The 128,152-nt window shown below is 36.9% G+C and overlaps 2 protein-coding genes across 3 annotated transcripts; one reads left to right on the top strand and one right to left on the bottom strand.

Annotated features, from left to right (window-relative positions):
* Positions 1-6,174: 6,174 nt before the first annotated feature.
* LOC149833415 (gamma-secretase subunit APH1-like) lies at positions 6,175-96,150 on the top strand. Of its 2 annotated transcripts, XM_090015102.1 has the most exons (7): positions 6,206-6,316; positions 6,664-6,900; positions 36,157-36,309; positions 36,640-36,725; positions 73,505-73,630; positions 95,016-95,143; positions 95,812-96,150. In XM_090015102.1, exons 2-7 carry the CDS (start codon positions 6,701-6,703, stop codon positions 95,953-95,955), a joined length of 837 nt encoding a protein of 278 aa, XP_089871228.1. In that variant the 5' UTR covers positions 6,206-6,316; positions 6,664-6,700; the 3' UTR covers positions 95,956-96,150. The 2 variants fall into 2 exon arrangements, with proteins under 2 accessions (XP_089871229.1, XP_089871228.1); XM_090015103.1 differs by lacking the exon at positions 6,664-6,900 and having other exon boundaries at positions 6,175-6,316.
* A 2,281-nt stretch (positions 96,151-98,431) lies between these two features.
* Positions 98,432-103,845, bottom strand: LOC149833416 (uncharacterized). The gene is made up of 7 exons (XM_090012827.1): positions 103,364-103,845; positions 101,823-101,885; positions 101,582-101,648; positions 101,071-101,171; positions 100,494-100,538; positions 99,326-99,799; positions 98,432-98,858 (listed from the first exon to the last, which is right to left on the bottom strand). The coding sequence occupies exons 1-7, from the start codon at positions 103,496-103,498 to the stop codon at positions 98,688-98,690; spliced, it is 1,056 nt and encodes a 351-aa protein (XP_089868953.1). The 5' UTR covers positions 103,499-103,845; the 3' UTR covers positions 98,432-98,687.
* Between the last annotated feature and the right edge of the window lie 24,307 nt (positions 103,846-128,152).

A 128,152-nucleotide genomic window follows, 5' to 3' on the forward strand; every position in this document is an offset into this window, starting at 1 on the left:
CATCGAAATATAATTGTCACATTTATTCATTTTTTTCAACAACTAAGATATTTTCATCAAGAAAATTGTCATTTACTCTAGTTTTCTCATCTATGGGTAAATCTACTAGGTGATCAACTATTGCTTGCCCCCTAATAACTATCTAAGAAATATATTTGAGATCAAACTCCATCAGTAGAACTTGTCATCTTACAAAATTTTCAATCAAGGGTGACTTTTTAAAGACATTTGATTGAATCATCAAGCCTAGGCATGATTCAAACCTCGCATGCTAGCGTATAATGTCTCAATATTTGAGTTGTCTAAATATGATCTAGGCATGTTTTCTCTAACATGTATTTTTACATACTCCAAAAAGGTTTTGCTGATGTAATAGATGACATATTTTGTTTTTTTATCATCTTTATATCGGGCAAGTAAGCATCCCAGTGCTATATTATTGACGAACAGGTACAAGAGTAAGGGTTTAAGGTGGGTTGAGAAGGTATTGTTTCAGTTTATCAAAAGATTTTTGGCATTCTTCATCCCAAACAAACTCAATGCTTTCACACCTAGTGGCTAGGTTGAATACGAATCTTCTAATAGCCTAGATTTTTTTTTGGAGTCCCCTCAATTGCTTGAGGTTGGTGGGTGGAGGCATGTTCACATTGACTTTGATCTTGGTAGTATCTATCTCGATACCGCGTTTGCTCATAATGAAACCAAGAAGTTTACTTTATTCAACACCAAATATGCATTTCTCAGGATTCATCTTGAGTTTTTGTTTTTTTATGCTATCAAGGACTCTTGTCAATGAATCAAGGTGGTCACTTCTAGTTCTAGACTTCACCAAGATATCATCTACGTAAACCTCCATTGAATAATAAATTTGGTCATGAAAGATAACAAGCATGACTCTTTGGCAGGTTGTCCCAATGTTTTTAGACCGAAGGGTATGACATTGTAGCATAAGGCACCCCAAGGTGTGTTGAACGAGGTTTTGGGCTGGTCAGTTACAACTAACTTTATATGGTTGTATTCTAAGAAACCATGCTTGAATGAGAACATTTTTTGCAATGCTATCTACTATGAGGTCCATGTTAGGCAGAAGGAAACCATCCTTGGTTATAGCCATATTGAGGTCCTTAAAATCTATGTAAACTCTGACTTTGCCATGGAGTTTAAGAATCACAGTAATGTTGGCTAACCATTCAGGGTAATCTATGTCTCTAATAAATTCTATTTTTAGCATGTCTTCTAAGCTATCTTTGACTTAAAGTTCTATCCTCTCGTCAATTTTTCTAAGTTTTTGCTTGACTGACTTACAATTAGGATGCAAGATAAGGCAATGCTAGGCAAATTTAGAATCCAAACCCAACATGTCTTGGTATGACTATGCGAACACGTCCTTATAATGGGTTAGGAACTTGACTAATGTTTTGTTTTTCTTCTAGGCTCAATGAGCTTCCTATCCGAACGACTTGAGGGTTCTTTGAGGTGCCTTGATTGTCTTCTATGCTTTATTTCCTAACATTGAAGAAGGGTTCTACTGCCTTTCAAAGATTCTTTTAAACTAATGAAGTTTCGAGATGTCTTTCCTAGACTCTTCATCTTACTTGTTATGCTCCTTGTCTAAACTATCCCTCATGCTCCAAATACTTAGAATGCTTAGTGAAAATTTAAGTGTCAGATTTTTTTTATTTTTATTTTTTGGGTTTCTGAAATATCCATATATTTATGGATTTTTTAATAAGGAACATAAACATTGACAAAAGGGTGAGGTTTGACATAGTCTTCTTGGTTCTCATCCGCAGACACAGGAAAATTATAGAATAAGGAGAGTAATGCCACCTTGTAAACACCCCAGATTTTCCTAGTTTATTTTCAAACACCTTATTTTAATGGATACCAATCCCCTATATATATTATATATTTTCAGATGTTGAATCTAAACTAATCTAATCTAAATATGATGAATATGCAGTGATTAAATAAAACCACATGCAATGCTATGATTCATGACATGCATAAACTAAAACTATGATGAAATGGGGGAGAAGAAGCAAACCGTTGAATTTACCTCCGATGGAAGGGTTGAGAAGAAGAAGTGTTTTTTCTCTCTGAGCTGCATGTATCTCTGTCGACCGAGGCAAGAAGAATCGGTGATAGAAAAGCGTTAAGAGCAAGATGAATCAAATGGAGAAAGGAAGAGAATGGGGGTTGAATTAGTTGAGAACAAAGAAGATGAGGAAGAAAAGAGAAGAGGGAGAAGAGGCCAATGTTTTCTCAGAAGGGAAAAACATGGGTTCCTGCTGGAAAAGACAATTTATAATACAAATATTAGGTTTACATAATTTCTATGAAAGTCCATTTTTTTCCAGAAATTCAAAAACAAGTCTTCCTGAAAAACATGTTTTACAGAAGTGATTTTTCCTAAACTAATTAAAATTAGTAACTACTATTCTAATCTAATTAAACTACAAATTTAGAACTCCTAAATGAAATAAAATATTGAAAATTGCAGGTCAAGCTTTGAAATTGATGATTTTTTAATATTTCCAATTTGATGTAGTTTCTCGAAACTAACAATAAAAAATGAGTTTTTAATGCGATTTTTCTATGCAGCATGCAAAGAACAAGTTGAATAAAATGTAAAATATATGCATGATCAGTTTTACACGTTGAAGCATGGATTTTCTTTATATGAAGCATATTTTGATTTTTGTTACACTTTCTGACATGATTTTTCTAACCGATCAGTTTAGGTGAAAAAATCGTAACTCTCAAACCAGACAACTTGTGGCTAAATCCTTTTATGAAGACCTAAACATTTAGGAGGTGTTTTAGAAAAGGATTAAGTAAGAGTTGTGGTACAAAATTGAAAGTTATGGCTACTATAACATAAGGCATAAATTTTGTCTTGTGTATATAGTTAAATTCGATAGTCGGTTATGAAGAAAATGTAATAAATCAAGGATTTGATATTTCAGGATGATTTTTGGATATGTTATGGTTGTCATATGGAAGAATCTAAGAAAAAAAATTATATTCAATATTTATGAATCCCAAAATCTCACACAAATTAGGTAAAATTTAAGGTTCTACAAAAAAACTGGATTTGGAACTGTCTCATATAGGGTTTAGTCTAGAAAATTCAAAAAAATCATATGTAGTTTTTTAATAAATCTGATTTTTTTAAAAGTTAACAAGTATATCTATCATCAAAATTTTTGAGAGGCTGAGATTCCTCTCAAATTTAGGATGGTGACTGTTGCTTTGCAAAGCAAATTTTTGTCTTGTTCTGATAAAACTAAAAATTTGTTTTTGGTCCTCGAATTACTATAGACAAATGTAAATAGGTCTTAAATTTATCACTTGGAATTGAATGTTAACATTCTTAGGTATAATTAAATTTTGTAGGGCTGAGATGTACTTTGTATTATGGTATAAAAGAGCTTTAAAAAGTCCCAATTTTTTTGCTGTGTACAGTCCCCTGTTTGAGACATGTCATGTCTTGTGAACTTGCTTTGTTTTGAATCATATGCTTGCTTATGATATATAATGTTAGTCATGCATTTTCTAACATGTGATGTTATATGTTTATGCTTTTGCATGATGACATATGAGACTATATGTTATCTTACGAGTTTTGAGCATGATAGATAGACTATGTAATATAAATTGACATACATGTATTATTTATGTTATTTATGGTCACATAGGGCATGCATACACTAGGCTCATGGGTGAGCCTGAGTGCTAGTGTGCACAAAGATAAGTAAATAATTGACATGCTCATAACCAGTTAAGCCTTAAGGAGGCACTATTGGCTCAAGGGTACTTATATGGGGTATAATGGCGAACTCGATCTTGAATGACTATAAATGACCTATGTTGTGTTGTAGTTCTTGTAAGCTTTAACGCTAAGAGCAATTAAACAACTCTAAGTAAAGAATACCTAGTAGCTTAGAGAGGGTAGTGGTAAAAAGTGTTGTAAATGCTTTCAAAGAGCAAAGACGTCTCCATAGGTTTTCCATCCTCGGACGTAAGGACCCAGAGCTACCAAAAAGCCTAGGTAGGTAGTCCATTGCTTTCTAGAATAGGAATCGAGATTCTGCACAGTTCACCGTGGGTTCTCATGGTCATAGACTGCCTTAGTAAAAGTTTACACACTCTTAGAATGTTTGAAAAAATTAAAATACACAAAATAATAAACACCTCATGTGATTACTGAGTGAGAGTTAAGTCCTGAGAGTGTACCTCTAGGCAAGGAAATATGAACAATATAATAATGTATCGAATCCACCAGTACATGTTATGTGTGTTTATACATTCCATGCATGTTTTTGTGTTTTCATACATAAGTTGTAAATATTGGCATACTTGGTCCTGTGTTTGTCTATGATTTTGGATTACTAACTTGTATCGTTACAGGTGCTCCCATGAAATCATGTTACAAATGTTTTAAGTCATGAAAATATGTATGAGATATGTACTCTTTCTATGTCTATGTTGTGAGGTGTTTTTACGGGGTGGCTCGGGTTGACCCCTTACTTTTATAAGTTTTCAGGTAGAGAGTTATGTTGGCTGATGATGATCGGGAGGCTTGAAGCGACGCTAAGAGGGTCACATATTTTTTCTAAGATTCTTTTTTGGGATACTAGCTCAGGACATTTATTATTTGTTTATTTGTTTAATTAAACATTTTTGTCAATTGTAAACTCTGATTATGGAGACTACTTGACATTTGGTTTTGATTTAATTACGTTAAATACATGGTTGGTTTAAGTAACTCGTCTTACGTGTGTGTTTGTGAACTTTATCCCGCTCGATGCTTAAATTAGTTTTCAAATAAGTCTTTCATTGTATCTTTTGAAAAATATCATGTTTAGGGGTTTCAAAAAAAATAAATCCTAAAATTACACTTTAAAATTTAGGGCGTTACAATAAAATAGATGACTAAGTTTTTTATATTAAGTTGCTGTTGATTGTGTGCAATAATTTATAAACCTAGATGTATTTTTTATTATCACCAAAACTTTAGGCATGTCTTTTGAATTTTTTTTTTTAAAACAGATATTTTTTGTGGGTAAATTACTAACTTTATTCTATTAACTCAACATAGGTTAGTGATAACTCATAACAAAAATGTGTCTTTGTAATAGAGAATAAATTTAGGCGTGTTGTTAACAATATTAAAAGTGCAAGGGTGTTTTTCATTATCGCCCAAAGTTTAGATGTGTTTCTGAAGATCTCCTTAAAAAACAAACTAGCGGTGGACATCTGGGTGATTGATCGTTGCCAACTTGACGAACTCATAACACAATCAGGGATGTAAAAGGGCCAGACTCCAGTTGGGTCTAGGCATAATCAAGTCCGACCTACTGAGTTTTGACTTAATCGTATTCAAATTTTGAGTAGGATAAAATGAAATCCAGATCCAACTTGCTTAAAACCTGATATTTACACTTAATCAGGTTCGGTTTTTAATAGGATTCAGGTTTGGGTTTGAATGTAAAACACAATACCAAACTTGAATCCGATTATTAATTGGATCTGAATTTGGCTACCGAATCAGACTCATCGGATTCTGATTTGGGTCAGATGTTGGCTTACATCTGACCCGTTGACATCCCTAAACACAATAGGCAGGGGTCCAACTTGTCTTACTCAACATGGCTCAACCATTACTAGGTCCGGTCAAGTTTGGGTCTCATTAGGTTCAGGTCAGATTGGGCATATTGAACCTCAGCCGAACCCGGGTCGACTCTCATTCAAAAATTTTCTCACCCAAGCCCAGTCTGTTTTATTGTTGGGGCCTGGTCAGGTAGAAACTTTATCAGGTACTTGGTCCAATCTTCAGTCAAAACCCATTGAGAATGCTGGTGCCAAATGCTACGTAAGGGATTTTGACGATATATTGGAAATCTTACACCAAATACTATGTTTTTTTATCAAGATATTAATTATTGTATTTTTTGTATGTTTTAAAATTTTCATATATGTCGAGATTTTTTCCAGGTTATTTTATAAAACAAAAGTTTTAATTTAGCGTCATATTTCGCTGAGATTTTACAAAGAGCGAGGTTTGTGATTTGTGACATCAACTTTTCTCCGGATGAAAAAATGATAGCATTAAGACGGATCTTAACGTTATCATTTCTTCGTTATATTTTGCTGGAGTTCCGCCTGAGAGAGAGAGAGAGAGAGAGAGAGAGAGAGAGATGACGGTCGCAGCGGGAGTTGGGTACTCGTTGATCGCGTTGGGTCCATCCCTCTCCCTCTTCATCAGTGTCATTTCTTCCAAACCCTTCCTAGTTCTCACCGTCCTGTCGAGGTAACGCTTCATTGTCTCTCTATCTCTCTCTCTCTCATTCTTCTTTCTGACGAATTATACCGAAAATATCAAATTTCTATATTTTGTGAAATATGGTATTCTGTTTGAGTCGTTAGCATTTTGTGCCAAGAGTAAATATTTGTGAAAACAAAAAGAAATTCAACGGCAATGAATTTTTGTTGGGTTTATTCTCTTTCCAAATGTTGGGATCGTTTCCATAAAACCCTAACGCCGCCGAATTCGATGTGGGCATTCTGAATTTTTTTATACGGGTGAGAATTTTAGAAGTTATGTTATCTAAACCAAGAGAAAATTGAGGATTTGATCGATTTTCTTTCTAGATGCAGGATCATTAACTTAAGGTTGTGACACTTTAATTTGGTTATGAATATTCTGAAATTGATGAATTGGGGTTCTTTGAGCAATTGGGTAGCTGTTTGTTGGGTTGGAGGAAATGGAGCATCTTTGTCAAAGAAGAGTTTGAACATGGCATGGAGTCTAGTCAGGAAAGTCAACCAGCTCAGAGTCCTAATCTCAACCTGGATAGGACTTCCAAGGAAGGAGAGTTTGCTCAAGTTGGGAACGTGCGTAAGAGATTGAGTCCTAATATTGCTAATTTTCTTAAAGTGGCTGGCCTTTGTTATGTTAATCAGAGAGAGGACTCTTCTTCTCGAAGTTATGTACATTCATAACAATATAAATATTATCTCTCTGAAGAACGTTGAAAGAGTGAGAGAGAGATTTTCCGTGGACGTAGATCCCAACGGACCGAACCACATAACTCGTGTGTGCCGTGTGATTTGCCTACTCGATTCTACCGTGATACCTTCACATGGTATCAGAGTCAGCATCATCACCATCCTTCGTGCTATAAGTTTTCTGGTTTCGGTCTCCCATGGCATCCAATGAAGACAAGAATGTCTCCTCTGAGATAAGTGCTCTTTCTAAGTCTCTCCTTGCAGCTTTTTTCCAGCTCCAAACAACTTCTAATATTTCCTTGGAACTAAATTAACTGTTCAGAACTATGCTTTGTGGGCCTCTCAATTTAGATCCTTGTTAATTTCATATGATTTTGATGGTACATAGATGACTAAGCCTAAACCGAATGACGTGAAAAGAGAAAGATGAAAAATCTGTTCCCAATCTTTGATTATATCGTGTGGAGGAGGCATGATTAACTTCTTCTAAGTTGGATCATCTCCTCATTATTCGAATCTATCCAAACTCAGGTCGTTGGTCTTGAGACTTCTTACAAAGTCTGGAAAACTCTCAAAGACTCCTATGCTGCCCATTTGAGAATCAAGGTCATGCAACTTAAGGAACAAATGCAGCGCATTAAGAAGGTTGGAAAAAACATAGATGATTATGATAAAAAAGCCAAGTTGATGTCCCATACCAAAGGCTGATCTAGTTCTCTTTGTTTAGAGGGTTGCCCCAAGAATATGACTCTCTCAGGGTGTCTCTATTTACTAGAGATCGCTCCATATCGAGCTTCTGTAACGACCCCAACTTCTCCTCATGAAAAGTGGATTTTTTTTTAAAACAATTGCGGAAACCAAACCCAAGGATTTAGGGTCTCACCGATTTAATAATTACCAAACCACAAGAGATAATACATTGAATCAACGAAGGAAAATAACCAACTTTATTAACCAAATTTAGTGAATGTCATAAAAATAGAAATATATAAATAGTCTGTAACATAGAGCCACTTTGTCAAAAACCTCAGAACATGTCACGGAAACTCGTAGGCTTCATGTAGCAGTCAGCCCTATCACTGAGCTCCCGGTCCTGAAAAACATTTTAAAATACAGGGTAAGAACAATAGTTCTTTATGCAAATTCTTCTAGAAATTCAAACAAAAAAGGAAAGAGTATAAACCAAATTCATGCATAAATTCAGAGAAATATAACAACAACAATTTTATAATCAATTTACCATTCAAGCATTTAAAAAAGTACCATGCAATAACATTTTTCATACGAAATAGAATAAGTATGAATGCATGAACTAATGCAGAATAATAAAGATGCATGATTCAATACATATGCATGAATAACTTATTAAGTTATTATCAGAGTTTTTTTTGTATGCATGTCTTTATCAAATGCGTACAATTTTAGTTCAACTTTTCATTAAACCCGTAGATACTCAAAACATGCACAATAATTCTCGAAGTCCAAGTTAGGTTCTTAGTTGTAGCTTAACACATAATTTTTATTTTATTACTGAGTTTCACATTTGTTCTTCGACCAATATTAGAAATCAACACCATCCATCAGAACATTATAAATCAACATCTAATGTCGGGACATCAGGGAAATTAGCATCCACTGATGCCAATGACACTTTATTGGTATACCAATACACATGCGAACAAATGCTTTCAACATACATTATCATGATCCATTTCATGCATAAACATCCAAACATGCACATGATCATATTTATGCAAACATCAAAATAACTTCAGAATTTTCATGCGTATGATATACACATTTATGCAAACATGATCAAATCATAATCAATTTTACGTATCATCTCAAATGGATACGTACATGACTAAACTCATGCACTTAGACAACCATGCATATTTTTTTTTCGGGCATTGTGGAAAAACATTCATTTCCAGCATGCTGGCTGTTATGTACATAATCATAATCATGTACATGGGTCGGCCAAACCACATGAAACTATATTTATAACATATACAACATGCTCGCTGCACAACAATATAAAGCTGAAACATATAGTTATTTACAAATGCATTAACATGTATTTCGATTAGCATAAAGCGAAATAATGCGTCAGATGCATGAGCATGTAATTTAGAACATGACATTCCAATCCATGGGCATAAACAACCAAGTTTGAATCAATACCAAGGATATTCAGTTGTTGGACAGCATGTAACAAAACATGTTTGAAAAGAAAGATTGATAGAACATGTGTTCGGTGAAACCTGGACCAGAATTGCATATATGTAGAACTCAACAAGTCTAATCAGATTTGCGTGCATATCAAGCTAAGGAAGTCTGATCAGATTTGCATACAATCAAATCTGAAAAAAAGTGTATATATATACATAGGCATGAACAAAAATAAATTCTGAATCATATGATCTAATATCAGAACATGCTGAAAATATAGTCATCAACGAAGGATCGTATATATATATATATATATATATATATATATATATATATATATATATATATATATATATATATATATATATATATATATATATATATATATATATATAAATTGGAAAGTCTGATCAGATTGCACGTCAAAACAATAGGCAGATCTGATCATATTTGTACATTATAACCTCTGGGCATATTTGATCAGATTTACACACCAAAACAGTGGATCAGATTTGCACATCATAACAACTCTGCAGATCTGATCAGATTTGCACATCGAAACAGTGGGCATATCTGATCAGATTTACACACCAAAACAGTGGGCAAAACTGATCAGATTTGCACATCATAACAATTGAGTAGATCTGATTAGATTTGCACATCGAAACAGTGGGCATATCTGATCAGATTTGCACGCTAAAATAGTGGGCAGATCTAATCAAATTTGCACATATGCCACGCAGTACAAAGCTAGACATGAATAGAGAAATCGGTAAATTGATATATTTTATATAAGATTTACAATATGAATCGGCAGACATATATGTACTTATTTTATGATCTAAAATACATATATATATATATATATATATATATATATATATATATATATATATATGTATGTATCAGATTCAATGCATGAATCAGCTGAAATCGATATGCATTTTTCAGATTAAAAAAAATGTGAACTAAAATACATATGTATCAGATTCGAAGCAGAAATCAACTGGTAAAGACATATATACATGCATCAGATTCAAACACGAACCAATTGATATATATATATATATATATATACATATATCCTCTGACTTGCAAATAAGCATATAAATTCAAGTTACAAACATGATCAACATTCTGATCGTATATACATGCACATATATGAATCAACTCATAAAATCAACAAACGGAAATTTAAACACTTATTTTTATATAGTTCATGCTCATGGGCTCGATAACTGTAAATACTCTAAGCAGTTTTATGAATCAAGAAATTGGTACATAAAAATAGATAAGTCTAAATCACTGTCCATGAAATGAGCAACTAAACAAATACATGATCAAATTTTCTGAAATCGGTAACTAAACAAATACATGATCAGATTTCCTAAAATCGGTAACTAAACAAATACATGAAAACGTCATTTAATGCATGTACACTTACACATTTTTAATTCAGATATCCCTTTTTCATCTAAACTTACATATGAACCCGATTTAAACATATTTCTTCCTGTAAGAACCTAAAGAGAAACCCGCACCTTAGTTGAACGTGGTAAAAAATCGAAAAACAACGGATATTGAAGGAAAAATCTGAATTTCTTCCTCTCTTTCCTCCTCTTCTTCTGCCTTCCTTGCTTTTTCCTTCTCTCTTTTTTCTTTCTTTCTTTTCTTCTCTCTCTCTCTCTCCTCCTTTTCTTCTCTCTTTAGAAAATGAGTTCTAGAGAGAGAGAGGAGTTAGACCTATATGTATATATTTTTTGGTCTTCTAGAGAGAGGGTGATGTCCCCTCTAGAGTCCTATCTATAAAGGATAGAGTTCTACAAATCTAACTACTATTTATCCTCTTATTATCTCTTATATTTTATTTTGTTTTTTAATTAATTAGAGATCTATCTAGAATACCTATCTAGGTAGAGTTCTACACCATGTACATCTCCACCTTATCCAATAAATACAATTTCAAAATTTAATTAATTGATATTTTTATTAATTATTTAATATTTAATTATTAAATAATTAAATTTTAAAATATTCGAGAGAGTGTCGCCCCCCTCTGAAAGCCCTCTCAACGTGGAATTCTTGCTCAATTTAACCTTTAGATTGAATTTCAAGTTTTAAATTGGTTGAACTTGGATTTCGGATCTGGATCCAGATTCAAGATCCAAATCCATATGAATCCCAACCTGGATCAGATCTTAGTTAATATGAGTCTTGGACTGGGTCCAGATCCATATCAACTTGGATCAAATGGATCGGATCCGATCTGATCAAATCCAAAAAATATAAAAATAGAGGCAGGTCATTTTTAAAAATGCAATTTTTGCGCCAATTGTAACCCGATTTCAAACAAATGAAAGTCAAAGTTCTCAGAATTACGAGACGCATCTAACGATATACTTGATTTTTGCCTTTGAATTTCGTTTTAATTTAACCTGAATTTTGCTCATTTTTTGCTCAAATTTAAAGGTTAAAAACAAAAAGTTTCTCAAATATTATTCGTCTCAACTAGGTCTTGTAAGTGGGCCCTGGGCCACGCCCAGATCCGGCTGATGTCACCTACAATTGAGAATATTTTCTATGATTTTTATCAACTTTATAAAATACTTAGCCAAAATTTCAGAAATTCAGAATTTAAAACTATGGAAAAACACACGATATTACAACTTCACAGTTTGCTTCTTGCCCACGAAGCACACCTTGTTAATAATAATTCTGATGTGACCCATGAAGCTAATGTTGCATAGCGTAACAACCAAAGTTATACTCAAAAACTTTAGAGGAGATCAAGGCTATCAACAGGGTCAGGGTTGTGGCCGGTACAATTGACAGCCTGCCTATTTCAATCAGTCAGGTCGATCAGGAAACTCCAACCAGCCGTCCAGTTCAAGTCAGCCAGTCACTTGCCAGTTTTGTGATAAAGTTGGCCATACCGCTATGATATGCAGGGCCATCCTTGGAGACAGCCAGGATTTAGCACCACCTCACGCTTACCTTGTTGTACCTGTTGTCATAGGAGAGGACACCTGGTATCCTGATTCTGGAGCATCCCATCATATTTCTCCATATTTAAAATCTCTGTCACTTCATTATTCAGAATATCAAGGGAATGAATGTGCGTATTGGAAACAATACAAGTTTAAAAAAAATTTCATATTGGTAATTATGTTCTTGATTTTGGAAAGTCTTGTTTTTTGATGAAATATATATTGCGTGCCTAATATGACTAAAAAGCTTATTTCTGTGCGAAGATTCTCCAAAGACAATTAAGTACTGTTTGAGTTCCCACCTGAAGATTGCAGGATCAAGGATATGAAGTCCGGGAATGAGCTGGTTCATGGGCGTGCTAAGGATGGTCTTTACTTTATTGACTCTTTTAGCATTAAGAATAAGTATGCTCATGTTAGTGAAAAAGTTGATATCGAAAGGTGGCATAATAGACTTGGCCATGCAAATTTGAAAATTGTTCAGTTTATTATGTTTTTTCTGCTTGTCAAGTGGGAATGAGAAAACGCCACAAACAATCTTTCTCAATAGTGTCTTACAGCAAGCTCGACCCTCTTACGATTTTGTTCAGTGATGTGTGGGGATCGACCCCTGTTACTTGTTGTGATGGGTCTAGATATTATGTTATTTTTGTTGATGCATGTACACGATATACTTGGTTTTATCTTTTGAAAAATAAATCGGTGTTAAGTGTTTTTCAAAGGTTCAAGGCTCTTGTTGAAAATGTTGTTGATAAGAAAATCAAGTTCTTGCACACGAATGCTGGTGGTGAGTTCAAGACTCTTTGTAACGCCCCAAAATTTCGACTTGTGATTTCGAAAACCTTATCGAAAAACCTTTCAAAGATTTAAAGTTTAATATTTAAAAACAACAGCGGAAGACATTTAGAAAGGAACACAAGTCAACAATCCTGGGTACGTTAGCTGAAAAACCATCATTTACATGTACAACATCTTAAAGGAATTTAAGAAATAAGGCAATCGATTAAAATCTGCAGTTTATTACAAAATGAGCCTTTTATTCCAAAGTTCAATAAATCTAAGAAAAACTCCAAAAAGTCCCAGAGCCAAGCCGCCAGCAGAAAGAAAATGAATCTTGATCCACGTTGCACCACGCCATCGGCCGCCAGTGAAGTCCTACTCCTCACCTGCCCATGAAATGGGTCAGTTTCATAACAAACTAGTAGGTGCACGAACAGATAAGTAGAATGAAAATAAAACAGGACATTCATGAGATAAGCAATTATGATATTTAAGCAATTAAAACAGTTGTAGTCTATTCTAGCAAATGTAATAAGTGCAAAGAGAAGCAGTGTAAGTCTCAGTCATCTATATCTATTCCTGAATATATTCTTTAAGTTCTGATATTAACTGGCCTGTGGGTACGCACAGACGCGAAACGTAGAAACAGCCGAGACCGATCCGGGGGTTTATTATGTCAGGTGTTTTCATTAACCCGGATGGCTGACTGAGTCCGCTCCTAAGGGGACGGTCAGTGACCAAGAGAGTAAATCTCCAAAGGCATTCGTGGCCCATGGATGCATCCAACTTCTGCAGAAGTGCCTGGGAGTTACCACCTAGGATAATTTATGGTAATCCCAATTCCCCTAACTCCGATGACTGGGGAAAACCGAGTCTTTTGCTCGTGGGGTGGTTAACAACCTGTCCATCGAAGTCTTTGTACCATCCATCCTCTCCCTTGATGAACCGTGAAGATCGGATGGGTACGATGGGGGTTTCTTAACCGCCGCCCCATCCTACATGCTCTGGTCTATTAGACCCACTCGAGCATCTTGCCTGTGAAGGCGAATGGTCACCTTTTTATGTGATCTCAGCCTTTTGCTAATTGCACTCATCGAGGTTGCCACAACCTCATCATCCCACCATCGTAACCCACATGAGACGTACTTGTCCAAAAGTATGATCGTACCTCCCCAGAGGTACAACTACGATGAGAGGGCAGCATAATGGTTTATGATTCTTTGGTTCATACATAACATGAATTGCTCTCTGAGCAGAGGGGCCTGGGGAGGCCGGTATCATCTCATGGATATCAATAAGGAATTTCTTAATCACTTTGAGGTACTGAATGACCTCCCGTACTATTGTATCATACTTTTCTTCAGGTCTAATTACCAAAGTAAATTTGTGGGTTCTCGATAGATAGCCTATCACGAGGTTTTATAAATGTCTGTATTATGCTTGGCATGCTCGAATACTAAGAATCAAGAAGTCACCTCCAAGATTCATCAGGCAATAATCAATAAGGCATTTATAGTAACTTATAATAGTGAGCCAGGCGAACATACAGGAATAAGGTCTTTCTAGCAATGAGTCTACTCATAGAGCTTCAACAATAAGTATGAAATTTCAAAAGAATACAGATACAGAAACACAACACAGACAATCACCAGTTAGGAAATTCTACGAGTGAGAATGCATGCCAAATAAACTATTCTATCACAAAATCCTTATAATTTTATTTCATTCTTACAAACCCATCGTGCGACTTTCCCCTACCTCGGGATGTCGTGCAGCTGCGTGCGTCTACGCGTGTAGATGATACGAGGCTCGGGCCGCGGAGCCAGAGCGAGGGGGGTTCCGATGCGAGGTCTGCAACAGGGTGAGTATTCAATAATGATAATTTAATTAAATGGTGCGACGGGAGCAAGGGTAGGATTAAGTGACCGGGGATACCGGCCCCTTCTAGACAGAACAATAAAAGGCAGGGCCCTCGGCCCTTGCCTGACGAAATAGGGAATGGCAGGGGCCTCGGCCCCTGACTGACAATAATAGCGAATGGCAAGGGCCTCGGCCCCTGCATGACAAAACGCGAAGGGCAGGGCCCTTGCCCCAGCCACACAGGTCACGCATGGCAGGGGTCTCGGCCCCTACCTCAAGAACAGGGAAAGGCAGGGCCTCGGCCCCTGCCTGGTACAAACCGAATGGCAAGGGCCCTGGCCCTTGCCTGACAAAAATGAAGAAATGGCAAGGGCCCCAGCCCCTGCCAGTCGAAAATGAGGAATGGCAGGGGCCCCAGCCCCTGCCTGACGAATCAAGAGACGGCAGGGGCCTCGACCCCTGCCAGTCAAAAATGAGGGATGGCTGGGGCCCCAGCCCCTGCCTGACGAATCAAGAGACGGCAGGGGCCTCGACCCCTGCCAGTCAAAAATCGCGGAGCCGCAGGGTCAAGAGCGGCAGGGGGGTATTCCCTGCCCTCTCAGAAGCCAGGGGCCAGCAGGGGGGTGAGCCCCTGCCAGCCCAACAAAATAAAGGGCGACAGGGGCATTGCCCCTGCCAGCCTAAACAGGAAGGCGGCAGGGGCACTACCCCTGCGCGCCAGAACACAAGAGGCAGCGGGGCGAGCCCCTGCCTGCCGAAAAAAACAAGAAGCGACAGGGGCATTGCCCCTGCCTAAAGGTGGTCGAAAGGTGGCAGGGGAACTGACCCTTGCCGAAAGAGAGACCGGGGTGGGGGTGACAGGGAGGGAAACCGACCTCCCGTCAGTTTCCCTGTCACCCACAGAGGTGAGGGAGTGTCGCAGGGGCCATTGGTCCCCTGCCGGCACTCCGGCGCACCCCCAGAGGGAAGAGGGGACGACAGGGGCCTTGCAGGCCACCTGTCGGCCCTCCGGTGATTACCGGAGAGGCAGGAGGGCACGGCAGGGGCTGTGCGCAGCCTGCCGGCCTCCCGACGAGGTGACAGAGAGGGGGGGTGAGGAAAAGAAGAGGGAGGAGAAGAGAAGAACGACGTACCTGGAGGGGTGGTTCCCGGCGTCGGCGGCGGGCGCAGCAGGGAAGAAGACCGGCGCGGGGGGGGGGGGGGAAGGAAGCTCGAGAGGGGAGGCGTGCCTCCCCTCGCCCTCCAGCAATGCTCATAAAGAGCTCTGGGGGTGATGAAAGGGGAAACCTCGGTGGGTTTCCCCAATCAACCCGAAAACGAAGGGGAAGAAGAGGGGGGTTGCGGCGCTCGGGACCCTGCGTCGGGTTTTTTTAAAACCCTAAATAAAAAGGGGCCCGGGTCGGGTCCGGACCCGACCCGGCCTGGGTCCAAACAGATTTTTTTTTAAATGGGGTTTTACACTCTTGATCCTTTCTTGAGCTACCGTGGTATAGGACATCATGTTTCATTCTCATACTCGGGAACAAAACGGCATATTTGAACGAAAGCATAGGAGTGTTGTTGATATAGGGCTCACCCTTATGGCACAAGCTAGGAACTGAGCATGGTACAACCACAGAAGTTTTGAAGATCCTCGTTTTCAAGGCTATGTTTGTAAACTCCACAAGGATTTATATGGCTTGAAATAGGCCCCTCGAGCCTGGTACCAGGAACTGAGCAATGCTCTTATTAAATGTGGATTTGAGGGCTCTAAAATTGACCCATCATTGTTTGTTTTCTGCAAAAATGGTTTGCATGTTCGTATTCTTGTTTGTGTTGATGATATTCTGATTATTGGGAACTCAAATTCTTTTGTTCAAACTCTTATTAAATCCATTGGAGAGCAGTTTGCTTTAAAGGATTTGGGTCTGCTGCCCTACTTCTTGGGAATAGAAGTTGTGCATACATCTCAAAGCTTGTTTTTGTCTTAGAGGAAGTACATCATGGATATGCTCATAAGGTCCAGTATGGTTGATGCAACACCCATATCGACTTCTATGATGTCATCCACTAAATTGCCAGCTTTAGGTGTAATATCGCGTATTTTCACACTTAGTTAAATTTGAGATTTTTGAAAATTTGGCCGGGTATAGAAGAAAAATCAGTAGATTCTCGATTTAGGCCGATGCTTTGGAGTCTGGGCTTGGCCCAGGTCTCATTGTCAATGCCTAAACAAGCTACTCAAAACGTGAGAAAAAGTTTTATTTTCGACCTTTAAATTCAAGCGAAATTCGTGTTATTTTTGAGCGAATTTCGAAAGCGAAATTTGAGTTATATATCGTTGGATGCATCTCAAAATTCTGCGTAATGATATTTTATTTTCCTTGATAAAGGCTACGGTTGGCCAGAAAATTGCATTTTTTCGAAAAAGAAGCAGTTTGTCGTTTTAGATCCCTATTTGGATCAGACTGGATTTGATAGATTTAATCCAAATTAATATGGATCTGGACTCTATTCAAGACCCATATTAATCTGGATTTGATCCAGCCCAAGACTCATTTGGATTTTTGAGATGGATTTGGATCTTGAATCCGGATCTAAATCCAAATCCATGCCCAACGATTTTTTCAACTTTAAATTCATTAGAAACCTTTAAATTTGAGTTAATTAATGTTAAGAAGTCTCCCAAGTTAATTTGGCAACTTTTGGAAGCTTCTGAAATTTTATTTATTATTTAATAATAAATAAATACATAAATAATTAATTAATTTAATTCTAAAATTTTATTTTTGATACTTGTTTAGGACTCTTACTAGAGCCCTTAAACATACCTAGAAGCCTCTAAGAAGGTTTTAGAAAACCTATTAAAATAAAACTTTGAAAAAGTCAACTTGGAGAGTTTCGAAGTTTTCAGAACTCTAAGAGAGAAGAGAGTTCCATATGGGACTACACTCTCTTCTCCAGCCCATCTAGAAGGGGCTGGAGAAGGGAGGGGGGCGTCCCCCCCTAGAGTTCTATAAATAGATAAAAAAAAGAAAGAGAAAGAGAAGGAAAAAGAGAGAAAGAAGGAGAGAAAGATAGAGAAAGAGAGAAAAGGAAAGGAAAGAAGAGGAAGAAGAAGAAGGCTACCTTCTTCAATCATCCATCATTTTCAACCATCCATTAGTGTTCTTCTTTCAATCTTTGCGTAAGGTACGGGTCTTTCTCTTGTTTCGAACGAGAAAAAGAGCATGATTTTGTATTCCATGCAATATTTTAGTGAAAACCATGGGAAAAGAGTAAATTTGGATAGTTACTCTAACATGGGTTTTATGTTTCTCTTCTTTGAGGTTTGTTTTGGGAAAAATGATATATATTAATGCATATATTCATATATGTATTTGATTTTTGCAATGCATTCTTTTCGTTGATTCTTGTTTCGAGAGGCTCAATAGGGGCTAACCTGGGCCCTGCCAGGCCAACCACTCGGCCCAGGCAACCTTCTTTTTGTTAAAAAAAAGGGGTTTAAATTTTTGCTGGGTCGGCTGGCAGCCCAGTTGAGTGGTACCTGGCTAGCTGCCAGACCCTGGCAGGAAGCCCACAAGCCGATCTGGGCCTGTGTGGTGACTGCCAGGCCCAGTCGACTGAGTCGGCTGGGTAGGAGTCGAGCCCCAGCTGACCCAGTCGGTTGGGTGGTGACAAAGAAAAAAAAACTTGTTTTAAAAACAAAAGATTTTTTTTAAGGAAAGGATTTTATGTATGCTCTGTTTTGTCTGGAAAATTTCCCATACTTTATACGTGCTTGGTATGGTCGAGTATGTATTGGTGAAGTTCAGATGGATATATGTAAATCCCTTGTGTATGGTCATATGAACCTGAAAAATAAAATAAATGCAGTTTGGCGGGAATATTTCCAGATTCTTGCTCATGAAAATAAACCGGTTATGTTATGTATGTTCAGGGTATTATTACAAAATTGTTTCATGAATATATGCATACCGTTGGTACCTACTTGTGCTGGTATAGAGAGTCAGTCATGCATGTAAATATTTAGAATATGCTAAGTGTATTAGACTTAATCCTATGCATTCAAAAGGGTGATATTTCTCTCATGCTTAGAATTGCTATGTGACACATGTTCGAGATATTGTTGTAAGGATGTTTACTTGTGCATGTACATACATGAAATTGAGATGTTTTTGCATGATCAAAATGGCATGATTGTTTGCATGTTTTAATTGGAATGATTCATGAATAAAAGCATGCAAGCATGCGTTTAACATGAATGTGTGAACTCATGCGCATGCATATGAATATTATTGTTTCGTGCACATCTCTGAAACTTGCATATATGAATGTGCATTGAGAAACATTCAAAAGTAATGCATAGTGGCATGTTGTTCATGATTTTTGCATATGAATGCATCGATGATCAAAATGGATCATCATGGGCTGTGTGAGCCTTGAGCTTGAGTTGTTTTTTGTTTTAGTTGTTCTATGCATTGCAAAAATCAATTGTGATATTATTGTTCTTATTGCACTGTTCTATGTTGCCATAGGTTGTGTTCCCGTGAAGTGTTTTCCATAAATGTAATCTACGTTTCCTGGTTGTCCCTTCTGTAGTATGAGAATCTTGGATATTGCGGTTTTGGGGAACCGTGAGGATATTAAAATTTCGTGAGCATTGTTGTTGCCCCTGAACCCGATATTGAGGTTATTCTCCTAGCCACGGTTTTAGGGAAAATCCGCCACTTTGCCTAGGGGTGGTATGTAAACACAGTTGTTGTTTTGATATACCAAGAAAGTGACACTTGTGGATTTAGATGTCCCTGGTGTTTCGACATTAGATTTGGATGTCTAATGTTCCGAAAGCTATTTCGGTCGAAGGTTAAGTTTGAAACTCAGTAATAAAATACAACTTATGTGCTAAGTTACCCTAGAAACTCTACTTGACCTCGAGAATTTTTACCCGTTTGGAGTATCCGCGGGCAACAATAATTAAAAAGAGGAACTTAAATTGTAAGCATTTAATAGAGACATACATATTAAAAGAAAACTCTGATAAAAGATAATAATTTATTCATGCATGTGCACTGAAATCATGCATATTCTTGCTATGCATTAGATCATGCATATTTACTTGTTTCCTTAATTGTGATATATTGGTGAATGCATGTGCACTGAAATCATGCATATTATTGCATGCTAAATGTCTTTATTGCTTAATTTGTGGTCCCTGTTTTTGTTAATTGTTCTCTATTGCATAAATAGTTAATTGAGTTATGAATTTGTCATAATTGCATCTCTCTAAAATATTGTATGAATCTTATTATGTTCTTTTTTCTTATTGGTTTCATTAGAGGGATTCATACACAGAATTCTTTGGATTCTGACACCCTTACTTTTGTATTTTTCACAGTCTCAGATGTCAAGTGAGGTGACTTGCTTTGAGAGGAGCTACGAGGGAACTACACGATTGCTTGACAGATACCTTTGGATAACGTGACTCTTCTTTTTGCTTTATTTATATTTTATTTGCTTATGTCTTAGACTTTATACAATTTAATAAATAAAGTTTGTGATTGATTTGGATGGTGGGTATAAGATCCCTTGTGGCGGCGGTTGTGTTTAACTGTAAGGGCTTCGGGTTTCTGGGAGTGTTTCCGCACTTGTTTAAAAAAAAATGTCATTTTTTCACGAGTATGAGTTGGGGTCGTTACAGGTTTGGTATCAGAGCCCACCATAAAATCTTATATTTTACCATATTGTTGTACCAAAATTTCTATCTTTTGCTAATTGAGCCCTGTTCAAGAATGTCAGCAAGTCGTGCCTTGTGCTCTAAAGCAGTCTCCTTCATTAGTAAGGCTATGAGGTACTTTTATGAAAGTATGTGAATTCATGGTTTAATTCTTAATTTTTGCAATATGAATTAAGAAATTGTGATGTGCTTGTATATTGTATTTATTGTAAATGTACGGGATCAATCCTAAGAGGGTAAGGTTGATCAAGGTATAACCTTGCAAAATTTATATGTTTTAGATGTATCGACGCAAGGACGCTTCGACTTTTGTTGGTGCTCTCGCGGATTGGCAGGAGCAAAGAGATTTCATGATGAATGCCCTCCACACACTGACAAAGACCATGATGGCGCAAGCGATACAAGCAACTTGTAACACCCTAAAAATTTTAACCTTAATTATAATTCAAATATTGAAATTTCGAGACCATTTTTTTTTAATAAGTATAAGTAAATCAGATTTTATAATCCAGAAACGATTTTTAAAAACTGTTAAGACTTTGGGCGCGGTTACACTAAAGATAACAATCAAATCAAAATGTACGGGATATACACGTTTCAAATCACGTACAATATAAGACTGAAATATGAAGAGTTTTAATTTCATTTCAAATCAGAGTATGAAAACAATACTTCAGTCTCTACATGATCAAATACTTAAAATAAAAAGATCATAAATACCAATATCGCAAGGTAAGAGTGGACCCTCGAAGATGCAGCTCGACCAGCCCTTTGCTCCAACTACTCATCATACTTTACCTGCATTACCTGTCCCCCATAAAACGGGGTCAGACTCGCTAAAGTCTAGTAAAGCAACCCAAACTCAAACTTAAAGAAACATATCAAACATTTAAAGGTAAAGATATATTATTCATCCATCGTCAAGTGATAGACAAGGGAACAACGTCCTATGAGTCATTCATTTCAAGCATTCAAACATAAAACATTTAAAAGCATTTCATCACTTAATATTCTATTCAACCTTAACTCACGTAATACAACATAATCTATATGCATTCAAATCATCGCATAAAAATAATATATATATATATAAGACATTCAGATCATTGCATCATTTTCATATGCATTCATAATTCTTATAAACAATAAGTCAAATCACATTTGACCATTCCAACGCAAAACACACTCACATACCTTATAAGTAATTTAGTTAGATATTCATGATACACATCAATCATGATACATAGGTGTGAGACAATCGTAATGCAATCATTTGCAATGAAACTATGTAGGCGTGATGTATCATTCACCTAATAAGTCAAAACTAGTCATTTATAGGCGTGATGTGTCATTCACCTATACGCTAACATAAGCGTCAAAATCATAACCTCATGTCAAGATCTAAAATCAATAAGGATTTGATTATCATATCTGAGTTCAATATATAATCATGCTATAATAGAAAAGCCAAATCTATATATTCATAACTGGCTATCTCAATCAACTCAGAAGATCATCACAATTCATCATAATATTTCATTTATTCATAATAAAGATTTATAAAATCCATGTCGGATCACCTGGTATGGGAAATGTACAATCTCACAAGGAGTTACCTCCCTAGATGAATAGTCTGCCTAGTTTTGGACAATGCACTTCCTCACAGGAATATACCGTCTTCGTGGGCTACCCGCTCTTGGACAATGCACTTCCTCACAAAGACTTACCGCTCTAGTCGGATTACCTGATCTGGTCATGCACACCCTCACAGAGAATCCTTTGGGAACAGTTCCTCAATGGGTAACTTATCCAGTGAAAACTATTGTGATACATGCATCAATACAATTGACCACTCTCAGGGTCGATAGCCATCAATACGGGCATAAACATGTATACAATCAAAGCATCACATCATACATCACTTCATATGACATTAAAATTATAAAACCATACATTTAACTAATAAGGCTTCGTGAACCAAAGTTCACTATTGAACTTAAACATTTATCGCATGCATTCATAATTTCATTTCACGTGGCATTTAAATCATATCATACAAAAGCATATTATCCTACGCATCATATCATCGTCACAAAGAACATTGCACTTCGTAAATTGAACCTCGAAGCATGCGTAAACAAAACATGAGTTCTATGCATGCATACGTGAACATGCACATTTCATAATACGAAGCAACTAAACCTCAACATATATAACTCCTACGTAGTTCAAGATTTGTATACACGATAAAAGTCATATGCATTTTTCACCACATGAATCAATATATCACCTTAGATATAATTGTGTAAGGGTTGGTCAAAATCTCATTGACCATCCTACTGTACATTATACGCATATATTTTTCAAGCAAACAAGACATACAAGATCAAAACAATTTATAACATTCACATGCATTCTTTCATACAAGAATAAATGAGTCCATCATATGACAAGACAATATATATAACATTCACATTATGCATCGAACAAGACTTATACATATCTATAGTAGTTATATGTGCACCATGTATCAAATTCATACAAACACATAAAGCAACATAGTATGTGCAAACCAAAGTATGATGGCACACATTGCGTATATATTATACATTCATAAGTGCACGGGCATTCAAACCCACACACAAGTGTACCTGCAGCAAACACACTTCATATTCCGTTAACTACAATCATGACAAGCATGATCTCCGAATTACAATCACAAGAGTCTTATATATCCATAACTAAGTGAAGTGTGTGAGCATAACTTATATTTGCAGTTCATTTAAATATTCAGTGCAACGACATCATGCTTATACAATTAGTGCCTAAACATGCTCTCTACAAGTTCAGTTAAGGTATCTTACCTTAATAATGTGAAGAACAATGAATCAAAACTCAAAAGTTCAAGGAGTTTCGAAGTTCGCATAGACCGCTACCCAAGTAATACAATGAACCATTCGTCTGCGATCGCAAATGCCAAAAAATAAAAAAAATGCCAATTATAACATGATTAGCCAAAAATAACAAATTACCCTATAAATCATTACCAAGAGCCAAATAACACACAAATACACTCAAATAATTTACAAACTCTATCAAAAATATATTTAAATATTATATATATATATAAATAGTGAGTTATAGCCCAAAATAGTTCTATAAATGCAAATTATACCCTGATTGACTTGAATGAACAAATGAATATGTAATAAATAAATAAATGAAATTCAAAAGCTAGAAACACATTTCTAATTTGGAGATAAAAAAATGAGTTCTTTATTTATTAATAATCCTTAAAAATTATGGGTTTTACACAACTACTTGTGTCCATCCCGCTAAGGTTGTTCTGAACCCCGATGGCGTTACTGTTAAATTGTAATCCATAAGACAATGTATTTTCTAATATATATTTTATATGTATAAAAGAAGATATATATATATATATATATATGTACATGTATCCATCTACTTATATATATAAAATATATATTTCTTTCTTGTATTAGCTATAAGGGTATTTTAGTTATTTTATGCATATTCATGTCGTTGAATATGATTGTAATTCCTCATTTTATTTTTTTCTTATTTTTGTAACTTTTCTTTTATCTTTTTTATGTACTATTTCTGTATATAATCAGTAGTCGGCTGTGTACAATGTACAACAGTCAACCACAGACTGTTGTACACAGTTAAGAATAAGAGTCGTTGGGCTGACTCCCAACGACTCTTTTTAGAGCCGTTGGGAATCAGCCCAACAACTCTTATGTGTTGCTAAGCTTATAAATAAGGGCTGTGAGCCCATTGTAAAGTTGTGTAATATAGAAAGGAATTTTGTCTCCTTACGTTTATAAAAACAGTGCATTTGTCGTACTTCTCTTCTTTTGTCGTATAAAGCATTTAAATGCTAGTTTATGCTATCATATGTCTTGAAGTATTTGAAGTATGAAGTTATTTGAAAACTTATTGTTTACAAGGATCTTTCACATGGTATCAAAGCAAGGTTATTATTGAAGAAGAAAGGTGATTATTGAAGATCACGTGCCTCGAAAGGCGTGCACCTGCCTTTCTCTTGATTTTCGGCGTGGAGGCTTCTTGCAATATATATCGAAATAATCAAACCACATCAAATAAGCTCTAAAGACTCGCTTGTGGTAAGATCTTCTTCACTCTATATTCCTTTCTTCTCAAAATGGAAGGAAAAGACTCACTTCTGTAATACCCATAATTTTTAGGCATTTATTTAAACATATTATACTATATATTTCATAAGAGAGGAATTTGGGCCTAGGATCCAAATTGCAGATCCAGGACCCATAAAGGGTTTTCCGAATAAATTTACCTCGTAAATTTGATATGTACGTATAAGTATAATAATTTTTAATTAATTAAATAATTCAGGGAATAATTATTTAAAAGAGGTGCGTAGATGGGTCTGGGATCCACGTACCGGATCCATGTACCTATATATATTTTAATATATATATATATACATGTATAATCTTAAATAAATAAAATTTTTAATTTTTTTTAAAAGTTAATCCGAGGATCCACAGTTGGATCCATTTGGATCCAACTTGTGGATCCATCTCGTTGGGGTCGGGTTACGGGTCTCGGGTCCGGACCCGAGCCGCACCCTGTACAACCTTTTAAAGAAATAAAGGGCAACCCGATAAGGGTTGCCCGATAATGCTGTAACAGAAAAAGAAAGGGGGGCAAGGGGGGGGGGGGTTACGCAGGGCGTAACCGACCCCGCACCTCTTGGAAGAGGAGGGGTTCGGTGGGCCGATAAAGGGGGAGTGGAGAGGGGGTTCTTGCCCTCTTCACTCGATCTCTCTCTCTCTCTCACGGTGTGAGTTACGCCGGGTAACGGGGGGGGGGGGGCTACCGGCTGCCATTGAAGGCCACAACAAGCAGCCTGTCGCGGCAGCAGCAAGGAGCATCAGCCGCTACCCTACCTTCGCGTCCCCAGCCTCCGATCGCCGGAAAAGCTTAAAAAAGGTACGGGTCTTCATTGAATCTTGGTGAGGGATCGAACAAGGGTTCGTATTCGAGTAAGGGTTTGAGATGAGAAGCCATGGAAGTCCGTTAGATGGTTACCCTCTGGGTTTTCACGAATTGATGGGGGTTATTTTGATCTAACCCTAACCCGTAAAATCCCCAAATCAGGCCGATAGGGGGAGGGGAAAAGAGGGGTCGGCTGAGGTAGTGGATGTCCCAGCTATGGAGGTTCCGAGTTCCTTAGGGATTTCTCAGATTTGGGGGTTTCTTAGTTAGGAAACGAGAAACCCCATGTTGCCTATTGAATTCATGCGAAAAAGGGGAAAAACTATTGTGCTTGCATTGCATTTTTGGCTTCCTGAATATGTATCTTTTTCACAACAGATTAAATGGTTGTAAAATATTCTCCTGGAACTTACTTGGAAGCACACCTCTTAGCATACTAAAGTAAATTTTTTTCAGAAATATTTGTTTATATTCTCTTAAGCTTCATTTGAACTTGCTGAAAAAGCTTTCCATCAGTTGAAAAGGGAGAGGAAAGAAACTCAACTGATTTAGGAGTACTAGCTGTGAAGTTTTTTTGAACTGTGGATGTTTTCTTTTTAACTGTTGATGATGCAAAAATTTGATTGCTGATCTTTTAATGACAAAGGAATTGCTAGCTGAAATGTCTATTTTTGACTAGCGTTAGAACCAGTTATTATGAACATTGTGCAGTTTTTGACAATTTTAGTCTTTTTGTTTTGTCATAAGTATTGAGTGGAAGAAGTGCATAAGATCATGAGAGATCTGTATAATGAGAAGTGTTTCATCTATCTATTGTAGCCTGTCTGAACTTTTAGTTACTTGGCAAAATACCCTTTCGTTTCTCTTTCTGATTATTCAAAAAAAAAAAGAGAGCAAACAAACAGTGTTAACCCTTTTGTTGTTGAATGGCTCAGGTCGGCTAGTAGCCAGGCGAGAGGCACTCGACTGATTGCCAGGCCGTGGCAGTGATGCTTAGGCCCATCATGGGTTGTGTGGTACCCTGCTAAGCCCAGCCGACTGGTGCTGGACTATATTTTTACAAAGGAAAATATGATAAATGCCATTTCCTTAACTGTCAATGCTTGTGGACAAATGACAGGTCAATTGAATCTTTGTTCATGTATAGTATGGCTCATATGGAAGCTTAGCTTAGCACTTTAATTTTTCAGAATACTAGCTAATCGTGTTAGACCTGGCTCTTTGCATACAGGTGAATGAAAATGCTAATATGCTTAGGCTTGATTTGTTATGCTTGATTTGGATATCGTTGTCTAGTTGTTTTCATGGGCATGAGCAATCATGAAACTAATGCTTTATTGCTTGAATCTACATGCATGGGTGTTCACATGTTATAATAAAACTAATCAATGAATGACAACATACATTTTGGTATAAATATGTGAATCCCTGCACATGAATCTTTGAAACCATGCTTGTGAGGTATGCATTGAAGATGCATATCTGATACATTCTTAAAACATTTAACACAACACATCGGAGGAACCCTACAAACCCAAATTTAGGTTAATCAGGTGATTCCAGGCCGATTTTCCTAAATTCAACATAGGCCAAAACAATAATCTGTGTATATGCTTGCGGAACCACATTTACACAGGTTAAGCCCACGTAAATGGGCTGAGCAACACTAACTAGCATGCTTGAGACATGCATACTGCAGAAACCACTGTAAAACCTACCTCTTTGAAGTTTTCTCCCCCTTTTTTTTGCAGAGTTTTGCTACAGCCGTGTGCCTCCTCCTTTAAATTGAGCATGAATGGAAGAGATAAGGAGAGGGAGAGAGGGTATTAACGAGAGGAAGGGGATGGGGGTCTTAAGGTGAGCGCGAGGGTCGGTTAGAGAGAGAATGGGGGAGGTTGAGGGGTCGTGGATGAGGAGTGGGAGGTCAGTTTCCCCCTCCTCTCCACGTTCTGCGTGACAAGGGTTTAACACCCCTCCTGTAACGACCCCAATCCATACCCTTTAAAAATGCGGAATTTTTTTTTTCTAAGAGTTGCGGAAACCTTCCCAGAGATCTGGGGTCCTCACAGTTCCACTTTCCATTGGATAGCCCATCCACCACAAACGAAGTTGCAATTATCATCCATATCAACCAACTAAAACTCTTTTATTAATGAGTAATAAAATTTTAAAGACAAGGTTTTCTTCAACTGAAAGTAAAGTAACAATTGCAGAAATTAAAAGAACTGAAAGACAAACGAAAGAGCCACTATATCCTCTACTGAAGCTGACAAGCCCAAGTATAACTCATCCATCCCCAGATGCATGTCCAACTTCACTGTTCACCATATCCTGTGAAAAACCAACAAAGTAGGGTGTCAGAACCGAAATTCTGAGCACAACTACTTCTAAAGAAAACAGGTGAGAGAAAGAACATGGATAAAATTTCATGCAGTGATTTGAGTGAGTACAAATATAAAATTTGCAACATTTAAATATCCATGACTACCAATAATTGCATATACTCACCAGTCAAGAACAGTAAAGCAGTGTCATATATCAATAACTAAAGAATCAAACATTTCAGCATGATTTCACAAAGTAAATCATATGCTACCACCAAATGATGTCATGATATCAAGAATGATTCAAACATGCATGATCTAATGCATAACAGAAAAATGCATGATTTCTTCTGTTATCTTTCATTTAAGTTCCATCTTTCCATATGCATGCCCTATTAGATGCACACATCCTTAAGTTCCTCTTTTTAATTACCGTGGCCCGCGGATACACCAAACGGGTACAAACCCCGAGGTCAAGTAAGTTCACAGGGTAGCTTAACACACAATTTGTATTTTATTACTGGGTTCCCACTTAGCCCTCGACCGATATCAGGAAACAACACCATCCATCGGAACATTAGACCTCCATATCTAATGTCGAGGACACAAGGGACACCCCACGCCCACAATTGCCACTTCCTTGGTACCATAAACTCACAGCTGTGACTAACACACCACTCCCGGGTAAAGTGGCGGGCTCTCCCTAAAACCGTGGTCACGAGAAGAACCTCAATATCGGGTTCAGGGGCAACAACGCACACAGAGTTTTTGTATCCTCACAGTCTCCCCAAGACCGGATATCTAAGATTCTCATACTCCAGATGAGATATCTCAGAATGTATATTACACTGTTCTTATTCTTTTTTATTTTTATTTAAAGTTCATTCTTTAAGTTTGCAACACTATATGCAAAAGTAAAGTGAAAACCCGCATCCTCCCTTGCGGGGACCCATTCGAGACTCCAGCCCGTGTAAACACATAGAACAGTGTAGTAAAGTGCCAAACCATTTTATGTGGTTTAAGTGATGCTTTTAAAAACATAAATAAAAGAAAACCAAACCCACGGCTCTCCAGGCCGATGATGGTCCAATTTGGCCATCGGTGAATCACATAATAAAACCAAATTAGTGTTTCATTTATAACACTAGGCCCAAAATGCCAAAAGCATATATATTCATGCAAATATAAACCTAAACATGTATGCATGTCATAATTCATTCATATGCATTTTCAATATGTGTGTGTTACCTACATCACATATGGGTCTTAACCAATCCGTGGTTTCTTTAAGTGTGTGAGTGTACATGTACCATTTCACATATAAATCAAGTGTACATGTTCAAGAAGACTTACTAATAATTGAATCATGCTCACACTCATGCGTACCATAGTCATAACAGTCCAGTGAAAGCATAAATCTCCACGACAAGTGTTTCCAAGTGCACATCCATATATGCCAATATAACCATGGACGTAAAACAACAACATTCACAAGCACGGTTTCAAAGATTCATGCGCAAGGATTCACGTATTTATACCAAATGTACGTTGTCATTCCTTAATTAATTTTATTATATCATGTGAATACCCATGCATGTAGATTCAAGCAATAAAACATTAGTTTCATGATTGCTCATGCCCATGAAAACAACTAGACAATGATATCCAAATCAAGCACAACAAATCAAGTCTAAGCATATTAGCATTTTCATTCACCTGTATGCAAATAGCCAGGTCTAACACGATTAGCTAGTATTATGCAAAAACTAAAGTGCTAAGCTAAGCTTCCATATGAGCCATACTATACATGAACAAGGATTCAATCGACCTGTCATTTGTCCACAAGCATGGACAGTTTAGGAAATGTCATTTACCATATTTTCCTTTGTAAAAATATAGTCCAACACCGTTCGGCTGGGCTTGGCAGGGTTCCACACAACCCATGATCTTATGCTACCCTTCCACTCAATACTTATAACAAAACAACAAGACTAAAATTGTCAAAAACTGCACAATGGTCATGATAACTGGTTCTAATGCTAGTCAAAATAGACATTTCAGCTAGCCATTTCTTTGTCATTAAAAGATCAACAATCAAATTTCTGCATCATCAACAGTTAAAAAGGAAACATCCACAGTTCAAACAAAACTTCACAGCTAGTACTCCTAAATCAGCTGAGTTTCTTTCCTTTCCATTTTCAACTAATGGAAAGCTTTTTCAGCAAGTTCAAATGAAGCTTAAGAGAATATAAACAATATTTCTGAAAACTTTGACTTTAGTATGCTAAGAGGTATGCTTCCAAGTGAGTTCCAAGAGAGTATTTCACAACTACTTAATTTGTTGTGAAAGAGATGCATGGTTGGAAACAGTACTGCAAGAAGCCAAAAATGCAATGCAAGCATAATAGTTTTTCTTTAATATTGACACTGAGTATAAAGCCCTTGATTAAGACTACTGTAGTCAAATGAACACTTATAAAAGAATTTCTCTACATAAAATGACTTATAGTTTATTTACAAAAATATACCCAGCAACACTATGGATTTGATTGGTATTCTTCTTCACAACAGTGACATTGCCATTTAGATGCACCATTTTGCATCTCATAAGTAATGTGCTTATTCATCATCAATTTCAGATAAAAGGATGCTACCCCTCCAAAGTCACTCTTCAATGTTGCGGTTAATTCATGTGATTGTCCTTTAGTTCTGGGCTCACCACAAATATGCCATAGACACATCCTGTTAATAGATGTTTTGATCACAAACCAGCTGCTAGCACTGTCGCAACCTTGTAGTTGTAGCCTTACCTCTATAGTGTATGATCCATTTCCTCGACTTAAGGAATATTACAGCATTGCTAGTTCCCAAATAGGACCAGCCACATAAATACCTCATACCTAGAACTGGAACATTCCTGTGCATGTCCAATAAGACCAAACATCAAATACAACCGCTCATTGTAGCATGATTTAACTTCAAATTTACCAATGAATTCTCATCTTATAATAACCCTAATTAATGATATTGTAAATGCATAAGTCGGCAACCAACATCTTTGCTGCATCCAAGTTAGAGAGGTTTCCTTGTAACTAAATTTGGATTTCCAAATCCTGAAGATGTCAACTGGTGATTGATTGATTTAATCAAACCACCAGTTTTTCAACAAGAAAATTGAATTTTTAGATTTTTATGCCATTTTTATTAAAAAGAAAAGAAAATTAGGTTCTTGAGACCCCTTTATTCTTTCTCAGGCGATGACCTGCTCGAAAATAACACTATCAAGTCAATCCAGATCTCAGTCTCCACCATCTATAACAAAAATCAGTTTAACTTTCAGTAAGCCTTATAACTTCAATATTTTAAATATTTAATCCAAAAATCCATCTCTTTCACTCTAAAATGTATGCACCCACTTGCTCCTAAAGGAAAAATCCTTCATACAATTAATAAATAGAAATTCTAAAATAAATATAACAGTTAATTATTCTGTGTCTCAAGTTTTTACAAGCTCTAAAAGAACTCACATAAAATGCTAAACATCGAGAATCAATCATTAAAGAAGTTAGCATCATGAACTTAACAAGAAATTTAAATACAATCCAAAAAGTAAGGAGGGTTAGGCAGACCCCACCAGTTATTATTCATCGAACCACTGGGGTTTGAACCTGCAACGTCCCCTCACAAGGAGACGTGCACTGACAGCTCCTACTAACTACATGGAGTCCCCAGTTTTATTACCCTTTCCTTACAAACAATATTGGCACCATATAATCCTAGAGTCCTCCAATGGCCTTTAGTATGCGACTTCTAAAGTAGGTTTTCTGAATACTATATATGTTTGTTGACATAGGCATTCGTAGTATTCTTTTGTGTTACTATAATATGAAATTTATGGATTGGACAATGTTCAAGGTACTAGAAAAAGCAAATGTTGATTTATCCAATGCAATCTTTTAGCAAGCTAATGATACTGATAAAAATTAAATATTTCAACTAAAACTAAAACAAGCAGACAGTTGTTGGCAAGACCAATTTCGACTGAACTGGGGTTTTTGTCAATCATCCCCAAATCTACAAGAAACTGAAAACCCCATGATTCTTGAGAAAAAGAATAGCCCCAGGAAGGGTTTTCCAAGAACTCATCTCAAACCATCGCACGGAATCGAACCCTTGTTCGATTCCTCACCCAAAATCCAAGAAGCACCGTACCTTATTGAAGATTTCTCCTGCGATCAACGGCGGCAATCGCGAAAGCAGGGCCGCGGCTAACGCTCCTCACTGTTGCAGTGGCCTTCGGTGGTGGCTGGTGGCCAAAACTCCACTCACGACTGTTGTCGTGGTTGTTGGTGGCCGAGATCTCGCCGGCGACCTCCTCTCCTCCGGCGCACGCACACAGACAGAGAGAGCGAGAGAGACGAGGGAGAGAGATGAGGGACTGAGTGGAGAGAGAGAGACGAGTGAAGAGAGTCCCCTCTCCACTCCCTCTTATCGGGCAAGACCCCTCCCCCCTTCACGCCGAGATGGGGGAGGTCGGTTACGCCCTGCGTAACCCCCCCTTCCCCCCTTTCCTTTTTCCTGTTAGGCTTTATCGGGCAACCCTTATCGGGTTGCCCCTTTTAAAAAGAATTCGGGTCCGGGTCTGAGCCCGTGACCCGCGATGCTGGGTCCATTTTAATAATGGACCCAGTTCGCCTATGAGTGCCGGATCCTCAGTTGGATTCGTGGATCCAATTGTGGGTCCGACCCTCTATACTTAACTTTATTTATTTTTCTTCTTATAAATACTATTAATTATTTATTTAATTAAAAATTACTATTATAAGTATAACTTGACGCCCCTTTGTGGGTTATTTATGGATTCTTTTATGGATCCGATAACGGATCCGAGGCCCAAAATTAGAAAAACACCTGTTATTTTCAAATAAAAATTATAAAAATTGAGGTTATTACACCTCCCCCCTTAAAAGTGTTGATTAGGGTTCCCTATTGAACACCCCCCTTTCTCACGGTTTTTTTTTTACCTTTCATTTAACGCACATGTACGTGCGAATTTGGATCAACCGTGACCCGCGACCCACTTATCTTTTTGGGTTCCAAAATTTCGGGCTTATCTGGATCCATCCGTGGATCCGGATCTTCTTCTCTTTTTTTTTTTAAATCTCGAATATAATCCCAATTTAATTTACTATGGATCCATTTACGCTATCATGAATTTTTAGTAGCTTATTATGGATCCGAGATCTGCTTTGTTCATAAATCCCTATAAGAAATCCGGACCTAAGGATCCGAAGTTTTCTTTTATACTGTCATGATTTGAAACCCTGGATCCAATTAAATATTCATGGATCCAAGCAAAATATTATGGATCCTCACATAAAATTTTAATTGAACCCTCGCCATGTTTAAATCCCTGATGTTCAGGATCCAAATGCAATATTGTGGATCCGAACATCGCATAAGCTATACCAATCCCACTAAAGTGTTGTAGGCCCAATATAGAAATTTTCTCATTAAAAATTTGATTTAAACTTCGCGGATCCACTCCATTCGTCTTGGATCCAATATCAAATTTGACTATGATATTGAGGATCCAATATCAGAGATTTGATCTATTAACTGACATCTATATTAAATTAAGATGTCCAGGGTTCAATATTGAAGAATCAAACCAGACAATAAGGATCCGACATTGAAGATCTAAACAGGATATCCGAGATCCAAATACGATTTAACAAATAAAACAATAGAATTATCCTTATACTAGCTTTAGTACATGAATTTCAAGTTTATTTAAATCGGTAAAATTCACGGGTATTACAACAACAGGCCTTGGGTACAAAACTAAAGCTGAGTACCGCTTTTCATCTCCAAACCGACGAACAATCAGAAAGAACCATCTAGACTCTGGAGGATATGTTGCGAGCCTGTATGTTGGATTGGAAAGGTGAGTGGGACAAGCATGTGGTTCTGGCCGAGTTCACTTACCATAACAGTTACCATGCGAGCATAGGTATGACTCCTTTTGAGGCTATGTACGGATGACCCTGCAGATCGCCCGTGTATTGGGATGAAGTAGGCGAACAATCCATTGAATTACCAATCGTGCTATAACATTATGCTCAACATGTTCAGATGATAAGGGAAAGATTGCGAACAACTCAAAGCTGACAAAATAACTATGCGGACCAAAGACGCAGAGAACTCACTTTCGAAGTAGGAGATTAAGTCTTTGTAAAAGTATCACCAACCAAAAGTGTCTTTCGATTTGGCAAAAAAGGAAAATTGAGTCCCCGATATGTGGGTCCATTTGATATTTTAGAGCGAGTTGGTGAAACGGCATATTGGGTAGCTCTACCCTCTTAGTACGCACAGATTCATAATGTATTCCACGTGTCTATGCTGAAGAAGTATATTGACGATCCGTCCCATGTGATTCAATACGAGGATGTGAATATATATGAAGATCTGACTGTTGAATATCAATATCATTCTAACACTATTCTTACATTAATATTGCTAATTTTCTTAGAGTGGCTGGCCTTTGTTATGTTAACCAGAGAGAGGACCCTTCCTCTCCAAGTAATGTACATTCATAGCATTATAAATATTATCTCTCTCTGAAGAATGTTGAGAGATAAATTTCCCATGGACGTAGATCCTATCGGTTCAAGCCACGTAACTCATGTGCACCGTGTGATTTGCTTGTGTGGTTTACCTACTCAATTCTACAGTGATGCCTTCACAATCTTTAGGATAATCACTGAAATTAGGCTGAGTTCCCATTTGAGAAAATTTGGCACTATTAGATCTTATAAAAGGGAAGAAAGGACATTTTTATGTGGTTTTGTTTTGTTTAGTTTTGCACTTTGCAGAATACAACAACAGCAACTACGCCTTCATCCCAAAACAATTGGGGTCAGCGATATGAACCAAAAAAGATTCATTTTGGGTCTTCCACATGAATCCTTTTCCTCCAATCATTTCTATCCAATGCCATGTCCTCGGTGAGGTTCAAAGCATTCATATCCTTTCCTATCATCTCCATCCAAGTCTTCCTAGGCCTACCCCGACCTCTTTTAACTAATATATTTTCCCATTTCTCCAACCTTCTAACTGGAGCATCATTAGGCCTTCGCCGAATATGTCCAAACCACCGTAAACGATTCTCTCGCATCTTATTTTCAATGGGTGCAACACCTACCTTCTTACGTATCTCCTCGTTCCGAATCTTATCTTTTATTGTATTTCCACACATCCATCTAAGCATCCGCATCTCAGCTACACTCATTTTTTGAATATGATGTCTCTTGGCAGCCCAACATTTCGTACCATATAGTAAAGCGGGTCTAATAGTCGTCCTATAAAACTTTCCCTTCAACCGCAATGGCATTCTACGATCGCATAGCACTCCAGTTGCACTTTTCCATTTCATCCACCCAACCTTTATCCTATGATTTACATCTCCATCAATTTCTCCATACTTTTGAATGATGGATTCCAAATATTTGAAATAATCATTAACCGATATTTCTTGCTCACCAAGCTTCACTACACTCCCATCACTACTTCGTTGCTTACTAAACCGACATTCCATATATTCAGTCTTACTCTTACTCAACTTAAAACCTCTAGCTTCCAATGTCTGTCTCCATAATTCTAACTTAGCATTAACCTCAGCTCTAGACTCATCAATCAAAACAATATCACCAGCAAACAACACCACGGTACATTGCAGAATGCCTGTACTTATTCTTGGAGATATAATATATTATCTTTGAGAATGTGAAAGAACATAATTATTTTCAAAATTTCAGTAAACTTAGTGCTCTTTCTCTCGCGCACAAATATGCGATTAGTGGCTTCATACATAATCCAAAGCTGGCATGGAACACACACATAGAAAGTAGGCATAGCAGTAGATGCCACCAGTGGGCTGTAAATAAGTGGTTCCCGCTGTACCATTTTATCCTTGCATTTGTTTCTCAATTTTGTTAGGAAGCCTGGCATGAGTTTTATGTAATTGCGTCGAGTAATGAAATCCTGTGACAAGTTGGAAGATTTAATAGCACAGTCTACTGCTCCAAAATCTCAACTATTCGAAAGAAACACTTTATTGCTGCTGGCATTGGAGGAAGTCGATTATTTTTTGAGGAAGCTGTCGGTGCTCATATTACTTCTTAACTCTGCTTCACTGCATTTTGCAAACTTTATTCTACTATTTTACCTGAGGCACATATATCTGTTTTTCCTTTGATTGATTATTTCATTTTTAATTTATTGGCATTGATGGTTGCAGTGCACTTTTATGGCTTGTAAGCCTGATCATACTATCTGCAGTGTGGAGAGGTTTTCTTCCTCTGCGATCTTCAGTGTGGCTATATGTGCCTCTCCTTATTTCGTCAGTTGGCCTTCAGGAAGGACTCAGGATCCTTTTCTGGAAGATCTACAAGTATGCTAGATTTTGTCACTGCTTCTATTGAACATCTGTTGCAGCATATTCTTATAAGTTTCATCTTTGATTTTTCTTAGTTTTTTTTCTTTATTGTTTTTCCTGTTGTATACAGCTGAGGCATTTTTTATGTTACTTTGCATGAAAGTTAGAACTTTCTTATATTAGTATTAATTTCATTTTGTAGAGTTTATGCACTAATGAAAAAGCAAAATTCATGTGTCTTGGTTCATTTTACTGAAAATATTTTCTCTTATCCTAACCTTCTTCATTTTAGGAATAATTCATATTTTCATTCTTTGCTTAGTGACCTTCTCGACTATACTGCAGAAAGCTTGAAGATATCTTGGATGCTTTTGCTGATAGAGTATCAAAACCTCGCCTTTTCTTAAGTGATAAAATGCAAATTGCACTTGGTAAGTTTTAAGTGTTTAACTATTTGTTCTTGCTCTTTTTGGTAGTAACATAATTAAATTTTGCCCTCCATAACAAATTGGACTTGCATATTCTATATTCAATCCCATTTTTTTCTTTTCTAGACATGGTGTCACAAAAACCAAAGCCATAAGTACCTAAACTAACTTCCATAAAATGTTAGAAAAACATGAGGGAACAAGGATAAATGTAATGTCGTGTGTTTTTCTTCATATAAAAATCAATATCAATGTAATTGTTGCGATGCATGAAAAACAAGTAAAGAAGGAGCAACCTAAGCGCACAGCTCACCAGGCCCACAATGATTCATTTTGATCATCGATGCATCATATGCAAAAACCATAACATGCCAAATATGTAATGATGTCAACATGCTTTACAATGTACATTCATATGTGTCAATTAAACAATATGCATGAGCTACCACATTCATATGCATGTGTTTACTATTCATGTGCATGTACTTTTATCAAATCATTCCACATACATGCATTTACTCATGAATCATCTCAATTTGGACAGGTGAACAATTCATGCATTTATGTACATGCGAGAGACACATCAATTCATGTATGCACATGCACTTAAAACAAACTTCATATAGCATAATACTTAAGCATGTCACATCAATTCAAAGCATGTGAAAGTTTTTCATTCACAACACGTATTCAAACCCACATACATGTACATAACCAAAATCTGGAAATTTATCATGCATATTAAATGTCTAATTCCAGAGTTAAATACATCAAGTGTTAAATATAATTTTTTTTCTTGAAGTTGGCTTATCAAGCCTAGCCAAGGCCGTCGACTAGGGTTCAACTCCGAGCCGACTGAACTCAAACAGGCCACCCGCCTGTCCAAAACAAAGTCTCTTTTATTTATAAAAACTTTGTTTTTGAAATTATATTTCATACATCACTTTTTTTTTTTATAAAAGCAGGCCAACTCGACCCAGCCGGCTCAGTTGGCTGGGTCTGGGCTGAACAACTACCCAACCGATCCAGAGAATTGGCTACGCCCAGAATACTAAAAAAAACTTTAAAATATATCATTATTCTGTTTTTTTATTATTTTTTTAAAACTGATCAGATTGAGCCTAGCCGACCCAGTGAGCTGGGACTCAGACCCTGCCCAGCCAACTGGGGCCCGATCTGGACTTACTTCCTCCTTTGGGAAAAAATGTATGGCTGGTGGTTCCTTTTAGACTTACTTTTGTTTGGCATAATACAAGTGTTGAAATGGTTCTGCTCCTTTGTTAAGCATTTTTGTTGGTGAATGAAAACAGAAGATGCTAGCATGTAGGATACAATGTTTATATATGGAGTTTTCACATATATGTATTATGCATCTTCTGTAGTTCTAAAGCATGTTAAGCTAAAATTATGAGTCTTATCTGCAAAAGGTATGTGTGTAACATAAATTAAATTGTTGCACTACGTACTAGGAAGTGACAACTTAAATTAGGTGGACCAAATTTCAGTAGGTTGTGCTTTCCGCTGGTTGTAATATTTTATGAGACAAATAGTTATGTTCCGTTGTGGCCTAAACCGCCAAGTCACCTATAACATGCAACTGTTGATGCCATTGGGTTAGACAATTCAAGAGTCTTAGTAGGATTTTTGGATGCATTGACTCATCCAGAAATTTAGGCAATCAGCTCAGATTATTGGCCATGGGCAGAGGCTCACCTTGCCTTTTGTTTTACTTCAGTTTTCTATAATTTCCCTTGGTTTCATATATCAATTGTTATCGCTCTTCCAAAATTACTTCATGATCCTCAAAATTGATTTGTGAAACCAGATTCTATTTTCTTTTTTTGACTGCTGTAATCTCCAAAGTGTGCCCAACCAACTAACAGTCGGCTGGGGTTAAAACCACCTGTACCCAGCCGACAGTCAGTCAGTTGGGGGCTAAAATATCTTTTTATAGGTATATATTTTTATTTTTCTTTTCTTTGTAAAACATAGCCAGTACTTGGCAGGGTGACACACGACCCATACTGGGCTTGTGCACCGCCTGTCACAGGCTGCCAAGGTCTGGCAATCAGCCAAGCTCCACTCGGCAGGCTGCCAGCCAACCCAAGGAACTTTTTTTTTTGAAAGGTACCACTCGACCGGGTCGGTTGGTGTGATAATTGCAAATTTTTTTCGCTTGTTCCTCTTTTCCTTCTCTTTTCTCTTCTAGTCTCTATTCCTTTTTTGAAGGGAAATAAAAGATAGAAAAGAGGAGAGAAGAGAAAAGAAAAGAAAAGCAAGAGGAAGAACTCTTTTGCAAATGTCTCACTTGATCTTAATTTTGAAAATGTTTTGAAATTACTCGCCTCCGTTCTTAAAATATTTGCGGGAAAAATGGAGAGACGAGATTCGCTCGTCGGTACGAGGTTCAACCGTTCCTGGCGCCTTTACCAGGGGTAATCGAACCAAGGATCGAACTTATGCCTTTTGCTTTGCCTAAATATTATCTATGAATTTATTCTAAGTCTAAGAATGCTCAGAGAATCATGCTTGTGCGAATGCAAAGATGTATGCTCTTTTGAGAAGAATAATTTAGAAGTTTTGGGGATTTTCCAAGTGATTTTGAAATAAATTTGAGAATATGGTGAAGAAATGGTTTTTGAAAGTTGAAGATTGAATTAGAAAAGTTAGATTTTGAATCTAACTTTAAGAATTGAAAGAGATCTGAAAGAGGAAACTTGAAATCCCAAGCCTTGGAATAATCAGAGGTTTGACAATAAATCTTTGAATTTGAAGAAATGAAGAGAAACAGAGAATTTGAAGTAAGAATGAGTTTTCAAAGTTTAAAATGAACTTTGAATTTGAATCGATTTTAAGAATCAATTTTGGTTTTGAATTCAGAACCTAAAATAGAAATTTTGATTTGGGAATTGAATTTAGACTTGGAAAAAAATGGTTTTGGAAAATAGAAATTGAAATTTGGAATCTTGAAATCCAGATGAGATTTGAGAATGGAAATGAGTTTGGAATTGAAAATCAATTTGGAAAATGGGGTTGGATTTGAAAATCTGAATCCTAGATGGAATTGGATCTGAAATCTGGAATCCTAGATGGAATTGGATTTGAAATCTTGAATCCTAGATGGGATTGGATCCGAAATATGGAATCCAAGATGGAATTGGGTTTTGCAATCTAGAATCTAAGATGGAATTGGATTTGAAATCTGAATCTAAGGTGGAATCAGATTTGGATATCTGTGATCCAAGATGAGATTGGATTTGAAAATCTGAATCCAAGGTGGAATTGGATTTTAAGTCTGAAATCCTAGATGGAACATGATTTGAAATCTGAAATCCTAGATGGAATTGGATTTGAAATCTGGAATCCTATATGGAATTAGAAGGTGAATCTGGGAACCTAGATAGAATTTGGATTTTGATTCAAGAAATCAAGATAAAACTTGAAGATGGATTTGAATTTAGGGAAAATCGAATTTTGAGATTCAGAATCAATCTCAAAACCTTAATTTTAGATAAATGATTTGAATTGAGAATCAAGACTCAATCTTTAGATAGAACTTTGGAGATTTTGAAGAATAAACTCGATTTTAAACTTGAATTTTGAAATCAGGAGATAAATCTGGAAATTTCAAAGTTTAACTTGAACTTTGAAATACGATCTGGGATATTGAATTGAATTTAAAATCAAATCCTGAAAATGAAAATGAATTTGAATTTTCAAAGTTGAATTGAACTTTAAAATTGGATTTGAATTGGAAATTGAATTTTAAATATAGAGGTGAATTCAAAGTCAAATTGGACTTTGAAATTGAAGTTTGAATTTTGAAATGAGATAGAATTTAAAATAGAAAGATGAATTTGAATTTATAAATAAGAATTGAAGATTGATTTGAGAGATGAAGAAGATATTTGAAGAATCATCTAAAAATCACTTGGATTTTTAAAGAAAATTTGAAATAATTTGAAAAATATGATGTAATTCTATCTTAAATGATGAATGAATTAAAGAATTTTGAAAATTGGATATTGAAAAGCATATTTCATTCTTTAAATGAATTGAAATAAGATTGAAGATATAATACATTTCTGACTATGGTCATAAAATATATTATAAGATAATCATATTTAAATTCAGATAAAAAATAAAATATATTTTGTGCCTTTATAGAGTTTGAAATGAAATTAACTCTCAATATATCCTGACTATGGCCATTGATATATATTTTGAATTAATTTCAAGTTAAACTCTGATAAAGGAAGAAAAATTTAGAAAATATGATGATTTTTGAAAGAGATTCAGTGTGAATCCAATGTTATTCCATAAAAGATAAGAATCCTAAGCATTGCCCACATTTTGACTATGACCATCAATGTGAGTCAGTTGCTTAGGATTAATTACCTCTCATTAGAATGGTGCACATGCCTTTCGTGTTTCACCATGGTGGATTTTCAGAAATAAAAGAGAAAATAAAATGAAACAAGTAATTCTTTAAAATATATATGTTCATACATTCTAACCTATGCTAGAAATGTAAAATTCTTATTATAATCTAGCTATTACAATTATGAAATTGAAATTTACAATTTCTAAGCTAAAAAATGATGCTTTCTATACATTTCCTGCAAAACGACAGAGTTAGCATGAAACAAAAGACGAAATGGGGAAAGAAACCAAGAAATTGCATTGGATTTATCGTGTATATGATGATGCATAGGTAATGCATGAAATGCCATGCCAATGTCATTAAAAATCCATTTATGAGAATGCATGTAAGATGAAAATATAAGAAAACATGGATCTACTGTGAACATGAAATGCATGAATTGATTTAGCATGTATACACACTAGACTTATAGTGGAAATTCAATGAGAAGGCTAAATGTAAAACCCAGTTTTTTAAAAAAAAATAAAAAAATATCGGACCCGGGTCGGGTCCAGACCCGACCCGGATCCAATCCGTGCCCAACCCCTCGAAAACCCCTTTTCAGAGGGACTGGCAGCCCACGGCAGGGGGGGGGGGGATCTCCGGCGACACAGGGGGCGGGCCCTGTGTGCGCCCCCTCCTTATAAAAAGGCGAGAGGGGAGAGGGGAGGGCTTACGAGCCTCCCCCGACCCCCCGACTCTCTCTCTCATCTCTCGTCTCTCCCCTCTGTCTCTGCTCTCTCCCCTCCCCGACTCCATCTCTCCTTCGTTCCCTCACTCTCCTCCCCAGCGAGCCCCGCCGGCGGTCACCTCTCCGGCGAGCCCCCCCCTTCACGACGATCACCTCCCCGGTGACCTCCCACTCCCTCCGGCAGCCCAGGTAACCTCCCTCCCTCTCACTGTCTCCCTCCCGATAGCGGCAGGCAGGGGCCAAAGGCCCCTGCGACTCTCCCTCCCTCTGTTTACCTTTCGGCAGGGGGCCATCGGCCCTTGCCCCTTTTCTTTTCAAAATTCCAGCAGGGGCCGATTGCCCCTGCCTTTTTTTTTATGAACGACAGGGGCCATTGGCCCCTGCCCCTTTCTTTTAAAACCTGGGCTCCTGCCCCTTCTTTCTTTAAAACCCAGCAAGGGCCTCCTAAGGCCCTTGCCCCTTTCTTTTTGGAGACCCAGCAGGGGCCGATGACCCCTGCCCCTCTCTAACCGACAGGGGCCTCTGGCCCCTGTCCCATTTCCTGTCGAGCAAAGCTCGGCAGGGGGCATTTGGCCCCTGCCTCATCTTTCGAGGGCCGCAGGTGTGCATTTGGCCCCTGCGACCCCGTCTCTTTCTCGTTTTGCCTCCCGACAGACCAACGGAAGGGGGTGGGAAGCCTCCCTTCCATTCGAGGTAGGAGAAGCCGAGTCTCCTCTCTACCTTTGCTCGTTTTTATGCCTTCTAAAAAGTCATACTTTTGCAGTGTTGCGCAACGGAGCCCGTTCGCGCCCCGTGAACTAAACCGACGATCACCTACGCTCATAGATGACTTCTTCCTCGCAATGCCCCAAGGTAGGAGAAGTTGCACAAGGACTTAAATAATTAAATCGAGCTTAAATAATTAAAGATTGAAAGGATTTAATTATATATTTATATACATATACGTATATAAGTACGCTTTTAATTCAAGGACGCGGTTTCGCGATCCTTGTCCTTTGCTTTCGCATTTCCTGTTTCTATTTGCCATCGCGCTTTGCGCCCAAGCTTTTGTTTTCGCATTTACTGTCTTTTAATTCAAGGACGCAGTTTCGCGATCCTTGTCCTTTGCTTGGATTTCCTGTTTCTGTTGCCGTCGCGCTTTGCGCCCAGGCTTTTGCTTTCGTATTTACTACTTACTGTCTTTTAATTCAAGGACGCGGTTTCGCGATCCTTGTCCTTTGCTTTCGCATTTCCTGTTTCTGTTTGCCGTCGCGCTTTGCGCCCAGGCTCTTGCTTATCGCATTATTGTTTTTCATTTTTTGCCTTGCCATCGACTCAGCGTATTCGGGAGGAATACGTATTCCACTATTTTACCCGATATATTTTGGGAAAACCCTTGATCTGGGGCAAGATCAAGTTGTTGGGTGATGGGTTCTTTTACGAAACCCATTTACCAAAACCAGTGTTGTGACTTGCATAGCATCCAGACACTGCGTCATCGGATGTCAGATTCGAGAAAATCACATGCCATATGTTGGCAAGTTGTGGGTCGTTTCGAAAGATTTAAAATGTTAAAATAGCTTTCTAAAACATTATATCTTTGCGAAACACACTCCCGAGGCTCCTATTAAGGACCTATATCCCTTTCCTCGTAGTGTACTCTTGAACATGTGAGGCATGTTAGTACTACGACGATTGGATGAGATGGTCTTTTGACCTCGATCAATGCTTTGTGCACGTTGATGAAAACACATATAAAAAAAATGGGATCGCCTTCATAGGCAAGATGCTCGTTTTGGTCTAATGGACCAGAGCATGAAGAATGAGGCAATGGCTAAGAAACCCCGTCGCGCTCAATTCAACCTGGCTTCGTCAAGAGAGAGGACGAAAGGTACTAACTTCGATGGACAGACCATTTATGACTTTTTTCGGGCAAAAGACCCATCTTCCTCAGTCATCGGAGGTTAGGGGGGATAGGGGCTACATAAGTTAGCCTAACACTTCTGCAGAAGTTTGGATGCATCCCTATCAGGCCTTGGGGACTTACTCTCTCGGCCATCGGTCGTTTCCATAGGAATAAGATTCAATCAACCAACCGAAGTATCTTAAAATACTTAACATAATGAACACTCCTGGTACAAACTTCAGTTAGCAGTGGGAGTTCTCCAGACACAACGTATGGTGATGGATCGATGCATGTGAATGACATGGATGGTAAAACAACTGAGATCAATGCTGAGCAGAGGAGAATGAAACTGATAAACATTGGAAATACCATGTAATGGATGCTCATACGATACTGATATGACAATGATTATGATGAAAATGAGCAATGGAATTATAACGGAGGCTTTACAAATTCATAGGGAGATTGATGCTGTACTGTAAAGAAAATATGAACATACCCATAATGTATAGACAGACTAAAAGAAAACAACATTGATTCCCAGATGAACATATATAATTGATAAACCATGTGAGATTGATGAAATTGAATCAAACTAACCATGATGAAGAGTATTGAACCTACGTTACCTGTGGGCATGTGGATGCCTCTTATCGATGACATGTATTGAATCAACACTCTTAGTAAAAAAAAGTGATGTATAATGCACTCGTTAGATCTTTTGTAACTCCTATCACAACAGATAAATTTTGTGTCTCAATCCCCATATGATCTTCCAGTCGGATCATACCGACTTGCTGTAATACCATTGCCCCTCCCCCCCCCCCCCCTCCTTTTACAACTTCTGAAGAATGGATAATCGACTTCCATGAACATAACAAAAGCTGAGTGATATTTGAAACGAATATACCCAAATCAGCTTATATCGATGGAATACAAAACACGTTGATGCAATGCAAAATGCAAAAGATAATTAGAGGGGATGCCTTGATAATGAAATTAGACTATGATATATAGCTAAACCTGAAAGGGAAAATTGATATGTAAGACACAGTAGGCACAAATGCATCACAGACGCAATACTTGGACCAACTGTAATGCTATGAGCTTGATTGCGAGAGGGTCTACAAATGGAGGGCATTATAGAACTGAAAAGGAAGATGACGGTGGGCTATTAGGTCTGATGTAAACAAATGATTAAAATCAGAATGAAAAAAAAGGGGAATCGAACACCACACGATATATCAAAACATAATCAAGAGATCAAAACCTGAAGGGAATTTAAAATATGAACATGGGATTAAAAAAAAAAGAAAAAAGAGAGAAAGGGAACCAAAATGAAAAAGGGAAACAAAAGTAAACCCGAAAGCAGATCGGAATGCAATATCTGGGTGAATTGGTGATGCCATTGTGAGGCCTTGCCGATTACCCGTATGTAAGGAAATGTATAAAGCGAAACCGAAAATCCAATGTAAATTTGAAACCGAAGTAAGCATGAAAAAAATAAAAATATCGATGAGAAATTATATATAAACATATAATGAAAGCGAAAACAGAAACTCGAACTATGAACAAACGTTAAAACCTATGAAAATTAAAGAAATAAATGGTGGAAGGGAAATGTCAGAACAAATGTTTCGTTGCTGTTGCACATGGGTGGGTTAATGTTGCACAGGCAACTCAACACCACCAGAGGTGCGTTAATGGAAGCCCAAAACCGAAAACCAAGAGAAAAGTAAATCAAAGAAGTAGAAGAGAGAGGATGGTTGCTTACCTGTAGCCGCAACTTCAGAGTGGTCGACTTCCTTGGTTTTGCAGGGATTCTTCAGCTGGTGCCCATAGTACTCAGGGAGAGAGGGATGAAGAGGCGATCAGAGAAGAAGAAGGGGAAGAAGCATCGAATATGGGGAGGTGAAACGCGATTTGGATGAAGCGTGAAGGGGAAATGGTGAAGACGAATTAAGGCAGAAGACCCCTGCGCCTCTTGTTTTATAACAGGAGGCCGTTAGGCTTTCTTTCAATTGGGTCCTTCTTGGTTTTGAGATTTTCCAAAAGGTGTCTCCCTAGTTTTTTTCGAAATTTTCAAAAAGGGGGCTCTTTTACAATTTCTTTTCAAAAGGGGTGTTTAAAAGCCATTTTTTCGATTTTCTATTCTTTTCTATTTTTTTGTTCTTTTTGTATTTTTTATTTTTTTGGTGTTTTTGAAGTAAAAACTCTGAAAACTAAAGGATTTTAAACTAATTTTGCAAATTTCAAAAATATTTACAAAAGAAGGATTTTTCTGAGAATTCGTGTTTGATCTTTGGAAATTTCTTCAGAAAACAGGTTTGGATCCGGGTTTTGAGGAAATATTCGAGTTTTGGATCTCGAATTGAGAAATACAGAGCAGTGGATCCAAATGGATACCGGATGGATTGTTGGCTCAGATTTGGGTTTTGACACTGAATCCGGATCCAAAATCTAGTCAGATATAGAGAACGGATTCTGATTCCGGTGAATTAGAGAAATAACTGGATTTTTAGCTCAAGATCGACTCAATTACTCAGAAAAATGGGGGCCAGGGGCAAAATGGAAATATTTACAAAATTTTGAAAAATTTGGGGTGTTCACAGCTGGGTTTGGCTCCAACCCAGTCGAGCTCAGTCGGTTGGGCCTGACAGTCAATACATAGGCCCAGATCGAGCCTGTGCACACTGCCAAGGCCTGGCAGCCAGCCGAGTGTGTTACGCCCCAAAATTTTAACCCAAATTTTGAGAATTTTTTTTCATAACAGCGAAAACAATCATTTCATTGATTTAAGCATCAGGCGCATTACATGAGTGATCAAGCAACAACATTTATTTTATTCTAGATAAATAATGACATCGGAGTTTCAAATAACATGAATACCAATATATTGAAATTTAATCTGAGATGTTTCGGGAGCACAATAAATCAAATATCTCGATCAGCACCCCATCCCACATCGGCGATCCGCATTCCGTCCGACGAGCTTCCTCCGAACCCCCCCTGGTACGCCACCGCCTCCTCTTCTCCTTTTCTTCTCCTCTTTCGTCTCTCTCCCTCTCTTTCCCCCTCGTTTCCCGGTTACGCAGGGAGGGGAGGGCTGAGCCACCTCCCTGCGAGCCCTTTTAGCGAGGGAGGGGCAGAGCCCCTCCCTGTTTCGTGAAGGGTACGGGAGGGACCGATTCCCCTCCCGGTGCCCTTCTGGCTGCAGGGGAGGGGCTGAGCCTCCTCTCTGCTTCCTTTACTGCAGGGGAGGGGCTAAGCCCCTTCCCTGCTTCTGTCACGGCAGGGGAGGGGCCGAGCCCCTCCTCCCTGCCCCTCTTTCTGTTCCAGCAGGGGCCATCGACCCCTGCCCTGTTTATTTCAGCAGGGGCTGCAGGCCCCTACCTCTTTTTGATTGTTCTAGCAGGGGCCATCAACCCTTGCCCTTTTAGTTGTTCTAGCAGGGGCCATCGGCCCCTGCCCTTTTTGCTTGCCAACAGGGGCCGATGCCCCCCTGCCCTTTATGCAGAAGCCTATACCCTTGGCAGACAGGCTCGTGTAATCTTCGAAAACTATATGGTGATGGTGTAAAACCCACAAATAAAAAAATGTATTGGACTCGGGCCGGGTCGGGTTAGATCCGTACCCGATCCGACTCGGGCCCCTTTTCATTAGGGTTTTAATAACCTAACACATGAGAAAGGGTTTTGGAGAAAACCCTTTCCCCTGTGCGCCGCAACCTGTCCCGCGCCTGCGACCCGATAAGGGAAGCCAATCGAGGCTTCCCCGATTTTTCGCCCTCGAGCTCTTTAAGAGCACTGTAGGGAGGGCGAGGGGAGGCACGCCTCCCTCTCGAAGCCTTCGATCCCCTCGCGATGACCCCCTTCCTCCGTTGCTGCGCTCGCCACCAGCGCCGCCGCTGCGACCCACGCCGGCCACCGCCTCCCAGGTACGACTCTTCTCCTCCTCACCACACCTCTCTGTCACCTCGCCGGGAGGCCGACAGGCGGCGCACGGCCCCTGCCGCGCCCTCCCGACTCTCTTGTGCTCATCAGAGGCTCGACAGGTGGCCTACGAGGCCCCTGTCGTCCCCTCTTCCCTTTGGGGGTGCGCCGGAGTGCCGGCTGTTAAAATGTAAAACTGTACATATATGTATATATAATAATATTATATTATATATATATATATACATTTTTCATTTCTTTCTTTTCTGTAATTTTTTTCCTTTATTTTTTATTTTTTGTCTTTATGTCATCTAGTTCAGTTTGAACTAGAATGACTGTTGCTAGTCAAGTCCAGACTTGACTAGCAATAGAGCTGTTGGACTGACACAGTCCAACAGCTCTAATTGGACTGTGCCCAACAACTCTATTGAGTCCTCTTTCAGCTGTGTATATAAAGGGGTGCAGCCCCTCTTGTATTTTATTCCAATGCTTCTTAAGCAATTGGTTTTTCATATCAATAAAGAATACATTTTTATTTTTATTTTGTTTCCAGTTATACCCTTTTTAAGGGTTATGCTTTAGTGTCATTCTTGACACTTGCTCTTGTTAATCTAAGCTCGTGTTTCGAAGATCCCCATTTCATTTCATGGTATCAGAGCCGCGGAAGTACTAAATCTTGAGGAAAAGCTGCCTCGGTTTCCGTGCCCGTTTGCAAAAGTGTTCGCCACTTGAAGAGAAGTGTTTTATCACTTCATTGGAGAAGATTTCACATCTTGTTGTATTGTTTTTTTTTCTTTCTTTTTCATTTTCCTTGTTTCTCTTCTATCCCTATTCTTTCTCTCCTTGTAATCGATGGATGACAATGATAAAGTCACCATCATGCCTATGAAACTAAGCGATACGAACTATGTAACATGGGCTTCAATCATGAAGAACCATATATGGGGAAAAGGCTTATGGGGGATTGTGGATGGTTCCGATTCGGAACCTAAGCTATCTCTTACTAAAAAGGAGGGAGATAAAGAGGTCCCTCTATCGGAAGAAGAGAAAATCAAGGTTATTGCCTCATACGAGAAGAAATGGAAAGAATGGAGAATATCTCATGCGAAGATAATGTCATGGCTTATCAATAGCGTTGACATTAAAAAATGCTCAAGTCTTGCCAAATTTGATCATGCCGATAAGGCATGGGAATACCTTAAGAATATGTATTCCCTTAAAGATATTGCACACGTGTGCAACCTCCAAGAAAAAGTTCGAATGATGACACAAGGAGACAAAACTATTCGTGAATATTACAATGGGTTGTCCGAACTTTGGGAAGAACTTTCCCTTTTAGAACCAAAGTGGCATTGTGCCGAAGACATCGAGCTTCGTCAGAAACAACTTGATGCCGAACATTTTTACCAGTTTATCACTGGATTAAGGCCGGAATTTGAAACCACTAAATCGGCCCTACTTCACCGGGGAAAAATTTCTTCTATTGTTGAAACTATTGAAGAGTTAACAATGGAAGAAAATCGTCTCCGGAAAGGTTCTTTAAAAATTGAAGATGATTCCGTTTTAGCCGTGTCTAGACCAGAGAATCATGTTCGATCATATAGGCCTCCTCACTTTAACCGACAAAATAGTGACTATGATAAGAAGAAAGTTATTTGTCATCACTGTCATGAACCGGGACACTACAGGCCACAATGTCCCAAACTTAAGGAGCTGAGAGAAAAAAGAGCTGCAATTGCTGGATCGGAGCCTAAAGATCAGGATGCACCAGTTTCCCTGGCCCAACTAATGGAGATTCTTCAGCCTCTCATCAAAGGTGCCTCTTCCTCATCTGAAGCTTCAACCGGCGCAACAGCCTCATCTTTTTCTGATCTAGGTAAAATTTCTTGGCTTCTTGACTCTGGTGCATCTTTTCATATGACCCCAAATAATCAAAGTCTATCCAAATGTGTTAAAAATAAAACAAGTGTGTCAAAGGTCTTTACTGCTGATGGGACTTCTCTTGAAATAGAAGGAATAGGAAATTTTGAAAAAATTTATAAAACAATTTTTTTTTTATTCCAGAAATTAGACATGTTCCCCAATTAAATTTAAATCTTTTATCTGTATCTCAAATTTCTGATTATGGGTGTAATATTTCTTTTTCTTCTCATGGTTGTTGGGTACAGGATCGCCAGTCAGGCAAGCTGATTGGGGAAGGCATAGAGAAGGAGGACTCTATTACATGGATTTTTTGGAAATGCCAAAGAAAGCTTTTTGTTATAATATTCAAAAAATAGAGTTGGAACTGTGGCATAAGAGACTTGGTCACCCACATATAGCCAAAATCCAACATTTTCCAAATCTAGGGAAATTTTGTAATTCTGAATCATTTGATTGTAAAGATTGTATTCTCGGCAAAATGAAAAGATTACCATTTCAGAACAGAACCTTTTTCTCTTCAAGACCACTTGAATTAATACACTCGGATGTTTGGGGTCCTGCACCAGTAATTTCTAAAGGAGGATTTGTTTACTATGTTATTTTTGTCGATGATTTCTCCCGACATACATGGATGTACTTTCTCAAACATAAGTCTGAAGTATTTTCATACTTTCAAACTTTTCATAATATGGTTAAAAACAAGTTTCAAAATGATATTACTATTTTTCGCACAGATTCAGGGGGAGAGTTCTTATCCACAGATTTTCAAAATTATCTTAAATTGCATGGCATCACACATCAAAGATCTTGTCCTTATACACCTCAACAAAATGGACTGGCAGAACGAAAACATCGCCATATTATAGAAACCACTAGGACTTTATTAATAGCAAATCAAGTCCCGAAAGACTTTTGGGCAGAAGCTGCCTTAACTGCCACATATCTCATTAATAGGATGCCATCTTCTTCGTTACAAAATATCACTCCCATTGAAAAACTTATGAACATTTCTCCAGACTACTCTAGACTAAGAATATTTGGGTGCAAATGTTTCATATTTACTGACAAAAATGATAAACTTTCCCCTCGTGCGATTCCCTATGCCTTTTTAGGATATGCTGAAAACCAGAAAGGTTATAGATGTTTTGACTTCAAAAATAATAAACTATATGTGTCTAGAAATGTTTCCTTTCTTGAAAAGGTGAGCTTCTTTGATTTTAGAAAATTAAAAGACGTCACTGAGTACTCCTTTTTGCTAGATCTAACATCAACATCTAATGAATATGACCTTGACTGTAACTTTGATGATGATCAAAGAATTATTGATCTTAATGTTGAAAATGAAGAAGTTCATAGAGATACTAGTATTCAATATTCCAGGCGACAAGAGTCTAATCCTCCATGTGCACTTGAGAAATATTCTAACATTCCAACTAAACAATCAACCCGAATCTCGAGGCCTCCAGGAAAGTTTGTATCATACGAGTCTTTCTCACCCACATATAGGGCAGTTATTGCATTAATTCACTCATATGAAGAACCATCCACATATTTTCAAGCAAAAAATGATATCAAATAGATAGAAGCCATGAAAGCTGAATTAGATGCACTTGAAAAGGCTTCTACATGGAATATTCAAGATCTTCCTCCAGGGAAGAAAACTATAGGATGTCGATGGGTTTATAAAATTAAAACCAAGAGTGATGGTACTCTTGAAAGATATAAAGCCCGTTTAGTAGCCAAAGGTTATGCCCAAGAATATGGGATTGATTATGAAGAAACCTTTGCTCCGGTGGCTCGTATGACTACTGTCCGAACCTTAATTGCCTTAGCTTCTATCAAAAAATGGTCTATTTTTCAAATGGATGTCAAAAATGCTTTTTTAAATGGAAAGCTAGTTGAAGAAGTATATATGGAACCCCCTTCTGGTCTAAGTATTCCTAAGGGTAAAGTCCTCCGCTTAGAAAAAGCTCTTTATGGACTTAAACAAGCACCAAAAGCTTGGTATGATAGGTTTAGTCGTGTTATGATTGATATTGGTTTTCAATTCTGTTTAACTGACACTGCTTTGTTTATTAAGAATTCTGATGCAGGGATCATTGTGCTTCTTCTCTATGTGGATGATATGATCATCACCGGAAGCGATAAACAGGGAGTTGAAACAATCAAAACACTTCTTAAATCTCATTTTGAAATGACTGATTTGGGCTTGTTGAGATATTTTTTAGGCATTGAAGTTGCTTATTCTCCTAGAGGATATTTATTATCTCAGACTAAATTTGCTTTTGATATTGTTTTCAGGTCTGGTATTACTGATGATAAGAAAGTTGACACTCCAGAAGTTGTTAATGTTAAAATGAAGATTGATGATGGAGAACTTCTTGCAGACCCTACTCCTTACAGACAGCTTGTCGGGGCACTTTCCTATCTATCCATTACCAGACCAGATATAGCACATGCTGTTCATACAGCAAGTCAATTTCAACATGCTCCTACTTCTGTTCATATGGGAGCAGTCATGCGTATTATCAGATACATCAAGTCCTCTCTTTCACGAGGACTTTTCTTATCTTCCTCCTCTTCTCTTGATTTAATTGCATATACTGATGCTGATTGGGGAGGTGATCCCAATAACAGACACTCAACCACTGGCTTTTGTGTCTTTTTAGGGGAATCATTAATCTCGTGGAGGTGTAAAAAGCAGCATAAGGTATCTCTCTCATCCACCGAAGCTGAATACAGAGCCATGGCAACCACGACCATGGAAGTAGTTTGGCTCCGACGACTGCTTGCTGACATGGGAGTTGAAGCAACAAAGGCTTCACAAATGTGTTGTGACAACAAAAGTGCGATCTATATTGCCAGTAACAGAACATTCCACGAACGCACCAAACACATCGAAATGGATTGTCACTACGTCAGAGAGGAATATCTACACGGGATAATTGATCTGCCATATGTCACTTCAGAATATCAGTTAGCAGACTTCTTTACAAAGCCTCTCGCTGCTCCCCGATTTCACTTTCTCTTAGACAAACTTTCGCTCATTGTACCGTAAGTTTGAGGGGGAGTGTTAAAATGTAAAACTGTACATATATGTATATATAATAATATTATATTATATATATATACATTTTTCATTTCTTTCTTTTCTGTAATTTTTTTCCTTTATTTTTTATTTTTTGTCTTTATGTCATCTAGTTCAGTTTTAACTAGAATGACTGTTGCTAGTCAAGTCCTGTCTAGACTTGACTAGCAATAGAGCTGTTGGACTGACACAGTCCAACAACTCTTAATAGAGCTGTTGGACTGTGCCCAACAGCTCTATTGAGTCCTCTTTCAGCTGTGTATATAAAGGGGTGCAGCCCCTCTTGTATTTTACTCCAATGCTTCTTAAGCAATTGGTTTTTCATATCAATAAAGAATACATTTTTATTTTTATTTTGTTTCCAGTTATACCCTTTTTAAGGGTTATGCTTTAGTGTCATTCTTGACACTTGCTCTTGTTAATCTAAGCTCGTGTTTCGAAGATCCCCATTTCATTTCACCGGCAGGGGACCAATGGCCCCTGCGACACCCCCTCACCCCTGTTTGTGATAGGGAAACCAACGGGAGTTCGGTCGCCCCCTGTCACCCCTTTTCCGAGCTCTCTCCCTCTCTGTCGGCAGGGGTTGGCCCCCTGCCGCCTCTCGATTGTCGGCAGGGGCTGGCCCTTGCCTCCTTGTTGCTGTCGGCAGGGGCTCAGCCCCTGCCGCTTCAATGTTATCGGCAGGGGCTGGCCCCCCTGCCGCATCGATGCTGCCGTCTCGTGCTGTCGGCAGGGTCTGGCCCCCCTGCCGCTTCGGTGCAGTCGGCAGTGTAACGCCCCGAACTTTAACCTTGTTCCCCATGGTGACACGCTTGGTCTAATGAAACCTTGTTCCATCAACTCTTGGAGTTGTTTCTTCAGCTCCTCCAACTCTACTGGAGCCATACGATAAGGTGCTTTCGAGATCGGTGCCGTCCCAGGCACCAACTCGATATGAAAATCCACCTCACGCTGTGGAGGTAATCCAAGCAACTCATCCGGAAACACTTCTGGGAATTCACGAACCACTTCAAGTTCTTCTAATGGTGTGACCTTCGACTCGCAGGATAATACATTTACTAGGAATGCCCGGCACCCCTGTCGCATATACTTCTGAGCCTTTAATATAGATACAATTTGACCCTTCACTGTAGGTCTAGAGAGCCGAAACTCAACCTTTGGCAATCCTGGTCGTGACAAAACCACTTTTCTTTGGCGGCAGAGAACATTGGCATAATGTTCATATAACCAATCCATCCCCAATATGACATCATATTCAGTCATATCAAGCAAGATTAGGTCAGCAGGTAAGTTCTGCCCTTCCAGTACAATTACGACATCAGGGATATAGTTTACACATATCAAATTATATCCTATCGGATTATACACATATAATTCATGTTTCGGAGATTCAGTATGTGCACCAAGTAATTTTGCAAACTCTACGGATATGAACGAATGTGTAGCACCACAGTCAAATAGAACAAGTGCAGCACAACCATTGACAAATACCGTACCTTGTACCAGATTTCCTTTCTCCAACTCCTCCGCAGTGGTGGCATATACTCGTCCAGGCACCCTCTTCTGTGCATTTTGCTGTGGTGTTTGCTGCGGCTGAGATGGTTGATGCTGCTGCCCTCCTCCGGCATTATGTTTCTGCATATCCGCCATCTTCTTGTGGCACTGACGGGCATAATGGCCCATCTTTCCACATTAGAGACATGCTCCAGTGTCTCTGGGGCAAGGTTGTCCGTAGTGGGACCGATTGCACTTCTGGCACACCCGATTTTGTCCTTGTTGTTGCGGAGGACGATTTCCACCATTGTACTTTTGCTTCTTGTAAGGTGGCTGGTACTTCTTGCCCCCGTTGTGCTGCGGCGGACCGGCTCCCCGTTTTCCCGGTGTGTCCTTTTGACTCTTCCTTGATCGCTCCCATTCTTCATTCAGCATAGTAGCCACTTCAATGGCTTGTGCGAGAGTGGACGGCAGATTTATCATCACTCGTGGTCGTAATCCGTCATTGAGTCCGCGCACATACCTAGTTGCTCTGGCTTTATCATTCGCGAACAAATTTGGGCAATAACGCTCCAAGGTCCGAAATTTGGTAGTGTATTCCACCAAATTCATATTTCCTTGAGTAAGCTCCAAGAACTCCTGATGCTTCTGATCACGAGCGTACTGGGGGAAATATGTCTCTAAAAATGTCCGCTTGAAATCTTCCCATGGAATAGTATCCTCCCCGGCAAAGTGGATGGTTCGGGTTGTGTCCCACCATTTCTGTGCATCTTCCGTCAAGCGGTAAGTGCCGAAGTCCGTTTGCTTATCCTCGGGAAGAGACAGAACCCGAAAAGCTCGTTCTGTCTCTGCAATCTAACTCTCGGCTAGTTCAGGATCGGCCTTGCCTGAGAAGGTAGGCGGGTTCAACTTCAAGAACTTCTCATACGTGATTGTGCTCGTGTTATGCCTTTCACTTATGGCTGCGGCTAACTCCGCCTGGTGGCGCATTTGGGTGTCCATTGTCTGAGCCAGATTACCGAGAGTTTCCATCACGAAACCCCTTTGGTCCTGCCATTCGTTCGCCGTGCTCGAACTAGCCTGGGATCGACGATACATCTAATAACCATTTCAATACACACAGTTTTACTATCTTTGAATTGTAGCGTTCCTAAAATCATTACAGATATATATTTATACTTATATAAGAGAAACAATGTAATTATCATGACTACTAAAGTAAAATAAATAAAATATACTCACAGAGCGATCTCAGGATGTGGCATGACCGTGAACTTTGATTTATTGTTCCCAGGCTCTGATACCATAACTGTAACGCTCCGAAATTTAACCCAAATTTTTAAAGATTTTTTTTTTAAGCGGAAACAACTAATAATTCCCGGGTTAAGCATTTCAGAACGATACAGGAAGGTAAAAGCAAACCACACCATTTATTTTTATTTCAATAATAATAAAATCCAACATCAGAGTTTTCACATTATGAATCTCAAACTAAAATTTCCAATCTGAAAGAAAGTAGGATCGCCAGGGAACAAATAGATCAAGTCTTGGTCAGCGCCTCATCCCGCATTGCTCATAGAACTACTCTTCTCCTGAAAATGATAAAAAGTTATAGGAATTAGACTACCACGTCTAAGTAGAGAAACTGTATTCTTAATGCAGGTAAACCATGGACCTAGTATGTGATGTGGAATTTCAGCTTATTAAGAAGTACACAAAAAGACTATGTAAAAGCAGTAACAGACATATATTTAAGCAGGCAAACAGATGAGGCAGCAGTTATAATTAAGCAATTAAAGCATATTCTACAACAATAACAACAGTGATGCATAACATTCATGTAGCAAATTATCCTATGAATCTAAGTATCTCATCTCTACACATTTCAGGACTTCATTTTATTACAAGCTCATAACATGCTGGAAAAATATAAACATGTCTCTCTAGAACTCCACTCACTGTGATACCTAACATGTTCTAATTGATGTTTATCTTTTCTTATCCCGCGGGTACACACGGCCCGAGGCAACCATCACAGAAGAGAATGTTCGGGGGTATATTATTCAATGGTGTTTTATTAACCTGAACATTCTAACTGTGACTGAAATCCCAAGGGAGCGGCCAGTGACGGAGAGAACCTCCCAAAGGCCAAAACCAAACAGGATGCATCCCTAACTTCTGCAGAAGAACAAAGAGCTACCACCTAGGACAATATTGGTAGTCCGGGTCCCCCCAACTCCGAGGACTGGGGACCAACGAGTCGCTTTACGCTCGAACAAATAAACACGTCCCCAGAGTCTTGTACCACCTACCCTCTCCAAGGTAAGCCCGAATCTGAGTGGGTTAATCTTTTCATTTAGTTATTTTCCCGAAGTATGGGGCATTTCCCCAACTTCCTTCTGCTATCATAGCAGTAGAATTCCCAACCTTAGTCATTTTACCAAGGTGTATAAACCATCCAAATCTTTTTTCCATATTGATTGCTTAAACCCACTCAAAGTGCTCCGGTGCCTTTAAACCAGTCAAGCACAAATTACATTAAGTTTCTTATCAGTATTATGATCATTATTCTAAATGCCTTGGTACTTTTAAACCAATCGGACACAAATGCCCCGGAATCTTTCACCCAGTCAGGCCCTCAGAAATTAACCTTTAATTTTTCTCACCAATGTTGTTAACATTAAGTATATGCTCATTACCCAAAGTACCTACATCAGGTACCCAATCCATATTGCCCAATTAAGCAAGGTTTTCCAAGCAACCCCCTTGCGGGAAGGCACATATCCATATGTCACTAAGTGCACCATCATATATTTGAACTGAATGTAACAACCGTAAACATATCCAGACTTCTGTATACGTTCAACAAGGGTGTATGTGGTCAGTTATCACAATTCATCTTGCAATTTTGCCATAAAGCAGAAAATTGGGAAAAAGTAAAACGATGCATAGATATCAATTTCATAGGCAGCTGGATAGTAACCCGAACATCCTCATAATAGAAAAAAAAACATTAAGTATCAGTTGATGTGTAGCTTTCTATGAAACCGAATGTCATCGTAATGGGCAGCTAACTATGTAGTGAGCATCAGATTAGTGTGAATTGAATGAAGTAGAGTATCCTAATAACAGGCACCATTTTGCTAACATAATCTAAAGTACGCATGCCATATTTCACAGACTTGGTTAAAATACACAGACAATAATAATAACATAATTAGGTACCCTATGCCTAAAAGAAATACATGAATTTCCATTTCAGTTCGGCCGCCACACAACCTACATTAAGCATGCTCTGTTCACAAAAATAACAGGCACTATTCAGCAACCATAATCTCAAATAAGTATGCTGTATTTCTCAGACTCATGCCAAAATACACAGTAAAAAATAAAACATGATCAGATACACCATGCCTAAAAGAATTAAATGTATTTCAATTGCAGTTTGGCTACCACACAACCTACATTAAGCAGGCTCTGTTTCACAAATTACACATACGCAGGCAAGAATAGCTCACAAGAAAGGGACTACTGAACAAATGCAATCAAGGAATGGGACCCTTCCCCAGCTTATTCAGCTAAATAAAAGAAAACAAAAACTAAATGCAATCACAGAATTAAAAACTGGATCTGCTGGCAATTTAAATTTTCATTGAACCCGACTCAAAGCAATGCATCATGAATCGTGCAAAAAAAATGATACAGATTCTCCCATCCCTTTTATCCTAATTTTGTCCCTAAGCACACACTGAACCAACCTAATTTTCTTTCGATTTGGCCAGTGGCATCGAACCCGATCACATCAGTGAGGCAGTGATCAAAGATTCTTATAAATAATCAAACTGTTCTTTAAAAACCTATAGTGTTTCCCATGCTTCCTTCTTTCTTCTGTTCTAACCTAATCTTCCAATTGAATGAACCTAACTATTAAGAACCCATATCCTTAATCAGCACAACCAATCCACGGTCTACTAATCTCGTTAAGAGCCACTGTCCTTACTCTGCAAAATGGAAATTGAGGTACTAAATGTGAAGGGTCATACTGTACACCCTCCCCTAACGAGACTAAGCAAGAATTCTGTCACATTCAAAGTCCCCTCATTTTATTTCACGACCCCCCCCCCCCCTTTTTTTGAGGTAGGTGTTCCTGTGTGATTTCGGGGCTGCATATCAGCCGACATCACCCCCACATTGCAGAGCTCGAAGGGGAAAACCCCTTTGCCAATCGACCGATTTGGGTTTTTGGAAACCCCACACCCCACCAAGCCCATGACTGACCTGAAAAAAAATTACAGACCCTACCATTTTCCGGCAAAGGAGTTGCGGCAGCCACGCAAGGAGGTCGGTTGGAGTCACCCGGCAAAGCTTCGAGCAGCAGTCCTAAAACTCGGAGGGCGATCCGAAAGTTAGAGAGAGATAGAGAGAGAGAGAGAAAGAAGGGGATAGCGAGAGAAAGGAGAAAGGGGTTCGGGGGTCCCTCTTTGTAGGAGGGAGGCCACCCGAAAAGGAAGGAAAACCTACCTTCCCGGCGGCTGCGTGTGCTCCCCCACCTCCCCATCTCCTTATGTGTTAGGGTTCGGCTGAACCCTAACACCCGATGTCTCGAGGGAGAAGGTTTCCCCCCTTTCAAAAATCTTTTTTTTTATCGGGCAACCCATATCGGGTTGCCCTTTTTAACCCCTCTTTTCATTTAACAGGGTGTGGGTCGGGTCCGGGTCCGAACCACGACCCGCGATGCCGGATCCGATTGCGGTTTGGATCCGGGTTGCGTGGATAGCAGTGGATCTAGGGGTTGGATCCACTTGGGTCCAACAGTGGGTTTGAAAAAAAATATTATTATTATTTATTTATTTATATAGTATTACTAAAATACCCAAATATGCACATTTTTCTTTTGGATCCGCTAACGGATCCCAGGCCCAATTCACGTTAATTAACTAAATATATATATATATATATATATATATATATATATATATATATATATATATATAAATATAATTTCTTTATGCTGCATAAAGTTTGCGGTTATTACAGGTAGGGGCTGGCCCCTTGCCGTCTCTTGCTGTCGGCGGGGGCTGGCAGTAATAACCGCAAATTTTATGCAGTATAAAGAAATTATAAATATATATATTTATTTTATTAACGTGAATTGGGCCTGGGATCCGTTACCGGATCCAAAAGAAAAATATGTGCATATTAAAGTATTTTAGTAATACTATATAAATAAATAACTAATAATAAACTTTTCAAATCCCCTGTTGGACCCAAGTGGATCCAACCCCTGGATCCACTGCTATGCACGCGACCCAGATCCAAATCGCTACCGGATCCAGCGTCGCGGGTCGCGGTTCGGACCCGGCCCACACCCTGTAAAACGAAAGAAAGGATTTAAAAGGGGGCAACCCGATATGGGTTGCCCGATAAATATAAGGGGGGGGGGAGAAAACCCTCTCCCCCGATAACTTGCCTGTTAGGGTTCATTGGAACCCTAACACGCTGAGTGTGAGGGAGATGAGTTAGGGGGGGGGGGGGGGGAAACCGCAGCCGCCGGAGTTGGGTGGGGGCTTCCTTCCTTTTCGGGTGGCCACCCTTCTACAAATGGGGACCCCCAAACCTCTCTCTCTCCATCCCATTCTCTCTCTCTCTTCTTCATCTCGTCTCACCCTCTTTCGGTCTTCATCCTCGATTTGCGTGAGCGGCAATAGTGCACCGACGTCGACGACCTCTTTCCCGCAACTATAGCTACCCAACCGCTGGTCAAGGTAGGGTCTCTGTGAATTGTTTTTCAGGTTGAACATGGGCTTGGTGGGGTGTGGGTTGTCTAAAACCCAAATCGGTTGATTTGAAGGGGGGGGGGGAGTTCCTGATTTCTGATAAGGGGATGAATTTCTGATTTGGGTTTTTTATGAATATTCGAATAGGGGCAGATGCCTGCGTTCGTGAAAACCGTGAAGTCCCGGTTTTATTTTTCCTGAGTTGTTGTCGTCTATGCCCAACGGATTACTTGCCTCTAAAATATCCAGTCCTGGCTCGATTCTTTTCCTTCCCGTATCTTAACTTTGAGACAGGTACATCAAGCTGTGGCTTCATCTAACTAGATTCATGTTGTCATATGTGGAACCGACCCAACTCTGGGTGGATGGATCCGATAAGTGAAAGTCTATATTCGTTCATTGAAAAAAAAAACAATAAGAGAGAGAACTAAAAGGAAAAGAAAAGAAAATATACATAAATAGGTTAGCCACGCCCATGGTATGATAATTTTGAATGTCCATTTGTATTCTATTAAATTGTTACAAATTCTTTTGGTTATGTGTAACTGAAGTAATAGGTAAAAAGTTTTAAGTTTTACATCAGTATATGACATGTAATATGCAACCTGTCTAAGTTGTCTATGTTAGATGAATGGGGATCAAGAGGGTTGGTGTATTATGTTTCTGGAAAATTTCCTGTAACAGAATTGATGCATTCTAGTAGACTGACACAGAGTCTGTGCATGTATGACCATGCTTGAGTGCTGTAAGGGTCTGGACATTTGTTTTTCATATGATTAATCAATGTAAATGCATGTTTAAATTCTGTGTTTTTAGTTTGAATTACTTATGATAAACCAAGGTGCTGCCCATGTTTGAGTCTTGTATATGTCTAGTGATAATGATTGTTATCTGATTAATCAAAGTTAGTTATATGTATTCCAGATGGTGCAATGACTAGTTAGCTGTCTGTTATAATGGTCTTCTATGTTATATGAAGCTGCATGTTATTCAACTGCTAGATGCCTAGTTAGCTGCATGCTATGATAATATTCGGTTCATATGAAATAACATATTAAACTGTTGCTCAATGTCGATTTAGTTGCATATTAGGTTGAGATTCAATCTAGTATTTAATTTCGTATTCACTTTATGTTTAAATGCTTAGTCAGTTGCATATTAGGACCAGGTTCAATTGCTCATTTAACGACTTAGTGGGAAGACCAGAGAGTCGATCCAAGCACACGAAAGATAGTCCTTTGCTGTCTACGTATGGGCAGTATGCTTATAGTTGGAAATGGGTGATGCTACACATTTGTGAAAAACTGTTTTTAAAATTTATTGCCATTAAGAACGGTGATTCCCTATGAAATTTTGTATGGGCATTGTACATGTAGTGGGAAATATGTGATGCTGCACATTTGTGAAACATGGTGTTTTAAACTTTAGGGATAGAATGACTTGCATTCTGATACAGAAATGGACGTATGTGTAATTTGCCCATATTTGAAAATCATGTCATGAAAGTTACGAATGTATGCACCGTGTGTGGGTCACACACTAACCTAAATCATAAGAGGAATACATGTGAAAATTCAAAATGAACAGATATAAAGAATTTTGTCTGACTAGTTTAAAGGTACCGAAGCATTATGAATAACAACCATAACACTAATGAGAAACTTAAATTTAATTTCTATGGCCTGACTGGTTTAAAGGTACTGAGGCTTGTGTGCTTGACGGGTTTAAAGGCACCAGAGCACTCTGAGTGAAATTAAGCAATCAATATGGAAAAAAGGATTTGGATGGTTTATTCACCTTCGCAAAATGACTAAGGTTGGGATCTACTGCTAAGGCAGTAGAAGGAAGTTGGGGAAATGCCTTGTACTTCGGGAAGAAAGACAAATAATGAAACCAACTCACTCAGTTTCGGGCTTACCTTAGAGAGGGTAGGTGGTACAAAACTCTGAGGACATGTGTTTTGGTTTCGCGCGTAAAGCGACTCGTTGGTCCCAGTCCTCAGAGTTGGGGGACCCAGACTACCAATATGTCCTAGGTGGTAGCTCTTTGTTCTTCTGCAGAAGTTAGGGATGCATCCTGTTTTGGTCTCGACCTTTGGGAGTTTCTCTCGGTCACTGGTCGCTCCCTTGGGATTTCAGTCTCAGTTAGAATGTTCGGGTTAATAAAATACCCTTGAATAATATACTCCCGAACGTTTTCTTCTGAGATGGTTGCCTTGGCCCGTGTGTACCCGCGGGATAAGAAAAGATAAACATCAATTAGAACAATTAGGTATCACTGTGATGGAGTCATTAAAGAGACATTTACATATTTTTCAGCATGCTTTATATTCAGTGCTTGTGATGAAACGACATCTTAAAATGTGCATATATGAGATAATTGAATACATACTGTGGATATTATATAGATGTTATGCATGTTCCTGTTAGTGCTGTTACAGAATATGCTTTAATTTCTTAATACCTGACTTGATTAATTGTAGTAGTTGCATAAAATGTTTTTCTTGCTTATTTATAATTGTTGCATAATCCACTTCTCTACTTAGTTATATGTCTGTTATTGCTATTGCATCGACTTCTTTATGTGCTTTTGTATATGCTGAAGATCACACACGACACCCACATCACATACTTGACACATGATCTACTTCCAAGAAAAATTACAGTTTTCCTACTTAGACGTGGTAGTCTAATTCCTATAATTTTTATCATTTTCAGGCACAGAGTAGTTCTATGAGCAATGCGGGATGAGACGCTGACCAAGACTTGATCTATTTGTTCCCTGGCGGTCCTAATTTCTTTCAGATTGAAATTTTGTCTTGAGACTCATAATGTGATAAACTTTGATGTGGGATTCTATTATTATTGAAATAAAAATAAATGGTGTGGTTTGCTTTTACCTTCCTGTATCGTTCTGAAATGCTTAACCCTGGAATCATTTGTTGTTCCCGCTTCAAAAAAAAAATCCTCAAAAATCTGGGTTAAAATTTTGGGGCATTACACTGGCCCCCCCTGCCACTTCGATGTTGTCGGCAGGGGCTGGCCCCCTACCGTCTCTTGGTTGTCGGCAGGGGCTCAGCCCCTGTCGCTTCATGGCTATCGGCAGGGGCTCAATCCTTGTTGCTTGATTGTTGTCGGCAGGGGCTCGACCCCTGCTGCTTGGCTGCAGTTGGCAAGGGCAGGCCCCCTGCCGCCTCGTTGCTGTCGGCAGGGGCTGGCCCCCTGCCGCCTCGCTGTTTTCGACAGGGGATCATCCCTTGTCGCTTCGCTGTTGTCGGTAGGCAGGGGCTCGCCCCCTGTCGCTTTTCTGTTTTCGGCCAATAGGGGCACACCCCTGCTGTCTCTCTCTTTTTCGATCGACAGGCCTGACTTTCTATTTCTCCGCATGATAAATAATGTAGCATTGAATATTCATACTTTTGCAGACATCGCATCGAACCTCGCTCTGGCTCCGTGGTCTGAGCCTCGTATCATCTACACTCGTAGACGCACACAGCTGCACGACATCCCGAGGTAGGGGAAAGTCACACGAGGATTTTGGACGAATAAAATAAAATAAGACTCCTGAGATAGAATAGTTATTTTACATACCTGATTATCAAAGAAGTATTTAATTTATGAATTGCTAGTCAGTGTTTTACTCGTTCTGATTCTTTTGAAACTACATGCTTAGAGTAAACTCTATGGTTAGACTCATTCTAGAGAGAATCAAGTAGTTTAATTGGTATACCTGTTTACCTGTAGGACTTCTTTACTTATGATTGTCTATCCTGCATGCTTATTCTTTTAAAATTGCATACTTAATGTAAACTTTGTGAATAAACTCATTTCTAGAGAGAAACCCACTGCAATTACTATTATAACCGAACTTTAAGGCAGGTATGGTATAAATTTGACCAGAGGTCATGGAGTACCTTGAAGTGGGAACTCAACACTTTATTAATATAGATGAGATAATGTCGGCTTCCACAGGCCAATTGCTCAAAGAGCAATACATGTCATGTATGATCCAAAAGAATCATAAACATTATATGATGCTCTCTCATCGTAGTTGTACCTCTAGGAAGGTACGATCGTACTTTTGGACAAGTACGTCCCATGTGGATTACGATGGTTGGATGATGAGGTTGTAGCAACCTCGATGCGTGCATTTAGTACAATGCTGAGATCACATAAATGGTGACCATTCGCCTTCGGCAAGATGCTCGAGTGGGTCTAATAGACCAGAGCATGTAGGATGGGGCGACGGTTAAGAAACCCCCGTCGTACCCATTCGACCTTCACGATTCATCAAGGTAGATGATGGATGATACAAAAACTCCGATGGACAAGTTGTTAACAACCACCCCACGGGCAAAAGACTCGGCTTCCTCAGTCATCGGAGTTAGGGGAATTGAGATTACCATAAATTATCCTAGGTGGTAACTCCCAGGTACTTCTGCAGAAGTTGGATGCATCCATGGGCCACGAATGCCTTTGGGGATTTACTCTCTTGGTCACTTACCGTTCCCTTAGGAGCGGACTCAGTCAGCCATCCGGGTTAATGAAAACACCTGACATAATAAACCCTCGGATCGGTCTCGGCTGTTTCTACGTTTCGCGTCTGTGCGTATCCACAGGCCAGTTAATATCAGAACGTAAAGAATATCTTCTTGAATAGTTGTAGATGATTAAGACTTACACTGCTTGAAATTTGAATATATTATAATTGTATTGATTGTTTTAATATAATAACTGCTTATCTCATGAATGTCCTGCTTTATTTTCATTCTACTTATCTGTTCGTGCACCTACTGGTTTGTTATGAAACTGACCCATTTCATGGGTAGGTGAGGAGTAGGACTTCACAGACGGCCGATGGCGTGGTGCAATATGACTCAAGATTTATCTTCTTTCTGCTGGCGGCTTGGTTCTGAGTCTTTTTGAGTTTTTTTTTTAGATTATTGAACTTTGGAAAGATGCTCATTTTGTAATAAACTGCAGATTTTTAATCTATTGCCTTATTTCCTCAATTCCTTTAAGTTGTGGTTTATGTGAATGATGGTTTTTCAACTAATGTACCCAGAATTTGTTGATTTGTGCTCCTTTCTAAATGTCTTCCGCTGTCGATTTTAAAAGTAAAAACTTTAAATGTTTGAAAGGTTTTTCGATAATGTTTTCGAAATCACAAGTCGAAATTTTGGGGTGTTATAGATGGGGATAGATCATTGTAATTGTTGGTCTTCAACGAAGAATTCCTAGTAAGTGTAAGTCATCAGCTCGCTTTGGCTACATCCCTCTTTTGGCAGCAAGGGTCATTTGGCCCTGCCCCATCCTTTTTTCGAGTCATTTGGGACGCTTGGCCCCAGCCCTATGTATCAGAGAAGTTGAGTCTCCACCTTGCTTTTGCTTTTGTCTGGGTTGTATGTTAATATCGCATATTTGCAGCTACGACGGATCCCACTCGCGCTCCATGACCCGAGCCGTCAATCGTGTACATCCGGAAACGCCAGCAAGCTCGTAACTCTCCAAGGTAGGGGAAGATTGCACAAAAGACTTAGATAATTGAATTAAGTTCAATTAAACTAAAAACGATCATTAAATGAAAATATATATATTTATACGGGTATGGACTTCACTCAAGGACGCGGTTTCGCGATACTTGCCCTTTACCTTATAGTTTTTACTTGTCGCGTATCACGTCGAGATCTTGCGTTGCACTCTTGCTTGCAGTTTTTACTTGCCGTCACGCATCGCGTCGAGATTTAGCGTTGCACTTCTGCTTACCGCCTTTACCTTGCCGTCGCGCTCTGCGCCTAGGCTCTTGCTTTTGCATATGTGTTGGTATTGCCTTGCTATTGCAGATGACGCGCAGGTTCTTGCTCTTTGCGTATGCCTTGAAGGCATCCTCGTGGAGGATGCAAGGAACATCTACCACTTTCTCTCTTGTGATAAGAGTTGAGTTGGGAGCTAGCGTTACATCCTCGTCTAAGGAGAGAGATACCTTGCAAGGATCCTGACTCTTCGAGTATGCAGTCCTGCAGACGAGTTGGGGTTCGAGCGAACTACTTAGCAGGGGTTCTGTTGAGAAACCTGTATCCCGTCTATCGAGGCTGGTATCGAGTCATGCGAGGCATGTAGATACCTCGATAGCAGATGAGATTCTAGAAAATCGCATGCATAATGTTGGCACAAGGTACTGCTATTTCAAAAGATAAACATTACGTCTTTGTGAAACACTCTTGTTGAGGCTTCTATTGAGGAGCTATACCCCCTTCATCCTAGAGTACTTGTAGTCGTGCACGACACGTCTAGTACTGCGATGATCGGATGAGACGATCGTGCGACCTCGAACAGTGCTAAATGCACAATGCTGTAATCACATAAATGACCTTACATTCGCCTTCACAGGCAAGATGCTCGAGTGGTTTAAAGACCACAGCACAGAATGGGTCGTTAGTTAAGCAACTCCTAACGCACCCATTCACTTCTGGTTGTTCTGTCAAGGGAGAGGACAAAGCGGTACGAAAACTTCAATGGACAAGTTGTTAACAACCACCCCACAGGCAATGATCCAGCCTCCCCAGTCATTGGAGTTAAGGGGAAATGGGCTAAAATAATTAGCTCAATACTTCTGCAGAAGTTGAATGCATCCGTGGCACTGCTTTTCAGCCTTTGGAAAATCCTCTCTCGGCTAAAGCCGTCCCCTTTGGAGCGGACTCAACTAGCTATTCGGGTTATTGAAAATATATAGAATAACAGACGCCCGAACTAGTCTCAGTTGTTTCTACGTTTTGCCTGCGCGTACCCGCAGGCCAGTAATATCGGAACATAAAGTCTGCTCACATTGGTTGTTGGGTCGTGAGATTCTCTTGCACTACTGACTCGCTTGCACTACTGATTTGCTTGCATTAATTACTCGCTTGCACTACTTACGCGTTTGCACTATTTATCAGCGTGCATTGCTTACATGTTTAACTGCATATCTGCGTAACCTACTGAATTAAATGTACATAATTCAGTTTCCTGTAGTCTCTCTTGTGTACCTAATAGTTTTTCGCGAAACTAACCCATTCTATGGATACAAGTGATGATTAGGTACACCACGGGCTATGACTTGATAGCAAGATGACTTCAAGACGTTCTTCTTCCTACTCTTAGCTCGCGTCTTGATTGTTTGGGTTTTTGTAACGGATTTTCCTTGGGATATCCGAATTTTGTACTATTTGGAGAACTTAAATGAAAGTGACTTTTCCAAGTGTTTGCAAGTAGCTAACGCCCCTAAGGTTGTCAGCTTGCCTTTCTGAAATTAACAAAAGAATAGTCTTCCATTGATTTCATAAACCATCTCTAAGATAAAGAGATTTCTTTTTAGTCTCTTGTCTGTTTTTTCTGAAAGGTTTACAAGTTTGAAATTTTGGGGCGTTACAGAGAGGGAGGCGAGTGGGGAGGAGCGCAGGGTCGAGAGGAGAGGAGGACCAGATAAATAAAGGGAGATGGGGAGAGGGGATGGTTACGAAAACCGTGAGAGGAGGGGGATAAGCCTGATCGGCTGCGATGTGAAGGAGGGCTTCACGCAGCCGCCCCGCTTCTCATAAGGGCAAACGAAAACCCTATTTAGGGTTTTCTTTTTTTTTTTAACGTGATTTTCTTTTACACATACGGGTGTGGGTCGATCGGACTCGTGACCCGCGACCTTCTTATTTGTTTGAGTCCACTCTTAGCCTATCTGGATCCATCGGATCTTCTTTTAGTTTTTTAAGGTGTTAATCCTTAAAATTTTGAATAGGGATCCAAATTACACTATCGTGGATTCCAACAAATTATTATGGATTCAAACATATTAATTTTAATTGGATCCACACTATATTTAAATCTTCGATGTCCAGGATCCAAATACAATATTGAGGATCCGAACGGTGCATAGATTATTACGAATCCCCATAAGGTGTTATAAGTTCGATATATAATTTTTCTTATTAAAAATCCGATGTAAACACCACCGATCCACTCAATTTGTCCTCGATCCAATATCAAATTTGATCATGATATTTAGGATCCAATACCAGAGATCTGATCTATTTGACCGCAATCTATTATTAAATATCAAATTTAGTGATCCGATATCTAAGATTCAAACAAAATATCCGATATCCGAATAAGAATAACACATAAAATAATAAAAACTATCCTTGCCCCAAGGACATAAATTTCAAGTTTATTTAGCCGATAAAATTCACGGGTATTATAGAGTGTCACTCGGCTGGGCTGCCAGTCAGCCCAGATTCAAAGAAACCCCCCCTTTTTTTACAGAACATACTGGCAGCAACCCTGCACAGGCTGCACCTGTGCTGGTCTGCCAAGCTATGACAGGCCAGCCGAGCCTGCTCGGCTGGGCTATCATCGAGCCCGGTAACGGCTATAAAAAAAAGAAAAGAACATGGCCAGCATTAACAGGAATTTTTCTGGGGCCTCTAAATGCATGCATATTCCAATGCATATTCTCACTCAAATACATTAGCATGTGGAAATCTATACTTAGGTATGCTTGCATATACATATTTACACAAATATGCATGTATGATCAAACTTACATTTAGGCATGACAGATTCATACATGGAATATGCTTCCATATGCATGCTTTCATACAGACATGTGAGGTATACATTCTTGGGCGTGATCGGAATCTAGTATACATTAACTTTTCACATGCCTATGCAACTGTTATTGAAATATACATGTTTACATATATATATTTTTTTCTTTTAATACATGCATTCAACCGCTCATGCGTTGGAATATCCATGGAAATCAATATTCATCAAAATTTTTTTTGTTGTATCATGTACAAAATTTTATTTCATTGAAAAGATGAAAAGAATCTAGAATACAACCATGGAGGAAGATTCATGGATCATCCTCCATGTATTTTTGAGAAAACATCCATATAAACACTTTTTCCATGGATTTTCATCAAAATATTGCATGAAAATCCAATCTATAATCAATTTCTCACTTGATTCAAGAGAGGAAACCCATACCTTTGATGCAAATCACCCAAAAACAGTGGTGAAAGCTCAAAAACGTGGATGGAGAAAAATTGATCTTCTTCTCCTCTCTTTCTCTCTCCTCTTTATTTTTTTCGCTTTCTCTTTCTTTCCCTATTTTTTTTTGATGTTTAAATAGGCCAAGAGGGGGTGATGCCCTCTCCCTTCTTCAGGCCTTTCTAGATGGGCTGGAGATGGGGAGTTTCCTCTTTTGAGGATTCTCTCACCCTCCCTTTCCAAAATTTTCTACCTCCTTTAAGAAGTTCAAATCATTCATATAATTAAAATTTGAAATTGAATAAAATTAATTAATTATTTAGTATTAAATAATTAATAATTATCTAAAAGTTTTCAAAAATAGCCAAATTAATTTGGGAGACTTCCTAACCTTAATTATTTCTAATTTAAAGCTTTTAAATGAATTTAAAGCTTTTAAATGAATTTAAATCTTGAAAAATCATTGGGCATGGATTTGGATTTGGATCCAGATCCAAAATCTAAATCTAAATCCAAAACGAAATTGGATTATGATCTGGATCAAATCCAGATTAATATGGGTCTTGGATAAGGTCCAAATCCATATTAATTCGGATCATAAGCATTGGATCCAATCCGATCCAACTCCGAATCCAGTTTGACAAACTGCTTTTTTTTTTTAAAAAAAATACGATTTTGGGCCAATCAGAACTCGAATTCAAAAAAGTAACATACCGTTGCGCTCGGCATTTCGAGACGCATCCAATGACATATTACACGAATATCAAATTTTGAATTTTGAATTTTGCTCTAATTTTACTTGAATTTAAAAGTCAAAAATTAATTTTTTTTCTCACGTTTTAAGTGGCTCGTTTAGACCTAGTTGAGGAGACCTGGGCCAAGCCCAGATTCAAAAGCATCGGTCTAATATCGAGGTTCAAACGATTTTTCTCTCAAACTTAGCCAAATTTTTAAAAATCTCAAATTTAACTAACTGTGAAAAATACACGATATTACACTCTTCATGGATGTCCCTTCTACAGTATGAGGATCTTGGATGGCAGTTTTGGGAAAACTATGAAGATACTAAAACTTCGTGTGCGATTAGACCCCTGAAGCCGATATGGTAGTTCACCTTTTGACCACGGTTTTAGGGGGTTTTCGACCACTTTGCCTGTGGGTGGTGTTGTAGATACAACTGCTGTTATTGGTATACCAAGAAAGTGACATAAGTGGATGTTGATTTCCTTGGTGTCCCGACATTAGATGTTGATTTCTAATGTTTCGATGAATGATGTTGATTCCTGATATCGGTCGAGGTACAAGTGTGAAACCCAGTAATAAAATACAAATTGTATGTTAAGCTACAACTGAAAACCTATCTTGAACTTCGAGAACTGTGGTGGCCATTTTGAGTATCCGCGGGTTTAATGAAAAGTGAAACTAAAATTGTGTGCATTTAATAATGTCATGCATGCGAAAGAGAACTCTGATAATAACTTAATAATTTGTTTTATGCATCTTTACTGTTCTGCATTAGTTCATGCATTCTTACTTGTTTTGTTTCGTGTGAGAAATTGTTATTGCATGATACTTACTTTTAAATGCTTGAATGATAAATGAATTATGAGATTGTTATTCTTATATTCCTTTGAATATCTTGCATGAATTTGATTTATGCTCTTTCTTTCCTATTTAGATTTGTAGAGTAATTTCTACAAAGAATCTTTGATTCTTACCCAGTATTTTTAATGATTTTCTCAGGACGTGGAGCTCAGTGATGGAGATGACTGTTATAGGGAGCCTGCGAGATCGCGTTACTAGTTTTGATATTTTCTTAACAGTGTAGCTCTGGATTATATTCATTATTTTAATTTCGTTCTTAGACATTGATTTATTGATTAATAAATTGGTTATTTGATTGGTTTGTTCAATGTAAAGATCACTTGTGGTTTGAAAGTTAAGTTGTTTTTGGGTACTGATCAGACCGAAAATACATGCAGTATTGGGTACTGATCAGACCCAAAACACATGCAGTTTTTGGGTGACTGATCAGACCCGAATACATGCTCTATTGGGTGCTGATCAGACTCGAATACATGCTGATCAGACTGGTTTACACGATGATGTTGATTTTAATAACTATGTTTGCAAGACTGTCATCGAACTGTGTTTATATATGTGCAGAAAATCAATGACGGTTGAAAATGATTTCGAAAATAACTATGTTTGAATAACTGTATGTGTTTATGTTATTTCTCTGCATAAATATGCATCAGTAATTTATTTTCCAGCATGTTGTTGTTCCCAATAATGTAGCCATGACATGCTGATGACAGCATGTTGATGTACATGGTTTTACAATTGTTTAAGGACCAGATTTATTACTGATTACATATGCGTGCAATCTGGACCAGATTTGCTATTGGTTATATATGCGCAATCTGGACTAGATTTGCCACTTGTTACACGTGAAATCAGAACCAGATTTGCCAACCTTTGTTTGTGTGCAAACCGATTATATTTGACATGGTACAAGGTGATGCATGTATTGAATATTGATTGGGCATGGCATACATTTCATTGGTAGGTTGCGAATGTTAGGTCATACATATTGAAAATTATGAAATGTAATTCGATGTATGCATGAAGATGTTCATGTGCATATTTGAGAGTTTATGCATAAAATGAATCATGAAATAATGCATGTTGTAAGCATTTGTTCGTATGCATATGCAATTTGTCTTATATGTACATTCTTGTTATGTGAATGGAAGCGCATTGTGGACATGTTTAAGTAACTGTGTGGGTGTGCATGTTCACTGAGGGTTTTGCATAAGATGCATCAGTGGTCATATGTGAACCACTGTAGGCCACGTGGGCCAAGAGCATGTGTTGCTCTAAGATTAGTGTTTATGCATTGCAAAATTCATTCTTGAAATTATTGCTTTCTAAGTTAATTGCATTGTTAAAATCATAACATGCCAGGTCCCGTGTTGGGTTTTGCATGTTGATTTGCAAAACAGTTCTTGTGTAAAAAACTTGATTTTGTTAATATGATAAAAGAGATAAATGGTGTAATTAATTTTCTTTCTGGATATTTCTTCTACAGTGTGGGAATCCTGGATGACGGTTTTGGAAAAACTGTGAGGATACTAAAACTCTGTGTGCGTTTGTGCCACTAAACTCGATATAGTGGTTCGCCTCCCGTCCACGGTTTAGGGAGTTTTCAGTCACTTTGCCTGAGGGTGGTATTGTAGGCACAACTGTTGTTATTGATATACCAAGAAAGTGATATCAGTGGATGTTGATTTCTTTGGTGTCCCAACGTCAGATGTTGATTTCTAATGTTCTGATGGATGATGTTGATTCCTGATATCGGTCGAGGGACAAGTCTGAAACCCAGTAATAAAATAGAAATTGTGTTAAGCTACAACTGAGTACCTATCTTGCATTTCGAGAATTGTAGTGCCCGTTTTGAGTATCCGCAAGTTTAATGAAAAGTGAAACTAAAATTGTGTATATTTAATAGGGACATGCACACAAAAGAGAACTTTGATAATAATTTAATAATTTGTTTATGCATATTTACTGTTCTGCATTAGTTCATGTATTCTTACTTGTTTTGTTTCACGTGAGAAATTGTTATTGCATGGTATTTACATTTAAATGCTTGAATGGTAAATAAATTATGAGATTGCTATTTTTATATTCCTTTGAATGTCTTGCATGAATTTGATTTATGCTCTTTCTTGCCTATTTGAATTTTTAGAGGAATTCGTATAAAAAATCTTTGATTCTTACCTAGTATTTCTAATGATTTTCTCAGGACCTGGACCTCAGTGATGGGAATGACTGCCACGGGGAGCCTGCGAGATCGCGTGACTAGTTTTGATATTTTCTTAATAGTGTGGCTCTAGATTATATTCATTATATTAATTCTGTTATCAGACATTGATTTATTGATTAATAAAGTTGGTTATTTGATTGGTTTGTTCAATGTAAAAATCACTTGTGGTTTGAAAGTTGTTAAGTCCGTGAGTCCTCGGATCCTTGTGTTTTGGTTTCCGCAATTGTTTAAAAAAAAAGTTTCCACTTTTCACGGGGTTGAATTGGGGTCGTTACAATAAAGGTCCTTGTAAACCTATATGCATGTGCCCATATGGCCCAAAGCTCCAAGACCTGCTTTCACAGATTTAGACTTCAAGGAAGCTTTAGAGGTTTGTCCTATTCAGGATAGATACAAGTTCTACTCACCATGTGGGTGTTGTCATTGGAGACATGGTAGAAGAGAATTGACTAAGAATGGCTATACTATAGGTAGGCTTGCTCATTATTTCTTTTGTTACTAAGCAGGAGAAAACTGTGATTCACATGTTACAACAAAATTAATGGCGGAAGTTGCTTGTAGTTCTGAAAATGAAGTGATTGGTTGAAAAACAAGAATCACCTTTCATATTGCATAAGTGCATGTTTCTATTTCTTCTGAAGATTTTCTAATGGTAATGTTTTTGTGTAATTTTCTTAATGACCTTGACTGTGGGCTTTGCTGTATTTTGTGATGCAGCTGGTGGTTTAGGTCATGGAGTGGCTCATGCTGTCTTTTTCTGTCTGAGCCTTTTGACACCTGCTTTTGGTCCTGCAACTTTTTATGTTCATAGTTGTCCTCAAATGCCATTTTTTCTTGTTTCTGGTAAGATATTATTGTGCCTTATTCCACATTTACTTGCTTATTATTTTTATTTGCTTAATATTAGTCCTCTAAATAATCTTGTTATTTGATTCAATTAAGAATACACATTAATGTTTTCTTAATAAGAAATTATCAGATTTCTGTTTATGCTAGCCTTTCTACTGATTATAGCTAGCTGTCAGTAATCTTTGCTTTTATCCTGTTCCTGTATGATTTTTCTTTTCTGCTATCAATGTGCAGTGGATATTTCATCAATTGTCACATTTACTCTTCATGAGTATGTTGACTTTAGATGATCAAATTGAAGCAACCCTGCATGGTAGGAGTGAGACTATTGTAGTATGGGTATGTTTTAGAATTTAGATACATCACAAGTTTGAAAATATTAACCTTGGTCTGCTGAAATGTGCATGTTCACAGTGCTTTTTTACAAATTTATTATAAGAACATTGAAATGTTTGAAATTGATGGAGGTGTCCCAAATTCCCTTGTGCACATTCAGAGTCAACTTTTTTATTAGTTGTTCCAGTTTAGGTTCAAGTTCCTTGACTCCAACAACCATTTGAGATAGTATTAATCCGAACATTAAAAAAGAAAAGATTTGATTGAGTCCTATTGTTCATTTTGAAGTCGAGGCTGTTTGCTCCGTCATAACAGAGTCTCTTCTTTGTTAGGAGCTGGAGTTTCTTCTAGTTGACTGATTTATTAGTTGGGTTTCCAAGTTTTGAAACATTATAATTTCAAACCATGAGATCATTCTTCACTGAGCTTACATGAACTAGTGCTTGGTGATAACCTGTATTTTTACACCCACAGCCATCTGAGCTAGCTTTAAGTAGAGGATTGAAAAATAAACTTCTTGTCTGTTCATTTTGTAATTGAGGCTGTTTTCTTTGTCATAAAGAGTCTCTTCTCAGTTAGGAGCTGGAATTTCTTCTAGGTTGACTGATTTATTAGTTATGTTTGCAAGTATTAGGGAAGTATGATATCAAACCATGAGAGCATTTCTTGGCTGAACTTGCATGAAACAATATTTGCTGATGACTGGTATTTTTGCACCATAATTTCAAGTTTTATGCATTTGGTTTATAATTTATTTAGCTCAACCTAAACAATGTTGAGCTTGAGCAATAAGCCCATGGACTATTCACCTAGACTATCATGATTGAGACTTATTTGAGATAGAAATTTGCATATGGTTTTCATAGATTTGGAGAAAGCTTATGACAGAGTCTAAGGAACTTAATTTAGTCTATGTTAAGGAAGAAACATATCCCTTATAGATATATCAAAATAACTCAAGATATGTATGTCGGTGCAGTTACGACCGTTAGAACCAATGTTGTAAGTATTGTACCATAGCATACAATACATGTCATTACTATTATGTTTTTCAATACGATACACACTCTTATCGTGATACGAGTGTATTTTTTACGCATCAGATGTATTGTACAGTACAACCCTGTATCGTACGATACAACTTCGGTGCACTTTAAAAAGGGCGGAATCATATTTTTTATTTTTTGAATTTTAAAGACCTCGTGAGGGCCAATTTCCTCATTTGTATAGAGGCCATTAAAGGGCTCTTAAGATGTATGTATGCAATATATATATATATATATATATATATATATATATATATATATATATATATATATATATATATATATATATATTTCTTTATCACTGTAATAGGTAAATATCCTTTAGGGGTATTTTTGTCTTTTTTTCTTGTAATAGGTTCTGTCCTCTAGGGGCAAATTTTTCTTTTTTATTTATTTTTATTTTGTGATTGTCTTTATCTCAAAGACCAAGGGTATTAAGGTCTTTTGCCCTTAGAGTCGTTGGAAGCATCCCAACGACTATATTTATAGCCATTGGGAGCTCCCAATGACTCTATGGGAGCCCCCTTTTGGATCTTCCTTTTTGTATATAAGGGACCTCTTGTCATCATTTTATGTAATGCTTCTCTTAAGCATTTATGCTCAATAAGATGAATAGTTTTTATGTTTTGTGTTCTTCTATTTAGTTCTTTGATGTCTTGTATGTACTTAGTACTTGTGTTGTGCCTTTGTGCTTTTGTGTTGTCCCTAGTGGACTTGTGGTTGTGCACATTGCATTGTGCTTTTGTATGCCCTTGGCTTGTATTTATCTTTCGCTCATTTCATTACATGATATCAGAGCCAAGAAATTCTTATTGGCATTTTGCCTCGTTTAGGTGTTGGGATTTTTTGTTCGAGTCCATGCTTCGTTAAGGATTCATGATCATCGTGTGACTTGGATTCAAGGAAAATCTTGACCTGGTATGTATCTTATATCTTTGAGTGTTTCTTGTGTTATCTATTTCATGCATTATACATGTGGAAACACTCATTTTTCTTATCTTTGAAAAAAAAATTATTTGTTATTTTTGTTAAAAACTAAAAACATTAAATGTTTTAATTGGACTTGTTTTTATTAAATATCTTATAAGGTTTATTTGTTTGATCTTGTGAAATTATATATATGTTTTTATGAAATCATGTTTGAATCTTAGTTTTCAAAACTTGCTTTATTTGATATATATGTATGTGATCTTGTATGCTTGAGCATGTATTGTTGGCATTTAGATGCTTTATTTAAACAAGTCATGATTACAAATGTCAAATCATGTTCGTATTTATTATTGAACTATATTTTGTTTTATTTTGAAAAATTATCATATATTTTAAAATAATTTGAGATATTTTAAAATAATGGTGTTGTGTGTCTTTTACAAGTATGATCTTATGAAATTTTGCTTAAACTTGTGTTTAATTTTTCTCTTTACTCTTGGTTTATTCTTATATAAAAGTAGCTTATGAAGTGTTAAAAATTATGATCTAGCTTATGAATAAATAATTTTTATATTGATATTTGATCCTTGTGCACTTATGATTGCCTTACATGATGAATAAGATTGTCTATTCGTGCATAAAGTATTGAGCCTAATTTCTTATGTGAGTCATTCACTTTAATAAATGCCTTTTATGGTCCTTTTGTGAGACAATAGTTATGATATTGGATGTTTCTCTTGTTGATTCTTTTTTGTGGTACTTATGGTTATGTTATTTTCTTAGTCTCATGGATCTTTAATGAACATTATCTTACATGTTTTGCATGGGATTTGAATCAAATCTTTGGTGGACCTGTGTATTCTTGATTAAAGACTCTTGATTTATTGCATACTTGTTATTTATAAAATATAAATTTTTATATTATGCCCTTGGTGCATTAATTTATCACTTGCATATATGCTTAAATATGTTCCTATGCATTTCTTTTGTATAAGATATATGACTTTAAGTTATTTAGATTATTGCATGAGTTTTTGATCTCTTTGTGAGTATCCATGATTAGTTGTACTTGTATATGCACTTGGTTTTCTATATGGTTCTTTGAGAATCTCTATATATGTTTTGCCCCTCTTTAATGTTAATCTAGATTGAGCTATCTCTCTATATAGTTTGCTTATATTGACATTGCATATGATTGCATCAATTGACATCTCGTTGTGCATATGGTTGCATTATATTCAGTCTAAATTTTTCATACACCATTATTAGATTTAATTTTAAATTTTGTTTTTTTTCAAATCAGTTCTTATATTTGAACCCACTTATTTGGAAAATAATTTTCGTGAGTATTTATTGCCTTATTATGGCATTTGTTGTGTCCATCATAAAATTTTATATGATGCATCATTTCTCTTGGCCTTATTATTGTTGAACCAGAGTTTTTTTGTGGGGGTGAGTTGTGTGCACCTCGGTTATGTCAATTTAGATTGTCAACTTATAGTTTGGCTCTAACTGACGATTGTTTGATATCTGGTTTTATGAGTGTGTTGTATCACTCATTTGTTTATTTGGCCATTATTATGTTAGATGCTCATAATTATGTTCATCTATGATGGTTATCTATTTTTGAAACCATGGTATTTGAAAAGATTGTTCAAATTGATATCCTTATTCTTCTCGGTGGCATTAATTTGTTTTCATTACAAGCTCTCTTATCTTTTGTGTTTTCTCCTATTATGCCTCTTATTTAAGTGTCATTTTATTTAGACAAGACATGTTTATTCACACTTTTGTGTGTTTGTTTTGCCCATTAGTGACATTATGATTATGCTCTTGTTCTAGTCGCTGATACACTTATTTTGATTGTCATTATATGTAAACAAGAGTGTTAGAATTTCATGTCATTTCTTGTACATACGTATATGCTTGACAATATATATATATATATATATATATATATATATGTATATATATATATATTCTCAAATATATTTCGTATATAGGTGGTTGTAATCTTATCTTTTTTTGTAATTTTATTTGTTATTTATCTTCCTTTTTATTTTTTTATTTTCCTCCTTTTCGACCAGGTTGACTAGCCGTTGGGCAGCTCCCTGGCCCAACAGCTAGCCAGCCATCTCTAGTGTATAAATAATGGGTTGATGCCCCTTTGTATTTTATGCTTTTTGAGAACATTCTTCCTAATAAAAAGCTGATATTTTTATGTGTGTGCCTTAGTGCATTTTGTGATATTTATGTGCCTTAGTGCACTTTGTGAGTGATTACTCTTATCAAGTCCTTAGTAGACTTGATTATTACCAATATTCGAGTGCTTCTTTACATGGTATCAGAGTCGTTGGGCGATTTGCTTGTATTCACTCATGGAGGCTGCCTCGTAAAGCGCATTGATCTTTTTGTCATTCGTTGGATCGTGGTTTCTTCCTCTTCAACATGGCTAAATTCTCATCTCACAATTCAAGCAACTCCAACTTTGTTCCACCATTCAAAATTGACGGAAGTATTACAACCATTGCTCAAAGGATATACATCGGGGGCGACCATTGCATCTTCATCAACTCCCGGTATGTGTTCTTGGCTTCTAGATTCTGGAGCTTCATTTCATATGACCCCACATAAGTCTATTTTATCTGAATGTCAGCCTAACTCAAATTCATCTTTTGTTTCTATTGTTGATAGAACTTCTTTGAAAATAAAAGGTGTTGGAAATTTTAAAAACAATTTGACAAAACATAACAAGTTTTATATTTCAAAAGTTAGATTCATGCCAAAATTACATCTTAACTTTCTGTCTTTCAAATTTTGGATCACGGATGTAATATCGTATTCTCATCAAACAAATGTTGGGTGCAGGATCGCTAGTCCGGAAAATTGATTGGGGAAGGTTCTAGGGAAGGAGATCTTTACTACATGAACTCTCTTTGTATTTAGGGATGGCAGTGGACCGGGGGAAAGCAGGGCCCCGCCCCGCCTCGCCCCGTTTGGACCGGGGATGAAGGGTATGAAACGGGGATGGAGGCGGGGACGAAGGTTAAAATCCATCCCCGTCCGGGGGTGGAGGCGGGGATGGATGTGCACTTTTCCCCGCCCCGCCTCATCCCCGTTTGAACCGGGGATGGAGGACATGAAACGGGGATGAAGGTGGGGATGGAGGATAAAATCCATTCCCCGCCGGGGATGGAGGCGGGGGTGGAGGATAAAATCTTGAGGCGGGGCGGGGGTGGAGACCTTGTCCCCCGCCCCACTGCCATCCCTATTTGTATTCCAAAAGAATCTTTTTGTAATATTGCCCAAACAAAAGATATCAAAGTTTGGCATCATAGACTTGGTCATCCAAATGTAAGGAAATTAAATTTTGTACCTATTACTAAGGACCTTTGCAAAGACAATTTTGAATGCAATGAATGTATACTTGGAAAAATGATATCTTTACTTTTTGGACACAGGACATTTTACTCCTCTATGCCTTTGGAGTTGGTTTATTCGGATGTGTGAGGTACTCCTATTTTTTTTCAAAGTAGGCTTCTCCTACTATGTTGTGTTCATTGATGATTATACTAGATACTGTTGGATTTATTTTCTTAAATTTAAATCCGATGTATTTGCATCCTTCAAAAACTATCATAACATGATCAAAACTCAATTTGAAAGCAAGATTAAAATCTTAAGAATGGACTCTTGGGGAGACTATTTATCAAATGATTTCAAACAATTCTTAGAACATGAATGGATTTTGCACCAGAGATTGTGTCCTAGAACACCATAACAAAACGGAATTTTAGAAAGGAAACATAGACATCATAGAGACTACAAGGACACTACTTATTTCTAGGATTGTTCCCAAAAACTTTTGGGCCAAAGCTGCCCTAACTTCAGTGTATCTTATAAATAGGATGTTTTCAAAATCTCTATCAAATGAAATTCCCTTTGAAAAACTGTTTAAATATGAACCTGATTATCAAAGACTTAGAATTTTTGGTTGTAAGTGTTATGTTTTGAATGATAAAGGAGACAAACTATCTTCAAAGGCTATTCCTTGTGCTTTTATTGGTTATTCTGAATCACAAAAAGGGTATAAATGTTATGATGTCAAAAATGATAAACTCTTTGTTTCAAGGAATGTTAACTTTGTTTCAAAATGAAAGTGGATTTAAAGGATGTATGTCACAAGATGCAAATGTTGATTATTCTTTTTTGTTTAAATTACTTTCTAATTATGGGTGTGATGATCATTATGATAATCAGGAAACTTCTATAGTCTTCTATTTAGGGTGGAACAAAGGTTGAACCAATAGTATACACTAGAAGAAATAGGAACATATCCACTGAAAATCTAAATCAAGATGTTCACGAATCATTAGAAGCTCCCTCTGAACAAACTGTCATTCATAGATCTGAGTGAACTCCAAGGATTCTCAATAGATTTGTTTCTTATGACTCCTCTCCTAAACATAGAGCCTATCTTTTAGCCATCCATTTATACTTTGAACCCTCCTGTTACAATGAAGCCAAAGATCTTCTTGAATGGGAAAAAGCCATGCGTATGGAACTAAATGCACTTGAAGGTGCCAACACTTGAAAAATCCTAAATTTACCACCTGGGAAGAAAACCATAGGTTGTAGATGGATCTTCAAAGTCAAGACCAATAGTGATGGGTCCTTAGAAAGACATAAAGTCAAGTTAGTTGCTAAAGGATATTCTTAGGAGTACGGAGTAGATTATGAAGACACTTTTGCTCTTGTTGCTAGGATGTCCACTATTAGAACCCTTATTGCTATTGCCATTGTTAAAAATTAGAATATATTTCAAATGGATGTTAAGAATGCTTTTTTAAATGACAAACTCAATGAAGAAGTATATATGGATGTTCCACCCGGGTTGATGGTTTCTAAAGGCAAGGTGCTTAGATTAAGAAAAGCCCTGTATGGGCTCAAACAAGAACCAAAAGCCTGGTTTGACATATTTAACAATGTTATTACTGAATATGGTTTCGAACCATGTTAGTAATTCTTATTCTATATGTTGATGATATTCTGATTACATGAAGTGACAAAGAAGGAATTAAAAAAGTAAAACAGTTTTTGAAAAACACTTTTGAAATGGCTGATCTTGGTTTTCTTACTTTCTTGGAATAAAAGTGTCATATTCTACCAGAGGATATATATTGTCACAAACAAAGTTTGCTTTAGACATCATTGACAGGTCTGGATTATTAGATAACAAAGTTGTTGATACTCCAAATATTGTTGGGACGAAGATGCGAGCTGATGATGGGGTTCCTTTGGACAATCCAACTCCCTTCAGACAACTGGTTGGATTTCTTATGTATCTAAGTATTACAAGACCTGATATAGCTCATGCTGTCCACGTGGCCAGTTAGTTTCAACATTCTCCTACATCAGCTCATATGGGTGCAATCATGAGAATCATCAAATACATTAAATGCACCATCAATAAGGGAGTTTTTTTTATCCTCATTAGATCTCATTGCTTACTCATATGCTATGTCACATGGGTGCGGGTGCGGGTGCGACACGGGTGCGGCGCAATTTCAAAAATTTTGGACACGGGGACTCGGCTATATATATATTAATATATATATATATATATATAAAGACTCGGTCAAAGTTGTGCCCATTAGGGGACAGGTGATGAGTTGTGAAGGCATTCTGTACACTTTCTTCATACAGGAATAATTCACTTTTGGGCACTTTCTTCATACACTGTAATAATTCACTTTCTTCGTACAGGAAAAAACCATAAAAACTTGAGTTGTGCCCATTCTGTACTTAAAACTTGAAAGTGTACAGGTTTTTTAGTTGTGATGGGTTGTAATGAAAAGAGGCGGAAGCACTAATAGAGCAAATGTCACTCTTAAAGAGTGACCACTAAAGCCAAGAACACAAACACCAAATGTGCACACACAAAAACTCTCAAATATGGAAATGACTTAAAGTCATAAGTTGGATATTATTGAAGAAGAGAAGAGAGAGGGGTATAAACCCATACATTTAAGAGGGGAAGACCTCCTCTATTTATAGAGGAGGGAAGCACTAAAGGAACCACAAGGGCGGGGGGCTCCCTTGTAGTCGTTGGGAGCCCCAACGGTCAGAAATCTGACCGTTGGGGCCCCAACGACTACAAGTGTGGGGCCCCCTTGTGGTCATTTCAAAAAAGGAAAAATAAAGGAAAAAAGAAAAGGAAAAAGGGAAAAAGAGAAAAAATAAAAAAGAGAAAAATACATAAGTGGTTTTACAAGAATACCCCTATCAGGTATTTATCTAAATGAGAAATAATATATATATACATATATGTATATACATATACTTATATATATACGGATGTATATATATATATATATATATATATATATATATATATATATATATATATATATATATATATATATATATTTTAACACGCCCCCTCAAACTTTACGGGGAGAAGACCGAAAGTTTGCTAAGGAGGAACATAAATCGTGGAGTTGGAAGCGCTTTGGTGAAGAAGTCAGCCAGCTGATATTCTGAAGTAACATATGGTAACGAAATAGTCCCTCTGAGATATTCGTCTCGAACATAATGGCAATCCATCTCGATATGCTTTGTCCGTTCATGAAAGGTGTGATTGCTGGCAATGTATATCGCACTTTTGTTGTCACAGCAGAGCTTGGTAGGAGTGGAAATGAGAACGCCCATGTCGGCAAGGAGACTTCTGAGCCATACGATTTCCATAATTGTCATCGCCATAGCCCGATACTCAGCTTCAGTAGATGATAAGGAGACTTTCTGCTGCTTCTTACATCTCCACGAGATGAGAGATTCTCCTAAAAAAATACAAAGACCCGTAATTGAGATACGATCATTGGGATTACCTCCCCAGTCAGCATCAGTAAAAGCAGTCAATTCAAGAGATGAGGAAGAGGATAAGAAGAGTCCCTTTGAGATGGTATTTTTTATATATCGCACAATTCTCATTACGGCCGCCATATGAACTGTGGTAGGTGCGTGCTGAAACTGGCTTGCTGCATGAACCACATGAGCTATGTCAGGACGGGTGATGGATAGAAAAGTGAGGGATCCAATTAATTGACGGTAGGGAGTTGGATCTTCAAGAAGAACACCATCTTCAAGTCTAAGTTTTGCATTGATAACTTCTGGAGTCTCAACTTTCTTTTCGTCAGATATTCCTGATTTGGTACAAATTTCAGCAGCTAACTTCATCTGAGATAAGATGTATCCACGTTCGGAATAAGCCACTTCAATACCTAAGAAATATCGTAAATAACCAAGGTCAGACATATCAAAGGTATCTTTTAGCATAAACTTAACATCATTTACTCCCTTTTTGTCATTCCCAGTGATGATCATATCATCAACATACAACAGAAGCATAATAATGGAGTCACCTGTTCTCTTCACAAAAAGAGCAGTGTCAGTATAACAAGAAGAAAAGCCTAAATTTATTAATACGTTACTAAACCTATCATACCAAGCTTTAGGTGCTTGCTTAAGACCATATAAAGCCTTTTTTAATTTCAAAATTTTTCCATTTAAATCCATACCTGGAGGTGGTTCCATATACACTTCTTCATTTAAATTACCATTCAAAAAGGCATTTTTAACATCAAGTTGAAAAATTGGCCATTTTTTAACTGCGGCTATAGCAATAAGAGCTCGAACACTAGTCATTCGAGCAACGGGGGCAAAGGTTTCATCATAATCTACCCCATACTCTTGGGCATATCCTTTGGCTACCAACCTAGCCTTATATCTTTCCAATGAACCATCACTCTTAGTTTTCACTTTAAAAACCCATCTACATCCAATGGGTTTCTTGCCATTGGGAGGATCAATGATTTCCCAAGTTTGTGCCTTTTTGAGGGCATTAAGTTCAAGTTGCATAGCATCATTCCAATGAGCATATTGCTTAGCATCATTGTAATGAGATGGTTCATGAAAAGAGTGAAGGGCAAGAAGACATGCTCGAAAATTAGGCGAAAAAGAATCATAAGAAACAAACCTATTTGGTATTTTAGAAATTCGATTTGACCTTCTTTGAGAAGTCTCTTCGATGGACTCATTTTGGGAAAATCTTTCAAGGGCACAAGGAGGATTCCTTTCATTCCTTCTAGAGTAGACTTGTATTTGTCTTGAACCATTTTCTTCTAAGTTTTGATCATCGCTTGGATGTTCAACAAGATCTTCACCAAGGAATTCATTAGGATCAATATGATCATCTTTAGGCAATAAGTCAAATAAGAATGAATAATCGATATTTTCATTTGGTTGGGGCGAAAAACCACTTTCCTCTTCAAGGAATGTGACATCTTTAGAAATATAAAGCTTGTTTTTAAGTATGTCAAAACATCGATATCCTTTTTGTTTTTCGCCATATCCCAAAAAAATGCATTCAATAGCCCTAGGGGAGAGTTTATCATTCTTGTGGGTTAAAACAAAGCATTTGCATCCAAAAATTCTTAGTCTTTTATAATCGGGAGACTTGTTGTAAAGTTTTTCAAAAGGAGAAAGATTTTTCAAGGAGGACGAAGGAGTTCTATTGATAAGATACGCAGAGGTTAGAACCGCCTCGGCCCAGAAAGATTTTGGAATGTTTCTTGAGATCAATAACGTTCTTGTAGTCTCTATTATGTGCCTATGCTTTCTTTCCGCAAGGCCATTTTGTTGTGGAGTGTTGGGGGCAAGAACGTTGGTGAAGAATTCCATTTTCTTTCAAATAGGTTTGAAAATCATTGGACATATATTCGCCTCCCGAATCGGATCTAAGAATAGATAGATTTCCCAAAATTTGGTTTTTGACCATTGCATGAAATTCTTTAAAGAAGGAAAAAACTTCGGATTTACGACTTAGGAAGTAAATCCATGTGAATCGAGTAAAATCATCAATAAATACCACGTAATACGAAAAACCACCTTTAGACAAAATAGGGGAAGGTCCCCACACATCGAAATGAATAAGTTCAAATGGCCGAGTGGTAAAGTAACTTCTTTGAGGAAATGGAATAGCTTTAGATTTCCCAAAAATGCAATCTTTACAAGTCATGTGATTGTCTTTACAAGTATTGTTCAAAAACGGAAAAAGAGACATTTTTACAAAATTTGGATGGCCAAGTCTCTCATGCCATATTCCAATACTTTTGTCCTTTACAAGATTACATGATGGCTTAGATGGAAGAGTCAAAAAATCCATAAAATAGAGGTCACCCCTTCTATGGCCTTGCCCAATCAGCTTCCCTGACTGGAGATCCTGCACGGTGCAATCCTTGGGTGAGAAAGAGACTTGGCATCCATGATCGGTAATTTGAGATACGGAAAAAGGTTTAAATTTATTTTAGGAACGATTCTTACTTTAGGAACAAAAAAGTTTTTAAAATTAAGAGATCCAATACTTTCAATTTTTAATGATGTACCATCGGCGGTTGAAACACAAGAAGATATAAGTTCGGAAAAAACGTTTGAAAGAGAATTTTTATGAGATGTCATATGAAAAGAAGCACCAGAATCTAGAATCCACATACCTGGAGGAGATGAAGAGTAGGCAATGGCGGCCCCGGATGTTGAAGGAGAAGCCTTGAGTAGATGTTGGAGAGCTTCGGAGATGTGATTTAGAGTTTCTTTGATATCTCCTTCTTTTGTGCAATCTTCCTTCTTTGGAGAATCTTCTCCAACGGCGGCAACTTTTCCTTTAAGCTTTGGGCAAACCGGTCTTATGTGCCCCGGTTCATTACAATAATGGCATATAATCCCCTTTCTAGGTCCATAGTTATTTTTGTTAAAGTGGGGAGGTCTATATGCTTTAACATTAGATCCGGGCTTAGTAACGGCCAAAACATCATCACTCTTAATGCTCAAACCAAGCCGAGTTTCTTCTTGACATATCTCGGCAAGGGCGTCTTCGATAGGTAGGGCTTTGCTTCTATGGAGAAGAGATGCCCTTACTTGTTCAAATTCCGGGCGAAGACCATGAAGGAATTGAAAAAAGTGCTCCTTTTCAATTTGTTCCCTTCTTAGCTCAATATCTTGAGGAGCAACCCACTTAGGCTCAAGAAGAGCAAGCTCATCCCAAAGGGGGGTTAGAGAGCTAAAATAGTCCCGGACACTCATGTCCATTTGTTTGGTAGAACGGATTTTTTCTTGACAAAAAAATTGCCGAGCAAGATCCTTTTGGGTATACATACCCTTAAGGAAAAACCAAGCCTCATTGGCCCTTCTAAATTTGGCAATATTAGCACAATTTTTAAGATCTACATTGTTCATGAACCATGCCAAAATTTTGGCATGGTTACTTTCCCAATCCTCAATTTTGGATTGATGTTCATTAATGGCTTTGATGCGCTCATCGCCATCTAAAGCCTTCTCAATCTCGTTTTCCATTTTGGTGAGAACAAGAGAGGGTTCGGGAGTAGTTCCCATAACAAAACCCCAAAGTTTCTTACCTCTTAGGTGATTTTCTTACCCATTTAGCTTAAAAGAAAGCTCCACTTTAGAGTCACGTTCCATCGGCACCAACTATTCTTCTCTTCTTCAAAAAACTTTGAGAGGCACGCGTTCCAAGATGATAAAAGAGAAGCCTAATCACCAACCGAGCTCTGATACCATGTAATGAAAAGAGGCGGAAGCACTAATAGAGCAAATGTCACTCTTAAAGAGTGACCACTAAAGCCAAGAACACAAACACCAAATGTGCACACACAAAAACTCTCAAATATGGAAATGACTTAAAGTCATAAGTTGGATATTATTGAAGAAGAGAAGAGAGAGGGGTATAAACCCATACATTTAAGAGGGGAAGACCTCCTCTATTTATAGAGGAGGGAAGCACTAAAGGAACCACAAGGGGGGGGGGCTCCCTTGTAGTCGTTGGGAGCCCCAACGGTCAGAAATCTGACCGTTGGGGCCCCAACGACTACAAGTGTGGGCCCCCCTTGTGGTCATTTCAAAAAAGGAAAAATAAAGGAAAAAAGAAAAGGAAAAAGGGAAAAAGAGAAAAAATAAAAAAGAGAAAAATACATAAGTGGTTTTACAAGAATACCCCTATCGGGTATTTATCTAAATGAGAAATAATATATATATACATATATGTATATACATATACTTATATATATACGGATGTATATATATATAAGTATATATATATATATATATATATATATATATATATATATATATATATATATATTTTAACAGAAAAAACCACAAAAACTTGAGTTGTGCCCATTCTGTACTTAAAACTTGAAAGTGTAGAGGTTTTTTAGTTGTGATGGGTTTTTTTCCTTACAGCTGTAGCCCAGAAAATAAAAAAAAATTCAATTTTTTTTTCCAAAAAATGGACCAAAATGACCCTGAGTGCGTTGACCACACCCAGGGTCGGGTTGACCGAGTCCGAGCCGCACCCGTGTCCGCACCCGTGTCGGTGCGTGTCGACGCGGGTGCAGCGACCTTGGAGCCGAGTCCGTGTGACATAGCTCATATGTTGATTGGGGAGGGGATCCAAATAACATGCGCTCAACAACTGGTTTTTATGTATTTCTAGGGGAATCCTTGATTTCATGGAAGTGCAAAAAGCAACAAAAAGTGTCTCTGTCATCCACATAAGCCGAGTATAGAGCAATGACCACCACTACCATGGAGATCGTGTGGCTCAAACAATTTATTTCAGATATGGGAGTTCATTTTCAGAATCCTACAAGATTATGTTGTGATAACAAGAGTTCCATATACATAGCTCAGAATCACACATTTCATGAACGAACTAAGCATATAGAAATGAACTACCACTTTATCCATGAAGAGTACTTAAAGAAGACTATTGATCTCCCCTATGTGACATCAGAATATCAACTTGCTGATTTCATTACCAAGGCTCTTTGTTCGCCAATGTTCAACTTTCTTCTTGACAAACCTTCAGTGATTGCACTATAAGTTTGAGGGGGAGTGTTAGAATTTCATGTCATTTCTTGTATATATATATACTCTCCATACTTTATTTATGTAAGAGTATGTCTATATATATATACATATATTCTCAAATATATTTCGTATATAGGTGGTTGTAATCTTATTTTTTTTTTTGTAATTTTATTTTTTATTTCTCTTTTTATTTTTCCTCCTTTTTGACCAGGTTGACTAGCCGTTGGGCAGCTCCCAACGGCTCTATTTAGAGCCATTGGAAGCTGGCCCAACGGCTAGCCAACCATCTCTAGTGTATAAATAATGGACTGGTGTCCCTTTGTATTTTATGCTTTTTGAGAGCATTCTTCGTAATAAAAAGATGATATGTGTGCCTTGGTGCATTTTGTGATATTTATGTGCCTTTGTGCACTTTGTGAGTGATTACTCTTATCAAGTCTTTAGTAGACTTGATTATTACCAATATTCAAGTGCTTCTTTACAAAGAGATGTTTATTTACACTTTTGCGTGTTTGTTTAGCCCATTAGTGACATTATGCTTGTGCTCTTATTCTAGTCGCTGATATACTTATTTTGAGTGTCATTATGTAGACGAAATGTTTATTCACACTTTTGTGTGTTTGTTTAGCCCGTTAGTGACATTGTGATTATGCTCTTGTTCTAGTCATTGATACACTTATTTTGAGTATCATTATATGTAGACATGATATGTTTTCAATATGGTGAGTTATGTGCACTCATTGGTTATGTTCTCGTTCTAGTCGTTGATACACTTAAATTTTGAGGTTTGAAGGATTTGTGAGGTGATTGCTTGTGGTGGTCAAACTATTGTTGAGGTTTGTAAAATATCACTTAATATTTGTGGGAATTTAAATCTCTTTATATTTTTCGCAAATTGGTGTTGATTTGCAAATATCATTATCTTTATTATGTGGGATTTTTAAAATCTCTCCATGAAATTTCTAAACTTTTACTAGTTTTTCCTTGTATGCAACATGTTTATTGATAAAAATTTCATGCATTTTTGCATACTTATGTTTATTAAAAATCCTATTCTTTATATTGTGACCCTTTGTGGGTTTTGAGAGTGTGTTGCTTAAGTGAATACTTGTATGTTGTTCACTTGATATTGGTAGACAATTTGGTTTGTAACTGAAGGCTACTTGATTCTTTACATTAAATTCATGCATTTTATTGTTAAAATAGTTATTTTTTATTGTCGTCTCATGTGTATTAAATATGCTTTAATTTCATATTAGATATATGAGTGTGTTTCATATTAATTATCTTGTTCACATTATTGTATGCATGAATTTAATTAGCTTCTCTTTTCTTGAGGTCTCTTTTTGACTTGTTATATTTTATATGCATGTTGTTTGAAATGCTTAGGATATTATTTATGCGTAATTGTTTATCTCTTCTTGATGCTTTATATGTCCTATAGTGATCAATTTTTCTTATGATCAATATTTATGTTTTCTTGAAAAATATGTTGATTTTGAGTTCATGGTTTGATTTCATAAAAAATTATCCTTGAGGAATACTCCTCTTATCTTTCTTACTAGTGTTTCTAAACATTATTACTACTTTGTTTGAAAATTTTACTTTAGTGTTATTCTTGTTTTAAAAACATATTGGTTTTAAAACTTTATAACTATTGGGTTAGGATATTTTTCTTATGTAGTTGGAACCTTTTGATTTGTTCTCTCTACAGGTTCTTAAAAATCCGATGGATTGAGAAAGAAATATCTTTGATGCATTATATCATGAAGATGGAGATAGCCGATGAAGGCGTTTGAGGATGATCACCAATAAAGACATTTGAAGACTTGTATTTGCAAAATTCTTCGAGATATCATGAAAATGCAGATCTCCCAATGAAGACTCTTGAAAACTTGGATTCTCCCTATTGGTTCTCTTTGTATTTCCAAACTTTCGATATAACTCACCATAAGTTTGAGGGAGGGTGTTAAGATGTATGTATGTAATATATATATATATAATGTATACATACATTATATTATATGCTTTTATCATTGTAAGATATATATGTATATAATGTATATATACATTATATATATATTTATTAGTGTAATAGCTAAATACCCTCTAGGGGTATTTTTGTCTTTTCCTCTTGTAATAGGTTTTGTCTTCTAGGGACAAATTTTTTTCTTTATTTTTATTTTGTGATTGTCTTTATCTCAAAGACCAAGGGTATTAAGGTCTTTTGCCCTTAGAGTTGTTGGAAGCATCCCAACGACTATATTTATAGCCATTGGGAGCTCCCAATGACTCTATGGGAGCTCCCTTTTGGCTCTTCCTTTTTGTATATAAGGGATCTCTTGTCATCATTTTATGTAATGCTTCGCTTAAGCATTTATGCTCAAATAAAATGAATATTTTTTATGTTTTGTGTTCTTCTATTTAGTTCTTTGATGTCTTGTATGTACTTAGTATTTGTATTGTGCCTTTGTGTTGTCCCTAGTGGACTTGTGGTTGTGCATATTGCATTGTGCTTTTGTATGCCCTTAGTTGGCTTGTATTTATCTTTCGCTCATTTCATTATGCTGGCACACATTACACGGGGTATCACTTTCGATCGTGTCAGATCGAGATCCTCGCTTTACGTCACGTTTCTGACGCCAATTGCAGAAAGCGTTAGGTACCAAACTGAAGTTTAATACAACTTTTCATACGCAGACCAATGAACAGACCGAGCGTACGATTCAGACTCTTGAGGACATGCTCAGAGCTTGCGCGTTGGATTGGGATAAACATGTGAAGCTTGCAGAGTTTTCATATAACAATAGTTATCACGCTAGTATTGGTATGACCCCTTATGAATCTCTAGATGGTAGACCTTGCAGATCCTCGGTGTGTTGGGATGAAGTTGGCGTTAGAGCAGTTGAGTCTCTAGAGATGATCCAACACTATCAGATCAGGTGCAGATTATTCGCCATCGATTGATTGCTGCATTTAGCTGACAGAAGAGCTACGCTGATCAACGACGTAGGCAGTTCAATTTTGCGGTGGGTGAGCATGTGTTTGTTCAGATATCGCCGACGAAGAGCGTTTTCAGGTTCGTGAAAAAGGGGAAGCTTAGTCCTCGATACGTGAGACCTATTGAGATCCTTGAGCTGGTTGGTGAGTCGGTGTATCAGATGACTTTTTCACTTCAGTTTTTTCAGATCCATAACATTTTTCATGTCTCGATGTTGAGGAAATATATACCAAACCCCTTACATGTTATCTAGTATGAGGCAGTCAAAGTACAATCGGACTTGACGACGTAAGAGAGATGTAAACACCCCAAATTTTCCTCATCCATTTTCAAACACACCCCTCGTGCAGTGTCAACCCTGTTAGATCTGTGTAAGAGTCAAACCCCAAGTTTGTGTCAGAAAATCACCATTTTACCAACTTTCATTAGGAATATTACCATTTTACCCCTAGGTCATCCCAGACCCCAGTCAGTCGGAGTCAACCAAGCTCGTTGGTCAGTTCAGAACATTTAGAATATCAGTCATTTCAAACTCATTTGAGCTCACAGTGAGAAGACTATTTTCATTCCTGACCATTCCTGCCAAAATGAGATCATTTCTTCAGAAATGAACTCATTTATTCAGAAATGAGCTAATTTCTCACTCAAATCCAAGCCAATTGTCTCCGAGTCAGTTATTCACAGTCAATCATATTCTCCAGAGTCTAACTTGAGCTCACCAGGAGTTCAAGTGCTCCAGTTTCAGTTCAAACCCATTTCCAAGTGTCCAGGCGCTCATTTTAGCCCGTTTCAGCTTTTTCAGCTGAAATTGAGCTGAGTCTGGTCGATTGAGCTAGTGTTCGAGCTTCGATTTCAGTTCATGTCAGTATTACTGACCTTTGTTCTAGCTCAAACCCATCTCAAATTTGTAATTCACTTCACTCTAGTGACCGTTCCGTACCATTTCTCTAAAAATGACAGCTTTTCTTGATAATTCAGTCGAGGAGTTCAGTTGACTCAATGTCTTGTCAGTTCACTTGAGTTCTGAAACTCTAAAACTTAGCTCAATCCAGTTCATTTCAGTTCAATCAGCTCAAACCCTAATTTTCAGTGTCACTCTGGCCCGGTAGAACCCGAAAGCCATTTTTTGAATCATTTTGCAAATTTTATCAATTTTAACAGTTTTTGAACTGATATAAATGCCAATCGGGGTCTAAAATCCAAATTTTTTCATTCAGGGTTAGCATTTCGCATAGCATTTCATGTCATTTCTCAGCATTTTATAATATTTCATTTCATTTTCGAGGTCCAGAACTCAAATTTCATAAATTTTAATCCAGATTGAGTTTTAAAGGTTTTCATAAATCAATTTCAAACTCTGGGTTTCCAAAATTGAAATATTTTCCCGAGAAAAATAATTTGGATTTATTTCAAACTCAAAATTTTAAATTCTACACCGGATTTGTTTCGCAACGGGGTATTGAACTTCAAATTCTGAGTTCATTTCAAAAACTGTCAAAAATAGCTCGTTTCGTCCAGAAATTCTTCTAAAAAGACTATTCTACCCCTATAATTATCAAAATGAATTTCAAATTTGGAAAAAGAGTTCACTCTGAGATGGCTTCTTCATTCTCATTTTAATAAAAAAAAAAGATTTTATCTTCTCCTTTTCTTTTTGATTTCTTTCATTTTTTTTATTTTTATTTTTATTTTATTTTATGAGAGGAGGTGGGACCCACAAGGGGGTCGACCAGCCCCCTCTCTCTTCCTCTTTCTTTCCTTTTTCCTTTCCCATTTTCTTTCTTCTTCTTATTGGTTCATATTCATAGGGTATGACTAAGTTTTTATGCTGGCTGTCACTGGCCTACCGCAACCCTCCTCTTTTATCCGGGCTTGGGACCGACAGTGTATAACTAAACAGTTATACACAGGCGGAGTTAAATTCAAGAAAATATGTCGTGGTGTATGTTGTTTGCTGATGATATTGTTTTGATTGATGAATCTAGAGCTGGGGTTAATGCTAAGTTAGAATTATGGAGACATACATTGGAAGCAAGCGGTTTTAAGTTGAGTAAGAGTAAGACAAAATATATGGAATGTCAGTTTAGTAAGCAACGAAGTAGTGATGGGAGTGTAGTGAAGCTTGGTGAGCAAGAAATACCAGTGAATGATTGTTTCAAATATTTGGGATATATCATTCAAAAGTATGGAGAAATTGATGGAGATGTAAATCATAGGATAAAGGTTGGGTGGATGAAATGGAAAAGTGCAACTGGAGTGTTGTGCAATCGTAGAATGCCATTGCGGTTGAAGGGAAAGTTTTATAGAACGACTATTAGGCCCACTTTACTATATGGTACGGAATGTTGGGCTGCTAAGAGACATCATATTCAAAAAATGAGTGTAGCTGAGATGTATATGCTTAGATGGATGTGTGGAAATACAATAAAAGATAAGATTCAGAATGAGGAGATACGTAAGAAGGTAGGCGTTGCACCCATTGAAAATAAGATGAGAAAGAATCATTTACGGTGGTTTGGACATATTCTACGAAGGCCTAGTGATACTCCAGTTAGAAGGATGGAGAAATGGGAAAATATATTAGTTAAAAGAGGTTGGGGTAGGCCTAGGAAGACTTGGATGGAGATGATAGGAAAGGATATGAATGCTTTGAACCTCACCGAGGACATGACATTGGATAGAAATGATTGGAGGAGAAGGATTAATGTGGAAGACCCAGAATGATTTTCTTTGTTGGTTCATATCGCCGACCCCAATTGTTTTGGGATGAAGGCGTAGTTGTTGTTTTTGTTGTATTTTCTTTCTTCTTCTTTTTTTCTTTTTTCTTTTCCTTTTCTTCTTCTTCCCTTTCTTCTTCTTCTTTCTTTCCTTTTCTTTTTCTTTCTTCTTTTTCTTCTTCTTATCTTCCTTCTCCTTTCCCATTCACATAGACCCCTCCAGCTCCTCCTTCCTCTCTTCCTTTCCCTCTTCTTTCTTCCCTCTTTTCTTTCCTTTCCTCTTTCCTTTCTTTTCTTCCCCTTCTTTCCTTCCCTCCCTTCCTTTCCCTATTGCCAAGTCCATCCACCTAAACCTTTTCTTTCCCTTTCATCAAGTCTACTTCCATTAAAAACTTAGGGAAATATATTATTTTCCCTAAGTCCAAGACAAGAAAAAAGGGAGGTCATACGGTGGGCTTTTGTCAAGAGGCACTCATGCTCAGCCCCCCCCCTCTCTCTCTCTCTCTCTCTCTCTCTCTCTCTCTCTTGGTTCCCCCTTTGGCTCCAGCAGCAGCTACCCCATCTACAAGTAGCAGCTACCCCATCGGAAAGTCTTAATAAATCTATTAGTAATCATATTTTATAACTTTATACTTTTATAACCGCTAATGAGATGATGTTTTTATTATTTTATGTTGTTAGAATTAGTAATTCTTAAATTTTTTTATTTCATGGATAGTGTGATTTTTTGTATTAAGTTGGCCATTACATGAAAATTTGATGTATGTTATTAGTTGATGTATTTGATATAAGATGCATCTTGTTAAGTGGTTGCGTATGTGATTCAATATTAAGATTATAATGTTTTCTATTTTTCATACTTTAATTTCTCAATGATGACATGAATTATATAATTTGTATAAGAAAAAAATGATTACATATTAGCCTCTCGTTTCATTCCATCTTACTTCCCATTCACTTCTTGTTTAAATCTTACTTCGTTTTCCCTTTGATTTCCTTTTCACTTCCAATTTGATTCCCATGCTGCTTCCGGTACATTTCCGGTGTTCTCTTCCCTCTTCCTAAAATTTTAAAAGTGCCTGCTTCTGCTTCCTGTATCTTTTCACTCCCACTTCTTAAATTGGAAACCGTGGTTTTTTCTCACACTGCTAGATGCTAGTTGTCCTGAGTTGCTAAGTTTATCTTGAGTTACTTTGATCCTAGATTTCACTTGAATCAAAACTAGGATGAATTGCTTCTGGCCAAATTCAGGTTATTGGCCTTTCAAAGACTGTGGAGCTTGAATATAAGGAGTTTAAATTTGAGCCACTTAGTGAGAAAGAAAAATGAAGATCTGTACAAATTCTGTTTATTGGCATATTTTCTTCATGAAGCTTTCCTTTAGCTGATGATTACTTTCTTTGCAGCAACTTTGACTCTTGGATTTGTGACGATTCACACCTTCTCAATGGTAATTGCTTTCAATGGATATGCAGAGGGGAAGAGGATAGATCAGATATTTGTTCCCATCATTCATCTTGTTGTATCATTGTTGGTTAGTACTGATATACTAATTTCATCTTTGACTCTATTTCTTCTTAGGAATATTGCACATTTCTTCTTGGTTCTCAGTACCCTGATACTTTTTTTTGGAGAGAAAGTAACGTGGGGCAATTTTTCAAGGATGGTTAACGGAACATGGTTTCTTGACTTCTATCTCTATCTCTCTTTATGTTTTAATTCATTTAAGCATTTATAACTTCCCTCTGCTTGTAAACTAGCAAGTTTTACTAGTGAAATTGAAACTTGATAATGAGCAAGTACAGCACCTTTCTCTAGGACGTCCTTTTTATCCAATTAAGTGGAGTTTCTTGTCCCCCCCTCTATCTCTCTCCCCCACCACCAACCCCACTGAAAAAGAAACCATGCTGTCTTCACAATGATGGTGGAAAGGTACAATGCTGAAAATGGGCAACCCGCCATGCAGAAGGGTTGGCTTCAGGGTGGGTATGCCAATGGGCTTTGGTAGCTGTCCATGAATGGGAGTCATGGGCCCTCGTCCCATGATTTGTTTTAAGGCACATTAATACAACCATCACTGATGCTCTTAAAAACACTTTCAAGTTGAGAGAAAAAAAGGTACCATATCGTGTGTAAAATAACATTAGTATTGTGCTGATTGTATTTGTTACCTTCTTTGATATGGCTTACATCCTGTTGCAGACTCTTGTGAACCTCATACCGGGTGGTTGCTTGGTGGGAATTCCACTTGTTTACTTCGTTGCTTGTTTGACTTTGATGCACTGCGGAAAAATGGTGTGGAGAAGATTCCATGAGAACTACAGCAGGATAGAGGCCACTCGGTGATCAACATCCAATTTGGCTAGCATTTGTACTATAAAATACAGACTGATTGGTTGGTTTTGCTGATGGCTTTTAAGAGCATATGTAGCAACTACTAGCTAGGCAGAGTGAAAAAATCTGCAGCCATTGTGGATAGAGGTGATGGTTTCATGTGGAGTTTTTGAGCTTTGATAATATAGATAGACGACTGTTTTTATCTTCGCCTGATAGACTCACTTTGATGGTACATACACAAACATGCATGTTGGAACTTGCATACACGTGCACGTGCATCTACAGGACTGGATTCAGATAACATTTATGCCTACTTGATTACTTGTGGATAAAACAACATCAATGGTGGCAGGTGAAATCCCTCGAGTTTCTTAATATTGCCAATGTTCCGTCTATATAAGGCATGAACAATAGAACTATGTATCCTGTTCTTCCACAAGGACAACAAGCTCATGACCTCGTAGTTCTGTCGTTCACAAGGAGAACAAGCTGATAACCAGGAAATTCTTGGATTGTACCATGCTTCGCTGAATTCTACAATGCCTGTAAGGTTTTGTAATGTCTCATGATTTGTTGAAAATAGCATTAGTCACTCTTGAGACTGCAATTGTGTAAAAAATGATAGGGTAATGGATGACAACCGCTGTCGATGAATTGAAGGAAGGTTACAGAAAAAAAGTTGATTGATGGCGCGAGGATGATGCTTGAACAGACATATTTCAAAATACCTTTGGGATTTCTTTGGATGATTGGAGGAAGGTAAGAGGCCCAAAGCTTGAAATTGGTTGGTGGGAACATCTGCTGTTGTACGTAATGGAGATGCAGAACTTATATCATCCTGTTCATATTCGCCCACTCATGGTGGTGCTTTACACAACCTAAATGGGTATTACAAATCGTGGAATCTCGTACCAGTCAGATGAGGATCACGACTAACTCACATTAATATTTAGGGAAATTTTTAAATACCCTCCAAACTTTTCAGTTTAATTCATGCGTACACCAAAAGTTTGAAAGTTTGCAAATTTACACCAAAGTTTTTACTTGGGTTAATGAAATTGCCTCAATCATAAATTAACGTTGGGTTCTTGGTTAACACTAACTCATGTTTTAAAATGATCATTTTACCCCTATATGTGAGATAATTTATCCTTATTTTACAAGTTTGTCAAATGACTAAGCACTATACCAAATACACAAATGTTGACAATTCAAAAAAATATATATATAACTGTGTAAATTCCAGCAAACTAATCAACCTACTAATGACCCAACCCACTAATAGTACAACCGGGTCCGTGCTTAGTATGCATAAAGTTTCAAGTTTCCAAACATAAAATTGGTTGTGCTATTAGTGGGTTCAGTCATTGTTACGATAATAGGTTTTAGGGCTGTTAAAGTGTCCAGTACCCGACCCATCAAAATCTATCCAAACCCAATAAAATAATAAATTATTGGGTTCAGATTTTGCCAAATTATGATCATGCATAGCAAACACGGACCTGAATGTGCTATCAGTGGTTTGAGTCATTGTTATTGGATTGGCTTGCTGATTTATACATGGTTATATAATTTTTTTTTCTAAAAATTGTCAACTGTAGTGGCTATCAGCATGTTTTATGTTATAGAGGTTACGAGTTCAAATATTATTGCAAACATTAGTTTTTTTTACATTAAATACATTCTACTCAAACTTCTAAAATAAGGGTAAATTAGTAATCTCATGAGTTGTAGGGATAAAGTGGTAACTTTAAAACATGAGTTAGTGTTAACCCAAGAAGAACTCAATATTAATTCGTGATTGAGGCAATTTGATTAACCCCAGTAAAAACTTTGGTGTAAATTTGCAAATTTTCTAACTTTTGGTGTGCACGCAAATTAGACTGATTGAAAATTTCCTTAATATTTAAGAGGTTGGTTACAGTTCTTTGGTTGAAGTTCATGAAATTTGGGTCATGTTTCTACTAGCAGCAATAGAAACTAAGGACACAACCAACTCACATTAATATTTAAGAGCTCGGTTACAGTTCTTTGGTATGTCTGAAACACTGAAGTTCATGAAATTTGGGTCATGTTTCTACTAGCAGCAATAGAAACCAAGGGCATGCTGATGTTTCTATTTGCAGTTTGGAACATTTGAGTTCATGAATTTGGTCGGCTGAAAATGTGAACCAGAAATACTTTAATTGGTAGCAAACTGTTGGATTTCCTGTATTCATGTATCCATGATAGGATTGTAGGAATTCCATATGCAACGTAATCATGAGCCAACCTCTAATCTTTTACTGAATCTCGAGAATCAATACATCTGGGTTACTAATGGCTTCCTCAAGATGTAGCACTGGTATACTGATCACCATTCCTTACAGTGATAAACCCGGGTGAAAAAACATACTCAATGAAAGCTACGCTGCTTCTTTGACCAACCTTTTGTGTTCCGTGCACGCATAATACACACACACACAGAGAGAGAGAGAGAGAGAGAGAGAGTAACAACCTCTGTCCACGCTATGTTAAGCAAAGAAGCAAGTCCATACAAAAAGGCTTAAATTTACAAGAAAAAATTTTGTAGGAAAATTTACAATTGGTAGCTTGGCAACATTGTAGCAAGCTCACCTATGGACACTATTTTACCTTATTCTATAACAAATTGGAAAGAAATTCTGGTATGCATATATAAAATCCTTTTTTTCAGACAGGCGGTTCAGGAACAAACTTCATTCGCTCTTATTGTCTCCTCTTCACTTGATAAAGAACTTCCAAATCTCTCTATCAGCCGACTCTGTAAGCAAGTGAGCTCCAAACGTCCCTTCCTCATCCACCATTGCCCTCATCTGCTTAGCACCACCATGGAAACCAACGTAGCTCTTCTTTGCAGCTATGAACATCACCCCATATGGTGGCCGTAGGCACTGTTGATCAAGGAAAAAACAAGGGAAACAAAATATAAATAAGACCACATAATATGCAATATCGGCTGCATGGTTGGTATGCAGCGACCTGCTTGAAAGCCACCCATCTTGGCATTTCTCAAGATGGGTGTGGTGTCCATCTTGAGAAATGTTGAGATGGTCATCAGCAGCTGAGCTGCATGCTAAGACCTTCATCGTTTGAGGGAGGCACTCACTAAGACCTTATGCTATTTCACAGGACTTCTATAAGATAAACCACCAAAGATGGATATCCGATGAAACAAAGTCCATAACCTCGTTCAATAAATGAACGTACCCAACCACATACAACAATTCTTAAGCAATTCTGCCTAATAGGTATCTTCCAATCTTAAGAGGCAGAGAGTGGTTTCTCAATGTTAATTGTACATAGAAGGGTTGAACAAGACCATATTTCTAATTTTAATATTAGAAAACTAGCAACCAACCTTTTTTATGAGAGCATGGAGTTTTCTTAATGATGTCATCGAGTATGGAATGTCCTTCATCAGAATTATATCATATCCTCCCTCAGATGGATCTGTGTCACTGGCACGCTCCCACACACGACTTCCTGAGAGCTTCCGAGATCTCCTGGCTGTGGAAGAGTCTGGAACGAGGGCACTGCCATCCTGACTACTACAGCCATCAAGAAAATCCTCCTCTGAAAAGCTGAGATTCATATTTGTTGGAATATCATAACCATCTTTCTTTAAAACTGATACGACAGTGGGGAGCTCATCCCAGTCGCCTGCATAGAAATGCACATCTGGGGTCAAGGAGAACCGCGTTGGAGTCACCGGGATCTCAGGTTGGCGGCTTTGCCGATCACGTGCTTGCTCAAGGTTGGCAAGGACATTGGGTATAGTGATGCAGCGTATGGTCTCTGCATTTAGGTCCTGGAAATGTACTGTAGAAGCACCCTGTTCACATGGTTGTGTAAGCACATGAGAGAGAGAGAGAGAGAGCACATTATCAGTATCTAAAAAATCATTGATTCTGGGAAGAGGACGCAAGCCTGGTTGATCGCAGCCTCAATAGCTGAACCAATGCGCCACTTTACAATTACTTGAAACACAAAAAAAAGTCTTACAGGAACCCAAGAAACTAATTTATCCAAAAAGAAGGAAAAAAAACTACTATGACAGTTTTTGCTGGCTTGTCAAGCCAGTGGTTAGCAAACTTCATAGGGACTGTTGGTAAGTTCTTAATAATCCCCAAACCAAAATGGAAAAGAATAAGACCCCAAAAAAACCATGGGCAGATAATTCAACAAGAGTTTTGCATTTAATTTTCTAGGCAAAATATGAGGTGCTTCTCTAAGCAAGTGAAAAATGGCAGATATAAAGACCATAACAATGAGAATTTGGCAATAGCTAACAAATATGGCTAGCGTTCATGCTCAACTTCAAGGATCAGGTTAATCAGTGGAACACAAAGGCGCACAAGGATGTAAATTTCCATAAGATCCATGAACAGGTCACCAAAAAAAATACCCGTATAAAAGTTTGATGGGATTTTGTGGTTGCTAGGCTGCAAAGTTTCAGTTGTCATAGAAAAGTAACATGTACAAAAATAGTAATAAATTTTTAGATGGTTTGCTTCCATCTAACGTACCTTAAGGCAAGCGAAAATCCCAGGCAACCCATGTCCACAACCAAGCTGCAACCAATGGCAAAGAAGCATTATGCATTTTATCAAATCACATAACAGAACTAATGCCTAGGAAATTGAAGAATAATTAGTGGAAAATTATTTACTATTCACAAAGGTCCCTTGAATGTGAATTTACAGTGGTAGAATAACAAGCTCAAATATTTAAGTAAAAGAAAAACAAACAAGATTTTGCAATTGAAGGACAAATACGAGTTTTGCTAGGAGGAAAACATGCTATAAGAAAACAGGCAGACCAAGGAAAACCATGCACATCATTGAGGCTGTAAGTGTTTCAGTGATCAAAATTTTGAATCGAGCATGCATACAAACAAGCAATGCAGTGGCATGCATGGCACAGAATTGAGCATAATAGACAAAAGCAAAATTTAATAAGACAAAAATTTTGAATTAATTTATAGATAATAACAAGGATAAACATCCACTGAAACCTAATTTCGAAAATATCTATTGTTCAATGCCCTAAGAAACAGCACATCAGCAATCTTATCTTTTGAAACTCTTAGTATAGAAAAATTACCTCCAAAACATGCTTGCCCCTAAAGCTCAACTGTCCATCACGAATTTCATGTTTGAGGACATTGACAAGATCAATAGAACCTTCCCAAGATTTAAGGGATCCTGAAAAAACAGGAGGAATCATGATCATCATGGAGGCCAACCAAACAAGAATAACCAGACGACCTGGAGTTTATCATCGACTTGAGTCAAACTGTAATACAAGCACATGGAAGTCACAGGTTATTTAACTAGATTAGTGAGCAAACAAATAGGTAGTGCATGGACCTGAGTGGTTCAGGCTATTATTTCTCATATGGCCTCCAAGTCAAATGTATTTTTCTCCAAGTGACAGGATCCAGTTTTTCTGGTGCCCACACAAGTCCCATGCCATATAAGATTGCAAAGTCAATTGAGCTTTTTGTTCCTATCTTCTATACCCAAATTTCAAACAGAACGCCCAAGAGTCACTCAAAGGTAACTTCCATGACTAAATGGATTTTCCATCATATCTTAACAAAGTTTGTGCTCACCCTCAGATTTTGAATGAAAAGATTCAGAACTAGTGAACCCAATTATATCAGCAACACTAATCCTTCCCTGCAATAAAAAAACAACAAGTTATCATACTTTGACTAAAAAGGAAAGCTCAAAATAGATCTCTGAAAGAAATTCAAGAGCACATGAAGACTATCATTTTCATATTTAGAAAAAGCCCAAATGCCAGCTAATTTCATCGCTGGGAAAATGATTAACATTCAATTCTGTGATTACCTTGAAGAGGTTCAGACCCTGTAAATCAACATTTTCTCCAGCATATTTGTATGGGTGAGCAGTCTGCATAGAAAAAAATATAAAAACCAATTTAGGCTAAATGATATTGAAAGTACTCTAAAATAACACATCATTTCTTGACCATAGTAGCTCTCCTTGTCATCAGCAATCAATCAGGAGCAATCCTCAGCAAATAATGATTAATGAGAAAGAAAATCACTCAACATCAGTAGGGAATCTCCTTGGCTAATAATGATTAATTTGCAATTCAACAAATGATGATTAATTGATTTCTTCATGTCAAAATTACTATAAAGCTAATATTAAAATAGATAAAGCATTATTCAAAACAAAACATAAGAATGAAAAATATGGACCTGAAAACTTATGAATCATGATATGCACTACTTAATCTTAAATGAAATATGAAGAGATTTTCATTATATTAGCAAATGCTTATATATCATCACCTTATAAAAGGTAAGACATACAAGGAAAAAACTGGAAAAACTTTATGACTCAAAATTTTATTTGATATTAATCTTTATATTCTCCATTGCTATATTCATACTCATCTCTCACAGTTTGCTCAATAAGGCCTCTCTCTCTCTCTCTCTCTCTCTCTCTCTCTCCTACGATAAAGTCACCCTTACAGCAATTTGGTGGAGACCCAACAAATTTTCAGGAAATTTGTGGTCGCCTCTTCACCTGTGGTGAAGCAGATCGTGATTCATCAACAATTTGGATGATGAATTGATGATTGTGGCTACACTGATGTTGGCTTGATACCATATATGATTCATTTACCAATTATAAAGGATAGTCTGAGATAATTACGACATCAATAACTGACCCAATGATTTAAAGGAAAATCATGGTTCCCTCATCACCTATGGTGAAGCAGATCATGGTTCATTGGCATTCGGCTGATGAATCAACAATTGTGGCTTTACTGTGCTGTTGACTTGATATCATGCATAATTTGTGTACCCATTATAAAGGGTCATCCAAAATAATTATGATAACATCAATATAATTTTAAATGAGAGAAACAGAATCACGTAGTATTGGCATCTACAATTACAAAAATGTTCTTGTCATTCTATCAGTTATAATCTAGGAGTCAAAGATGTAGGTAACCTTGCAAGCAGACAAACAAACAAACAAACTACATGCCCATCATTCTTCCTTCAAAGTTAGGTATCTACGATAATAATTAATTAAGTCTATTGATATCCAGTTTTTTGCCAAGCAAAATTGTGTCTTAAAATTAGCATGTAGGCAGTGTATTAATTACTAAAAAAGCATCACGGTAAAAAAATGCAAATACTGATCTATGAAAGAACACATAAAAAAATAAAAAATAGAGCTTGAACTGTAACAAAAATACACTCTAATTGACAAACACAACTGGGAAAAAACAAACACTGAACATAAAGAAATCCAATAAATCAGTTAGTCAAGCAAACGACTCCACGCCCAAACTCAGAATTAGATAACTAAAAAAAATTGTGACCTAGGCATGGAAGAAAATTATGCACCTTTGAGGGGAGAACCTCGACAGCAGGCGAAGGAACTGGAAGATCTCTCTCCGAAACCTCCGAAATGCTTTGACTACCTCGGTCGTTCGGGATCAAACCGGGCAAGCACTGAGCGAGAATCGACGGTGCGCGCATTTGTTACCGATCAGGACACCGCAAAATTCTCCCCCAAATAACAAACAATTCCCAAATCCTCTGAATTCGCCGATCAAACAGAACCGAAGAAAACCTTAATTCCCACCAGAAACCCCAAAAGCACGAACTGGAAGGCTTCAAAGGTAAAAACACGTCGATCTCCGATCAACACAAAGGCATAAACGAAAAACCCCTAGATTTCAGAACCCAAATTCCAGAGTGAACCCCTAGATTTCTGGCAGACTGTTGCGCGAATGTAGAGAAAACCAACACCCGAAAATCGGGGGAATTTGTAACAGAATTAGGGAAAGAGACAAAGATGGAGGAGACAGAGACACTGGATGCAGAGCATAAATAGAAACCCTAACCCTCTACTTTGGAAGTTTCGAAGAAGCGATGGGACAGCTATTCCATGAGAGAGAGAGAGAGAGAGAGAGAGAGAGAGAGAGAGAGATCCTGTATTTACTGGATTCGGTCACGGATCCGTTTTCTAATAAAGAGACCCGTCCAACTGTTTGGATAGCATCTTACCGGATATTGGTCTAAACCCGATTTAGTTGTTGGATTTTGGTGAGCCCCTCTGGATCCGATCAGACACATGGTCAAGTTCGCTATTCGTTTCTCGATACCCTACAAAATCAGATTATGGATCTGATAAAGGTCCAATGAAGGTATTAGGCTATTCTGGTTTCAAGTAGGGGTGCAAACGGATCGGTTCAGACAGGATCCTGACAAATCAGAATCCAATTCTGAAATACAAATAGTAGATCCGAATTCAGATCCATATCTGAATAAGATCTGATGAGGTATGGTTGATTCCGAATTCGAAAATGCAAGTGATACTACTGCCTCTGGACGCCAGAAAAATAGAAGAAAAACAAGCCGTTTATGTGAAAAAATCGGAATCAGATCGGATTTTGATTAGGATCAATTTTAGATCCCACTTAAAATACTGCTCTGAATCCAACCGGAATGTGAAAGTACTCCGATTGAACAGATCCATATCCGATCAGAATGGATATTCGGGTCTTACTTAAAGGATTCAAATCCGGATGTAATATGTTGGAACTCGGATCAGATATCTGATCCATTTGCAGCCATAGTTTCAGTTAAAGGTCAGGTCACCTGAGTTCCAAGACCAAACCCAAATTCATTAAATCAGATCCGAATAAAAGCATATACGAACAAAATCGGACCCTTATGTCCCCACTATCTGAACTGGATTGCTCGATCTTAATTAAAATCCAAAATGGTGTTCTGATTGGATTGAGATTTGGAGACCTCTTAACCGGAGCCAATCATTTACTATCTGGATCCAAAAGGAGCAGAGTAAGCGGATCCAGGTCAGTTGGAAGTTGGAAGCTGTCCAAAGGAGAAGGAGGTCAAAAGGGGGAAAGGAATTTGGAGACCGGCCTTTCTACCGAACGCCATTATCGATCTTTTCGGGTGAAGCAACTGGACTTGGGAGAATCGCCTTTTTCTGTAGTGAATATTATTACGATGATGCCACTGGGTGGGCCTGGTATGACGGCCTTGGTCACCTTCCACCAAATCCGTGTGTTGACCGGATTCCTCTGAATTTTGGATCCGGCGGTCCGAATATTCGCTCAGGAAGCGTTGACCAAAAAGGGCCAATGAATGAAAAACATGAAGCGTTCTGTTCGTGGTTTAGTCTAGGAATCAAAAGGATCCATCAAGCAGGATATGGTCCGGGTCAGACTTTAAGATCCAGTCCACGTGTATATAAAAGAATTCCGTCTGAATATGTATGTAAATGCTGGATGGACCTATTTAATCCGATCAGACGTAGGCTTGAAAATAGGATGGATCAAGTGAAGACTTAGGTGTGCTTAGTCCCGTACGCAGATCTCAATGGAGTCATTCGGGGTCCAAATGATACAGCAGCTGATCCACATTACTTTTCAATGCATATTATAGACTCCGGCTAAGTCGAGAAGGGGACTCATTTTATTCGGTCAAAGTCAACCCCAGTGTCAGAGTCCAAACCGCTGAGGGAACTCCATCTTTCTTGAACCAAATTGGACTCAATGGCTCTGCTTTTGTATCTTGAGTATTTGGTCAATGATTCGCCACAAAATGTGGACTCATGCTGATCTCGACTTTGGCAAGATTTTCAGGAGCAGAGACCTAGCCCTTACACAGCCACTAGTTAATGACACTCATTCATCCGGTGGGAATTGAACTTGGGACTAAAAGACGGCACCTTCTCCCTATGCCCGCTGCCACTAGGATCACCTGGCCGGATGTAAACCAAAGCAACTAACTAAAAAAGAATGAAAAAAAGTTTATATCATATGGACATCTAGGTGACTTGGAGAAAGTAGCAACGTCAACATTTGGTGCAGAATGGGTTATTTTCCCCAATCCCCCGTCAAAACAGGCATGCGGTCCAAGCCTTGAAAAGGCAGCAAAAAGGAAGGAACGAGAAAGGCTAAGTAGGTAAGGCTGTTTGGAAGAAGGGAAGAGGATTACGTCAACAGGCACACCGTAACACTTCGTCAAATCAATGAACATGCTCTCTCTCTCTCTCTCTCTCTCTCTCTCTCTCTCTGATTTTATCTGATATCCCACTGAATCTAACTCCATTTAGTCAGATTTGGTAAGCCAAAACCATATCCAAATATAATCGGATATAGATAAGGTTTTGATTTTTTGCTACCATTCGATCCGATGAATATCTGAATCCGTTCACATCTCAAAAACTGAATTTAGTATGAACTTTTTAATGTTGCAATTCAAATCCGTTTAACCAACATCGGATCAGTCAGATATGGTACTTGGATGCATCCGACCCAAATACAAACCATATCACGTCTCTACTTTGAAATGGATCCGTCTCTAATCAGAAATGGATCTTTTGGTAACCTGGGTGGGATGCCGACAGAGTCATATACGAAATTGAGAGACTAATATGTGATTCATATGAAAAAGTAGGGCCCGACGTAAGGTACTTTTAGTTTGTAACATATGAACAATATGTTTTAAATACTTATCATATAAAAAAGTAATTAATGACAAAATAAATTATTGTCAAAGATATTAAATACGTTAAGAACGTGACAACGTGTCACATGTGTTCGCGTATCCTGTCCTATTCCCTTCGATTTACTTGTTCGTCTTGGACCTCATCTACTAAAAGACAAGAAGTTTGATTGGTACGGGGCTGTGACTTTCTTTTTCTGTTTTTTTTTTGCCCGTTGGGGGGGGAGGGGAGGGGAGGGGGAGGACAATTCTTAAGCAATATGACATTACAGTATGGGTAATTTGATTCAATTTCCTAAAAAACTTAAATTTTTTAATATTCTTTCGATGTCCAAAATCACAAATATTCGATATTGTTAAGGCACTTTTACCTTTAGCAACTGTGAATTTAAGCATTTTTGTGATAAAATTGTATCACCCATCGAATATGTTCAACACAGACTTAAATCCGGAATCACAAGTTTTTTTATGTGAATTTAGACCTCATAAACTCACATAAATTTATTTGCAAAATCTTGATGAAATTGAAACCACTAAAATCACAAATATCACTCTTTGGCATATACATTAATATTTCACAAAAATATATTTGTAAAACACTTACCACTAATTTCGCAAATATCTTACTTTTCACATATATTGAACGCTTTCACATGAAGTTATTAGATATCACAAATATCATACTTAAATATTTATGAAATTATAATAAATATGCAAAATTTCTTATTTTTTGCAAATTTCTTGAATCGTATATAAACTCATGGATTTTTTCATATAACAATCCAAACAACAGTGAATGTAAGCAAATAGACATTTAAACATTCAAACATTCAAATAATTTGAAAAGATATAAACATATAAACAATGACATTATATACAAATCATTCAACAATACTTTCAATTTGAACATTTAAATCATTTAAAGTGCAAGAGCAATAGTTTTAGTTTAAACATTCAACAGTGGTTTCAGTTTTATATTCAAATCATTTAAACATTCAATCAATGACATTATATACAAATAAATGATAAATAAATGACTCTATATAAAAATTCATTCATAGAAACATTCAAATGACATTATATACAAATCAATAAGTAAGTCAACGAGTTACAATGTTGATATTTAAATATATATAAAAAATAAAAAATAATCAAATGAATTTCTACGATTAGGGATGTTGTGATTACCATGATCGTAGCCCCTCAATGACCTTATCTGCATTCTCCAAAAGGTCAGCTTGAGTATGTATCATATCTCTATCGTCCCAATTTTTGAAACAAAAAATTTAGGAACTTTTTTCTTCTTTACACAATTTCAAGAAAAATAGTGAAAACTTTTTTAAAATGTGGTTCAAGCCTTGGGTGAGTTACGGTTCTCAACTCACACGTGTAACACTAGAAATAACTGAATCAAACCATGAATTGAATTGAAATAAATCAAAGTGCTAATCTCACTTAATCAGACTTTACAAGTTGAATGAATTCAAATAATAACTAATAAATAATTAAAATCCTCCCCAAAGCCTTAAAAGAAATGTGACTTTGTTGACACCATCTCGAGCCCCTCGCTATCATCAGTCATCTTATTCATTACTTGAAAATGTTAAAAGTAGAGGCATTAACAACAGTCCCATAGAAAACACTCTACAACATAAGCATGGAAAGAATACAAACACATAAAACATGCATCTTTCCCCAAATAGATAATTCATATCATGTTATTAACATAATAGATAAGCACAACGAAGATCATGATTACAACAATGATAAATATAAGCATACAAAAATTCATAATTAATTATTCATACCCTCAAGTAATGAATCTGCATTTACATTATTAGTAATCAAGATCACAACAAGACAAAGCCATATATGCCAACATATACATGAACTCGAAACCACACATGACATGCATAGAAATTTATGCCAACATTTAATGAAACACTTAAATATTTGTGAACATCATCTAATGCATTAATACATTGTTACTCTTTTATTGTCCTGTAAGGGTACACTTTCAGGAACTTAACTCCAACTCAACAATCAGATGGGGTGTTTATTATGCTATGTATTTTGATTTTTTCATTGATTCGAAGAGTCTGAAAAATATTCACTGGAGCGGTCCGTGATCGAGAGAAACTCACATTAGTTCAAAAAATCAATTTCTACTTTGCAGAGCTACGAGACTTTCCTACCTAGGCCTCTTTGGCATTAGAGGCCTCCTACAACTGACAACTAGAGACCAAAAATGTGCCTTTGCCCTTTGAAAAACATAATTGTTAGTTGCGCGTGTGTACCTCCTACCCTCTCCAAGGTAGGTCAGGGATCAAATGGACTACTAGGTGTTATAACACTGAGCTCGACTAAAACACCGGGTGTACTGAACACCAGGCTCCTTAGCCCCAACTTCCACTCTAGGTAGCTTATCACATTACCTCATAAGGCTTGAACCCAGACCTCTGAACTTCCTTGAGGCGCAACTAGATATAACTCATTTGATTCATCTCAAGGTACGTACTCCCCTTTAAGGAACACCCATGAGTCATGCCTCTTTAAGGCTTAAGTGTCGATGAGTAGGTTTAGTATAACTTAACTTGGCCTGGTTTCATTGAACCTAACTCACCTGCAAGCTCCATGTATGCATGCCTTACATGACTTAGAACACATCACATGCTACATATCATACTACACGATGCATGAAACTCATTTCAATATAGCATGAATCATGAATTACATAAAATAATACATATATGCATATGCACACTACATGACCCAATTATCATGCTTAAAACTCATATGTTAATATGTAGTCTCATATGTCACCATGCATAAATAATCAACATGCTTGCATACAACATACAACATAAACATGAAACATTACATATTAGAAAATACATGTTTAACATCCCATATCATAAGCAAGCATATGATTTTAAACAGAATAGGTTCACAAGACATGACATTGTCCCAAACCAGGGACTGCATATATCAAAAATTTTATGCTATTCACGGGTCTGTTAGACCACCATACTGAATATATATATATGAACCCATAAAAATTCACATTCATATTAGAGGGTATTAGCTCTCATATCCAAGTGATAGCTCAAAGAAAAGCAACTTCATTTGCCCTTAGAAATTCATGGACAAAAAACTGTTTTTCTGTTATGCAAGAACCTAACAGAAATCCGCTTCATAAAGAAGCAGTCAGCAAACCCAATATGAGAAGGATCTCTATCTCCCAAATTTTCTGATGTTAGCTATACTTGTTAGCTTTTAAAAGCACGTAAGTTTACATAAAAACTACATCATATGAAGTTTCTAAATTATCTAGACCAGACCCTGTCTAAGACAGTTTCAGATCTAGATCTTCTCCAAATTTTGAATTTCACATGACTTGTGTGAGACTCTGAGATTTAAAGAAAACAAAACTTGTTTTTCTATAATTTATTCATATAATTACCATAACACATCCAAAAATTAGCTATAAACACTAAACCATTGATTTATTGGATTTTCTGTAAAACTGACTATTGAAAACTACTCTGCACACAGGATAAAATTTATGTCTTATGTTGCAGCAGCTATACCCCTCAATTTTGTACCACCACTGAGGCCCAATTTTTTTTCTGAGATACCTCCCAGATATCTAGAAGGTCTTCATAAAAGGATTTGGCCAGAGGTGATTTGGTTTGAGAGCTATAATTATTTTACCATAATGAATCGATTAAGAAAATTATGAGAACATATGCATCACAATATAAAACATGATAAATATAAAAAAAATACAAATATCAATGCATAATATTAATATGCAATCATTCATCAACTATATATACAGTATCTAAACGCCATATAGATTCATAAAAATAACATATGATCATAAAACATGCTTCAGATCCTAATTTTATCAATATAACTCATGATTTATACACATAATAACTAGTTTAAGGTGCTAGCATGCATAATCATCATAAAATACATGAAATAAATTTGCCGTAAACACATGAAATAAAATACATATTCATTCAATCATGCTAGAAATAACAACCTACTAATTTTAAATCATATAGGAACGCAAAACTATGTATTTCATACTACTCGATGTCCCGATTTGGTAGTTCGGGCATAGTTTTATAGAAAATATATTTTTAAATCTCTTTTAAAGCATGATATTGATTTAAAAACAATTTTAAAACCCTTTGTTAACTTATCCCATATATGATCCACCATGAACCAACTTGTAGAATCGACTAGACGCACGATCTATGCGCTTGCATTCGATCTATGCTATGAGTAAGATGAATCCTACCTTAAGTGTGTTCTCGAATGAACTAATGCCTTCGTCTCTCGTCTTACCACCTTAGAGCAACGTTAATGGTTAATGAAAAAACTTCAAGATAGAAGAAAGAAGAAGATGATAGAAAGAAAGATTAGAGAATTTTAATGAGAATGAGAGAGAGAGAGAGAGAATTAACAGTGTTAATCCTACTCATGAGAACTTCTATTTATAGATGGTCTTAGGCAAAAATCTCATCACTAATATAAGAAGTTAATATCTATTAATCTCATTTATTAATAAAACAAAAAAATAAATTATGGGTCATAGCTTACTAGATTTCAAAATTAATTAAGCTAGAGAAGAAAGGTAAGGACCTCTTACCTTGTCTTGGGTTCCAGTGACATGGTAACCTTTTGAAAGACATACAAACTCAAAGACTAAAGAGAATTTGATGTTTAAATAGACAATTCAATTGCTCGCGAAACATAAATTGTCGTAGTGGTCTTAGATTTAATAGTACACACATATCGACAAAAAAAGTTAGTTGATGTTAAAAAATGTTGATTTTCAACCTAAAATTAGGTATGAACTTCGGTCAATGATAAAATGCTCAAATCAATATCAATTTGGGTGTGCAGTCAATTTTGATGCCCTAAAAAAGAGGAACGTCAAGGTCGACTTCTATTTAATAGGTGAGTCATTGATCGGCCAGAATTTCTTTCAAAATAGTAATGACGTTGTTCAGAGCATCCCATCCTATAAGTCCAATTTATTTGAGATTGGATCAAATGACCAAATCAAGTCCCATCCAAACTCCTTAATTAAGAGTCCATACCCAAAATCTAATCTAAATTCACATTGAATCTAGCTAATATAGTTTAGATCCATATCCAATATATCTAAAATCTATTAATTAATCCAAATACATATTGGATACAAATACTAATGGTTGGATTGGTATATGACCTACCCCGAATCTATTATTTTAAAAAAAAATTACTAAATGACCTAGGATCCAACTGAAGGATCTCTACACATTCTAAAATCGCCACTTGGCATAGAGATGGTGCAAATGTCCATTATACTCCTGCCCACCTCCATGCTCCCTGTGGGCCCTCACATTGACACATGGCACTCCACTGGGTTGGGTGTGACCCTATGGGCACTATATGACACTATAGCATCCTATTAGTACTATAGGTTGGGTCCAAAATACAATTTGATCAATTTTGAAAAATGAAATTCTAAATCTTATCCTAGTTGGAAAACCAAAATAGAAGCCAGTTCATTTTAAAAATTGCATTTTATAAACCAACCCATATTCAAAATTGCCAAATTGGATCTACGGCTCATAATGGATCTAACAAGTCCTAGTTCAACTTAAACTCTTAAATTTTACCAAAATTTAATTTGATTTTAACCTGAATTTAACTTGAATTTGGATTAAATTTAAAAGTTAAGATAAAAAAAATCGTTGGTCTTACAATATCCTCTTGAATACGTACCATATTATTCAGCATGAATATTTTTTCAAGTGCAAGAGTCAACTCTCTCTAATTCACTTATGCACTTTCTGTGCTTCTCTCCAACTTTCTTATCCCTCTGAAAGACCCTATTTGTCGTTGAAAAACATATAACCTGTTGGGCGGCTACAAAATCGTCATTAGTGGTACGTTCTATGAACGACAAGCTGATGTCTTTGTCACCCTCATGCCAGTCTTGAAGTTTGAAGAGGAATACCATGGGGTAATCCTTTGTTCGATCCTTCATGACATGTAATAGAAATTTGCTAATTGTGCGAGGATGACTAGTTGATTACTGAACAAACCCAAAATACTAAATGACACAGCTGACTATTTGGCATTCAACTTCATTCATGGTGTGCATCCAAATTTCCTTCTTGGCAATGTCCTTTGCCTCCCACAACCACATAGACATTCTCTTTCTCTTCCAACACGCCTTCACAAGGGTATCAGTTTACCTACATTTCCTTTTTAGTTAGGCCTATGGACATGCATTTATTAAAAAAATATACAAAATATCAATAACAATATTTTTGTTTGCCATAGTCAGCCTGCGAAGTGATGCAGTGTAGTCGGCACATGACATGTGAGGATCCACCATTCTTCGATCATGACCCTCTTTGTTGCATGACCGACTTCACATTGAGGCACATGAAAATTCATAAGTAACGTCATACATCTGAGACCTCTCAATAGATATGTGCTCTCATATCCAAACTTACATAACAATGATTTACATGGATTAATACATAGTATGTATCAAAACACAGTATATAAGTATAAGAATAACTATAAATAAAAAAGTTTAGGTATAATGAAAGAATAAATACCTCAAACAACACCAATATCTCAACAAGGTTTTTTCTTTTGTTCCTCTTGTGTAAGACCCATAAATTTTTAGGTATTTTTAATATAATTCTTAATATGAAAATATCAACTTTACCTGTTGCTTATTTCTCTAGATTATAGAATGCTAAGTTGGTAGGACTAATTAAATTTGATTAGTCATTTTAGAAATTTGAAAAAATATAACCTTGAAATAAAATTTTGAAAAAATATAACCTTGAAATAGAATTTTGGAAAAATATAACATTGAAATAGAATTTTAGAAAAATATAACCTTGAAATAGAATTTTAGAAAAATATAACCTTGAAATAGAATTTTAGAAAAATATAACCTTGAAATAGAATTTTAGAGAAATATAACCTTGAAATAGAATTTTGGAAAAAATATAACCTTGAAATAGATTTTTAGAAAAATATAGCCTTGAAATAAAATTTTGGAAAAATAGAACCTTGAAATAGAATTTTGAAAAAATGTAGCCTTGAAATAAAATTTTGGAAAAAATGTAGCCTTGAGATAGAATTTTGAAAAATTAAAGACTTAATATGAAATTTTGAGAAAAATAATATCCAATATGGAATTAGCATTAATTGAGGTTGTTAAATAGAATATCTAAGAAATGATAAAATAACAATTAGTTAAAGTAAAGAGGAAAGGACAAACTAAGTAGTAATGCTAGTTTGAATTTAATCAAATGGAATAATAAAATAATAATTAGTTAAAGTAAATAGAAAAGATAATTAAGTAGTAATGACAAGTTTGAATCCAACCAAATGAAAGTACACTAGAGGGGGGAGATTTTTCATAATGATTAGATATTGGATTTTTTTAATCCAAGTGAGATGCACTAAATCCCATGTGAATCTCCAAATATTTCACAGGTGAAACAAATAAAGTATAAAAGCTAGAATATCTGGCTTGAATAGGTTTCCATATTAGGAAAATTCAACATGATATGTGAGGGTCAAGGGTTATGGTTATGAGAATTTTTTTGAGAAGCGAGATGATTTAATCTCAACCCATTATTCCTTGTAATTGATCTAAGCCGTCCATTTTGAAAGTAATCATTACCTTTTCCCTATAAATACCCCATCAATTGGAAAGGAAGAGGCATCAAAGAGTTCATCTCTTCCTTCTCTCTCTTGTCCTCCTCTTCATTTACATTTTTTAGAGTTTTCCTCTTTCTTTACTTGAGAGTAGTGAAGGGTGCCTAATAGGAACTCTTCTCTACCCTCTTAGTGCTTTAAAAGATCCAAAAGAAGGAGAAGCTCAAAACTTAAGCTTACAAGTCAAGGTAAGTAAATTTATTATTTATATATCTTAATATTTATTATCGTCAGTTTCTTTTCCTTTAGGATGACCTTTCCATCAAGATTTTGAGCTTCCATAATTTCCTTCTCATATCATTTTTCAAAAGACAAAGAGAGTATATGTACATGCTTTTTTCAAAATTTAAATCCAATCTAATAGTAGATTTTTTTAAAAATACATTGCATTGATTGGATCGGCTAACTCAACCCTATCGAAATTGATCAATCGGTATGAGTTCCCAAGTAGGACTTGATTGACAATGTGAGGTTCTTCCCAATTTCGGTGCCACTTTCCCAAGGGGTGCGATCCTGCATGGTGAATGAATTTCAAGACCATTTCGTTGACTTGGAAACACTGTTCAATCACATGCTTAACATAGTATCACTCTATCCTTCTGATATTTCTAATTGTGCTCCGTGGCCAAGAATCTCTTATCATCTAAGAGATCTAGTTCTGGTAGTCTAAGCTCATGGTGAGCTTCTAAAGGCATTTATAGAGCAACAATTATCCTGAGTGAGGATAACTACACTTGCAGAGGCAACAAAGCATGAGTTTCATATACCAACTCGAAAGGAGTGACATTGGTAAGGGGTACGGATGGTGTGTGATATGTGAGCAATGCATCATGCAATTTTTTATGTCAATCCCAACCAGTTTTTATGGTTCTCTTAATGATACAACTGATAATTTTATTGGTGGTGATGTTCATTTGGCAGTTAAAAACTTTATAAAGACCTTTTTAATGAAAACTTGTGAAAATCAGACACCAAATAATAAAAATTGACTTCCACTATAGTAGTGAGTCGGGTCGATCCACAAAAAATGAAATATATCCAAGATCTAATATCTAAATGAAATTCACTTTATTAATGAACTAAAACAAAGTTTATACACTATCCAATTAATACAAGCACTCAAAACACAAGAAAATACTCAAAGTAACAAAGAAAACTCTTATCTAAGGTGCTTGAGTCGTCAACGCTCCAAGGGAAATTTCATCTTTTTCCACTTTCACAAATATCTTCAATTAACCTCCAAAGTGTTGTCCTCACCTGCAGACAGCTCAAATGCCCAGTAAACACTCAAAGAAAACATGTTAGAACACAAAAAAAAAACTATCTAACATAATGATTTATCTAGTGGTGCGTCTAACACAAGACTGACTAGGTGCTCCCTATGTTCTATCTAAAAGAAACTAATTATCTATTAAAAGAACACAGTAGATAACAAAATACTTTTAGCAAACATGATCCCAACCTGCTGGACTATAAACAGCCCCAATAAAATGGTAGAAATAGAAAAGAATGCCATAAAAATAAACTATCCAATAAACGGCTATCCTACCCCAACTAGTTAACAAATCAAGTACACCACTAAAGAAAACTAAGAACATTTAGTTGTACCTAAAACAACTAAAACTCATACAATTTAACATGATGCACTACCAACCATACATGCAGCCATGCTAAAAAAATATTAAAAACACTTAAGTAAGCTATGTCAATTTACAATTAGCTTGAATCTGCATGAAATTTGAACTAAAATGAAATGACTAAGTAAATAACCCCTAAGCTATGACACGTCCTACGTGGGGTCCAAACTAGCTAGGTGGCATCTAAGAGTGGATGACACGTGGCTGGGGTGGAGCCCTCAAAGAAAGATCAATCTTATACTAATCAAATCCCTAATTATCAAAAGATTAAGGGAAATAAAAAAATTGAAAGAAATTTTAAAAGCCTCCTTAATTAGCTTAGGTAAAATTTGGAAGTAATAAAAAGTTACTAGGGTCAGCCACACGTGGATCCTAGCAAGATGACACCTAAGAGAGAGAAAATGGAAGAGATTAGAGATAAAGAGGATAGATACAAGTTGACTTGAGAAAGAGAAGAAGGAAAGGAAGGTCAACCTCTCTTGGGTCCCACACGATTGCCCAACTTTAATTCTAATGCTAATACTAATTTAATCCACCTAAATGCAATTCAAATCTAATTAACTGCATAAAAGTTACTAAAAAAAATTACTCTAAATAAAACACTAGTCTATCTTTAAGGAAATCAATAACTCAAACAAATCTTTTATTTTAAGCAGACAACTAATACACCCTACAATTTAGGAAACCACTTTTTTGTTTGTTTTCTTTTCCAAACTTTGACTCTAAATAAACCAACTATTGAGTAACGTCCTTATAGGAGATCGACCTCCTAGAAGGCTTCTTACTAAAATCAAGGATTTGATTCTTAAAAGCTAATATGTAGTTCCTAAAAATAAGCTTATGCTTCTTTGACCGAAATACCCCTGAATGACTGCTCTAATGGCTAAGACACCCTTACACACATGACCATGTCTGAAATTCAATTAGACACACTGGAATCAAATGCTAATACACCAAAAAATTTCATAAGGCACGTCGGATTTTCAACAAGATCGATTAATTTTTTGACAACATTTACAAACCCTAATCATGCGCCAATTTGCTTTGATCACTTAATGTAAAGTAAGAATCAACGACTACCCTATCATCCACGTCCTAGACTAACCAAGATCGAAAAAAACCTATGTAGTGAATTAACAAAAACAAGGAAAACAAACTAGATACACAATTTTTGCTCTATGATTCTAAACTACGATAGGGGATGCAAGAAGGCATACCTTTCGGAAGCCCGATGACTAGAGGTGCAAGAAGAGTGGACCACGGCCTTGAGAAGGTTCTCTGCATGTCCTCCAATGGTTTTTCACAAGTCTATAAAACTCAGCCAAGCTTCAAGGTGAAATGATAGGAAGAAGGGCATAAAAAAATCGAGAAGAAGGAATCCGACCACTAGATGCAAGGGAGATCGACCATCCTCAAGAATGCGTGATTTCTCAAGCACGACCCATGCCTCTAACTCGTATGAATCTGCAAAAACCAGCAAATCACCATGGAGAATAATAACATGGATATATGAAAAAGAATCGAAATGAAGCGGTGAAGGTAGAAGAAATGTTGGGGAAGAATATCCAAGTCGGATATGACGAAGAGAAATTATAGATGCAAGCACACCAATAGAACTCTTTCCTTCAACCATGGACAAAAGTTCTCCAATGGAAAACACGTCCAAATATGAGGGAGCGCCAGAAAACTAATTTCCAAAATTTTCAACACACTTCATTTATATTCAAAAATTTAGACCCGCACTCGAAACTTATCTAAAAATGCACCAAGCCTAACTTGCCCCCCATTTTGAGCTATTTTGCAATTTTAAAACTTAAAAGCTAGATGGATTTGGGTCTTGGAGTGGATATGAGGGTCTTATCTGATCCAAAAATTCAATAATACATAGCATGAACCAGGTTTGGATTCAGTTTGTTGTCGAAATCGCTCTAAGACATTGAAATACCTTTAACTTCTTCATTTTAGCTCCATTTTTGCTCAAATTCAAAATATGGTTCTTTGAAACATACAATGACATAAACATAGAGTTTAAACCATGAAAACGCATCTAAATGCATATAATTAATGATTCAAACATGCTGCATTTCATGCATCATCAGGTGGCTTCGGCCTGACCATTACCCTGGTGATAATAGAGAGCCGAGAAATACCGAGAAATACTGAACTTCTTACACATCTTTCTCACTTTCTTATTCTTGAAATGGGAACCATTATTGCTCACAAGATCTTGGGGTACGCTGAAACGGGATATAATGTTCTTGTAGATGAATGATGTTATATGTTAACCTTCTACTCGGGACAAAAACATGGCTTCAACCCCACTTGGTGAAGTACTCAGTGGTGGCTAGGATGTAGTGATGACCATTAGATGCATGTGGATGAATGATTCCTATGACATTGAATGGCCATGGAGATGAGACACATGAGAGTAACGATCGCGGTCATTGATCGACCAATAGTATCTTGCCCTTGGGATCTTTTTAACCATCATTTGGACACCAACATGCCCTCCATAAAGACCATCATGGCATTCTTTTAGGACCTTTTAGGCCTCCTCTTTATCCAGGCACCTAAGGAGTTCACTGTTATAACCTTTCTTGTATATCACACCACCGAGGAGATAGAGTCTCTAGACTAATCTTCCAATGACTTTCTTATCTCTAGAATGAGCATTCTAAGGAAAGGCTCTACCCTCTAGAAAGTTTTTGATATCATGGAACTAAGGTTTTCCATTTTTTAGAGCTTGGTAATTGGCCTCTTCCGAAGTTACTTTCTCCCTTTCATCATAGGATGGCTTTTTTAGTTTCTTGATGAAGAATGATGTTTGGTCATGTCTCTATTCTATTTTTTACAATAAAGGAAAGGTTTGTCAGACCATCAGCAAATTGGTTGTTGTCTCTTCCAATATAAAAAAACTCATGTGGTTCAAAATTTTTATCAAATATGAGACAATATCGACATAGGGAGTCAACTTTTTATGCTTGGTTTTTCATACTCCTGTGACTTGTCAGATCACCAACATTGAATCACCTCGAATGTGGATCCTATTTTCCTGTAATTCAATTAGACATTTCAATCCTTGGATGAGGGCTTCGTATTCAGCTATGTTGGTGCACACAAAATCCAATTTAAAAGAACAGAGAATCCTTTCACCATTGGGGGTGATGATAACAAATTTGGTTCCTAATCTGTTAACATTTCGAGATCCATCAAAGAACAATTGCCAAATTTGCTCATTTTCTTCTTCTAATGCCAGAAGATCCTCATCGAGAAAATCATCATTTATGACTTGCCCCTTGATCGATTTCTAGGAGACATACCTCAAATCAAATTCAATCAACAATACTTATCATCTTATATTCCTTTCAATTAAGGTTGGTTTTTCAAAGACATACTTTATCGGATCAAGCCTAGACATAATTCTAACCTCGCATGCTAGCATATAGTGTCTCAACTTTTGAGTCACCCAAACAAGAGCTAAGCATGTTTTCTCCAACCTAATATATTTCTTTTCATACTCCACAAAGGTCTTGATGATGTAATAGATGGCATGCTTTGTTCTTCCATCATCCTCATATTGAGCAAGTATTTAACATTGCGGTCTTCATTTTGCACATATTTGTTGCAGACTTCATTTTTTAAAATCAAAACATGCTCTATTTATATAAAACATATCATTTACATAATCAAAACCTGCTCATTTAAAAATTATAGAATTGTTTACAAACATAGAATGAATCTCAATCACACTCCTAAATTTTAATAGAATTAGAATAAAAGAACATTGAACAAATTTACAAAATATTTAACAAATTTATGTTTTACAACCCTAAAACATACAATAAATCTCAATGTTGTTTGTATAAAAACATACAATTTACACTCAAAAAATACAAAACAATTGAACGTTTTGTACTCACTATTATGGTAGATGCCTTATATGAGCTTGTAGCTCCTCGATGACCTGATTTGCATTTTCGAAAATGATAGCTTGAGTTTGTAATATCTCCTTTAGTATACATATTTCATCTAGTACACGAGCTAACTGAGTATCCATTATGGAATCAATTTTTCTCTGCTTTACCCCAACTTTCTCCTCCTCCTTAATGACCCTCTTCATTGAGGGACTGGCTGCAACATGCTGGGATACAACAGTTACATCCTCGTAGTTGATGACATATACTATAGATGACAAGTAGATGTCAACGTCGTCATTGTGTCACTCTTCAACTTTGGATAAAAATAAAGTGGGGTAATCTTTCATTCAGTCCTTTATTTGCAGTGAGACAAATTTGGATATGATGCAAGGGAGATAGGGTTGTTGAACAAACCCAAACTGTTGAACGACTCGGCTAGTGATTTGGCGCTCAACTTCATTTATGTTATGCAACCAAATGTTTGTCTTCGCGATGTCTTTCAGCCCCTCAACCACATCGACATTCTCCTCCTCCATCGCCGCATTTTCATAGGGGCACCACTTTACCTATAGAAGCTCAAATAATTCATGGCTAGTCATATATCACATTATGTTTTAGAACATAAGATAAATCATCAACAAAACTTATATCTGTCATGCTCGTTTTGTACAACAATTTTGTAAATTGGGCATGTCCCATTTGAAGACCCATCAATCTTTTACCAGTCATATCTTCACTGTGTGAGCGATAAAATATTGGAAAACGTGGAAATCCATATAGATAGTCATGCATTGAAGGCCTTGCAGTGGATATATGCTCTCATATCCAAACTTGTAAGGATTAACAATGATTAATACACAATATATTACATCAATAATGTTTGAGTATAAATCATAAGTCCTACTATACAATGAAGAAATAAATACCTCCAACAACACCAACATCTGGACCATGTTTTTTCTTTCACTCCTCATGCTACTCAAACTTGCATACATGTGCGCAAGTGAAGCTGCTCCCCGTGCATATTAATCAATGTGATCAAGGACTTGCGAAAACTAAATGTATGATGCACATATTGACTTTTCATCAGTGTTGATAAATAAGTATGTCCCAAAAAAGTAGAGTAAGAACGCTCTCACTTCTTTCTCCACACTACTACTAGTCTTCCCTCTAACACATGATAGCTTCTCCTTCTTAGTCCCCCTTATTGGGGTCGCAAAGATCTTTCAACCATGACAGTTTAATTCCTTCTGTATCGAACGCATTCTCTGTAAAACCCAGAAATTTTTAATATTTTGCTAGAAATAATAGTGAATTTAAGGCTAAAACACTATTTGAAATAAAGATTAAAATTAAATTATAATTTGAGCATTTATCAGGATTTAGAATAAATCTTAAGTTGAGAATTTGTTCTGAATCAAGGTTTTGATTTTAATCGGATTTAATTTGAATTTCAATATTAGTCAGGATTCAAATTGAATGTATATTTCAATTTAGAATCTTATTGAATATCGATTTCAATTTTTGGAGTTTATTGAATTTGGATTTTGATTTGGGAATTTGAATTCGGATCAGATTTGGATTTGAATTCAGATATGCCTTGAATATTATAATTATATTTGAGTTTGATTTGAATCTAAACCAAGACTTAATTGAATGTCAATTCGAGTTTGAAATGTAAGATAATTTGTATTTTTGTTGAAATTAAATTTGGAATTCTAAATTAAATTCAAATGTAATACATGCGATTCTTCAGGGTATTTTTAATAAATAAAATATTAATAATAATAAATTTTATGAGAGAAAAGTGTAAAAATATAAGTTATCCTAAAATAAATTATAAGAAACATCCTATGAAAAATTAAAGTTGATTCGAGTTGATTTTAGTGAAATTCGCATTCAGAATTGAATTTATAAAAAAAAATAATTGGTAAATTTCATCAAAATAAAGTTGAATAGGATTTCAAATGAATTTAGGGTAAATTGATATGTACGTAATGTAAATTTAATAAATTTAAATTTAGTTTCATGAGTTTAAAATCCAATTTGCAAAAAAATAAATAAAATAAAACACCCAAATCGACATTGGGTCCTGCCAACCCTGTTAGAGATCGCTTTCGAAGTTCATTTTTGAGGAAACAACAATTAGTCTAGATAAACTGATAATGATGATATGAACTAAGTGTTATGTTATATATTATATGAAACTTAGAAAAAATATTTTAAGTGTACAAAATACACTCACATGCCCTAAGGGTTTCATCAACCCTATTGGATTCCTTTTCTTTAGAAATTTTTTTTAAAGAATTCAAATTATCTTTAGAAAGAAAATATATATATAAATAATTAAAATACTTATATATTCAAAAATTCCAATAGAAGACACACACCTACCTTTGAACCTAATTTAATTTCATTTAGTGTCATTTCACTTAATTCCATATTTTAGTTTTAAAAGAATTGAATTTTAATTTTAAGTGAATTAATTAAGAATTTATTTAGTGAAAAAATGGACTTAACCAAATTTAATAAGTGTGTAGGAGTCCATAGGTGGTCCATCCTAACCTATGTGGCACTCAATCTAACTTTAAAAAAATATATAAAATAAAAATCAAACTTTAAAACCCAAGTTATATTGAAACTTACAAAAAAAACAAAACATGAAAATAAGTCAAGAGTTTCCTTTTATCACAATTAGAGGCCTCCCAAGGGGGGGCGTCCATTTCAAATTGGAGATGGCTGGACCAAAAAGAAGATATTAGAAACATGATGGAAAAAGGAAAGAAAGAAAGGAAGAACAAAAATAAAATAAAAATTGACTAAGTCAACTTGCTTGCCAAGCAAGCAAGTTGACCTTTTCAAAGTAGAAAGAGGCTAACCCCATGGGGGTCGACCAGCCCTTATTGCCCCACATTAGGCATATATATATATATATATATATATATATATATATATATATATATATATATATATATATATATATATATATATATATATATATATATATATATATATATATATATATATATATATATATATATATATATAACTTCCCTAAGCTAGCTAAAATCAAATATAAAGAAGGAAAAAGAAATACAAAAAAAAGAAAGTAGGGAATAGAAGAATGGAAACCAACCCATGATTTAGATCAAGGGCGTGGAGGGGCTCACGTCTCCCTCTATTTGTTCCCTTTGAATTGCTTTCCTTTTTATTCCCTTGTTTTCCTTTGCTTCCTTGTATTTCCCCTTCTTTCTCCCCTTCCTCCATACATTTTCATGGTGTACTCTTCCTTAGCCCAACAAGGGAGACTCTTATGTACGTGTGAGGAGCGAAAAGAGGTCATTGGTGAGGTCGTTGCACGTGTTGGATGGCCGGTTTGTGCTAAAATATTATTTTACACGCGTAGGAGCCGATTTTTGCAAAAAAAAGTAGGGGGTCCTATACTGTACACGTAAATCAGAATTCATAGGCATGAATTCCTCTAAATTTTTATATGAACAGGCCCTAAACCATGCCTCACACATGTGGGTTTGGCTTAGGATTGTAAAAATATGAAGTAAAAAGGGATTTTTGAAAGAAAACCACTCTAAAAACAGATTTTTCCCAAAATCAAGTATAAGGACTTGAATTGAATTTTTGATAAAAAGAATAAAAACAAATTTGTGATAAAAATCCATATTGGATTTAAAGATAGGGGGTTGATTTTGATTTTTCCTAGAAGAAATTGATTCCTCCCCAAAGTTAGCCGAATTTTGAATTAAAAATAAAAAAGAAAGGATATATGCATGCTCTAAGTTTTGTCAAAAATAGAATTCATAAAATTTGTAAAATACGTGTATTACTTAGTTATTTTTCTACAAATTTTTGTTAGAAATAGTAGACCATGTTCATATGAATATACTATAAAAATTAGAATAATTTATGTGGATTTTAAGTACATATAAACGAGAATATAATGCGCCAAGTTTTTGTTCTGTTTGATTTTTCTGCTATAATTTTATAAAAGAATTCAAAAGTATTTCAAAAAAATCATGATTTTCGATATTTAAAATTTTGGAGCATTACATTCTCCTTCACTCTGAAATAAAAATCGCAAAACTGCTTGAAATCTTCCCACTAATGTCCACTTCTTCCCACTAATGTCCACTTACTGGCTCCTTATAGCACTTGAATCTGGTGATTCTGTCTTGGCCTCTAATGTGATGGTCAACTCAAAATCTCTGAAATAAAATATGTTGGTTGTCAGGTTCCAAAAATATATAACAGGCTATAAGAGAGGGTGACCGATGTTCAATGGTGTGATCTTGAAGAATTGTCGAAAATGCATCCCATGCAGCAATTCATTCGCTTTCTCTATTAGTCTTACGAACCACTAGTGTGGAACTAGTAGAACCACTGTGTGTGGGATGTTGTATCTTCTAAATCATTTTGTTGTAGATCTTACAACCATAATTAATTTTGTTGGAATCAATCTAATGAATCATTCAATTATATTGAACTGCAAGACTCAAACTAGTATATATAGGATATCCTAACAATATACTTCACACACATACACATTATATATATATATATATATATATATATATATATATATATATATATATATATATATATATATATATATACAAAAATTGATAGTTGCTCACTCGTTAGGTGGTAATAACTAAATCACTCACGTTGAGCATCCATCGCGCAACATGATAGACGTTCAACGTCATTTTGTGCAAAAACCTTTTAGTGGACACTTTTAGACTTTTAGAGGCACTAAAATAGTGCTAGTAAAAGCTTTTTGCGCAAAAAGGATGTTGAGCATCCATCACGCCGTGTGATAGACACTGAGCATGGGCAGCTACACATCTCTCTCTCTCTCTCTCTCTCTCTCTCTCTCTCTCTATATATATATATATATATATATATATATATATATATATAACATTTTACACATTGTACTGTAAGAATCAAACTACTTATCCTAACAACCTGTTTCACAGATACATGAATCAATGAGAAAATGATCTCATATATATATATATATATATATATATATATATATATATATATATATATATATATATATATATATATATATATCACTGAACAAATTAGGCCCCATTTCTCATTTTGCCCCATTCTACCCCATAGGTTTTAAGTGTTTTATGATAGATCTGAACCGTTAGATGTGTTTAGCATGCTCGATTTAGTGAGAATCGATTCTTGGATCATGTTTTTCAATGAAAAAATATATTTTTCTGAGCTCAAAAAATTGGTACCTTCATAGCCATTGATTTTGGATCATTGGAAAAACATGTATACAAGTCAAAATTTGGCGATCCAAAAGCTGGTTTCCGCTAAACAAAATCTGAAGATCACATCTACGATGTCAGAGGTGAGAAAAATACATGAACCTATGATTTGTAAAGGAGACTAATGAGACCTATTGAAAAAGGGTGCCTAAAGAATGCGTAACTATATATATATATATATATATATATATATATATATATATATATAGAGAGAGAGAGAGAGAAAGAGAGAAAGAGAGAGAGAGAGAACTAAACATATTAGGCCTCATTTATCATTTTACCATGTTCTGCCCTATAGGTTCTAAGTGTTTTATGATAGATCTGAACTGTTAGATGTGTTCAGCATGCTCGATTGAGTGGCAATCAACTCTTGGATCATGTTTTTTTGACAAAAAAACACATTTTTATCAGCCAAAAAAATTGGCACCTTCATAACCATTGATTTTGGATCATCGGAAAACTTGTATATAGGTCAGATTTCAGCGACTCAAAAGCCGATTCCCACTAAACAAAATATATAGATCACATCTACGGTGTTGGACGTGAGAAAAAACACTTAAAACTACAATTTTTTAATGGGCCTAATGAGGCCTAAAGAAAAAGGGGGCCAAAGGAACACATTACTCTATATATATATATATATATATATATATATATATATATATATATATATATATATATATATATATATATATATATATATATTATTTTACACATTGAACTGCAAGAATCAAACTAGTCATCTTAACATGTTTCACGTACATAAATTAACGAGAAAATAATAGTTCATACTTCTCACACACACACATATATATAGTATTTTACACATTGAACTAAAAGAATCAAACTAGTTATCCTAAGAACATCTTTCACACAAACATGAATCAATGAAAAAATAATAGTTCATGCTTCACACATACATATATATAACATTTTACATATATATTACAAGAATCAAATTACTTATCCTAACAATATGTTTCATACAAACATGAATCAACGAGAAAATAATAATTCATGCTTCACACATAGACACACATATATAGCATTTTATAACTATTAATGATTGCCTAGAAGATAAATATATAATTGATATTTGACCACGAGTATCAAACCGTTCCTTACTGCAACATCTTCTTCGGCGCTTGCACTTTCTCCTCCAGGATCGGATGCTCGAACTCATGAGGATGATCCGCCTTACGATCGTTTAGTGCACTCTCCAACTCAGCTTGAAAATCGCCCTCAGCATCCGATCTAGCCACAGGACCCTGGGATACATCCACTTCCTGAGGATGTTCTACATTAACTTCAGCCTTAGGATTCTCATCCTCCCCTTTGTGAGATACCTTCATCTTCATCTTGCCCTTATCACTGCAGCTGACCGCATCTCCAGCCTTATCCATCCGGGTATTTAGGTCTGCAACAACAACAAAGTGAGTCAATGGATCACTCTTCTTTACCACTTAAGTCACCCTCCCTCTCTTTAGATCCTTTCGTGATGGGAGACAAGATTACGACCACAAACCCTTCAACTTTTTCTACATGTTCTTTTTTAAATATATGGGCTATTGTGAAACGACTAGCTACTGTTTGGCCAACTTTCTTTGCATTTTTTGTTGAGTATTTGAGCACATATTTTTAAGTTAACGAAATGTGTTTTTGTCATAAAAAATATGAGATACCCAAACTCTTGGCATTGAATGTGGGTCTCTCTTTATTCACATGTGATGTAGCTCTTTGTTTCATAATACAAAGGATGACCCAATTCATAATTTTTTTCTTTGGATTTTTCTGTTGTGCACTAACAGTAGAAGATGATCCGGGTGTGGACTCCTCCAACATAGTTTTCTCAATTGCATATTGTATTAAACCAATTAAGAATTTTCTACAATACCAAGATAGAATATAGGTAAACAAGCGGGAAATAGAGACATAGGACAAAACCTAAATCATTAAGAAAAAAAAAAACATTATTCCCGACATACCATGTTTATTATCAAGATCTGCAATATATAAACAACAAAACTAGATGATAGAAGCATACAAATCATCGAAACAGATGAAAAAAATGTGGTTCAAAAGTAATAATTGGTTAATCGTTAAATATGTGTTTACCGAAAAAAATTACTGTCAATGATCCCAAAATACTCGAGGATGAAATCTCGCCAGAATATTTGCCGAAAGTACTATAAAAAAAGTCATCATTAGAAAGCAGGTTGGGGACCACAAAAAAACCCTCAAAATTTATGTGAAAAGAGCATGGGGCGTAGTGTTCCGACTTTTATACTAAATTGTTTCAAACATAATTTTATGCGAACTTCGTGACATATGTGTGATGTTTTGAAGTTTAAGAGTAACATAAGTTTCGCACATAATTTTATAAAAACTTCGCCCGGTATGTGCAATGTTCCAAAGTTCGAGATTAACATGAAGCTCACATGATTTTAAGCAACCTTCATGATGTCAACAAAAAAAACACGTGTAAAACTCCTTTTAAGTGGGAGTTTGCGTTACCTGAGAAACGGAGCGATATATTACACGAGCTTCGCCTCACACATGCAAGGATATTTATGATTTTGAACATGAGGAGAATAGCAAAATTTTCAAGGCATTTCACATCATATTTGTAGTACAGTACGGTCATCTTTTATAATTAATTTTGGTCTTTTATATATATATATATATATATATATATATATATATATATATTGCTGGCCCCTCCCACAAAATTTCTGGTTATGCCCTTGTTGGCTGGTGTGCAAGGCCGCCTAACAGATTTCATATTGCCGAAGATGGTACTTAGTTTTGTCGAACAGAATGCCACCTCTATTTCTCTATCTTCTAACAACCGGAGTGGGATTCATGGTTACATCGCTTTCTTCCGTGCTGTGCTGTTATTTTACGAATTATGTCCCCAGCCTTTCGGTTTGCCTTCTCTTCTCCAAAGTGCCAGAGGATGAAGATGGTGTAAAGTTGGAACGGGATGCCTCCTTTTTGGACTGGATGATTTGTGTTCCTCTTCCATCAACTTAAGAA

Source organism: Nuphar pumila, chromosome 7, assembly GCF_984573655.1.
Source record: "Nuphar pumila chromosome 7, dmNupPumi1.hap1.1, whole genome shotgun sequence".
In the NCBI taxonomy this organism is placed as follows: domain Eukaryota; kingdom Viridiplantae; phylum Streptophyta; class Magnoliopsida; order Nymphaeales; family Nymphaeaceae; genus Nuphar; species Nuphar pumila.

Bases quoted from the DNA above. Each gene is read 5' to 3' on its own strand.
- LOC149833415 (XM_090015102.1), top strand. From the start codon at position 6,701: ATGAATATTCTGAAATTGATGAATTGGGGTTCTTTGAGCAATTGGGTA. The intron at 36,310-36,639 runs GTATGCTAGATT...ACTATACTGCAG, and splicing joins CTTTTCTGGAAGATCTACAA to AAAGCTTGAAGATATCTTGG. The intron at 73,631-95,015 runs GTAAGATATTAT...CTTTCTTTGCAG, and splicing joins GCCATTTTTTCTTGTTTCTG to CAACTTTGACTCTTGGATTT.
- LOC149833416 (XM_090012827.1), bottom strand. From the start codon at position 103,498: ATGCGCGCACCGTCGATTCTCGCTCAGTGCTTGCCCGGTTTGATCCCG. The intron at 101,172-101,581 runs GTGAGCACAAAC...CTGTTTTTTCAG, and splicing joins TTTTCATTCAAAATCTGAGG to GATCCCTTAAATCTTGGGAA. The intron at 100,539-101,070 runs GTAATTTTTCTA...CATTGGTTGCAG, and splicing joins GGGGCAAGCATGTTTTGGAG to CTTGGTTGTGGACATGGGTT.